At 33.0% G+C, this 121,896-nt stretch overlaps 2 protein-coding genes and 2 long non-coding RNA genes across 5 annotated transcripts; 3 read left to right on the top strand and 1 right to left on the bottom strand.

Moving 5' to 3' along the window:
• Positions 1-23,002: 23,002 nt before the first annotated feature.
• Positions 23,003-26,347, bottom strand: LOC127735345 (uncharacterized). 2 transcript variants are annotated; one of them, XR_007998322.1, is made up of 3 exons: positions 25,556-26,347; positions 24,216-24,617; positions 23,003-23,544 (listed from the first exon to the last, which is right to left on the bottom strand). It is a non-coding gene; the product is annotated as an uncharacterized LOC127735345 (long non-coding RNA). The 2 variants fall into 2 exon arrangements; XR_007998321.1 differs by lacking the exon at positions 25,556-26,347 and adding an exon at positions 24,752-25,527.
• Positions 26,348-35,227: 8,880 nt separating this feature from the next.
• Positions 35,228-54,606, top strand: LOC127735344 (uncharacterized). The gene is made up of 4 exons (XR_007998320.1): positions 35,228-35,535; positions 37,119-37,237; positions 42,521-42,695; positions 47,503-54,606. It is a non-coding gene; the product is annotated as an uncharacterized LOC127735344 (long non-coding RNA).
• Positions 54,607-60,479: 5,873 nt separating this feature from the next.
• LOC127735340 (hemicentin-1-like) lies at positions 60,480-84,567 on the top strand. Its single transcript, XM_052245503.1, has 6 exons — positions 60,480-60,743; positions 62,350-62,649; positions 66,165-66,440; positions 70,853-71,107; positions 76,684-76,764; positions 80,921-84,567. The coding sequence occupies exons 1-6, from the start codon at positions 60,686-60,688 to the stop codon at positions 81,406-81,408; spliced, it is 1,458 nt and encodes a 485-aa protein (XP_052101463.1). The 5' UTR covers positions 60,480-60,685; the 3' UTR covers positions 81,409-84,567.
• Positions 84,568-95,637: 11,070 nt separating this feature from the next.
• LOC127733681 (neuronal acetylcholine receptor subunit alpha-6-like) lies at positions 95,638-96,658 on the top strand. Its single transcript, XM_052242994.1, has one exon. It carries the CDS (start codon positions 95,638-95,640, stop codon positions 96,637-96,639), a length of 1,002 nt encoding a protein of 333 aa, XP_052098954.1. The 3' UTR covers positions 96,640-96,658.
• Positions 96,659-121,896: the final 25,238 nt, after the last annotated feature.

The raw sequence follows: 121,896 nt of genomic DNA, 5'->3' as shown, positions 1-121,896 counted from the left end.
TATGATTAATATTTTGAAGAGGCGGGTGAGATCATGTAGGAAACGTAAACATAAGAAGTGTTTTAAATGTCATCAGTGAAGTCATATCAGGTCTAAGTGTCCAACTATGACTATCAAAATTCACACTACAGTTGAAAGGTCTGTAGATCGTCAAGTCAAGTTCCAAAAAGAAAAGATGGGATATTAAAGAACAATTTGAAACACAATTATTGTAGTTCAGATTTTATTACCTTTGTTTAATGCTTGTTTTTACATTGTGTTGTATATTTATAGTTTTACTTTAGGTTTATTTCAATATCGATTTCATACACCTCAGTCTGGCTGTTTTTGGTTTTTTTCTTTTTGAAGTTGAGGGATGCCGTGCATCTCAACTTGTTATAACTTTTCAGTTTTATTACTTTAATTATGGCTGGTCGGCAGTGCAGTTTTAAGTGTAGACCGTTAGCTGGTATAAGTAGGAATTGGTTTGTTTTATGAGTTGTTGCTCATTTGTCTGGATTGTAATCTCTAGCTGAATATTTAGTATTTAGAGAGTTTATGGAAGTCCGACTTCTAGACTTTTGTAAGTGCGACTTCTTGACTTTTGTAAGTCATGGCAGAAACCAATAGTGTGAATGTTTAGCTTGAAGTTAGGAACACTTCTAGCTCACACAGATGGACCCGATCCATTATTTAGTACCTTACGCAAAATTTGGGTATCGTCCATTTTATTTTGAGAATTTTTGTAAACAAAAACTGGACATCGTCTAACTTTATTTTGAGTACCTGGCATACAGATGGACCTGATCCATCTCCAGTGGCACACCATTTGGGCTACCATTGTCAACAACGTTGGAATGCAGTAATTGAACCCGGTGGTACACGTCAAATATGTCACTGTGAGATCAACCATGGTGGACATAACCTGGTACAACGAAAACAATAGAAGATTAGGTCTGCGCAGATCAAACACAGTATATTTTGTTCAGCTGCATGGTGCTTTCTATCGGTGGCACAACGTCTGTGTTACCGTTATCAACAACGTTGGAGTGCAGTAATAGAACCCGGTGGTACACGTCAGATTTTGAAACCAAATTACGTCCTCCATGGCTATTTCAAGATACAAGTTGACAATATTTTAGTACAATGCTGATATCACAACTGTCAAACTTCGTTTTTGATGCATTGATTTTTCACGAAGTTCATTTATAAAACTGTACACAATTAGAATCTTGTTTTTTTAGTATTGAGTCAAACAAATCTTAAGTTTGAAGCTATTCAACCAAAGGCAGATTGGTAATGAGAATAACCTTTTCCACTATAATTGATTAAAGTATACTTCACAGTAATAGGTAAAGAAAGGCAACAGTAGTATACCCTATTCGAAATTCATAAATCGATTGAGAAAAAAACAAATCCGGGTTACAAACTAAAACTGAGGGAAACACATCAAATATAAAAGGAAAACAACGACACAACAGAAACTCAACACTAAAATGCAACACACACAGAAACGAACTATAATATAATAATGGCCATTTTCCTGACTTGGTACAGGACATTTTAAGAAAACATGGTGGGTTGAACAATACAAATAAATGGGAGAACATACAGGACAGAGACACACACAAATAATAGCTATCAAAAGGTACCAGGCTTATAATTTAATACGCCAGACGCGCGTTTCGTCTACATAAGACCCACCAGTGACACTCAGATAAAAAAAAGCCCGAAAGATAAAACAAGCACAAAGTTGAAGAGCATTGAGGACCAAAAGTTCCAAAAAGTTGTGCCAAATACGGCTAAGGTTATATGCCTGGGATAAGAAAATCCTTAGTATTTAGAATAATTCATATTTTTGCAAACAGAAAATTTATAAAAAGGACTATATAATAGATATACATGTTAACACCGATGTGGTGACTAACTACAGAATAAAAACGAATACATAAAACAACCTTAATCAGCACATAAAAAAGGCACAGCCGAGCAACGTATTATGTGTTAGCCGAAGAAATTGACGCACAATTGACGTCACATTTAAATTTCTATTAATTTCCAAAAAATAGGATAGAGTTAAAGATTAGGTTTGTAATACTAATATAACATGTATTAATTACAATGAAAATTACAATACTTATTAATATAAAATTGTGGTAGTAATTAGATAAGCGAGCAATTCAATTAAAAAAGTGAACTCTTTTCTTCTAAAAATCGAACCATTGAAATAATACTAAACTATATAGTATTATCTTAAAGAACATTAAAACAGTTTTACTTAAGAAAACCAATTATGATAATAACCAATCGGAGAATTTAAAAGCAACCAAACTAAAGTCTGTTAAAGTTTTAATAAATCTTAAGTAGCAATAATACAATATATCTGTAGACACAAATATTAATGTCACGTTCGTAATTAATCGATTCCTAACCCGTCCTTGTAGTCCATTTTCGTTATTGTTACATTTTCAACGTAATCGTAGACAGTACCATAAAGTTATTGTTTGTGGTGAGCCAAATGAGTCGGAAAAAACTCCGAGTTTTTTCAAGAGTATATCAAAAAAATATAAAATCACAAAACCCTAATCCATTACATCTTTTGCTATAATATTACACTTTTCACTGTTTGTTCTTTCATAAAAGCGTCCCATTTGTTTTGTATAATTTCAATTTAAATACGCGTAATCCTCATCCAAATATAGAAAGTTCTACGAATTTGAATTATAATTCTGCTGACTGGTTGAATTACTGAAAAGATCCCTAATAATCCTTCGCCGCACATTTTTCGTTTGTTCCTCCGCTCATAATATAAGTGCACTGATTAGTTTATATAACAAACTTTAAGACTATATAAAAAGAATACAAAACAACAACAATATTTAAAAATGAAACAATAAATAAAAGTATCTTTAGACATTCTGATAACAGATATCCTTCATCAGTATGATCATGATGACGGTAAAATGTTTCATATCAATCGGATTTTAAAAAATAGCACTGTCCAATTTGGACTAATATAATTCTAAAATTTTAAAGTTGACGAAGGTTAAAAAATTACAGCAGAGGCTGCGAATTTATACATCCCAAATGAATAGCACTGTGCGATTTGAACTGGTATAATTCTAGAATTTCAAGGCGAAGGTCAATATATATATATTATATACGTTTTAAAAGGTGTACAACAACGCCAACACAATGATAATAAAAAAAAAGAGTTCCAATGTCCCCCGCGTTGTACATATTTTATCTATCCAAGGTACAAGGGCAATAACTAAAAAATACTCTTTTGTTTTGTTCTCTAAAATTGTTCATAAATATCTTAGAGAAAAGAATACTTCAGAGCAAATTCAATGTGATTTCCGATATTATTAATATTTCCAAGCGGCATAACTCGTTAAAAATATTTGATCAGTACTTATTTTCGAAAGTGTCCTAGACATTGCGGATATAAACCTATGATATACGTTTCATCAAATTCTGGCAAGAATTGTACACATAAGAGCGCTAATGATGCAATTTTCTATATAATTAATATTTCCAAAGGGCATAACTCTTTTAAAAAAAATTATCGTCACTGATTTTCGAACTCATCCAAAACATTGATGATATAAACCTATAATATAAATTTCATAAAAATCTAGCAAGAATTGTACACATGAGGGCACTCACAAGGCAATTTTTCCATAGAATAGATGTTGTCTTATTCACACATCCTCATATCTCCGAGGTCCAAGGACACAGTTATCGTCCTTTGGTTTTCGTTGTCTACGAATATAGTCCCTAGTGTGAACAGTGTATAACTTGCATTTTTTTTTTATACACTTTCCCAATTTATTTCTTGATATTTTATGCATGAAATATTAAGTAAGGGGATGAAATTACATGTTAAAAAAATTTGGGTGCTGAATCTTTATGTTAAGTAGTGATTTGGTCCAGTTAACAAAGGTCAAAAATTAGAATGTCTGAAGCTGTCAAACTGAATTTTAGCCCCCCTTAACACAGAATTGTCAATATTTTGAGTTAGAGCTGGTAGAAGTTTCTATAATTTTGATATTATTTGTATCAATAGTAGTACACTACACTGTAAAAATCTTTTTGAGATAGAGCAGGTGCGATTTTTTTAATTTGAATTTATTGTCTAAAAGAAATGCACTACGAAATAACTGTGTTCTCGGGCCTAAGAGATGTATTCCGTAAATGTAGATTCTGTACTTTGGCAACTTTCCTGAATGGTTTGCTGGTTTCAATTTGTCAAACTCAATAAAAGTAAAGGATTTACATCTTTGTTTGACAGAAATTCTGTTAAAATGTCCCATTTTGCCATTATACGGCTAAAATAAGCATTTTAAAGCAGTTTTCATTTTATGCCTAAGAGCCATGCTGACTTTCTATCTGACAGCTTTTTATGTTCCTGATATTTGTGTTTCTATGCTTAAATCAAATTAAATTAACCATTTGTGAACTCTAAATCTAAAGAAAAGTAGATTATCACAGAAAAAATGTGCAGAATATTTGTATTTATGTCCCTGGTTTAACGGCCTGTTTGATGTATGTGAAATGTGAAGAGCTTTGTACATAAAATCTGTAGTCCATCACAAATATTTCACTAAATCTGTAAAAAAAAACACTTTACAATGATCAGTACACCCTATTCATTTCATATGCTACCATAATTTTCTTCTTTAGGATAGTAAGTGGTTCAAATATATGCCAATTGAGACTAAAACTACATGCAAGTTTTCCATTGAAAAGTGAAAAACTGGTCATCAGACCATACTGTCTGCAAAAAAAAGTTGAATTCAAGAGTCCTTTTGCAATTAGACTTCTTGTATCATGACATCTCAGCATAGAAATGAGCAAAAAGTAACAAATTTCCATTTCTTCTAGCCTCTGTGTGCATTTTAATATGTAAATATGGGCTACGGCCTAAATCGACTCTAAATAATTCTCAGTCTTACATGGCCTAAGACCATTTTATACTCATGTGGTATGCTTTTTGTAACTTTTCTTTACATTTAAAGTACATTTAATATATATGGAAGAATAATGTATGGTTAAAAAACTTCAAAAACTTCAACTTGGTGGAAAAAAATGCATGTTTATGTAAGGCTTCCCTTAATTCGAAAATCTCTATTTTCAGGCACAGGCTCATATAAATTTGACATTTGAATAGCTGTAATAGATCTGATAAATCAACTGAGTGTTCCGTTGCTTTTAATACTTATTACACTATATTCAAGAGTATTTAAAAAGCAAATTTTTGCAATATTTAAATTTTTTAGGCCAAAATCTTGACAGTTGAAAATATTTGATTTAAACGTCAAAAATAAACATCCAAATTTCAATATTAAAATGGCCCTAGTTTCTATAATATAGATTCTATGGCCATGAAACTTGGCCAACTATCTTATAATTTCCTAAGCTTAGATCATGCAAAGTTTTATTAAAATTGGTCAAGTCTTTCTATCCTATTAGGTCCAAGGACACAGTTATCGTCCTTTGGTTTTCGTTGTCTACGAATATAGTCCCTAGTGTGAACAGTGTATAACTTGCATTTTTTTTTATACACTTTCCCAATTTATTTCTTGATATTTTATGCATGAAATATTAAGTAAGGGGATGAAATTACATGTTAAAAAAATTTGGGTGCTGAATCTTTATGTTAAGTAGTGATTTGGTCCAGTTAACAAAGGTCAAAAATTAGAATGTCTGAAGCTGTCAAACTGAATTTTAGCCCCCCTTAACACAGAATTGTCAATATTTTGAGTTAGAGCTGGTAGAAGTTTCTATAATTTTGATATTATTTGTATCAATAGTAGTACACTACACTGTAAAAATCTTTTTGAGATAGAGCAGGTGCGATTTTTTTAATTTGAATTTATTGTCTAAAAGAAATGCACTACGAAATAACTGTGTTCTCGGGCCCTTTTATTGACAGATAAGTTTAGCTTGAAATTATTTTCTAAAAACTGTCACATAGTTTCTAGATGACAATTTTGTAAGAGAGCTATTTATATATTTAAACTGTTCAAATATTTCCTTTGATCTTTTTTGGCACTCGTCCAAAGGATTTTACGAATTACTAAAGATAGAAATTTTAATTGATTAAAAGTAAAAAAAAATGCATGATTAGAAAAACATGAAGAAATTGAAGTAAACAATATAATATTCCCCTACGGCTAGGATTGTAAAGGTAATTAAGCTTTTTATTTTTATTTATAGTTATTTGAGTGATTATTTGTACCTTGTACATGATTTTTGCCTAATTTCTCCAAATATGTTTTATGAAAAGGGTGTTTCTTAATGTAATAACAAAACCAAATTTAACGTTATCGTTTATTTACTATATATAAGCTTTCGAGAAATGATTGGTCATAACATTTAAATAAGTGTCATAACAATGTTATATATTATTACGTGTTTTTTTAAATAGTTTTATTGATTGTGTAAGCAATCTGGCACACGGCCCACCACCTAACACATTTTCGGAAAATATCAAGTTATTTGTAAATGCGTTATAAACAGACAGAAAAAACGAGTCCAAACGAACTTTTTCTCCATATTCGTCGCGAATACAGATATTTTGTTTTGTTTTCCGACAGTCAGTAAGTAGCTCTTATCTGCAATGCAAGATCATTGATAATATCTTTTGCTTTCACAAGTTTAGAATGGGATGTTAGCTCTCCTTTTTTATATCCAAATTCATATTTGTTAATAAATATTTTGTTTAATGTTAAATCTTTACACATTTGTCACACTTATTCGACTTTGGTATTGATAATTTGTTTACTAAAGACATTTATTTATATTCAGAAATTTATTTATCTTGTTTTGAAAAATTTAAACAATATTAATGACCAAATTTTAGCACCTTTGAATTTATATAAATAATTTTTAGCTAACTTTGGGAGAGAACTTGAGACCTGGCTATTTGTTGGTGATTGGACGAAAACCGTGCTTTTCATACACTGAAGTTAGTGCACCTGCCACATACCTACATACAGCACTATTTAGTTAAAATTGAAAATTGATACTAAAAGTTGTATATGGGAACTAAATTATATACTTTGATTACACTGTTTTTGTTTCATTAACTTTTAGATATTAAGCGTTATTACATTTGGCATCCATCTTCAATCAGTCAATAAGCTAGCATAAGCTGTGGCCCGCATTCCCGAATCAACAGCAGAATTGATCCTGCTACATTTTGGTCCAGGGAGTCGGATACGGAGTTTTGAAAGCAACTTTGCTAGACTATTACTGAAAACTTAAATGGAGCATCGTAAGAATATCATTTAAGTTTATTAGTGATGCTTCGATTTGAGGAAAGGCCATATTCATTTGACGGTGTCGGCATTGATATCACCGATTACTTTGTCAATTTTGAGACAGTTTATCTTTGAAAACAGTTGAATAATTTTGAGATGGCATGTCAGCCTATTATGAATTTGAGATGTGATGCTCAAACTGTTTTACGTTTCCTAAAAATACCACAGTTGTATGATTATAAGTGCTTGAAAAATATAGTCATTCAGAGGTTCAATCCTAAGGAGAAGTTGGCATATTTTAAATTTCAACTAAGAGTTTGTAGTTTGAAGGAAAATGGGACAATTTCTGAATTTGGTCAACGATTTATAATGCTAGCTTATAAAGCTTATCCTGATAATTTTTTTAATTTAGAGTTGTATTTTGCTGGATTATTTCCATCATGTTTGAATATTGAGATGATTTTTTTCATTTTCAGACGCCCTCATAGTTTAAGTGAGGCTTTGTCACTGGCTATTGAGTATGAATCTTTCTATTTATTTGGTGTTCCGGAGTCTATGGTCAAAGCAGAAAGGTCAATTGTTGTACATTAAAGTCTTGAAATTGTGATTAATATTTTGAAGAGGCGGGTGAGATCATGTAGGAAACGTAAATATAAGAAGTGTTTTAAATGTCATCAGTCAGGTCATATCAGTTCTAAGTGTCCAACTATGACTATCAAAATTCACACTACAGTTGAAAGGTCTGTAGATCGTCAAGTCAAGTTCCAAAAAGAAAAGATGGGATATTAAAGAACAATTTGAAACACAATTATTGTAGTTCAGATTTTATTACCTTTGTTTAATGCTTGTTTTTACATTGTGTTGTATATTTATAGTTTTACTTTAGGTTTATTTCAATATCGATTTCATACACCTCAGTCTGGCTGTTTTTGGTTTTTTTCTTTTTGAAGTTGAGGGATGCCGTGCATCTCAACTTGTTATAACTTTTCAGTTCTATTACTTTAATTATGGCTGGTCGGCAGTGCAGTTTGAAGTGTAGACAGTTAGCTGGTATAAGTAGGAATTGGTTTGTTTTATGAGTTGTTGCTCATCTGTCTGGATTGTAATCTCTAGCTGAATATTTAGTATTTAGAGAGTTTATGGAAGTCCGACTTCTAGACTTTTGTAAGTGCGACTTCTTGACTTTTGTAAGTCATGGCAGAAACCAATAGTGTGAATGTTTAGCTTGAAGTTAGGAACACTTCTAGCTCACACAGATGGACCCGATCCATTATTTAGTACCTTACGCAAAATTTAGGCATCGTCCATTTTAATTTGAGAATTTTTGCAAAAAAGCTGGACATCGTCTAACTTTATTTTGAGAACCTTGCATACAAATGGACCTGATCCATCTCCAGTGGCATACCATTTGGGCTACCATTATCAACAACGTTGGAATGCAGTAATAGAACCCGGTAGTACACGTCAAATATGCCACTGTGAGATCAACCATGGTGGACATAACCTGGTACAACGAAAACAATAGAAGATTAGGTCTGCGCAGATCAAACACAGTATATTTTGTTCAGCTGCATGGTGCTTTCTATCGGTGGCACAACGTCTGTTTTACCGTTATCAACAACGTTGGGGTGCAGTAATAGAACCCGGTGGTACACGTCAGATTTTGAAACCAAATTACGTCCTCCATGGCTATTTCAAGATACAAGTTGACAATATTTTAGTTCACTGCTGTTATCACAACTGTCAAACTTCGTTTTTGATGCATCGATTTTTCATGAAGTTCATTTATTAAACTGTACACAATTTTTTTATTCTTGTTTTTTTTAGTATTGAGTCAAACAAATCTTAAGTTTGAAACTATTCAACCAAAGACAAATTGGTAATGAGAATAACCTCTTCCACTATAATTGATTAAAGTATACTTCACAGTAATAGGTAAGCGCGCAATTCAATGAAAGAAGTGAACTCTTTTCTTCTAAAAATCGAACCATTGAAATAATACTAAACTATATGGTATTATCTTAAAAAACATTAAAACAGTTTTACTTAGAAAAACAATTATGATAATAACCTTTCGGAGAATTCAAAAACAACAAAACCAAAGTCTGTTAAAGTTTTAATAAATCTTACGTAACAATAATACAATATAACCGTAGAAACAAATATAAATGTTACGTTCGTAGTTAATCGATTTCTTATCCGTCCTTGTATTCCATTTTCGGTATTGTTATGTTTTCATCGTAATCGTAGACAGTAGAAGATATTGTTTGTGGTGAGCCAAATGAGTCGGAAAATACTCCGAGATTTTTCACAGAGTATACCAAAAAAATATAAAATCACAAAATCTTAATCAAATACATCTTTTGCTAAAATATTACACTTTTCACTATTTGTTCTTTCATAAACGCGTCCCATTTTTTGTATAATTTCTATTCAAATACGGGTAATCCTCGTCCAAATATAGATAGTTCTACGAATTTGAATTATAATTCCGCTGATTGGTTGAAATACTAAAAGATCCCTTATAATACCTCAACGCATAATTTTGTTTGTTCCTCCGCTCAAAAATATAAGTGCACTGATTAGTTTATATAACAAACGTTACAACTATATAAAAAGTGTACAAAACAACAACAATATAAAAAAAGGAAACAATAAATATATGTCTTTAAATAATTCGGATAACATATATACTTCATCAGTATAATCACGAAGACGGTAAAATGGTTCACATCAATCTATTCTGATTTAAAAAAATCTTTAACGTTATACAAATTAAAACCGAACCATGTTGGCATAATTCTAAAATTTCAAAGTTGACACAGGTTTTAAAAGTATTTACAAAAAAAGTAAAACAACAAAAACTCAAAGGAAAATTCAAATCGGAAAGTCCCTTGTCAAATGGCAAAATCAAAAGCTCAAACACATCAAACGAATGGAAAACAACTGTCATATTCCTGACTTGGTACAGGCATTTCCTTGTGTAGAAAATGGTGGATTAAACCTGGTTTTATAGCTATCTCAACATCTCACAGTCGCATAAAATTTCATTATATTGACAACAATGTGTGAACAAAACAACAGACACTGCATAGATATGCATCCAAATAGAATAGTAATGTGCGATATGAGCTGGTACAAGTCTAAAATTTCACAGGTGACGAAAGTTAAGTAATTACAACAGAGCCTGCGTAGATCTACATCTTCAATGAATAGCACTGTCCAATTTGAACTGATATAATTCTTAAAATTCAAAGTTGACGAAGGTTAAGTAATTAGAGCAGAGGCTGCGAATTTATACATCCCAAATGAAAATTATTGTGCGATTTGAACTGGTATAAATCAAGAATATCAGAGTTGGCGAAGGTAAAGGCATTACAATAAAGACTGTGAAGTTATATATATTTAATTATTATGATATTATCCGATGGAGAACGTCTGTCGTAAAGTTGTCAGATATTTAGACGAGGAGGGGATAAGGCGTCTGCGCAATGCTAGGTGTTGTTGTCGTAGAAGTGAAAAGTACAGGTTCCAGCCCCTGTTGGGGAGGAAGTAAAGAATCAGATCTACTCTAACATTTGTATGTTGATTTTCTAGGGACTTTATATATATACCTCATTTTTGTGGTATACCATCTTTTCCACAAGTTTATTGTTTTCTGTTTGGTATTAAATTAATATTAAGATCCATTTTGTTAGATCTGGTGATCAATTTATTTGGCAATCGCCAATGGCAGTCAGCAGGGTTTAAGAACATCAGTTGTTCGACCTGTTAGTCAAATGCGTTTTGTTAAAATAGACTTTTTCACTTTTTTTTGGTCTTTTGAAAATTGTTGTTTGTGCTGTATTTAGACCCCTCTACCAAGAAATTTGTTTTACATGCACACGTATAAAAATTGCGGTTTTTATCCAACGCAATCATAGGTTTGAACGTTGTTTTCAATTTAGACTTTTATATATATATATATAAACAAGTCTAAATTGAAAACAACGTTCAAACCTATGATTGCGTTGGATAAAAACCGCAATTTTTATACGTGTGCATGCAAAACAAATTTCTTGTTAGAGGGGTCTAAATACAGCACAAACAACATTTTTCAAAAGACCAAAAAAGTGAAAAAGTATATTTTAACAAAACGCATTTGACTAACAGGTCGAACAACAAATGTTCTTAAACCCTGCTGACTGCCATTGGCGATTGCCAAATAAACGGATCACCGATGTAATAAATGGATCTTAATTTTAAATTTAATACTTAAACTTGCGGAAAAGATGATATATTTGTTGTCAAGTCAGACATCGTCTGTTACCACATGATTTGCACCATCCTGCAGTCGTGTGGTAACAGACGATGTCTGACTTGCCAACAAATACTAAATACTCAAACATTTACTTGCCACTCCACAGGGTCTGTGTACACTATATTTTGTAATGTAACTTGCAAAACCAAAAATGTTTTATACCTTCTTGAGTGTCGATGTGGCATGCAGTATGTTGGCGAGACAGAACAGCCATTATACAAACGCATGAATGGTCATCGAAGTGACTACACCTGCAAGCCCGACCTCCCCGTAAGTCGTCATTTGAGATCACCTGGGCACGCCCAAGCTGATCTCAAAAACCTTACCATCACAATCATAGACCACAACGAGGGTTGGTCAAGGGCCGACAGACTTGCTCGGGAAAGGTTTTGGATAAGAAAGCTAAGGACAGTTTCCCCAGAGGGCATAAATGAAAAAACATAGAATGTTTTACTCTTTTTCCTGCCATCACTTGTTTCCAGTAACTCCGTCTCCTGTACTAGACTCCTACATTTTTAAGGAATTTCTTAATTATACTAGTTTTAATTACAGAGTTCTACTCATTTGGGATGGATGTAAAAGTACGCAGTCACGTTCAATTATTTTTCTTATCATTATCAAACTGCTATTTATTTGGGGTGTCTAAATACGCAGCCACTGTTTTAATTACTCTACCGTTGTCAAATTTGAAATATTATACAAGTTTAGATCGGTTGGTGCTGTTTATTGGGAATGTATTTCAACGCAGTTGTTGTAACATCTGAACTGTCGTCACCTTTGGAATTTTAAAGTTGTGCAAGCTCATATCGCAAATTATTACTATTTTTGTTTTAGGTATGTCGTTGCGCCGTGTTTGGAAATTTTAGAATTGTACTAGCGTCTCTATGATGTTCTGGTAAAACTGTTTTTTTGTATAGAATTCAAGATTGCTACAGTTTTATAATCAGAATAGGTTGATAAGATTTATTTTACATCGTGATCATACTGATGAAGGATATCTGTTATCCGAAATATTTATAGTTACATTTGTTCATTTTATTGTTATTTTTTGGTGATGTTGTACCCTTTTAGACTGGTTATATATTATATTTTGTAGTGTACTGTATCATAATTATATGATCTATCGCCCCGTAAGATTTATCGTTGGCTATCATTCAGTCATTTTATATATATATATATTTAAGGGTTTAAGAACATCAGTTGTTCGACCTGCTAGTCAAATGCGTTTTGTTAAAATATACTTTTTCACTCATTTGGTCTTTTGGGAAATGTTATATATATATATATATATATATATATAATTAGACCCCTCTAACAAGATTTCAGAGTAGATCTGTTTCTTTACTAGATTGATATGATTCATTTTACATCGTGATCATACTGATGAAGGATAGTTGTTATCCGAAATATTTAACATTTGTTCATTTTATTATTAATTTTTGGTGATGTTGTACCCTTTTAGACTTGTTATATGTATATATATATATAAGTCTAAATTGAAAACAACGTTCAAACATATACAGATGCATCACTCATCACAAGATTCAGTGAAATATCCACCTACTGAATGCCTGGTCAAAAATGCTCACGCTGGTACTCAAAAACAACAACTTCACTTTTGATGGAGATCATTATCTGCAAGTTAATGGAACTGCTATGGGCACCAAAATGGCTCCATCATATGCCAACATATTTATGGGCAAATTAGAAAAACAACTCCTTGAATCTTCCATCGAAAAACCGCTTTCCTGGTTTAGATTTATAGATGATGTGGATATGAAATGGAATAAAAGTGACGAGGATTTAGATACATTCATCACTCATGCCAACAACATACATCCAAGTATCAAATTTACTCATGAGAAATCTAAATCCAAAATCACCTTCCTCGATACCTCCAGCTCGCTCACAGATGGCATCATATCCACTGATCTATATTCTAAGCCTACTGACACTCACCAATATCTGTCCCCTAAAAGTTGCCATCCTGCTCATTGTACTAAGAGCATCCCGTACAGCCAGGCACTCAGAGTCAAGCGAATATGTTCCAACACAGAAACAACTAAAAAACAACTACGTCAACTCGAAACCCGCTTGAAGAGAAGGGGCTACAAACACAGAACTATCCAAAAAGGCTTTCAGAAAGCGGAAACTATTCCAAGGAGTAAACTGTTAGAATACAAATATAAAAAGAAAAATAAAAGGACTCCATGTGTTCTTACTTACCACCCATCTCACAAAAACAGCTTCGGTGTCATTCGTGAGCATTGGAAAACAGTTGAAAAGAATTCCAAACTATCCAAGATTTTTCCCGACCCTCCCATGATAGCTTTTAGGCAACCCAATAGTCTGCGTAACCTGCTGGTGCGGGCTGAAGTGTCTGATAATAGAAGTACTTCTGGAGAATGTAGTTCGTGTGATGAAAAACGCTGCAAATGCTGCCTACAGATGCATCACTCATCAACTTTTCACAGTAAGGCAACCGAAAATAACTATAAGATATTTTGCAATGTTAACTGCAAAAGTATGAATGTTATTTACATTCTAGAATGTTCGGTTTGTGGCCTCCAATATGTTGGTGAGTCAAAGCAGCCTTTCCACAAACGCCTCAATGGCCATAGGAGTGATATCTCTAAGAAGCCACTTCTCCCAGTTTCTCAGCATTTCAGACAGTCTGGTCACAAAATTGATGACTTTAACCGCATGAAGATCCTAGTGATTGAACAGAACATTCACTGGAGTGATGCCCAGCGACAGGTTCGGGAAAGCTTTTGGATAAAGGAACTAAATGTACATCATCCGAACGGCTTCAATAAAAAATACGAAGTTTTATTTTTCACTCATTTTGGGATGTAAATATACACAGTCACGTATATTTGAGTATTGTGTTTTGTTTTATATTATGATGTTCAGGATTTTGGATTAAATCAATAGACCAAAACTTACCTGTATTATTGAGCTATTTTTATACATATAATCAGTATTGTTAAAATAATTGACACTGAAGAAGGCTATTTGTTAAGCCGAAATATTTGTCAACACGATTTATTAACAACATCTTCGTATAATACCATCTTATATTAGTATCGTTGTGCAAATCTCTAGACTTATATATATATATATATATATATATATATATATATATATATACAAGTCTAAATTGAAAACAACAAACCTATGATTGCTTTGGATAAAAACCGTAATTTTTATATATTATACGTCTAAAAAGGTGTACAACAACGCCAAAATAAAATAGGAAACAAAAATTACAAAATTCAATAAATATTTCGGATAACAAATATTCTTCATCTGTATGAGCAGCCTCGTGTAAAATGGCGTCACTAGCTATGATAATTTTAAAAAATCTTGACAATCATACAAATTAAACACCGAACATCGTTTGTATAAAAGTTAATTTTACTTTGACATGAACTAACTGGACATAATTTTAATAACTTCCTTTAAAATAGTTTCAGGTTAGATCATTTCGTAAGACAGATAGGCTGTATCATCTTTGGCACTTGCCCAATACAGCATTGCAATATTTTAAGAATCAATAATAAAATTGTAGTATGTCCTAAATAATCAAAATTATTCAGTTATTAATCATTCAATGGTGTGTAGTTGAAGAGTTTTTCTTCCTATATCATGTGTATGTTTCATAGGTTTTTATATGGGACCTTGCACAAAACAATTAATCAAAAATGAATTGAAAGCATGTTTCCTTTCGTTGTCTTCTAGCTATTTTTGTTGTTGGGATGTTGTCTTATTCACACATCCCCATTCCTCCTTTTATTGACATATTATGTTTTTACCTAAAATGATTTTTAAAAACTTTAAGACAGCCATTTATATATTTAAACTGTTCATATTTTTTTTGGCACTTGTCCAAAGGACTTTACGACTAACTGAAGATAGAAATTTTAAGTGATTAAACATTTAAAAAAAAATGCACGATTAGAAGAACATGAAGAAATTTAATAGCGAAATATCTAATATTCCCCGACGGCCAGGATCGTAAAGGTAATAAAGCTTTATTTTATTTATATTTTTTTAATGTGATTATTTGTACTTTGTACATAATATAGGCTTACCAAAATTATTGATGATGAATTTATTGCAACACACACGAATTAAACACACACACACACACACACACACAGAGAGAGAGAGAGAGAGAGAGAGCATAGATTAATTATGTTCTTTACTTTATATATTAAGTGCTATCCTGAGTCATGATGTTGAAAGTAAACATTAACAATGAATTACATAAACTAATAGGAAATAACTCCTCTTAAGTCCGTTCAAATAGCTTCCAGGCTGTGATTTTACTTAGACAGATATTGTCCATTTGACTTCTATATATTTGCAGAAAAAAATTCTTAAAAATCCATCAAATTAATATATTGTTTTATTTATGTTCATATATGATATATACGAACTCTGACTATTAATTTCATAATTTTTGGTCCATAATTAAAAAAGTTTCCCATTAAGTCTATTTGCTAATTTTATTTTTTGAAGTGTTGATTACCTGTTGGAGTAAGTATAAATAGTGCAACAGTCTTCAAATCAAACCAAAAACAGCATACATGTGCTTTGAATGTTTGTTTCTTTATACCATGTGACTTTTCTTATTTAAATATTAAAGGACACCGATGAAAATGATCATCTCTTTCTAGTTTTGATTACTCATTTTATATCATTTTATATGAAAACTTACTTATATTCATAGATGGTTTTGATTTTGAAGTTATTATTACTAGATCTTTTTTTAATTTTTTTTATTCCTTAAAATTTTGTTTTTAAATTTTGTCTTCGATTGATTAAATATTCCTATAACTTATAAACAGGTCCGGAACACTAGATTTCCTGACTTCAGTATAGATTTGCATAGTAATTTCACAAATTGAAGGTAAACATGGCCTTGAATAATTAACTGAACAATCGACTCAATGAACTACAATGCATTGTGGGCTACTACGAGTTTACTACCACTTAAAAACACGTGGAATTGGTGGGAAAACTGTCAACTTATATAGTGCCTGGAACTCTCATAATAAATAATTTTGTTCAGCTAATGTAATAAATGTAAAATATATAACATAATCTTCAATATGCATGCTCAGATTAAAATAAAATATTGTTTACTGGCTACACGATTCGACTTTCTTTTTCGCCTTGTAAAAGTAGTTGAATAGGTTTTGTCCATTGTTATGCATTGTAGCTGTGCATTAATTCTACGTGAAACAGTGAAATTTCCAATGAAGTGACCACTGTCCAGTATAAAAATCATGTGAGCTCTTTGAAACCTGTCAAAATGGTTTGAAGGAACGGATAACACGCCTCTCTATATATATGCTCTTGGAATTTTTGTTTCCTGTGTAATGCCTTTCCAAAAACATTGCTGCTTCGAAAAACACAAAGAACATGACACTGAAACACTGTGGCGTTGCATGCCTCCCGGCAATATGAATGCAGAATTATCTGTACTGGATGTGCAAATTTTTTATCAGAACTTGATCTTAAATTTAGTACATCATATTCAGTATTCTCAAAAATTCCAAAAAAATGAAATATGCCAAAATATCTATTTTTATAGATTTGGTAACATTGTCAGACAAGAATTAAGAAATGTCTAATACAGCTTCGATAAATTATGATAGTTGATATAGGTTTTATACATGTACTGTACCTGCCAAATTATGAATATATAAATATTACACAGAATTCTATAGTAAATATCTCTTTTCAGGATAATGGAAACCCAATCTTTCTGTAAGGTGTTTGTGTTTGTTTCTTAGAGACAAGGTTATAAATACATACCCTTCCTCGATTTAAATGGCTTTTTTAATCATAGAGATAGGTACAATATCATTACATCAATTATGTGAAAAGCTTAGACATTTAAGTGACCCCAATATATATGTGAAAGTCCCCCTATTTTACGAACCCATTCAAAGTTCCATTTTACTATCTGAATGAAAGTTCATCTAATGGGTAATTGTGTTTTTCACTGTTGTTTCGTTGCAGTCTTGTGGACGAATATCTGAAATCTTCGTTTAATCATCAATAGTATTAAAGGCTATATTTCGGGTAATCAAACACTCGTTTCTTCGTATGGAAACAACTATTCATCAATCTGAGCATGGAACGAATACTTTATATTCATTCCATGCTCAGATTAATGAATAGTTCATAATTTGACAGGCACAGTGCATGTATAAAACCTATATCAACTATCATATAAAGTAAAACAACAAAAATATTAAACTCCAAGGAAAATTCAAAACGAAAAGTCCCTTAACAATTGTCAAAAACTGTCATATTCCTGACTTGGTACAGGCATTTCCTTATGTAGAAAATGGTGGATTAAACCTGGTTTTAAAGCTAGCCAAACCTCTCACTTGTATGACAGTCGCATAAAATTCCATTATATTGAACAAAACAAACAGACATAATAGGTAAAAATGTCAAAAATAGGGGTACAGCAGTCAACATAGTGTTATAATCTAAATCACTATAAAAACAAACAAATATGTCAACAAAGAAAAACAAAATGGCATATAGACAAAGCACATACACAAAAATGAAACACAAGAATACAAAAAATGACCACAGCACAACACAATGGCGGGATGTACAAGTACCGAACCACGCCGAAAGGATATTACACAAATGGACCAAAGAGTAAACGTTAATAATGTACAAAGACAAATAAAAGATCACTATAGGAACACGTAATTAAGATAATAAACAACGTCAGTACCTAGAATCTATAATACATCAAGACCATCATGTATTATTTGTGAAGTTGATACGGAATATTTATCAACAAGGTCTTGTTATCTTCCGATGAACTTTTTTAGAAAAAGGACGACAAGTTCTTTGACATAACCCTGGTTCATCAACTTTCTGCTCAGACACTGGTGACGTTTTACAAAGTCTGAGTAGCAGCTGCAAGCTCTTGAATACCGAATGAGTTGGGAAATGTATATCCCATATGCAGGTGAAGTTGTTATATTGCTACATGTACTAAGGTGGGGGAAATTGATAATTTCAAAATTAAAATCGTCTCGTTTGTCATAGATTCTGGTACTGAGATAACCGCTTATGTCAAATTCGAGGTATAAGTCTAAAAATGAGGCGGAGGAAGCCGTGTCTGTTGTTTCTCTTAAATTCTAGTTCTGGAGGATATATTAATGGAACCCAATCAGAAAAGTTTGGATTGTTTATGGAAAGAACATCATCAATATATCTGAATGTGAAATTAAATGATCTGGCTTCTTTGATCTTCTTGTTTTTGACAAATGTCTGAGGGAACTCCGACTCATATAAAAAAAATAAGAAGAGATCGACAAGGAGAGGCGCACAGTTCGTTCCCATAATTCATCGAAACTGTTCAAGACATTTCTTAATTCTTGTCTGACAATGTTAACAAAATCTATAAAAATAAATTTTTTGGCATATTTCAGTTTTTTTGGAATGTTTTAGAATACTGAATATGATGTACTTACTTTTAAATCAGGTTCTGATAAAAAAAAAATGCACATCCAGTGCAGATAAGTCTGCTTCCATATTGCCTGGAGGCCTGCAACGGCACAACGAAAACATGCTTGAAATTAAGCAGTGTTTCAGCGCCATGTTCTTTGTGTTTTTCGAAGCAGCAATGTTTTTGGAAAGGCATTACACAGGATACAAAAATTCAAAGAGCATATATAAAGAGAGACGTGTTATCCGTTTCTTCAAACCGTTTTGACAGGTTTCAGAGCTCAAATGATTTTTATACTGGACAATGATCACTTCATTGGAAATTTTACTGTTTCACGTGAAATTAATTCAAAGGTACAATGCATAACAATGGACAAAACCTGTTCAACTCCTTTTACAAGGCGAAAAAGAAAGTCGAATCGTGTAGCAAGTAAATAATATTTCTTTTAATCTGAGCATGTATATTGAAGATTATGTTATATATTTTACATTTATTACATTAGCGGAACAAAATTATTTATTATGAGAGTCCCAGACACTATATAAGTAGACAGTTTTCCCACTAATTCCACGTGTTTTTAAGTGGTAGTAAACTCGTAATAGCCCACAATGCATTGTAGTTCATTGTGTCGATTGGTCAGTTATTCAAGGCCATGTTTACCTTCAATTTGGGAAATTATTATGCAAATCTATACTGACGTCAGGAAATCTACTTAGTTTTAAAATATACAAAGTCACATGGTACAAAGAAACAACCTTTCAAAGCACATGTATGTTGTTTTTGTTTTGATTCGACAAAATAGCCAGCACAGAAACTTTCATTGCAGGATAACCCTACACACCATAATGTCTTCCAATAAAAGAGATACGAGATAGACGTTTATGAGACAGCAACCAAAGGTTTTCGTGGGTTCTAATATCGTTCTGGATAGTCTGTTTACGTTTTATCAGAACGGAAAAATAACAATCGTTCTGTTGATTACACTTTCATCAATACGTTATATTTACCTGGTGAGGTATATAACAACGATTTTTTTTTAAACGAAATAATCTGATGGTGATGAAATGATGTCCTGGCACTGTGCTCTATTTAATTGCGTTTGGTGGGGAAAATATTCAATTATTGATGCAGAAATTTGTATAATTGATAGTAAAGACACCAAGCATACTTTTAGGAGGTGCAGAAATTTGTATAATTGATAGTAAAGACACCAAGCATACTTTTAGGAGGTGCATTTTTTCAAATGAGCAAAGTTAATATAAAAATAAGAAGATGTGGTATGATTGCCAATGAGACAACTCTCCACAAGAGACCAGATGACACAGAAATTAACAACTAAAGGTCACCGTACGGTCTTCAACAATGAGTAAAACCCGTACCGCATAGTCAGAAGGCATAGAAGGCCCCGAAATGACACATGTAAAACAATTCAAACAAGAAAACCAAAGGCCTGTTTTATGTTCAAAATAATGAACGAAAAACAAATATAATATACAGCAACAAACGACAACCACTGAATTACAGGCTCCTGACTTGGGACAGGCACACACATAATGTGGCGGGGTTAAACTAGTTTGAAGGCGCCAACCCTCCCCTAACCTGGGACAGTGGTTTAACAGTACAACATAAGAACAAACAATAAAAATCAGTTGAAAAAGGTTCAACTCATCAGATGGATACAAATAGAAATACATCTAACAAAAACACAGAGTGGACGTGGCAGGGTACTTAAACATCCAAACAACAAAAAGACACCAAGTACAGATCTGAGAGTACTCACAGTTACTGACAGCTAGTTCAAAGCCAATAACAACTAATAAAGAAAATCATGCACCTAAGACTAAACTATCAATCAGTAAACATCCAACATCCAATTGATTTAGTGTAAAGACGTCATTAACAGTCAGAGAAAAACATGACCTTGTGCAATACCAAGATACAGGTATCGAAGTCTATTTTGTGCTTTTCCAATTTTCCGATACAAAAATAAATATACATATAATAGTCAGGTGCATAATCCTCCTGCATCATGCAAAATTCCCTATGTCTATACATTGTGGTCATAAAGTATAAAAAAGGATCCAGCTAATAGAACAAGATTTGGCTTTAATATCATATATCTCGTTTCTCTGACAAAAGGCTACTTTCGTGGTGTACTCTAGATTTTTTTTATTGTTATTCAACAAAATCAATTCCAATGTCTTAATTCAGCATAAGCCATACGTGTCTTCTGCAGCTACAAATCGGATTTATTTATAACAAGAAATATAAGCAAGAAAAGCAGCAATTTAGCTGCTAGAGGTGATATGGGATTTTTATCAGGTGATGCTCTATTAAAAGTTGAAGTTTTCAAATTATGGAATCGTCCTAAATGTGACAATACCAATATAATGTGTGAAAAAGTTCATACAAGAGATGCGAAGGATACCAAAGGGACATTCAAACTCATAAGTCGAAAACATACTGGCAAAGCCATGGCTAAAAAAGAAAAAGATAAACAAACAACAGTATACAAAACACAATATAGAAAACAAACAAGAATGTGTCCATAGTACACGGATGTCCCACTCGCACTATCATTTTCTATGTTCAGTGGACCGTGAAATTGGGGTCAAACTCTAATTTGGCATTAAATTTAGAAAGATCATATCATAGGGAACATGTGTACTAAGTTTTAAGTTGATTGGACTTCAACTTCATCAAAAACTACCTTGACCAAAAACTTTAACCTGAAGCGGGACAGACGGACGGACGAACGGATGGACGGACGAACGGACGCACAGACCGAAAAACATAATGCCTCTCTACTATCGAAGGTGAGGTATAAAAAGACTGAGCAACAAGAACCCCACCAAAAACTGGGGGTGATCTCAGGTGCACCGGAAGGGTAATCAGATTCTGCTCCACATGTGGCACTCGTAGTGTTGCTCATGTTAGTACAACCCCGGTGATAAGTCTGATTTGGTAGGTCACATTCGCTAGAAAGGGGAGACGGGATTGTAGTAACGACAATTGGGACATATCTGGGCGATTAGAAGAAAATCCTCATGGGATTATAGAATGTTACAGTGAGCTCGTAAATATAAGTTGATTGAAAATGTAGAAGAGAATATTAATTTGAGTAATTTATGGGATTCTATATAAACCATTGAAAAAGAATCTTGGTATCAGGAGTTATGGAATGATAACAATAATGTCAATGGTAATAAATTAAGATTTTATAGATTGTTTAAAAGTTGTATTGGTAAGGAGCCTTGTGTAAAGTTTGTTAATAATAGATGTAGCCGACGAATTTTTTCACTATTCAGAGCTGGTTCGTTACAAATTATAGTTGAAACCGGTCGATATGCTAGATCACCGGAACCTCTACAAGATCGTTTGTGTATTTTATGTGATGGTGGCCAAATTGAAGATGAGAAGCACTTTCTTTTTTAATTGTTGTTTTTACTCTGATATCAGACATGATTTAAATGCCAAAGCCTGTCTTCTAAATGTTGATTTCGATTATTCATGCGATATTGAAAAACTGCGTTATCTTATGTGAAATGAGAATATGGTTCCTTTTTTTAGCTAGTTCCATTTATTCTATGTTTTACCTGAGAAAACATGTTATAATCTAGAAGATATATAATGTATTTTTTTGTTTTATTTACGAAATACTTTTTACATGTAAAAAATGTTGTCTTTTTATCTTTATATTAGATGTCTGTTTTAATGATAGTGACTCATAAGTCGTTTTCGGCTGAAATCCTTTTACTAAATGTTAGGTTCTTATGACTTTGTGTATATATATATAATTTCGTTTCAAATTTAGCCCAACAATGTTAGATCGTCAAATTTGCGTTAGCAAATTTTTGTTCTTCCCTCAGCGGGATACGAATCCATGCGTCTGTGACATCGTGGCAACACCGCCTGCACCATGTCCAGCGCCCTAGACCACTCGACCACCTAGGCTACATAAGACAAGAAATGATTGTAACAGGATGCTGTTACGAAGTCTCCCAAACGAAGCTCCCATAATTCGTAATTCCCAGGGTCGCCTGACATTGGGCAAAGTCCAGTGAAAATTGGTTAGGTCCAGTAAAGTTATATGCATTAGTGATGCCTAGGGACTAACCCTGAATATCATTCAAATCATCTTGGCATGACAAACCAGAATATATATGGTTAAGGGGTGGGGATCTCGACCATTTACAAGATATTAGAACTTTCTCAAATGGCAGGGGATCGGGATGACCCCTGGGGATTAACCCTGTATATCATTCAAACCATCTTAGCATGACAAACCATAATATATATGGTTTAGGGGTGGGGATCTCGACCACTTACAAGATATTAGAACTTTCTTAAATGGCATGGGGTGGGGGTGACCCCTGGGGACTAACCCTGTATTTCATTTCATGTGTTTTATCATGACAAACCAGAATATATATGGTTTAGGGGTGGGGATCTCGACCATTTACAAGATATTAGAACTTTCTCAAATGGCAGGGGGTCGGGATGACCTCTGGGCACTAACCCTGTATATCATTCAAACCATCTTAGCATGACAAACCAGAATATATATGGTTTAGGGGTGGGGATCTTGACCATTTACAAGATATTAGAACTTTCTCAAATGGCAGGGGGTCGGGATGACCCCTGGGGACTAACCCTGTATATCATTCAAACCATCTAAGCATGACAAACCAGAATATATATGGTTTAGGGGTGGGGATCTTGACCACTTACAAGATATTAGAACTTTCTTAAATGGCATAGGGTGGGGGTGACCCCTTTGGGACTAACCCTGTATTTCATTTGATTTGCTTTATCATGACAAACCAGAATATATATGGTTTAGGGGTGGGGATCTCGACCATTTACAAGATATTAGAACTTTCTCAAATGGCAGGAGGTCGGGATGACCCCTGGGGACTAACCCTGTATATCATTCAAACCATCTTAGCATGACAAACCATAATATATATGGTTTAGGGGTGGGGATCGTGACCACTTACAAGATATTAGAACTTTCTTAAATGGCATGGGGTGGGGGTGACCCCTGGGGACTAACCCTGTATTTCATTTGATGTGCTTTATCATGACAAACCAGAATATATATGGTTTAGGGGTGAGGATCTCGACCATTTACAAGATATTAGAACTTTCTCAAATGGCAGGGGGTTGTGATGACCCCTGGGGACTAACCCTGTATATCATTCAAACCATCTTAGCATGACAAACCAGAATATATATGGTTTAGGGGTAGGGATCTCGACCATTTACAAGATATTAGAACTTTCTCAAATGGCAGGGGGTTGGGATGACCCATGGGGACTAACCCTGTATATCATTCAAACCATCTTAGCATGACAAACCAGAATATATATGGTTTAGGGGTGGGGATCTTGACCATTTACAAGATAATAGAACTTTCTCAAATGGCAGGGGGTCGGGATGACCCCTGGGGACTAACCCTGTATATCATTCAAACCATCTTAGCATGACAAACCAGAATATATATGGTTTAGGGGTGGGGATCTCGACCATTTACAAGATATTAGAACTTTCTCAAATAGCAGGGGGTCGGGATGACCTCTGGGCACTAACCCTGTATATCATTCAAACCATCTTAGCATGACAAACCAGAATATATATGGTTTAGGGGTGGGGATCTTGACCATTTACAAGATATTAGAACTTTCTCAAATGGCAGGGGGTCGGGATGACCCCTGGGGACTAACCCTGTATATCATTCAAACCATCTAAGCATGACAAACCAGAATATATATGGTTTAGGGGTGGGGATCTTGACCACTTACAAGATATTAGAACTTTCTTAAATGGCATAGGGTGGGGGTGACCCCTTGGGACTAACCCTGTATTTCATTTGATTTGCTTTATCATGACAAACCAGAATATATATGGTTTAGGGGTGGGGATCTCGACCATTTACAAGATATTAGAACTTTCTCAAATGGCAGGAGGTCGGGATGACCCCTGGGGACTAACCCTGTATATCATTCAAACCATCTTAGCATGACAAACCATAATATATATGGTTTAGGGGTGGGGATCGTGACCACTTACAAGATATTAGAACTTTCTTAAATGGCATGGGGTGGGGGTGACCCCTGGGGACTAACCCTGTATTTCATTTGATGTGCTTTATCATGACAAACCAGAATATATATGGTTTAGGGGTGGGGATCTCGACCATTTACAAGATATTAGAACTTTCTCAAATGGCAGGGGGTTGTGATGACCCCTGGGGACTAACCCTGTATATCATTCAAACCATCTTAGCATGACAAACCAGAATATATATGGTTTAGGGGTAGGGATCTCGACCATTTACAAGATATTAGAACTTTCTCAAATGGCAGGGGGTTGGGATGACCCATGGGGACTAACCCTGTATATCATTCAAACCATCTTAGCATGACAAACCAGAATATATATGGTTTAGGGGTGGGGATCTTGACCATTTACCAGATAATAGAACTTTCTCAAATGGCAGGGGGTCGGGATGACCCCTGGGGACTAACCCTGTATATCATTCAAACCATCTTAGCATGACAAACCAGAATATATATGGTTTAGGGGTGGGGATCTCGACCATTTACAAGATATTAGAACTTTCTCAAATGGCAGGGGGTCGGGATGACCCCTGGGGACTAACCCTGTATATCATTCAAACCATCTTAGCATGACAAACCAGAATATATATGGTTTAGGGGTGGGGATCTTGACCACTTACAAGGTATTAGAACTTTCTTAAATGGCAGGGGGTGGGGGTGACCCCTGGGGACTAACCCTGTATTTCATTTAATGGGTTTTATCATTTAGAACATTTTCAATTAAAAAGATTGTGTCTATCACAAACGGTTTTCAATTTATAATCATTTGAAAATTTTTAAAAATAAAATCCCATAGGGTTCTATAGTAAAACCCTCTTTTCTTTTTGCCCCTCAAAGTACCCCTTTATAAACCCCATTGCACAAACAAAACCCTGATTGCACCACTAGACATGTTAGTCTAACATATTGTGAAATCCTAAGTTAATCTGACAAGCGGTTTTGGAGAACGGGTGCGGACAAGTTCAAATTTAAAAGCGGCGGAAGAGGAAGAGGAAGAAGAATAATAATAATAATAAGAACTGAGCAAAAACAATAAGTCTTCCCAAACTTCGTTTGGGAGACTTAAATATAGCTTTCGGTGGTCGATGTAATGCCTTTCCTCGTCGGCTTTATCTAGGGTTGTAACACAGTACATGATGTATAGTGGCAAGTAGATGGTGTACTTTTCAGATCAGCTATTTTATCTGTCGTAAAGGATGGTAATGCAGGGGCAGATCCAGAACCTTTGTCTGGGGGGGGGCACCATTAAACCAAAATTAAATATTTGTTTAGAGATGTTTATATTCGAGTGTGGGTGGTAATGATGGGGGTTGTTAGATCATGGTTTCTATAGTTCTATATTATTTATTTTTTTACCTTTTCACTCTATTCTTATTTCTTCTGTCAATTGATCTCTATTATATTCGTCCTAAACATGCATGAAATATTTGCCACTGGACGTTAAGCAACCAGCAATCAATCAATCTATTCTTTATATTTCATCACCTCTTTACCATCATGTTTATTCTGTTCTATATTTTTGGTCCCGCTTCTAATTTAACTTTTTTGCCCCTTATTGTCTTATCTTTAAACCCCATTCATATCCTCATAAAAAGGTTTTTTTAAAACAAATTGTTGGTTTCCTTTGAAAATAAGAGGGAAAAGAAATACGACATTCAGTTTAAAAAAAAATCTTGTATGATATTGAAAAACACAGTTTTGAAAAAAAATCAAAAGAAATGGTAATGTGAGTCTTTTGTAATGTAGAACTGGGACATAGTATTATAGTCCCAGTGAAGTCATATCCCATATATCGATATCAACATTCTTGGCACTAAACATCTATTTGTACATATTCTTTAAAAACATAGATTTAAGTTAGTTACTGTAATTTCTTTCCTGATCAGAAGATTTCACCTGTTAATCGATCTTAATCTGTGATTTTGTATTAAAAACCAATAAAAGTATTCGTACTATTCCAATCAACATGTACATGTAGTTTACATAAAATCTTTTGAAAAGAGTCAATTCACACAGGTGTCAATATTTACACACACACCGATCAGTTGTCATAAATCACGCATGTTGAAGCTGGGGTGAATTAACGGCCAGTTTAATAATCAAATCACAAGCTGTGATTGATTTCCGCTCTAGATAAGCAGATTCAGTAGCAAGGAATTGTACATTTAAAAAGAATGGAAACGCGGCCGACTTCAAAGAAAATTGTATGATGCATCTCTGACTTGGATGGTGTGTTAATTACATCCCGTCGCTCTAACTGGCTCATTACTTATCTGGCAGTAGTTATCGAACTTGGTCATTTAATCATGAAATGAATCTTTAGATATACAATTCCTTCAATGAAATAAACAAAAAAAAACGACCTAAAACAAAGTTACTTCTGAAAAACATTTTTTTTTCTTGTACCTCTTCTTGATATTTCACGAAGGTATGCAACAATTAAGATCAATTAATTATAGATGAAATCTGACATTATACGAGTTTTTAAAAAGATTTAAGGTAATGCAAAAAGTTAAAAAATAACTTTTCAATTTTGGAATATGACTGGTATAGAAAAGTATAAAGGAAGAAGTACGTGAACAGATGTAGTATTTTGTCTAGATAAAAGAACTTAGATAATAGGTGTTATAATAAACACCGGTATGGGATATCCAATTTGCAGGTATAATCTATCATGTATCATTGATAAGCTAATTTTTGTCGTATATATATTTAAGCAGGAACCGTGTATACTAACTATTGTTGCCGTTGTGGAGTTTCGACTGTAAAGAAACAACAAAATAGTAAACAAACCAAAAACAACTCAGCAAAACCAAGATGGCGACCTAGCAAAATGGCGTCTTCCACCTGTTTCTGACCCACTGCAGAAAATATTCTAATGCTCACCAAACGCCTTCGGGCACCGAGCCGACCATGCGAGGGATGTACATCCAGTCAAGGTCGTTAAACACTTCCAGTTAGTTAGTTACTAACTATAGGCTGTCCCTGATTTAAGGTGTCAAAAAGAAATCACGCCGAGCTCACCTGTTAATAAATGCTCGGCGGGTATCCCGATTGATCTCGAGCCGCGTTTCCATTCCTTTTAAATATTCCTTGTCAGTAGCAATAAAAGTTTTTTAGAAATTTTTTTGATGACCTGGTCCTGGGGGGGGGGGGGGGGGCGCACGTGCCCCCTGTGCCCCCGGTAAATCCGCCACTGTAATGTGAATTACCATGCCACGCGCAGCTAGATCGGGCCGGGATTCCAGGCTAAACTTTATGGCAGACATTCTCCATCGGATATCACGTGGTTATACAGGGCTAACACCCGATGATATATATATACAAGGAATTGTATATTTAAAAGGAATGGAAACGCGGCTCGAGATCAATCGGGATACCCGCAGAGCACCCGCAGAGCTATAATCCATGTCTGACTCGGTCGGAAGTATGATGAATAATATAAAGAATCATGACGGTGGTCCATTTCCTGTCATATAGATCGGTCTTTTAAATTCACGGGGTCATCTGCTTGAGAAGATATAAAGGAGAGAGAAACCCAAAATCAAGAATAAACTTCCATTACGTGAATAGTTAAGGCCTTAGGTATCATTTTAATGCCTCATCGAACATATGTTTGTAATATTTTACTATGAAAATTCTTATTAAAATAGACCTCGGTCTTGAAACTTGAATGAGTTCCATCCGGATTACAAAACAAAAAATACAGTGTTTTGATTTTTTTCTAAAAGCTCGGCAACTACGAAGTGCAAAACAAAATAGTTGATATCATTATGAAGCTGAAACCTTATTCTAGTATTTTGCCATTTTTTTAAGTTTCTGGTAACATTTCTGAATTTTCTACGATTTTTCGAAATTTCAGTTTTGAATTTCATTATTCTGTCAAAACACGTCTTTCGATCTGGGAGTGTAATACGATTTCTTCTCATTATTGGAAAGTAGAAAGAATAAAGTGAGAAAATGAGATATCATTTTAAAGAAGGAATATTTTCCTACAGTTTGGTATAAACTACGAATTCTAAATGATATTGGTACAATGTAAATGATTTTATTTCGAAACATGTTGAAAATTTTAAGTAGTGCGTCAATAAATACGCCAACACGCCGTATTCTGGTATGGGTTAAATAACTACTTGAAATAGATGTGACATTGACATACAATTTAAAAGCTTAGTCTTTTTTCTATCACATTGTGTTGGTTTTATGAAAATGGTGATAAAAACGAATTTGCTATGATTTTTCAAAATCCCATGTTTATAGTTCACATTGACGCCATTTTGATCAGTCAAGTTCCACACCGACGAAGTCGGAAATTACAGGCAAGAAATGTATATAAGACTTCCGATTGGGATTGATTGTGCCGTTTTGTACACGATTTTAATCATTTATTTTTTTGTCAAATACTATTTTTATACTTAATCGTTGTTTGGTATAACAGTTTGCCATTATCAAGCATGCTTTGCAGCAAATTACCACAAGCTTAAAAGCAAAACAGTTCATTCCATTTTTCTAGAAGAGCAGTAGTCTAGAGGTCGCAAAATATTCCTTCGGTGTTAAAATAAATAATATGCGAATGTCGGAAAGTTTTAACTGTTTCTAATAAAAAAAATTATTGCACGACGGCATAATTTAGCATTTATTAACAGGTGAGCTCGGCGTGATTTCTTTTTGACACCTTAAATCAGGGACAGCCTATAGTTAGTATACACGGTTCCTGCTTAAATATATATACGACAAAAATTAGCTTATCATTGATACATGATAGATTATACCTGCAAATTGGATATCCCATACCGGTGTTTATTATAACATCTATTATCTAAGTTCTTTTATCTAGACAAAATACTACATCTGTTCACGTACTTCTTCCTTTATACTTTTCTATACCAGTCATATTCCAAAATTGAAAAGTTATTTTTTAACTTTTTGCATTACCTTAAATCTTTTTAAAAACTCGTATAATGTCAGATTTCATCTATAATTAATTGATCTTAATTGTTGCATACCTTCGTGAAATATCAAGAGGAGGTACAAGAAAAAAAAATGTTTTTCAGAAGTAACTTTGTTTAAGGTTGTATTTTTTGTTTATTTCATTGAAGGAATTGTATATCTAAATAGATTCATTTCATGATTAAATGACCAAGTTCGATAACTACTGCCAGAGAAGTAATGAGCCAGTTAGAGCGACGGGATGTAATTAACACACCACCCAAGTCAGAGATGCATCATACAATTTTCTTTGAAGTCGGCCGCGTTTCCATTCCTTTGAAATATACAATTCCTTGGTATATATTATTCGTCTCAAATTTAGCCCAACAATGTTAGATCCTCAAATTTGCGTTAGCAAATTTTTGTTCTTCCCTCAGCGGGATTCGAACCCTTGCGTCTGTGACATCGTGTCAACACCGCCTGCACCATGTATATAGACACTGTAATGGGTGGTGAAACTTTAATAAAATAGATTATCTTATCTGTATCAATGTATTGATAAGCGAACTGATGACCATAAGACTGTTTGAAGGAATGTTGAATGTCCGAAACATATTCAAAAAGATTCAAATAGCATTAATATTCTACTGCAGTTGATACACTGCAAAATATAAACACGAACCTTCAAGCATTAGGCGTTCATCGTTGCCGTCCGTCGTTGTAAACTTGAAAAATAAATATTCTCATCTGAAAATAATGGGCAAAATGTAACCACACTTACTGTGAATGCATGTTTCTTAGATAATCTACTTTAAAAATTATATCCGCAGACTTGATCCATCAACAAACATGGCCGCTGTTGGTACGATTCGGACGCATGAGGTTTTTATAGTATAGAAATAAGGAGATGTGGTATGATTGCCAATGAGACAACTTTCCACCAAAGTTCAAATGAAATAATTGTAAGCAATTATAGGCAACCGTACGGCCTTCAACAATGCGAAAAACCAATACCATATAGTCGGCTATAAAAGGCCCCGACATGAAAACGGGAGGTTAAGCTAGCTATTTACCCACCATTTTCAGGAATATGATAGTTGTTTTCCATTCGTTGGTTGATATAGTCGATCGTTTGGTTAATACTTTTTTGGGTAAAAATAGAACATAACGAAATATTGCAGTATTCTGGCTTATATCTTATATACTAAAACATTAAGAGCAAACCTGCAGACCACTTATACATTCAGGTATTTCACATCCAATATTTTATGGTTATATTTTATACAAAGCACAAAAATGTCGTCATCACCTCAAAAGCTAACCAAACCTTTAAACAGACTTATTCACAAGGGATATACTTACAATACCGTTGACAAGTCATCAAAGATGGCATTCTTTGGAATTAATATTGATTCACTCATAGGGTCTTTGCATCGGAAATAAACACATTTATTCTAGTCTAAAACAAGTTGTTGACATGATACGGGTTATGTTCTTCTCGTATAAATTATTTTGGCATGCTACTAAACCCCTGACGGGAGGGATTGTGGTTAATTTTCATCTGATGAAGATATAATCTTTCAACTAGTTTAATTGGAGCTGGCAAGTCAGTAACTGCTAGTAGTCCTTAAAGTTTGTTAATTTATGTTTATCATTGTCATTTTCTTAGTTTCTTCTGTTACCTATTCTAACATCGGACACGGATTTCTTTTGAACTGAGTTTTACTGTGCGTTTTGCTGTGTGTTTGTTTATTCCACACTCAGCTAGAGATATAGCAGGAGGATTGAGATCTCACAAAACAAGTTTCACCCGCCGCATTTATGCGCCTGTCCCAAGTCAGGAACCTCTAGGCTTTGTTAGTCTTGTGTGTTTTTTAGTTTTGGTTCATTTGTATATCTCGGAGTTTAGTGTGGTGTCCATTTCGCTGAACTAGTATACATTGTTGTTTAAGGGCCAACTGAAGCCCGCCACCTGATTTTCTCGCTGCGTTGAAGACGTATTGCTGTTCTTTGGTTGGATTGTTGTCTCTTTGACACATTCCTCGTTTCTATTTTCTATTTCATTCAATGACCAGACCAAGTAAAATTTCCAGATAAGTCATAATTTCAGAAATCGCCAGTTTACTCCTTTTTGGAGTAATTGCCCTTGAATGTCGATTGTCACCCATTTTTCTAATTTCATTGCAGAAACTAAGAAGTAGATAGAGAGAAACTGTGAAAATCAGAAATGATCAGCAAAATAAGATCTTCTAATAAGTCACATGGCAGAAAAAGGTCATCCAACTTATCAATAATATTGCCCTTTAATGACGATTTATACTGACCCATTTGTATGTGATTTCTGTTGAAACTATAAAGGAAAGGGAGAAATTGTAAATAGCAAATCGTAAGATCTACAAACAAGTCTGTGAAAAAATAGTCATCAACGAGTTACTTCCCATGAGTGACGTTTCTTACCTATTTTTTATGTGACTTCTGTGACAACTGTAGTAGATAGAGAGAAGTTGTAAAGAGTAAATATAATCAGTAAAATAAAATCTACAAATAACATATAAGAGCCGAAAGCGTCAATTGATTCCCGTTATATGTTATTCTATTTTTATCCTTCTTAGGTTTGACTATATAATCTTGAAAACTTTGAAAGAAAGAGAGATACTTTAAACTGTAAACAATTATCAATAAGACAGGATCTACTAATAAGACAATATGGCCAAGCTAATCAGTCTTTTCAGGAGTTATAGATAGACTGAAACCTGCTTAGTTAAACTGATTAGCAACAGAAGATCTTCAAATAAGTCAATATGAATGAAATAGTTAATCGACTCATTACAGGAATTGTTGCCCTATATCACAATTTAACCTAATTTTTATTTAAAAAAAAATTTAAAAAAAATCAATCTATAGTTACCCACTAGTTTCCATTCAACACAGATTTTCTAGCTCCTTTGAATAATTTTAAGCGATACAGGATCCTTGGAGACTAGTTTGTTTTTGTTCAGCGAATACTTTGAAGAGCAGCTGGTGTGATTTCCGTGGCATTTAAAAACAAGAGGCTCCTAGGAGCCGGAATCGCACAACTGGATTTATTTGGGGGTAGATCTTGCATCAGGGTTTATTTTGCTGTTTAATGTATATTAATGTGTGTTTGAACATGTCTTTAGAAGTTTCTCTCTCTATATCATAGTTTCTATAAAACCCTAAAAAAATGGTAAAAATCATCTTTTTAAGGGAAATAACTCCTATAAGAGATCAATTTACGATTTCGGTCATGTTTGCTTATTTGTAGTTCTTACTTAGCTGAACATTTTTGCTGTTTGAAGTTTCTCTATCTATTACAATAATATGTTTCTGCAAAAGATCTTAAAAAATGAAAAAAAAAAATGTCTTTCAAGGGTAATAACTCCTATAAGGATTTAATTGACTATTTCAGTCATGTTCATTTATTTGAAGGTCATAATTTGCTGAACATTTTTGCCATTCAAAATTTCTGTCTATCTATCATAGTTTCTGAAAACAAAATTTAATATTTAATAAAAAATAGTTTTTCAAGTGCAATTACTCATATAAGGGACTAATTGATGAATTTGGTTCTCAAATTTATTGGTAGATCTTACTTTGCTTAACATTTTTGCTGTTTAAAATTTCTCCTTATCTATAATAGTTTTCACGGTAATTACCATAAACTGCGATTGGCAGGAATAAAAACGCAAACTTCAAACTAGAAATCCTAAAGATCAATAAGCCAAACTTTTGTTAAAATTTGTTTCGATATTTCAGAGAAGAATGTTATTTGAAAAGTTTACGACGACGGACGACGACCAAGAACGCCATGTGATGGCAAAAGCTCACATGGCATATATACATTTTCTACAAAACACTGGACAATACAACCTATTTATGATATTCGTGTGTCATCTCATATATATTATACATTTTTATTTTTATTATTTTATAGCAGAACTGCAATAATGTGTATCGGAATTCTCATGATTCTGATGGTAGTGTCCGGATACATGGCCAAACCAGCTGACAAGACAAAAGGCAAGATTTAAAATAATTACTAGTATTTCGCTTTTCCTACTTTGACAACGAATTCAAGTGAAGCTTTGAAGGTCATATAACTACTTTAATCAGCAATTAAATACATGAAATCAAACCCGGGTTTGAACTGGTGTCAATTTTTGGGCTTCATCATCGTGACTCATAAAATGGAAAAGTATTGAAACTACAGTTTTTAATGGTTTAGGTGTAACACCACTAATTCGGGCTCTTTCAGAAAGCACATGCAGAAAGTAGTACATATTTAACACAAAATAGTTCCTACGCATGGGTGTAATATTCAAAATGTGTAGAATATTCAGGTAATTTTGGTATCTAATAAAAGCTGAATGACTGGTGATCACTGTAGAACACTTTTTGACTTATAATTTTGAATAATAAAAAAATTGCATGTAATTTAAAAAAGAGGGTACATTTTGCATGCTTGTCAGATCTGAAGTACCTGTTTTGGTACATCCGAAGTTTATAAAAGGATATTTTAACTTTTTCCACTCAGCAAAGACACGACAATGGTTATCGTCATAAAACACCATATACACACTATGATGTTTTAATAAATGACTTTTTACAATTTCCACCGAAGCTGTTTGTATGTATACCCTTTTGCATGATCCTATTTATTGCCACTTTGGCGAATGATTTATATATAAAAAAATGATTTTAAAATGGAATGGTATGATTTTAAAATGAAATTCAAAGTAGCATATGGTTATTTCAGCGGGTAAAAAGTAAATATAGCAATTATATTAATCAAGTCAGAAAAATTCATTTTCGTTAACAAAAATGCAATATTCATGCATATCTGTAAGATGGCGCTTCTTATTAATGTTCATTTGGATACTCAATTTTACAATGTCTATGAACTTTTACTGTTTTACCTGACCATACCGATTTTGTATTTATATAGATCTATCATAAGCTTTAATGTTTTGGTGTTTGAGCCGTCACCACAGGAAGGTAAATCCAAAAAAGCGCTTCTGACGCAGCAAATTTATAAACAGTCAATTTCATTGTCTTAATATTGGACAGTATTTTAAAAGCAATTGAACTGTAAAAAGTCATTTTCTTTTGTAGTTGTATGGAATCCCGTTACACCAATGGAATTTGGAACGGATGTTAAGCTTGTTTGCAATATTCCATGCTGCGTACAAAATACAGCCGTAGGTCAGGCATCTTGGGATATATTTATAAATAATGAGTCAACTAATATAGCTGCCAATTCACACTCTAGATATCCATCTAAGTATTCGCTGTTGATTTGGGAAGACAAGTGTACACTTGTGATAAAAAACTTCAGTCCGTCGGATGTGAATATTGATTATACATGCACCTACAACTTAAGAAGTTACAGTAAAAAACTCAGCCTCAACGAAGACGACTTTGAACGTATGTATGCTTATGGTATGAGTGATTATGAACTCCAGGTGCGAATTCTGGGTAATTTTTGTAAGCCAGACTGTTTGCATTAGGAACACAAATCTGGTCAACTTTCTTTTCATTTTATAATTTGCCGTAAACGAAATAATATGGAGTAAATGCTTTTCATATAAAGATACAATTAGATCCGTAAAAAATGTTGTTGGAATTTTTCTAAGGACGTTAAAAGACTCTTTCCTTAAGATTCTCATTTTAATCTAAACAATAAGATAAATAATCTTTTGAAATAGTTTGCCTATGTTACAGTGATGTTAATCATATAAAAATAAGGAGATGTGGTATGATTGCCAATGAGACAACTATCCACAAAATTTAAATGAAGTGGATGTAAGCAATTATAGGCAACCGTACGGCCTTCAACAATGAGAAAAACCCATACCGTATGGTCGGCTATAAAAGGCCCCGACATGAAAAATATAGGAAGCAATTCAATTGAGAAAACTAACGGCTTTATAACAAACATATGCTGTTTTTAAAACTTATCAAGAACACAACAGATATAAAATAAAAAAAACTCATCAAAGATTCCAGGCTCATGATTTATATAAAACTAAGGAGATGCATGTCTCGTGTCAATGAGACAATCATTCATCAGATATATCCAAAAGAAGTTGAAAGTACGCAAGGCACTTTATCTTCACAAATTTGATCACTCGTTTCGAATCGACATGAAGGCAAAATCAATAAAGAATTTGAAGAGCACTAAAAAATAAACCCTTAATTTTGTATGACAGACAATCATGACAGCGGTTCTACTTGCCCTTTATATTTAATGAACACATCTCCTTAACATTAAACAACAAATACATGCATAAAACTTTTATATTGTATGTATACGGACTTTGTGTTAAGGATGCGGTCCTAACACAAAAACTGCCCCAACAGAAGTATGAGGAAGAACGACTGAATTCGACAGTTGTTTTCCATTCGGTTGATGTGTTTGAGCTTTTGATTCTGCCATTTGTTAAAGGACTTTCCGTTTTGAATTTTCCTTGGATTTCGGTAATTTTGTTATTTTATCTTGTACATAATTTTTACGGTCACCATAACGAATTGGTTAACCGGATCAATATGTCGGTGTGTCAACTGTTTTCGCAGTCTTAGATCTTTAGATACCAATAAAGTCGTCTAATCTGTAATTTTACTGATTTTGTCCTATTTCCGATTGTGACATTTTGACTGTATGTGAACTCACATGACGGATGATGCATGCAGAGTAGGAAATGCTAATACTGTGTTGCCAGGATGTCACAGAAGCAGGGGTTCGAAAAGAAGAAAACATTTTTGATTACACAAATTTGCAGATCTAATGTTGTTGGGTTAAATTTGAGACGAATTATACATAATCTATGGTGTTAGCCCTGTATAACCACGGGTTATCCGATGGAGAATGTCTGTCGTAAAGTTGTCACATGTTTAGACGTATACTAGAAATTAAAGTTTGACAACATGAAAAATATTTCTATCGAAGATTAGTAAACCTAACTCAAATGGTGAGGTCCAACTGAACTGTGATTTTGTTTAATTTTCAGTTCAACCAAAGGAAGACATTGAAAGGCTAGTCCGTGACAAAGTAGACAGAAATTCATACATTATTGAAGTAAACTTTACAAATGTGTATCCAAAACCTAAATGCTTTGTTCTATATAAGGTAAGTTCAATTATGATATATTGGTAATCAAAATACTCAATATGTAGAGAGAACGATAGAAATTAACAAATTTAAAATACGTAAATAGTGTAAAAAATTATGGGATCTGTTCTGTTTGATTGAAATGCCAAAAAAACGCATGTTACACTGTAATAATGAACCGAAAAAGTTATGTTTATCAATGAGAAAAAAATACGTGTACTAGAGAAAAATACACGGATTCGATCATGCTGCTTCCCTTTATTAATTATGACATAAGGTCGGCCATTTATGATAAGATCTTGCTTTTGAACAATATCGCTAATGGCATTGGTCCTATTTAAAACCTTCAAAAACATTTAAGAAATATCATTCAAGAAAAAGTAAGTACATGATAATTTTTACATTTTTATCATTTCTGAACAACAAAATTTCATTTTCTTACTATCGTTTCAAACATACAAAACCTCTCAAATAATGCCATTCCGTGTACTTTCCTGAGTTTGAGATTCATTAACTATAAGCGATATTGTATTGGATAATTTGAAGCAGATTGAAACACTTTTTCTATGAAAACTACAACTTGCTTAAAACCCCGGAAAAAGGAAATATTTTAATAGCCTTAAAGTTTTTTGGTAATTTGCCGGTTTTATTTAACAGAAAGACTGCACAGAATGGATAATAATGTATATAGCTTTATGTGACTTAGGATAAGTTCATTTGTGCATAAAAGGAAATCAATAGAAAAATCAACCATAGAAAAATAGAAGAATATGACAAAAGCTAAATGTATGAATAAAAATTATTATGAATAACCGCAAAAGACATACAAAAATAAATTCCCACAGAAAAACCCTAATCTATCGGCCTTTTATTGCCGACTATACGGTACGGATTTTTCTCATAGTTGAAGGCCGCACGGTTGCCTTTAATTGCTTACATCCACTTCATTTGAACTTTGGTGGGTAGTTGTCTCATTGGCAATCATACCACATCTCCTTGTTTTTATAAAGAAACGAATAAAAAAACCAAACGTTTTTACTTTTTGTATTTGATTGTGCGCTTTGTTGTTGTTCCAACTGGATCACACCAGTATGGTGACATTTTCTACGAACAGGCAACAGTAAATAATCATACATTTCTACAACTATATGTTGATGCAACCTACACATCTTGGACTACTTTAACCAAAGTATATCCAACTTTAACTTAGGGGTTTCTCGTCTTAATTTGAGCATAGATATTATATCTATGATTTGAGTATGTTTTCAATTGAGTTGGAGTAAATTCTAAATTTTCTCATATTTTTTTATACAAAAACAGGGATATTCTAGTTGCTATTATGCTACACTAGCCGGGTTATTTTAAACTTAATTGCGGCAATATTTTGCGGTCGTATAATGGTATGACGTTGTCGTCGTCGTTATCGTCGTCCGAAGACATTTGGTTTCCAGACAATAACTAGAGTATACGTATATCGATCTCTATGAAATTGTACTACAAGGTTCCATTCCACAAAAGGAAGGTTGAGATTAAAATTTTGGGTTATTGTCCTAACTGTTTATGAACCAGGGGCCAAAAAGTGTTAAAAACAAGCATTTGTCTTGTTTCGGGACAATTACTTGTGTATAAGTGTATGGATCTCTATGAAATTATACCACATGGTTTCATACATTAAAAGGTAGGTTGGGATACATTTTGGGGTCTATGGCCCAAACTGTTTAGGAATAAGGGGCCAATAAACAAGGACAATAACTTGAATATAAGTCTATGGATCTCTATGAAATTGCAGAAGGGTCCATACCAAAAATGGAAGGTTGGGATTGATTTTGGAGGTTATGGCCCTAACCGTTTGGGAAACGTGGAAAAAAAACAAATATTTTTCTAACACTTTATATAAATCGCTTATTTCTTGACCAATACCAATGGGGATTTATTCTCAGTCTTGAATTCTTGGGGTTCTTTAATATGCTGAATCTAACTGTGTATATAGATTTTGGATTTTGTGTCCCGTTTTTAAATTGGTCCACATTGAGGTCCAAAGGGTCCAAATTTAATTTTGTTCGATTTCATCAAAAATTGAATTCTTGGGGTTCTTTGATATGCTGAATCTAATCGTCTATTTAAATTTTTGATTTTGGACCCGGTTTTCCAATTTGTCCACATTAAGGTCCAAAGGATCCAAAATTAAACTTAGTTTGATTTTAACAAAAATTCAATTCTTGTGGTTCTTTGATATGCTGAATCTAAACATGTATTCAGATTTTTGATTTTTGGCCCAGTTATCAAGTTAGTCTAAATCGGGGTCCAAAGGGTCCAAAATTAAACCTGTTTGTTTGATTTCATCAAAAATTGAATTCTTGGGGTTCTTTGATGTGCTGAATCCAAACACATATTTAGATTTTGGATATTGGACCATAATAGGTAAATGTCATATTTTAAATTTTTAAGTTCTTAGACCATATTCATTATAGGATTAAACGCTTTTTTAAAGGAATTTATTGGTGTACAAACTCGACCAATTCACTCACAAACAAATAAAAGTCCGAAGGACTTTTATGATATGTTTGTGTGACTTGGTCCAGTTTATACACCAATAAATTTCTTTAAAAATGCGTTTAATCCTTAGAATTCTTTAAATTGGGGATAAGGAATTTAATTTCCCTACTCGTAACCTCTATCACACCTAAATTGTATATGTGTGTCATTGAATTGGCCTAGCGCATGAATATATTTTTTGTTTAACGCAAAAAAAAAAAGTAATACATGGAATTTGCTAACTGATAAAAAATAAACTACAAAAATATCTTATCATTAAAATGAATGTTTTGTGTTTATTATTTTCTTTAAGGAATGACTGTAATATTTTTTCTGTCTATGAAGAAATAACATAAAAAATGTGGTGCACACTGAATAACCCGCGTAGCGGGTTATTTTAAAGTGTGCACCACATTTTTTTAATGTTATTTCGAATAGACAGAACAAATATTACAGTCATTCCTTATAATTTAATTCTTAATTCCATTTTAAACCGGAGTAAATCATGAAAAAACGTTGACGACGTCACGGTCACATGACTAAATTATGTATATGAGCTGATAAACAAAAACACCGTCAGCCAATCAGAAGACGCGTTAATCCAAAATTAAATTATTTAACGATGAACGCGAAGTGAAAATAAATTTTTCAACGTCGCCGCCATCTTGTTTACATTGGTTACAAAAAGTAGTTTTGTCAACGTCGTCTATAGAAAAATAAACAACGTCAAGGGCCACTACCAAAAGCCCTATCGACCAATCGTATAAACGCATTCCCTAATATGCAAATCATATAAGAATTATTCGTTATCAGAAACCTATGCTATGTCAAATATTTAATCACAATCCAAATTCAGAGCTGTATTGCGCAATTAATAGAAATTGTAAGTAGATTCATAGTGTACTTGGATATGCTGAATGGATATTGGACCATAATAGGTAAAAGTCCAATTTCAATTTTTTTAGTTCTTTGACCACATTCATTCTGTGTCAGAAACTTATGCTGTGTCAAATATTTAATCACAATCCAAATTCAGAGCTATATAAAACTTGAATGTAGTGTCCATACTTGCCCCAACTTTTCAGAGTTCGACCTATGCGGTCGTATCAAGCTGCGCCCGTCGGAGTATTTTATTGTATATGTATATAAATAATACTTTTTCAGTGTCACACCATTGAACTATTCATAATAACCAAAACATACGGTACACATTAATGAGTTTAACAGTATTTATTTTTTTTAAATCAAAATCGGAACTGAAATAAGTTGTTGACCTCTGACAGTAGTTTGTGCAAATGAACTAAACTTAATTAAAAAAACTTGTTTAAGCGTGCCATTTACACATTTTCTAATGTGTGCAGTTATCTTCATTTGTAGGTTGATCATTAAAATTGTTCACAGTTTCTCTAAATCTATTGTTGTTCTAAAGAATAATGGCTCAAAACACACAAAAAAAAAAAAAAAAATGGTGCAAAGCCTTTTTGAAGGGCAATAACTCTTATAAAGAGTTGACTGATTATTTCGGAAAGATGAATTATTATAAATCTTGTCCTTCTGGTAATTTTTTATTTATAAAAAGTTTCTGCCTGTCGATAAAAGTTTCCAAGTTAAAAGTTAACAAACTGAAAAATTTGCGTAATATATATTTTAGGGATAACTCCAAATTGTGTAATCCAATTTCCTGAAAATTTCAGGGTAGATGGATATTAACCTAGTGATCAGTTTAGTACTCAATTAACTTAGAATATACTTGAAACGTATTTTTTGACAAATCTAAAAAAATTTGCAAAAAAAAGTTTTTTCTACCGACATCCAAAGGTCGTCTAAGCAAGCATCAGCACAACTGTTTGAATTTAGGTTTTCAATGCGCACTAACTTTCTAATTGATTTAACCTCCCAACTGTTTTGTCTTCTATCGACGAGATTTTACTGTCAGTTAAGCTCTAATTATCTAAATTTTGAGGCAAAAGCCAAAAACTGTAGTTTTACTTCTATTTTACCTATTTATGGCGGTATTGTTTTTCATCTGATCGTAAAAAATACGAATCCTTTGAACCTTTGAACAGGATATCCCATACATTAAAACTGTCATGTTTCAAAACATATACTTACATTTTAAAAAAAGCATATTTACAAAATTAAACTATTGTGTTTGGCTGAAATCACTCGTCCCAGTCCAGAAATAGTTAATTGCCTTAACGTAACACATTACCAGCCTATAAAATGTCAAATTGTGGGAACATATTGATTCTGTCATATTCATAACATATATCTACTATGTGACTATTAAGATGATGATGAGGCTGGTTTTTAACGACTTTGACTACACGTGAGGGTCTGCACGGTCGGTAATGCATAATTAATAGTCTTCTGTATTGTAACAACAAAATTGTCCTTATCTGATTACATATTATTCTTTTTACTTAAGCTCTTCGGATGAGCTGGTTGTTTTTTTCTTCAATATATATGAAATATCCTTCCCTATAGACAGATATGATGATATTCCTTCCTTGAGAGTTGAAGTGATCTTATTACGTTTGTTGTTAAATTTGGATATTTAAAAAAAAAAAATACCAAAAAATACACGCCAGACGCGCGCATCATTCACAAAAGACTCATCAGTGACGCTCCCGAACCAAAAAAGGTAATAGACCAAATTAAGTACGAAGTTGAAGAGCATTGATGACCCACTTTTTTGAAAGGTTTGCCCAAATACAGCTATGGTAAATACAGCTGTTGTATAAAACTTGTTTATTTACTTAACAGGGACAGGATTTGACATCTAATATCGTGTCAAAAACTAGTATCTCAGGATTTTTTTACACATCATACCAGACAATTATCATCAACGATGTGAAGGATGGCAATGTCCGGATGTCCTGCACGATAGGAAAATCAACATATAAAATAAAAGATAAGGAATTCAAGTTAGATGACAAAGGTAAGAAGAAACTAAGGAAAATTATATGATTTAGTATGTTCTAATCTTTGATTCTCCAGCACAGTTTGTGATGCTTTAATGTATGAAATGAGTAACAGCGATATTCTTGTTACTACATTTAAAGACGCTCAATTCGTGATAAGTGAAGGCAAGTGTAATTTACCGATGTTCAAATCTCGTCAATCGATTGGGGAAGAGGCTTATCAAGGCAACAGACAGAAACTGAGGGAATGGCATAAACTTCAAACGGAGCGAGACCTGGTATGTCGATAGGGTAAGCGTCTTCTGCTATGTATAAAATACCCGCCGTGCGAATGTCACAATCGGGAATAGGAAACAATCTGTAAAATTACAGCTGGGACGACTATACTGGTATCTTGAGATACAAGACCGCATGTCACTTGTGAGTTGAGACAACAACACGTAGTATCGGTCCAAGTTAGGAAAGTTCATCATTGTCTGTTCGGCCTGCAGTTGATCATCTCAACAAAACACCCTTTATTATCTCCTTAGTGAAATAAGATAATCTTTGTAACCTATTATGTCAGATAGTACTAGGTTTAATTTAGAGTTATTCAAGCTGTATGTTTAACCTAAATACAGGTTCTGACAGGTATATGTTGTTGCTGTGTTTTAATAATGCATCTAAGAGTTCACACAAGCCATAAATCTAACGCTTTGTTGAAACGAATTGAAAAAAAACTAAGCACATGATTTGATTGTTTTGTTTCTTTTAATTATGTCATGAATGATTAACTACAGTCACCGTTAATACTAATAGCATCTTTTAATAATTACATGACATGTCCATTCACAAATATACTTGCGGTCAGGTTGCTGTAAAATTATTCTCATGCACGCCGAAAACAATATAATCACGTATAATTTAATTTTGGATGTAACGCGTCTTCTGATTGGCTGATGTTGTTTTGTTTATCAGCTCATAGACATAATTTTGTCATGTGACCGTGACGTCATCAACGTTTTTTCATGGTTAACTCCGGTTTAAGGTAGATGGGGTGTCTAAATTATAATCCATAGAATTTTTTAATAATTTGCCAAAATGTAGTTTATATCATGCTTTTAAAAAAAAAATAATAAAAAGAATGGGTCACGGGGCTTATTTTCACGCTACAGGTTGTGCAAAATTGATAGATTTTGTATAGATTATGCATGGAAAACCCAATTTTCTGCCATAAAACGAAAACTACACCATCGAATTTTGAAATAAAATATGAGAAGATAGCTCTAATATTGTGCTTTCAGATGAGAAAAAGAAAAAATGGGGTCACGGGACCCGTTTTCTTGCTACATAATAAAATAGGTAAATTCCTAACACATTCTATTGTAAAAGTAACTTTATCTGAATTATCTGCCCTAACATTTGAGTTGCCTCCCCTTATATGGTAAAGTTGGAAAAAATTGAATCAAACAAAAAGTATTCTGTTTTTTGTAAAATACAACTATAAATATGATAAAACATGTCATTTTCTATATTGAAATGAAAATTCTTACACATGCATTACCTACTACTCTCAAAATTTTCACATTTTCTTAAAGATCTAGACCGATTGTTTTCTGGTATTTCAAAATCCAAAATGGAGGAAGACACCCTATCTACCTTAAAATGGAATTTAGAATTAAATTATAAGAAATGACTGTAATATTTTTTCTTTCTATTCGAAATAACATAAAAAATGTGGTGCACACTTTAAAATAACCCACTACGCGGGTTATTCAGTGTGCACCACATTTTTGATGCTATTTCTTCATAGACAGAAAAAATATTACAGTCATTCCTTAAAGAAACGGCAAAAGTATAAAAATCTAATGCCTTATAGTTTAGTTAAAACGTATTTTATTCTCGAAATAATACAAGAAAAAAGGATCAGACACAAGTTGTACAACTTAGAATTGTCTTCTCCATTACTCAAATATAATTACTTTTTATACGACCGTAAAATTTTTGCGTCCGTATCATGCTATGGTGATGTTTGCATCGTCGTCCGAATACATTTGTCGTCCGAAGGCATTTTGGTTCACAGACAATAACTTGAGTATAAGTGTATGGATCTCTATGAAATTTTAACACAAGGTTCCATTCCACTGGGAATTGGGATTGATTTTAGGGGTTATGGTCGCTTCAGGTTAAAGTTTTTGGTCAAGGTAGTTTTTGATGAAGTTGAAGTCCAATCAACTTGAAACTTAGTACAGATGTTCCCTATGATATGATCTTTCTAATTTGAATGCCAAATTAGAATTTTGACCCCAATTTCACGGTCCACTGAACATAGAAAATGATAGTGCGAGTGGAGCATCCGTGTACTGTGGAGACACATTCTTGTTTAATCTGTATTTCATTATCCCACATCAACTCTCGTTACCTGAAAAAAATACACATACACTACTTTCTTTTATCTCACCACAAAACCATCATCATACTAAATTTTTAGGAGATTGCCAAAAGACAACATGCATATATTATGTACAATTGTAAAGTTTTGAAATCATAAAATGAGAAATATCACTTAATATTTTGGATGGAAAACTATTCACAGTGTACAGTATTTTAGTCTTCCAAAAATGCTCTGGTGTTAAAATTACGCAGAGATATTCCTGATTGCCAAGTAGAATACATGAAATGATCTCGCCTAATTTTGAAAACAGTCTGTATATGAAATTTTAGTAAGTGAAGACGTTTGCAATTCAAAAGTGCATGTCCTCACATATTTGCTATTAAATTTTCTTGAATTGACTATTTGTAGACCAATTTTTGGCTCACCTGGCCCAAAGTTGGCCATGTGAGCTAATGCCATCACTCGGCGTCCGTCGTCGTCCGTCGTCTGTCGTTGTCGTCTGTTGTCGTCGTCGTAAACTATTTCAAGAATCTTCTCCTCTGAAACTACTGGTCCAAATACCTTCAAACTTAAACTGAAAGAAAGAATGTTCCTGAGGGTATTTAGTTTATGAATTGTATACGATTTTTTGATCCATCAACAAAAATGGCCGCCATGGCTAAAAATAGAACATAGGGGTCAAATACAGTTTTTGACTTATATCTCAAAAACTAAACCATTTAGAGCAAATCTGACGAGGGGGAAATGTTCAATAGGTCAAGATCTATCAGTCCTGAAATTTTCAAACGAACCGAACAACCCGTTGTTGGGTTGCTGCCACTAAATTGGTAATTTTAAGGAAATTTTGCAGTTTTTGGTTATTATCTTGAATATTATTGAAGATAAAGATAAACTGTAAACAGCAAAAATGTTCAGCAAAGTAAGATCTACAAAAAAGTTATTATGACCAAAATTGTCAATTGAGTTATTGCCCTTTAAAGACAATTTTACACAATTTGTTCATCATGTTTGCTTACATTTAAAAATCTTCTCCTCTGAAACTATTAGACCTAATACCTCTAAACTTTAACTGAATGTTCCTTATGGTAAATGGTTTATAAATTGTATCCGAAGTTTTGATCCATTAACAAACATAGCCACCATGACTAAAAATAGAACATAGGGGTCAAATGCAGTTTTTGGCTTTTATCTCAAAAACTATAACAGTTAGAGCAAAAGTGGCGGAGTTCAAGTGATGAATAAGTCAAGATCTATCTGCTATGAAATTTTCATGCAATACTCACAGAATGCTTGTTAATATTATAATAGATAGAGAGAGAGTGTAAACGGCAAAAATGTTCAGCTAAATAGAAACTAGAAAAAGTCAAATGATCAAAATAGTCAATTGACTCCTTAAGGAGTTATTGCCCTTGAAACGTTTATTTTTTACATTTTTCGTGCAAGTCTATTACTTTTCCAATAATCTTCTTCTCTGAAACTACTGGGCCAAATACTCCCAAACTTTAACTGAATGTTTCTTATGGTATCTAGTTTATAAATTGTATCCGAAGTTTTGATCCATAATTACACATGGCCGCCATAGCTAAAAATAGAACATAGGGGACAAAAGCAGTTTTTGGCTTATATCTCAAAAACTACAGCAGTTAGAGCAAAAGTGAAAGGGAGTTAAAGTGATAAATGGGTCATAATCTATCTGTTATGAAATTTTCAGACAAGTTCGACAACCCATTGTTGGGTTACTGTTGGATATAGTTTATTTTTATTAAATTTTACTGTTTTTGGTTATTTTAATATTATAATAGATAGAGAGAAAGAATAAATGGCAATAAATGTTCAGCTAAGTAAGATCTACAAAAAAGTCATATGATCAAAATAGTCAATTGACCCCTTTAGGAGTTATTGCCCTTAAAATGTTTTTTTTACATTTTTTGTGAAAGTCTAATTACTTTTTTAAAAATCTTCTTCTCTGAAACTACTTGGCCAAATACTTTAAAAATTTAAGCGAATGTTCCTTAGGGTATTTAGTTTATAGATTGTATTCGTGAATTTGATCCATTCAAAAACATGGCGGCAGTTTCTAAAAATAGAACAGAGGGGTCAAATGAAGGTTTTGGCTTTCATCTGAAAAACTAAAGCAGTAAGAGCAAAACTGACATAGGTGAAAGTGTTAAACAGATTAAGATCTACCTGTCAAGTAATCTTCAGACCAAAAGGACAGCTTATTGTTGGGTTACTGTCCAGAAATAGTTATTTTTTTGGAGATTTTACAGTTTTGGGTTATGTGTTATCTTTAATATTATTATAGAAAGAGAGAAAGTGTAAATGACAAAATTGTTCAGCAAAGTAAGATCTACAAATAAGTCAAATGCCTGAAACTAAAATTACAGGTGAGCGAAATCAGGCTCTCATGAGCCTCTTGTGATATATATCAAACACTTTATCATTTTCAGATAATTCTGATTTATCATCAATAAAGGAAATACTTTATGTTGTATTTTATTTGGTATTGGTATTGGTAACTGTCGTTATCATTTGCTTGATAAAGAATTGCATGAACATTACATGGAATCATTCCAGGGGATTATGTGCGTTCGTTTTGATATACTTATATTTAAGTCCATTTCGACGGGCGCCATCAGTTGAAAACATGGAACAAAGAATGGAAACTAAACAACCTCTTTTGTCTAAGATCTCAACAACAGCAGACAAGAAAGAGACAACGAACCTTACACGACAAACTTTGTAGATTAAAACAAAAACACAAAGTCTTGTAATTTTGCATGATGGTCCTTTAATATAGACGTTTCTCAGTTATAATTTATAGTACAGTCACCAGGGGGCACTAGAGATTTGTCATGTATAAATGCTGTTCAGCACAGAGCTATCCAATGTTTTTATGGGTCTTTGTAAATATACGCTAATGACGCCGTTAATGGGGATATGGGTTGGATACCTCCATGTGTTCAGCAGTGGGGATGTGGTTTCAAACACTGGTCTAGACGTTATATCATGTCTACAGATAGAGTGAATTATAAAGTGTATCGATGGGCTTTTAGAATTGCTATTGTTAAAAAGAAAAACTTGTGTAACAGAATTATGACAAAATTTAGAGAGTGCTATTTAGAATTATGTACTGATTTAGAGAACTTATAAATTGTTTAAAGATGTTTTTGAAAGAGAGATGTATATGAGTAAAAACATTTCTAGTCGATACCAAAGTGCATTAATTGCTAAATTTAGGTGTTGTGTCGCTCCGCTGGGAATAGAAATAGGTCGTTGTGAAAACGAGCTGTAAACCAAAAAGTTTGCTTTTTATGTAATAATCAGATTGAAGATGAGAAACATGATTTATTAATCTGTCCTTAGTATGCATATTTGCGTAAAAATTTATTTTATAAAGTTAAAAGAATCAATGTTGATTTTAATATTTTATCTGATGATGATAAGTTTATATATCTTTTTTGAAAATTCTGATTGTTATGATATGGTTGTCATGACTTGCTTTGATATTTTAAGCAGAAAAATAGTATTTTCTATGCTTTATTGATAGTTATGTTTTTACAGAACTGAAATGTAGGTTAAATATATAGTTGTGATTTATTGAAATGTCTATACTGTCTGACAATTCTTTATATAATGCCATTTGTATCTTAACCTATAAAATTTCTGTTTTATACAATGTATATATTATTATGGTTGTGTATTATATGAATGTCAAGTGATGAGACTTTACACAATTTTCACGTCCGAGGTCGATATACTTCTTTAGGTTGATATATCCTCGTATCGACCTCATACAAAGGCTACAATTGTTATATTATTATTCCCAATAAGCCAGAAGTAGAGTACCAATTCATTGTATTTGGTGTTTCGATTGTGTCAGATATTCTAAAAATAACCGTGCAATATCTCTTTTCTATCTGCTGTTTTCAGTCTACCTTTGAAAAAATAGTATACAATTATAGCCTTTGTATGAGGTCGATACGAGGTTATATCTAAGAGAAGCATATTGACTGAGGACGAAGTCCGAGGTCGATATGCTTCTCTGGGTCGATATAACATCGTATTGACCTCAACCAAAGGCTACAATTGTTATATTATTAATCAACAACTAAAGCATGAACAATGTAAAATTGGGGATTTCTAGTATCTATTCTTAGTAACATGCTGTATGCCCTGTGCAATATGCTGTTTTTGACCTACGCAAAGCTAAACACAATAGTATTGGCGTGCAAACTGAGCAAATACAAATGTACATGTGATCAAGTTTTAACGAATCACAAATCCTTAAAAATATTCGATTAATGATATTTTAACATATGACTCTTTCTTAACGAATCAAATTAGTTAGAATATATATACACAATAATAATATTAATAAAATATTAAATCTGAATCTGTAAAGACGACATCTGATATGCATTTCAGGGTAGGTAAAAATGTTGCAAACTAATAAAGTCTTATCAAAACTGATCAAAAACTGTGTTTACAACTTTAAATAATTTAGGGGCATTAATCTGAAATGGATTGACTGACTGAATGCTGTTTGCTGTAAGTAACAAGTAATTCATGAATATTCAGGATAATACAGTTATTCAGTAAGTTGGGATTACAAAGTACATGTAGAACTTACTATCTTAGATACAATAATGTAACCTTGTGTCCGCCACTTCTTCAAGCTGTTTGAATGAAGCGGCTTAGCTACTGCATCCAGGTTGATCGAATTGAAAGGCGGAAATTTAGACTACCACTTCAAAAAGAGGATATTCTGTTGCAGACACTGTTCCTTCATATATACAGGACATATATACAGACCCGTGAAAGAGTTGTTGTGGTTGCAAGAGTTTTTCAGCGTGTAGATTAGCGTGAAAAACGTCCCCACCAGAGTTATCAGATTTTATGCCCTTCCCCCTTTTTACAGGATTCGGATTTGTATTTATAAATCCCTAAGAGCCAAACGGACGGCATTCCTTAGCACGGGGTTAGCGTTTACAGCCTGATGAGACAAACCCAGATGATCAGTTTTACATACACCCAGACCACCATTGGCGTTATTCTAGAATGGAAATTAGAATTCTATGGTAATTAGTAATGTTTTCAATCAATAATGTTTTACACCAAAGGAGACATACGTAATCATAAGAAAACGTTATATAGAGAATATCATATGGCTTTTTCAATATCACATCCGTATCAACCCGAGACACCAATATAATCCCAAGAGCTCTGCTCGAGGGATTATATTGGTTGAGGGTTGATACGGTGTGTGATATTGAAAAAGCCATATCATATACATATAGATTCTACCACTGCATCGAGTGTGATACGATATTTATCCACTCGAGACAGTTAAATTTTCAAATTTAAAACGCGAGGCTCTCCGAGCGTTTTAAATATTTAAAATTTAACTGTCGAGAGTGGATAAATATCGTATTACACGAGATTTGGTGGTGGAATCTGTTTCTCTAATGATTTTCAAACAATATGCAGGCAAACTTATTCCTTCTTTTTGAATGATCTGCAAAAAGATGTGTTCTTTCTATGTGACGTCATCAGGCATGGTCGCCTTTTTTCATGCCGTCACACTAGGAAATTCAGAGGAAAGCAAGAAAATTCGACGTCATAATCGTATTTTAACCAATGAAGAACTGAGATCAAACGAACCACACGTTGATTTAATTTTTTTTTATACAATGGGTGCAGAAAGAGATAAATTGACGAAGAATTAGAGAAACTTTATTATATACATATACCACACGTAGATGTTTTTATGTGACATGACGTCATACAGATAATAAGTTTTAAAATGACGTCATGCAGATTATAGGTTTGACATGACGTCATACAGATTACGGGTTTGATAAAGCCGTTGTAACAGTGACTGCAATCGATGACGTGACGTCATACAGATTAAAGGTGTGATAAAGCCTTTGCAACCGTGCTGATATGGACATCATCACGGGTGGCTGATACAGCATGCTTGCCAATGATTGTATTAAACATACAATTTATATGTATTTACTACTAAGTATATAATAAAAAAAATTATTTAAGGTGGTACATAACACTACAGGGAGATAACTCTATAAAAATCAGCTGAACGTTTTTAAAATCAGTTAATATCGTTCTTGGCCTTTAAAGGTATAAATAGAAACGTAAATTATCTTATGAATAAAGAAATAAAAAGATGTAGTATGATTGCTAATAAGACAACTCTCCACCAGAGACCAAATGACATAGAAGTTAACAACTATAGGTCACCGTACGGCCTTCAATAATGAACAAAACTCATACCGCAAAGTTAGCTATAAAAGGCCACGAAATGACAAATGTCAAAAAATTCAAACGAGAAAACTAACGGTCTTTATGTACAAAATAATGAACTAAAAACAAATATGATATAGAGCAACAAACGACAACCACTAAATTACAGGCTCCTGACTTGGGACAGGCACATACAGAATGTGGCGGGGTTAAACATGTTTCCAGGCGCCAGACCCTCCCCTTAACCTGGGACAGTGATGTAACAGCACACTTTATCGCCTAAACGTACATAAATGTTTTTTTTTTTTTTTTTAAATTAACCGCTTCAATCATCTCATACCTTTAGTAAGTAGATCTAGCATAATTACCTTTCCAGACTAACAGACGAAGAAAGAGGCGACAACACAAAGCCCATAATAAATTAAGCCAAAAGGACTTTCATCTTCCACGACAACTGTTTTCCTCCACTTTTGATATCGAAACAACATGTAGATATACTTAGTGAACTAGATAATTATAATAAAAAAAAAGAATTTCAAACATTTCTGGAAAAAACGCCCCGTCTCATCGTATAGTAATTCCTATACATTTTTTGTATTTGTTATTTCTATTGTTATATTTGTAGCCTGGCGTTGTAAGTGGAGTTCCGTGAATCATTAATTTTATTGTTCTGAATATGGATTTTAATTTGTTGCAGGATTTTCAACAGTCATTCTACTATTGCTGGTCATATCACATTCGTATTTCCATCGACTCAATATAGCTTATAAATTTAGTCTGATAGGTATTATATGTAACACATAGCTGAGAGGGTGACAGAGTTGATTTCTACACCGAGATAACATTGTCAACCGAGGCAAAGCCAAAGGGCAACAGTCTGCTCTATTACCTTCTTAGCTATGTGTTAATTATTTTCTATTACTGAATGCTCTGTTATTGTTGAGGGGTTCATGTCTATATATTGGCGAGTTTTGGAAGCTTCTATGGGCCATTCAGATACCCTCAGAAACAAGATTCTCGGAAGTCTCGAAAATTTTCAATCATTTATATAGGTAGTTATCTATGTCTTTTATACGGTCCCTTTATGGATAGGCTACCACGTAACATTGTATATTTAAACAATCAAAGTTCATTTGTAGATTGGAAAGTTAAAAAGTAAAGACTAGACTGCAGTAAAAACATCAATTATATATTCCAGCCTATTTGCCTTTTGACAATACAAATTCGTTTTTATGTGAACGTTTATTAAATATCAAGTATTGTGATAACGCAATTATATATTTTTTGTTTTGAGACAGTCCCTGTACGCGTTGAGTGTAGCATTTAATACAACGTGCTATTGTCCGTTTTGACAATGCACCTGCAATACTTGTACTGACAATACGTTATGTCCAAGAATGATTTATCGCGTGATATTTTGTATATCCATCATAGCCTGAGAAAATGTTGGAAAGCAAAAAGAAACGGTGTTACTGTTAAAAATATTTAGTTTAGGTCGGAAACACAGTGGTCACAAAGCAGAAAGATAATTAAAGAAAATGATATCTCTGTCAAAAATATTTATTTTCATTAATAGATAATAACAGACCAAGGGAATATTCATTAAAACTATTAAGTTCAAACTGAAACCAAACTTATCATTAATAGAATATAATTATGTCCCATGGGTTTACACAATGAATACATTTATGAGAATTGTATGCAACATAAGAGCACCATTTTAAATCCTTGCATCTCAAACAAAAAAAAAAAACCGTAATTGATATTTTAAAATAACCTTATAATTACTACATTAATTATTTGATACCGTTTTAGTTTTGGTTTTAAAAGTCTCTGCTTATATTTTGTATAGCAATATATTCGGAAAGTTAGACTTGAAGAAGAGATTGATTTGATAAAAAATGTCCATCAGTAAATACTTGTCTGACGTTTGTGTGGCGTGGTCAATTACAAAATAGTAATAATAATTATTTTATTATAGTGTCACATATTGATTGACAAAATATTTACATATCACAGTATTCAATAAAACAATCAATACCCAGTCATAAATTTGATTTATGAGACACTTAACACATGCTATGTACATATCAATATAGTTTCACAGTAAAATTCATAAAATTATCATCAAAAAAGTTTAAACATGTTTATTCATTTAAAACCATTTATATTTTGAGCAAAAAAATAAATAAAAATCTGAAATGAATGTTGTTTAAAAAGTAACAGTACCCGAGAAGGGTTGCTTATACTATTTTGATGTACATGGGAGTGCCCATGTTGTTGATTGATTGATTGATTGATTGATTGTTGGTTGCTTAACGTCCAGTGGTGCTGTTGATTGACAGTGTTGGTCATTCAATGGTGATACGGTCACATAGAAGTGAAAATTGCAGCTAATTAGTGCTGATTTTCGTAATATGATTGCCCAGAGATAACGATAAGATGATTATAATTGACGCTTTTAATTATTTTATCATTTCGTTTACGCTTGGATTAACGGTCATAATTCATGATAGACCTTACCATAATGTATTTGAATAGATTAATGATTGTCAAACTTGTGTTATATATTTTTATGATTTTTGTTTAGTGCCTCTTTTGTAGTTATACATATCAAGAGTTTGAAGTTGAAAGGATAACTGTTAATTTACTTTTAAGACTAATCTTTTTTGCAAGTTTTCCACAACTATTCACGACGTAAATTGATAAATTACATAGTATAGCAATTATCATTATTTTTATTTTCTTAGTTTAGATTTTTTTAAGTAGTTTTAGTATAAGAAAAAAGTTTATTTTTTAATGTTCACATTGCCTCCCCTTATTATTTTACTTATGTAATAACTTTTGATCTAATTTTTTAATTCGAGTGAAAACGAATTTTGTTTAGCGGGGAGTGATGTGGCGTGGTCAATTACATCAAAGATTTGATGTTAATCAGTTTAATCATCTTTCTCTTGATTAATGTGACAGTTTATACGGTACACGGGTTGCACAGTACAGTTGCAATAACATTTAGAATTTTATCAAAATACTGTAAGACTATAAAGCAATGTTTAATCTAATTTAAGAACAGATGTTTATAGCACGATCTTGCGAGAAACTTTATGTATTGGTCAGTTGTCATATAGACGAGAATGAAGTCAGTTGTAATATAGATGAGAATGAAGTAACAAGTTAAATTGGAAATTATATTGTGAACCTATATATTTATATCATACATGTACTGCTATATGAATATCTATACGAATAAACATGTGAACATTAAACGGACTTCGTTACTAGTATATAGACAGTAGTGAGCTTATGGTGATTCTGAAAAATGCAATAGCTAGTTCCCTATGTTAACGGGCAAATATGGATAAATTGATCCCGGATACGTACATCCGAAATAATGACATAGTTCCAAAACATACAGAATAAAGACCCGTTACATTTGTGTTATATTTTAATTGATAGTATATTTCAAATTTTCGTAAGAGATTTATTAACAGAATGTATGTTAATCAAATTTCAATTCATTTTTGGTTTTTTAACTCTTTGAGGAGTCCGAAGGTGGCCTGTTGCAAGCAAAACTTCCTTTCCCTATCCAATGTACCCTCATTTTCCAGTGGCAGTTCAAATTTCCCCGACCTTCATCCCGGACGGCCTCTTATTACAGGACGTACATATTGCATTTATTGTTAATTTATTTTCGTCCCAAACATGCATGAAATATTTGCCACTGGACGTTAAGCAACCAATAAATCTAAATCTTTGCAATATGGTGCGATTTTTTTGAAAATTGTATGCATTGTGTTGACGAGCTATCCTACACACGTCTTGGTTCATTTACATTACCGTTCACACGACTCAACTAAATAGGATTTGATTTGAAATCCGATTTGATATCAATATTGGTTTGCGTTTACACAAATTCTGGATTAAATGGCTACTACAACACACCCGCGAAATCGCGGGTATTTAGAGCTTGGTTGAAAGTATGTAAACTGTTTTAGGATGAATTTTTGTAAAAGATTTTATGTCTGGAGAATTTCAGAAAAGGTATCAAACTGAGTCATAGGCACTTGGAGACAGGACAATTATTTTAAGCCCTCTCCCTTTTTTCCAAAGTCCGTTATTTTTTGCTCTCTGTTTAATTCCATGATTTTCGCGTTTCTGTATACTATGAACATACATATAATATAAATAAAGTGTATTTGCTATTAACTATCAATTCTAAGTTTCTTCTCCACGGCGATCACTGCTATATTATATAGAGAGTCTCTATATATTATAGGATTATAATCATAGTATACATGCAGAATAACGCGAAAATAATTGTCCTGTCCCCGAGCGAACAATTAAAAATTTCTTGCACGTTGATCTTTTTATCGATTTCAAGAAACACGGTGAATAACGAGCCTTTTTCACGGCTGCACGTGAAATAAAAAGTGGCAAAACACGTTGCACGAAAATAACCCTTTATCCCTTCTTTTAAAGTTTAAAATCGGAAGTCTTGGGTATGACTTAAAAGTCGGTCTGATGACGGAAACCATTTTCCCGTTGCCTTTTTCTTCGTTTTTTTCCCAAAATAACCCAAACTGAATAATCATAAGAATGGATGACAAATGCGACTATGCATGGCACCTATAGGACACAGAGACATGATGATTATATTATTGGGGAAGGAAGAGAAGCGACACACAAAATGAGGTCTTCTCGTTTAATAGTATAGATGAATCCGGGGTCAAGCCACTTGAGGTAGGTAGTCTGACCTCCGAATTCGACTAACATTAGATTTGAGCCTAGAATAAATATACGTGATGACGCAAATAGATATAAGAAGATACGGTATGAGTGCCAATGAGACAACTCTCCATACAAGCCAAAATTTATAAACGTAAATCATTATAGGTCAAAGTACGGTCTTCAACACGGAGCCTTGGATCACACCGAACAGCAAGCTATAAAAAGGCACCAAAAATTACTAGTGTAAAACCATTCAAACGGAAAAACCAACGGTCTAATCTATATAAAAAACGAGAAACGAGAAATACTTATGAACCACATCAACAGACGACAACTACTGAACATCAGATTCCAGACTTAGGACAGGTGCAAACAATTGCAGATGTATATTTTAATCCAGAATATCAGTGCATATGCTTTCCATTTACTATTTCTTGCGCAAGAAAACCACGTGCATGCATAAATTCTATGTGAATTTTCGCATTTCCTATCTAAATTCAGGACACGGCAGTAACAGCTTGACAAGTGACTTTGATGCATGGTCATCATTAAGGTATTCTGACCTCTAGTTATTTCTCTTTTCTTTTTCTTTTTTTTTAGTGACTATCCTATATATATTATAAACTTTGAAGTTTTCGAAATACTAAGGATGTTCTACCCCATGAATAGAGTACCTTAGTCGTATTTGGCAAAACCTTTGGAATTTCGGGTCTTTTAACATTTATGATTTGAGCGACACTGATGAGTCTTGTGTAGGCTCACGCGCGTGATTGGTGTACACAATTTTAATCCTGGTATTTATCACGATTTTATTGACTTTTCATAAAACTTCTGAAAACAAGATATTCTTCAAAACTAAGTTTTTCCTTTCGAATATTTGGATTGATTTAAGTTACTTCAGAAAATTCTTAAAATTTGAGAAGTTCACAGAGACTAAAATAATAGTCAGTATACAAGAGGTCCTAAGCTGTTGTGTTACTCTCAAGAAAATTAATACGCCGGACACCTTACACTTCAAATGGAAATTGGAATTTCCATCTCTCTATACCACCTTTAACCGTGATGAGTACAGAGAGCTTCAATAATAAGTAAAAGAATAATTGAAGGCATTCAGGAAAGAAAATATGAATATATGAATGATAAAACAAATGCATTCAGATTATATAGCAAACTGAGTGCTGAAATTCATATTGCGATTGGTCTGTGCAATTTGCCTAAGACATCCGATTGCAGAAACTGGGACATGCAATATGATAAGGACTTTATATATTAAACGCGAAGAAAATATGATTTACACTCCCAAGTAAAAAATAAAATAGTCAAGCCTTAAAAGGTAAATTCAAATGTTAGGTGTATATACTTTTCTATTTACAACTAAAATCCAACGGTTCTTTTAATTGACTTTAGCAAGGAATTGTATATTTAAACATAGCCAGAAATTAGTAGTACTTTTGCTAATTAATATTCATAATATGTAAATGAGAATTGTACTACGTGATAATAGTTTGAACTGGACTGGCTTGATATCATTAAAATCTTTAAAACACGGATATTATAAGTTGCCCGTCACAGAGTCCTTGTTAATAATCACTCTGATATTTCCGTAAAGTTGTCAGGCGGTCAAAATCAAAACAATGAACGCGAATTTAGTGAATTTTTCGTGTTTTCGTGAGTTTATTCTTCTTAAAATAAGGGCATTTTAACTTTACGTGGGAACCTAGAGTTCAACGACTACACATACAATGTTTTGACTTGCTTATTCTTTGGACATTCAAGTTTCAAGTTTCATCCCCGCAACCTGTTTTTGTAATGACCTTGTTAGCCAATTTTCAACACGAAGTTTGCAAATTTGACGTTTCAGCCATTTTAGCCTGTATTTTATACTGCAATGTTAAAAGCCTCTCGCTTCGATTTTTAAAATAGCTCAGGAACCTTGATTTTTGCAACGACAGTCATTATGTTTCGTTTAAATGGTGTATATTGTTGTGTATATTTATTTTCTGTCCCCGCAACCTGTCTATCACTTAAATTAAAGTTAAAACAGACATTTTTTTTCAAAATTCCCTATCATTTTAATAGAATTTCCATGACCCGTATCTGATTTCTTTAGTATAAAATTCAAATAAGCAAAGTGGCGTTGATTTCTGGATATGATATACAATTCCTTGACTTTAGCAAGAATCTACACACAATTACATATTTTCAAAAAATGTGTTTTAACATCATCATTACCTTATTCTTGTAATCAGCGATCTCGGGTTCATGTATTGCTTTTCTTTTTTTTAAAGAAAGCAACTTGTTTTTTATTTTGAATTTGTGGTAATAATTATTTATGTACTACATAACAACCATCCGCGTTTAATAAAGCGCACAAATGATCAAGCGTCTCCGTGAAGAGTAAACGAATACAAGTAATACCTTTTCTAAAAAGCTAGCCGTCTTTACCTGATGAAAGTGGAAAATGTTTTCACTTTGTAGTTTAATTCATCCAGAATAGCCTTGTATATAAATTGTAGTGGATTCCAAAACTTATAAAAGGCTTATACAATTTTTTTTAGATTTACCAATATCTTTTTTTGGGGAATGTATTAACACTGGAAACGGAGGGGTAATGTCTTCTGCGTTTGTAGCAAACTTTTGAAAATATTTTTTTTATTTTCAGTTTTTTCTATTAGATGGACTTAGTTTTTTACAGAAATATTTACAGACAGTCTGGTATTAAACTTTTTTTGACATATTCAAACCTTCAGGGATTGTTATGGAACTTGGACATAAGCTAATCTTCAAGATCAAGAAAAAGCATCTAAAGAAAAAGTTTGAGTCTTTTTTAAATTCTTTATACTGATAAATGGGCTTACTTTTTAAGTCAACATTACACGTTCAATGACACTGATAGCAGCAATCGCAGGCGAGACATAGGGTTCCGCGGAACCCCTTACGATTTTTTTGCTATTAAGATATTTTTTTACATGTATTCACAACTAAGCTACTGTAACATCTTATAGCTAGACTTGGGAGGATAAAGAACTTAAAATATAGTAATGACATGTCCATTGTAAAAGACCGTATGTTGAACTTTAGAAGTAAATTGTTTTGTTTGTTGTTTAATTGGGTTGCTTTCTTAATACATTATGTATACTTCACATCTCCTTTTAAATCATGCATAAATATCAAATTTTGCTTAAAATGTGCTAGCATACATGTATAATTGCTTTTATCGTTTGAGAGCAGTTTTGTTTTGTTCTTCTTATATTCCCCATTGGAGTTTTTTTTAGTCTTCTGTTCTTCAACGTCTGCTATCTTGAAAGTAAGAGCTAGGGAGAGCTAGACACCGTCCAAACCAGCCCTCAACCGGATCCCCTAAATATCTTGGGTATGTGGAAGGGGGCAGGGGTGCACTTATTATAATGAGTGGAAGGGATGAGCCGCTTGTCGAGAAATTTAGGTGAAATATATAACAAGGTGGATGATTGTGAATCTGAAACTATAATCAGATGTCGATATTTTTTTACAGATGCAATTACAATTACTGTCGTAAATGCTTAAGACATTTGCCAAAACTATTCATCTCCCGTTGAAATAGCGTAACAATGATAGCTATATGTAGGTATAATTATTGTAAAAAAATATGATAGCTAGATTATGTTCTTTTGCATTCAAGCTGAGACTACTATAACACATAGTTATAGTAGTCTCAGATTCAAGATATATGAAAAGGGTGGGGTTTGGATGTCTCAGCTAGTCACCCCTACCATGAAAAGGTCGAAGTGCCGCCGCCCCCTGAGATGAGATAGATTCGATCCATTGTAAACTAAATTAATGTTAATTGAAAATAAATGATTTGGATATCTCCGTTTTCAATGCTTTTTCTGCCTTTTGATTATCTTACTAAGAATTACTATCTACATGTATAACCTAAGAAAAAAGCATGCGCGGTGGTTTCCTATGTTTTCATGTATAAAATGTACGTAACTTGGCAGTTAGCGACTGGATTAAATGTGAAATAATCACGTGTGTGTTTACAAAATTTTAGGAGTTTCGGCTATTTATAGATAAGTGTTACCTGTGTACCGATATGTATGATTAACCAGGCAAAATCTAATTGCTAAAATAAAGAGTTCAAATCCGACACTCTACGGGATTAACAGACATTTACTAGGTTATGATTGTTCCAACCAATCAACGAACCTCACTATTATAGAGCCAATAATTATCTTCCAATCAGATAGTAAGCCTTCAGCCCGCAGACTGTGTATTGTTCAACTACGAAGACCGTCTGCGAGGAGACGGTAATAAGCCATGGGATAGAGAAAAATGTCTCCCTCGTATTAACCAATCAAAATCTGACATGTATACGAGAAGTATAATACAATGTTCATTTCCCGAAAGTATTAATTGAAATCGATGTATACTCATGATACTTATTAACCTTTGTAATGATAAAAAAACATTTCCTCAAAAAGCAATGATTCAATTGAAACGTTTAACACAGTTTGTTTTCGTTTCCGTTCCCATGCTTTATATAACATATAATATTTTATATTATTCTAAAATTGTTGGATTTAATTAGAGAAAACATATCAAAGTTCACATGGGGAAAGGGCACGCTGGAATACCGTTATACCACTGTGGAATATTATCATGGTTTGGATAGTAAATTTCTACTCATGGATCTTTCTTACTGCCGCAGTTCAGTCAGGTAATATATAAAGGTATTCAATTTAGATTATGAATAAAAAGAGATGCTAGGTATATGTCAATCAGACAGCATCCAAACGACACAAAATTATTAAATCGTTCCGAGCCTAAAAGGTTTTGAATTAATTAAGCAGAAACTACCCGAAGACCTTCCAACAACAACACCAAATACTCAAATAACAAAAACATATTTTTTTTTATGTCAAATCACAATTTAGATTTATACTAGTATTGCGAATATTGGAAAGAGAGAAAATAAAACGTTAGCGGTTTTAGATTCACTAGTGTATTGGTTTTATATTTATTGATTTCTCTACTGCTATCAGGGTTAGTTCCACTAAAAACTGTTTAAATATGTGCTCCTTTCTGATACTTAGAGGTTCATTTCTGTTCGCATACATTCACTCATTAAGAGTCTTTGATCCCTAGTGATCTTATTATGTCAATCTTTTTCTTTTATCATTAATGATGAGCGTGTCTCCTGTTAGGAGTTTTAGGCATTTTAACCAATTTTAAGTTTATGTGAAATTTTTAGTACCATTTGACCTGAATGTGCCATTTTCATCCAAGTTGGAAGACCACTTTTTTGGGCAATCAATGAGCGATATTTTTAAATTAATCATACCAAAAATAAATTTATCTATAGATTCAGAAAGAGTAATATTTCAGCTTTAAAATGAATTAAAGATTTTAAAAATCCATTGAGTAGTTTTGGAGAAATTAATCTTTAAAGACTGTTGGTTGGAGTCAGAAAATTCTGACTGTAGTGCTACCTTAGGTGCCAATCTGCCTAAGAATGAGGCAATGGTGAAAACATGACAAACAAAAACCTACTCAACTTTACATTAATTTATGTTCCGAATGTATAAATGGAACAGGAATATAGCATTCGTTTCCCATTTCTGTTCTGGTATTTCAGGATTTAATTTGGTTGAAATGCACTAGAAATTAACAATTAAGGGTAGATAACTCCTTAATTTGCTATCATTCTAACCAAAAGTTATCTAGATATTTCTCGAATTACTACCATTTCTAAATCAGGATGAGGGTAACTTCAAAATAGAATGGTTAGGTCGGCGGGTTTTTTCGGTCATGTTTTGAAATTCTTCTAAATTGCCTGATTCTTACAAAGACTTGCACTTAATAGGGTGTGTTCGCTCATTCTAAACTAAGTCATTATTTTTTAAAATCCAAATTTGTGTTATTCAGGTTAAATTCTCTACTCAAGTTTATCTTTCTTTAAAGAAATCGTATTGCTTCCATCAAGTCATTTATTTTTTTCTCTATTAATGATTTTTTTAAATATTCATTACAGTATAATAATGTAATACGCAGTACATGATATGTAAAAGTGACTTGGTTTTCAGATTCTGATGATGACCATTGTCATAAAAACTGACCGTTGTAGGAGTACAATGTATAATAATGTTGCACAAGAGTTGTGTAATGCGAAGTCAAAACTGTGACATTCAAATATGTTTAAAATTGTATCTCTCAGTAACGTCATTGATAACTCCCCCCCCAATTTCATAAACAAGAAGTTTTTCATTAACATTACTAACCATAATCAGTTTAAACACATTTAATTTTTTTTTATGATATTTCAGCTCAACTAAAAAAACAATTTAAATATGTTCGGATTGGAGGTACAGTGATTCTAAAATGCCCATTTAATGGTTTAGTACCTGTTGTAACTTGGCGATATAATCACCAAGTTTATTCCATGGCTACAGAAATCAACACAAACATACCACATCATAAAAGGCTAGCCGTTGTTGGGAACCATTCAACAGGGGAGTTTTTTCTGCAGATAAGGAACATTACAGATGGAGATTTGGGAACATACATTTGCGTATCAACAAGTGATAATAAAGTGGTTGATTCCTCAATGCAGCTTATGTTAATGGGTATGTACATGTAAATGAACTCTTCGGTAGGAATTACATTTCTCAGCTGAAACGAATATTTTCAACGGTAAATACTGTTTATAACACCCAGAAAACTATTAAGATAAAAAGGAGACATATGAAATATAAACGTCCACGAAAAATAACCCAACGACATAAAACAAAACCAGCTTATACAACTTAGAGGTCTAAATAGGTGGTCTTCAACAATTGACAACTACCTTTTACTGTACTATGAACGAAACTGTCGAGTTATAATAACTGCAGACTTTTACATGTACACATGTTTCATCGATAACCAAACAAAAGAAAATTGAGGAACAAATCATGGTAACAAATGATAACCAAATCGTATGATTTCTTTATGATTTGAAAGTGATAAAATTTCACATGCAAATGAGCTAACAAATCAGAACAACAATTCACGAACAAATTGCTTCCAATTCATAAGCAAGTCATTGCTTTCCTACTTCAAGCAAATCACAAACAAATTGTTTTCAAATTATGAAGAAATTATAAACAAATTGTTATCAAATCTTTAACAAATCAGAAGTAAATCATATTCCTACCTCAAGCAAATCACCAGCAAATTGTCAATAAATTGGCATCAATCATCAATTCACAGATTAAATCATTTACATCTAGATCAAAAATATTTTCTGCCCCCGAGACCCCCAAACTTTAAAGTGCACTTGTATTAATTTTACCTTAACAATTCTCTGATTGTTAACATGGCTAAGGGATTACTATGTCTGGTTGCCATGAGGGACGAATTGTTCCCTCTGTGAAAGGTTTCTCTTACTTCTCCCGAATTTGACTCTAACGAGATTTGACAACCACATGGACTCCACGTTTACTAGAAGGATATCGAATAGGCTATGGGTCTTAGTCTGGGTCCAAATCTGCTAAATGTAGCTTTGCCCCTACTACCCTGGACCTGGTCAGTAAACATCATGAAAAATTAAAACATAAAACTTTGCTTGCCACTGAATTTTGTCTGCTGACTCGGGAAGCTAGTCTTTAATTGCATGTCTCGATCTGTTTACACGTCTTTTACACATTTTTATTTTGAAAATTAATCCAGACACTGAGACAGTAAAAAATTATTACGAGATACTGAAATGCACAGTTTCTGAGTTTAAAAGGTTAAGAACTTTTACATGTTTGAATAGTATTAATTGAATGTGTGAAATAATAAGTTATGATGACTGAGATATTTACCACTGTCATCATTGATAGTATAGTTTACTCTTCATCTTGCAGCCTTCTTTGGTCAGTTAATATAGAACAGCTAGTATTTGAAATTTGAATTTGATCTAAACCGAAAGTCAGAGATATAGATAAACACAGAAAATCCGAATGCAACAACATTGTCAGGGGCGAAGCTAGGTATCCAATAAACTGTAGGCACACATTGCGGCAGGGGGTCTGAGCCCTGGTAGGGTGTTCAGCCCCCCGACGGAAAACGGTTTTCAGCAAGAAATTATAATATACATAATTTTACAATTATATCTGAATGATGAATAAACCGGCTGTACAATCGGAAATATATAAAGAAAAAAATATTTACAATATGCATTGCCCAGCGTGGATCAGCGTAGCCCTTTACTAAGCAGCACAACCTGTTTAGTATTTTCATATCTATTCCTTTCTGATTGAGGATAATTGATATACACGTCAATTGATAGTACATATTGACGATCCTACATTTAAAAGAAACCTTCACCGTCCTCTGGCTACACAAACACATACACACACAGTCGATGCCTCATGCAGAAGTTCTGTTCTGTTCATACTATCGAACAAAATTCAAGAAATTCATATTTCCTTATATCCTGTACTGTAAAATCCCTACCTGCATAGGAATTTGAATAATTATAGCCATTACACGTAGATCTGAGAGTACTCGAAGTTACTGAAAGCTGGTTGATTGATTGATTGATTGCTAAACCTCCAGTGGCAAATAGTTCATGCAAGTTCAGGACAAAAACAAATTTACAATAAATACAACAGGTAGCTAGGTCCTGTAATAGGGGTCGTCCAGGACGAAGGTCTGGAAATTTGGAAACGCCATGCATTGGAAAATGAGGGTTTATTGGATAGTAACAGAAATTTTGCCTTTCAGTAGACCACCTACGAACCCCTCAAAGAATTGTTGCAAGTTTCTTAACGTGCAGAGAGCGTGGCATTCTCTCTACACTAGGCATCGGATTTAACGTCCCCAGTCTGACCAGACGTGACTGCGTATTTATACATCTTGAACAGCCAAACGGACGCCTAACTTTGGCAAGGGTTTTATTGTAGGTCGGATGAAGACCAAGTGGAAAGCTAGTTGAAAGCCAACAACAACTTATTAAAAAAAATCATGTGTCTAAGTTGAGGTTCATTCAAGTATTTGTTGATAGAAGTGAAATGATCTGAACCAAAGTTCTAGTTTATAGTTTCTATACAAGGGGGGATATAATGACATACAATTCTATCCAATACTTCATTCACTAAGGATGATAGACTAGTGTTCACATGACATTCGATAATTAAAGAGTTTTGACGACTTCACTTGCGTGCATCTACAGATAACGTTGTTTATTAATTCTTTTAATAAAAAAAAAATATTTGTGAAAAAATTATGTGTAGGCACGTGCCTAAAGTGCCTAAAGGCAGCTACGCCCCTGAGTCTGTATTCATTGTAGCAAATCATCAATGAATCACACCATGATAGCTAACAAAGTTAACAAATCTTTTTCAAATCATTTCATACGATATTCTAAGTAAACAAATCATAAAGAAATCACACAATTTTAGCTTACAAAGTTAACAAATCTTTTTCAAATCGTTTCATACGATATTCTAAGTAAACAAATCGTAAAGAAATCACGCAAAAACAGAAACAAATTGCTAACAAATCGTACAATTGAAAGAAATCACAAATAAATCAGTTTTGGGGAATTTGGCGAATTCTGATTTGTTTATAATTTGTTTAATGAATCGCGAGCAAATGGTACTAACAAATCGCAGAATCACGATTTGAAAGAGATTTGAATACGATTTGAAAGCAATTTGTTCATTTATTTTTCTGTTTCGGTAACGGTGCAAAAATTTCAAATCTAAAACCTATTAAATAACCATTCGAGAAAAAGAACAATTAAAAAAGCCAGTTACAGCTTTGGTCATTGTTGAAAGCCATACAGTGACCTATAGTTTGCTTTTACGTCAAAGTTGTCTCATTGGCAATCATACCATTCTTCTTTTTATACAGGAGAATTATTATTTTTTTTTTATTCAATTGTTTTCAAGAAGAACGCAATCTGTATCTTAAGTACAAGCTTTACAACAACACACTAGTAGTATTTCAATATTTGAAGACAAACAAATTGCGATAAAAGAAAATGGTTTTGTAAAAAATGGTCCCACCGCGCATCAGTGATAAACCAATTACAAACAAAAAATATAGGTTTTAGAAATAATTCATAAAATTCCTATTGATATATTTGAAAAATATATTTTATACTATGTAGTTCCACCATCATATCTGTCAATTGTGGGACACACGTCAAATATATTACATACGGAGGAAGACAGGGAAGTTAATCTTACTTGCCAAGTGGTTACAGGGATACCTTCAGAGTATCTCTTCTGGAAATCAGGAAACAGAACCTTTGTAAACGGTTCAGGGGAGATACAGTTTATTTTTCAAGCGAAAAGAAATGACCATTTGAAAGTGTACGAATGCATTGCTGTACACGAAGCTTTAAGGAAGCCTTTGAGAAAGACACTACAACTCATATTAGCAGGTAAGTGATCAAAAATATTGATTCCCATGCACAAGTTGTTGTAGATTTGTTTATTGGCGACTAACAATCATTTCTTGGCATATATCTAGATTTAAAGTCTATCACTCAACTGCACTTACTAACAGAGAACAATAGTGTAATACACGTTGCTAGTAAATATACAAATCAAGGTGCCAATGTTGATAATTTAATTTTAAAAGACATATTAAATTACGATGATTATTTTTTTATGTCCGCTAACCGATATTTTCTGTATACGGATATGGATAGTATGCTGCTCATTTCTAGTAAACATACAAATGTTGGTGCCAATATTGGTGCCAATGGTATATCAATTCAAAATAAATAGACAGGAACTACGAAAAACAAATTCAATTACAATGACTTAAAATATTTATATCCGATAACCGAGTCCCTGTGCAACGTTGGCTTTCTTGTTTAAAATGTTTTACATTTTGTCATGCTGGGGCCTTTTATATCTGAATATACGGTATGGGTTTTGCTCGTTGTTGAATGTCATACGTTGACCTATTAATTTGAAATCCACGTCATCAGACTCTGGTGGATAGTTGTTTAATGGGCAATCATACAACCTCTCCTTATTTCTATATAGCACTATTACGAAATACATGATAATTTATACCATTGTATATATGTCAAAAACTAATCCTTTAGCCGCTAAGAAAGCTACTTTTATGCAGTTCAGTAGCCGCATTTCTTTTCAAAATTGGTAAACAAGATCAAAACTCAAATATCAATCTGATTGAAATACAGATAATGTGTCCAGGCTTCGCTTACAAGGATCTCAAAACGCTCCGTTCTAAATTCTGTTTAAAGACCTTTCTGGATCCTCTGGATTTGATCATGCCTTCAAAAGTTTGCCTGATATCACAATTACATGAACAGAAAGTAGAACGAAGTGGTGTCATGTCCTTGTGATCAAAACGTGAGCACATAATTTATAGTTTAATCATATTGTTTTAATAAGATCTATAACTATGCATTGCACATTTAAAAAACCTTTCAGAACAGAGTCGATGATACTAAAAAAGAAAGTATGGTACGTAACTCTAAATATTCTGATAAAAGGGCAAGACAATTTGGTGAGTTTATACCCTAGATATTCTGTTTAAGGAATATGGTAAGTGATCCCAAAAAGTCATGAGCAAACATGTCCGTCATCGTTGATAAAAAGTACCTAGACAAAAAATTGGAAGAAATAAAGTATACCGTAAGGGTTCAACTCTATATAGATATTTTCAACAACATCTGTAGAAAAAAGACTACATCTTCTATGTTAAACACTCTATATATTTTTCTTAATATATAAATGAACCTTTTCCACCTCAACTCACTTTTACTAAATCTAACACGTTGTCCTTCTTAAATCTTTAATATCCCCGCGGGTCACGCATCGGGGGATATCGTAATAGTCTTCGTCCGTCGTTATGTCCGAAACACATCAAAACTCAGAGACCGTTTGACATAAAGCTTTGTTCATTCTCGGTAAAATTATTTGTCGTCATAATCTCTTGACCGTGCTTAATCGTCAGTTTGACATGACAATTCTAAATTTACGGGAATTATGGGACTTTGACCATTTTCTGGAGTATAATAACAATGACACCTTGTAAACACAACTCCTATGAGTCAGCATTACAGAAAGCTCCTTATGCTTGGTTTTTTAGTTTGTCATCATGTGTAGTTTACCGTATTATACCGCCATTTTATTCGATCATTTTTACGATTGTTTTGGGACTTTAACCACCTTTTGGAGCATTGTGACAATAACACCTTGTGAGTGCGACTTCTCTGAGATCACTTGACAAAAAACTCTCGTAATTAATTCTATTGTTTGCCATCATGTGTAATTGACCATATCATACCAACATTTTAATTTGACAATTTTAAAGGGAGAAATTGGACTTTGACCATTTGTTGAAGTTTTGTAATAATTACATACACCTTGTGAAAGCAACTCCTCTGAGACCGTTTTACAGAAAGCCCCCGTACTTGGTGTTTATATGTGTAGTTGACCATATTATGTCGTCACTTTGATTCGACCATTTTTTTAAGGAGTATTTGGGCTCTAATTATTTTTTTGTACCACAATGACACTTTTTCAGCTAAAATACTCTAATATTGTCGGACAGAAAGATGCCATACTTGTTTGCCTTCATGTTTAGTAGACCATATCATATCGTCATTTTGATTTGAGCATTTCAACGGGAGTTATTGGACTTTGACCTTTTTAAAATTTTTATACCATCATGACACTTTGTGAATGTAACTGCTCTGACACTATTTGACAGATAGCTTACTTGGTAGTTTTGTTTGCCATCATATCATTGAGTTGTTGATGCTATGAAGCATTGTGACAAGCAATTTAATTTCTCTTTTATACAGCGGCGGGGGAATTTCGTGAAGCAATCTTGCATATTATATAATGTTATATTTTATCAAAATCTATGCCAAATAGAACGGCTTTGCCTTCCGTATTGTTAATTTTTATTTCCTTCACGCTGAAATTCCGTTGGGTCTTTCTTATTGACTGCAGATTTCTCAGTTGGTTGTATACGTACGCGTACGTGTGAGCAATGACATCATATATTTCAATAAATGTGTTTATTTCATTACATAAACAATTTTACAAATAGGATTTTCTTTTCTCCCATAAATATAGAGATTTATTGTAGAAGTGCTATTCCACCTACAGGAATTTCATTTAATGTTTTTTTTACTCTCATCGTTTTACGGAAATAATATCTACATAGCTAATGAGTTTAAGAAATGTCCTCTTAAGTTTCTCTCTAAGCTTACTAGACGTATAGCCAAATGTTTAAATATACTATATATACATGTAAGTGTTGTTCAGACATGACGTCTAGTACTAAAAGTATTTTTTTAATTAACATCAATTTGCTTATTTACTGTTTGATACAGGACTAAAATCTTGTATTTATCTGGTTTGAAATTCTGTATAAAATTGATTATTTCCTTTTGTTGTGTCTTGCTGTTCAGTTTATGACGCTGTTGTATAAAATCTGCTATGAAATTCAGCCACTACCACTAACTGTAGGGTGAAGGACGGCATACTTTCTTTTTAATCATATCAATAGGTTGAGTACTACGAGCTTGCTCTCTATTGTTTTTTTAATAAAAGCATTAGTAGGTACTAAATTATTGTTTTACTTGTACTTATGATTTGTTATCTAGTATACAGTTATTTCTAGAGATGATTATTTTTCTGTCACTAATTATTATTGTATGATCTTTTATGCAACTTTCGTTATTCTTCTGATCCATATTATAATAGTTGGGATATGAAACAAAAACAAGTTTGACTCCGTCACATGTTCATGTGCCTGTCACAAGCCAAGAACATCGTGGGTGATAAGTTTTTGTTATATCTTTTGATATATTGTTTTCAAATTAAAGAATTGGTACTGATGGTAAACCTTAAAATTTGATAGTATCTGTTAAATTTGCAGCTTTTCTGCTTTTAAAGCTTGACATATTGTATATCCTTGTCTATTTGGTGAAGACCGTTTGTTGAGCTCATGAAAGTCTTGATTTTTATGTTGATGTGTTGCAGTCTCATTGGCGCATATCCAACATATCATATTATATTATATTATGTCATATATATTCTAACTCGTCAAGCTCAAACGAATATATTCTATTATTATTAGATAAAACAACACACGAATAGAATAAGTGTAACTTCAGGTGTAACAGTCTTTTGAAAGACAATGAGCATTGCCGATATGTTCTGAACACATAAACAAATTTAATATAAAATAGAATTAGATGTCCAAACTGTTTGAAACTGTTAATCTTTCTCTAAATTTTCTCTAACCTTGTTATATTCGTAACCATTTAAAAAAAGTATATGGCGTAATTGGTTCTTTTTATTTTGAATAGTTTTACCATTCTTCCTAAACCATGATACATAACAGTTTCTGTGATTTACATGAATACACATAACCATATAATTTTGGATGTATAAGAACACACATGCGCGTTCAGTATTGAGTTTTAATTGTTCCATCCCCTTCAAGATTACGGATTAAAATTGAAAATTACCTGTTGTTATTAGCACTATAACATACTAACTATTTCCAGATTGTATCATTACATTTAAAAAAAAAAGATTGACACGGACGAAGGCCATTTGTTCTGGTGAAATATTTGTCAATTATATACTATTTCATCTTGTTAGTATATTATTATCTTTTATCAGAATCTTTATACTTTTATATCATTTCCTGTTTGTGCAGTATCGTCAATTGTAGACGATTTGGTACTAGTCTTATTAAATTTGAAGGAAGTTGCTTTACTTGGACCGAGGCGATTATTAGCACGTCTCTTAACTTGATAAATTAACGCATACTGAATTCATATCTTTCCAGAGAAACCGCGTGTTAAAATTGCTGTATATCCTGGAACAGAAGTCGAGGCTGGTGTTAATGTGACCTTATCGTGTATCATGGGTAATTTGTTTGATCTACGAAGTTTAACGTGGTGGAAAGACGACATTATATTACCATTCAGGTCGACGGAACTATGTATAACTGACGCACGAAATAGGGATGCTGGTATATATAAATGTTCAGTGGTCAATAAATGGGGAGAAGGATACAGTCATGTTACATTAATTGTAATAGGTAAGATTGAATTTTAAGAAATGAAAACATTTTGTCCACGTTCTGAGCAATGCCAGCCAAGAAAGATCCGTTATGTGAAATAATGCCCTTAATTTATTAATTAAGCCCTTTTTCACATACAGTGATTTATACTGAATATTTGATATTTTATGCAGTGCTTTGTGTGATTCTGTTCGTTTTGTGAAATTTGAAAGTGATTTTATTGAAACTCTTGATTTTTGAAATTATATTTACGCAACCATTTAACTGTAGATTTGGAAGTTAGACTGAATTCACGAACATGAATGTGCATGTAGAAAACAATCAAATCACGATCATACAGTGGAGATCACTTCTAACCTTTCATTAGAACTGTCAGAATAATCTGTCATAGAACTGTTCTAAACTGTCCTAGAACAGTTCTACCCTAGAACTGTTCTAAGTAGAACTGTCAGAATCAGTTCTAGGTAGAACTGTCAGGATCAGTTCTAGGGTAGAACTGTCAGGATCAGTTCTAGGGTAGAACTGTCAGGATCAGTTCTAGGGTAGAACTGTCTAAAACTGTTCTAGGTAGAACTGTCCAAAACAGTTCTAGTCGTTGAACTGTCAGCAGAACTGACCAAATCAGTTCTAACCGTAGAACTGTCAGCAGAACTGACTAAAACTGTTCTAGCCGTAGAACTGACCAAACCTGTCAGGATTGTAGAACAGTTCTAAATGACGTCACTGCAATTTTTTAATATATATTATATTCTTTTGACTTATTTATATTTAAGACAAAGAGTTCTTAAAACTGTTCTATGGATATAACTGACTAAATCAATTCTAGCCGTAGAACTGACCAAATCAGTTCTAATCGTAGAACTGCCTAAAACTGTTCTAGGGTAGAACTGTCAGGATCAGTTCTAGGTAGAACTTTCTAAATCAGTTCTAGGTAGAACTGACCAAATCAGTTCTAGGTTAGAACTGTTCAAGCTAGAACTGTCTAAAAAGTGTCAGGATGACAGTTCTACATACTGTCCTAGAACAGTTCTCCTGACAGATTCTGACAGATTTGATGAGAGGTTAGAAGTGATCTTCACTGTAATTTCTCTTTTGTGCTCGATATGCTTAACATGTCGCGTTATTGTAGTGACGTACACGAACCATTTTTATATTGCTACCTGTTTGATTATGAAATAATGAATAATAGTGCAAGTGATTTATGCACACTGAGGACGAGAAAAAATTAATAATATATCTAAAATGTAGGAGTTGAAAAGATTTAGACTGATATGATGGGCGAGGAATTTCGAATGGAACTTGAATAAGTGTATATGAGACAGGGAATAAAATTTTGCATTTCAACAGCCAACGACGGACCCTCTATACTGAGGTGTTGCAGGGGTTCTGTTATTTGACGCAGAAAGAGCTTGTCACTCTCGAAACAAGGCATTAGATTTTTAAACGTCCAAGATTCCGAGCGGGTGTGTCAGCGTAACTGTACATACTGCAAAACCAAACGGACACTCTACAAGCGAGAAGTTCAGGTGACCATATTTCTTTATTCCTATAAATCCTTGATGTTATGTTGGCATGAACACTTCAGTGTTACATGGAATAAATCCCTTAAGATGAATTGTGCTTATGTAAAGTTAAATTATATGTTTTGCATACACATACCAAAAAAAAAATTAGTTTGTTCTATTTTCCCTAATTTGTTTTGTAGAAAATATATTCAAAACATGTTTTCGTCATGATTAAATGTGTATATATATGACTTGGAATGGGACGTCATCCTTTTTGCTATTCTTGCAAATAAAATATATTTTAACTGAATAAAAAAAAATAGTGAAAAAACAAATGAAAATTTTGGAAAACGACTGGAAGATAAAAACAACTTATATTTGTGTATATTTAGATTTCAATTTGTCTGTCTAAACTAGGACTTGAGGGATTTAGTTGAGTTGCTACACTTGACTAAACTTCTTCAGTGAATTTGTGGTTTTCTTTAACGCAAAATGCCTTTCCCAGGTTAAATTTTGAATCGAATGTTGTAAAATAGTTTCTCGTCATATTTTCCCGATCGTGCTATAGTCTCATGGACAGCAAAGTTGGTTAAGCTAGGTTCACACTGCCGATTAGATCAACTCGATCAAGCCCGATCAAGACAGATTAAGCGATCGGGAGACTGATCTGACTCGTTCGACAAGAATGTTCGGGGTGGTCTACCTTGCTCTTCATCGCTCTGACTTTCTACACCTACAATTTTTGACATGGCAAAAAATTTCAAATAGGGATCGAGAGGCCAATCACTCGAGAAGAGATCGGGAATTCGTCAAGTAGCGGTCGAATTGATCGGGAAAGGATCTTGTAGAGATCGAGTTTGATCGGAATACAACTATTTTACCGATCAATACTCGATCATCTCGACCTTTTCCCGACAAATATGCGATCGATTCCCGATAAACGCCATCCTGTTTCATATGTGGTTCAGATAAACTCGACCAATGCCGGATCGCTTCCCGATCACTGTTACTACTATTTTTTTTTATATCCCAGACCAACTCGACCAATACCCGATCTCTACTAGACCAAATTCGACCACTTTTCGATCTCTACTCGGTAATACACGAGTACATATGACTGCTACAAGATTTTCTAAAAGGATGTGCAGATCTGATCCTCTCACATAACTGGCTGGGTGATCTCATGTGCTCCGGAAGGGTACGCAAATCCTGTACCACACTTTGCACCCGTCATTGTTCAATACAGTGACAAGTCTCATTTAGTGGTGTCATTTTCAAGAAAAGAAGAGTAAATTTTATAGATAAGAAAATACAAACAGTTCAACTTATCATTATTATTTTAAGGATTTCCGTTGCTCTGAGGATCTCCTTATAAACGTGCATTCTAAAAACTACATTTTTTAAACGCAGAAAAAGGGCAAAACATATACCAAAGCTAAACTTAACAAAACAAAACATAATTATCTTTATTTTAAAACAATCTTGACGATTTTATAACACATGAGAACAAGATATCATACTAAAATAACTACATCGGCGGTTTCACAGTGAAACCCCAAGTAACTATAATTACACTGCTGAATTAGATAAATAGTTGCCACTCCACTGATTCTGAGAACCTGCTGGTGAATTGAAATACTATGAGACGGACCCAAGCGGATGTCACAGCATTTCTTTCATGGGTATGATCACCATCTACCATATGCCCTTCCTGACGCCATTCACCAGGTTGTAATTGATTGTGCCACATGGTCGATGGCCTAGGGTACAATAGAATGATTCCAATTTCTGTGAAGATAATGCTGTGTAATACATGCAAAAATGATGGAATTCAATTGTCTCATGAGAATATTTCAACTAGCCAAGCAGGTCTTCAAACCGTCTGGAGTATGGCTTCATCATCCAGGTTTTCAGTGGTTGTATATAATCTCCAATCATGAATTATTGCGTGTTTTTAGCGTCGCCGGGCAGTGGGTCACGTTACGGCGCGGAATACCGAGGTTGTTTTCCTCAATCAAAGTCCTAAATTCAGATCGGACGCACTTCCATTAGCACCAGCACTGACCTATATGAACTTGTAGTCTGCGTCGATGGGGGCCAGTAGTATGATTGAGAAAAATCCTTTGTAATTGAAAAACAGTGAACAAGAGTCCTTTGTGCACTTTATCCTCACATGCTTGTCATCAAGTGCTCTACATGCACGGGGAAGTTCCACTTGGCTCGCATGTCATCGGCAATCTGTTTGCCCTGTACGGGTATGACGACGGATGGCATCACCTCTTCCGAGTATTCATGTATTACAGCTTCCAAAACTTCCGGAACGAACAAGAAGATTGTGATTTTAGCCACTCTGAATGAATACATGAGCTCTGCATAAGAAGTGCAAGTTGCGATATGGCGTAGAATGACAGCCTTTTTTCAGTCCAGGCTCTAAGGCTTCTGTGATAAGATAAGATAAAAGTTGGAAATTATTTATAAATTCTATTCCTATAATGATATCATAGTTTTACCTCGGTTTCATTCGGGTGAAAATTTCAATGCATAAACATGTCAATTTGCCTAAATTGGTGAACTGTCTTTCTGTTATGTGTGAGATATGGTTTAAAGCTCCCCAAACATATCAGTGTCCACTCTGAGGAAGTTTTTATTACCAATAGGGTCCTCTCTGTTGAGCTCCTGCAACAGTCTGTCATATTGCCCATAAAGTGGTCGCCGTGTAATCCATTGTCTCAAACAGGTTTCTCGGCGCCGTTTTTGTCTATGCCTTCTTGCTCGTTTTCTACGCTCCTCTTCAAGTTCTGTCACAGCTATGAAAATGTCTCCCTGAATCTCTAACCACCTTGCCCACAAATGCAACTGCTCTATCTCTATTGAATGATAACATACATAAATCGAGAATGTGTCCATGGAACACAGATGATGCTCCCGCTTGCATATAAAGGAACATAACTTAATAACGACAAAAATGACGCTACCCAAATTCGAATTCGATATGAGTTTGTGATACATGTAATAAGCATCGTGTATAAGTTTCAGAACATTTGATTGAGGCAAACTTAAATAAGAGAACGAAAACGAAAAAATCAGGATTTTTTTTTTCATTTCTAAAGGGGCATAACTCTAGAACTGTAAAAGTGACGCATCCCAAATTCAACCTTGCTTTGTGTTTTGTGGTAATAGACACTTAATGTCCCCTACGCTGCGGCGGGGATATAACAATCAGACCTTTTTTATACTGAAATTGTATATACCCGACCAATTCCCGACTATCCTTATGATCCCTATACGATCAGGTCTGGTCGAGATCGGGTTGAGATCGAGTATAGTTGATTAAGTCTAGCTCGATTAGATATGCAATTAGTGTTCGGGTTGAAGTCGTGAAGAAGTCGTTGATGAGTCGTAAATGGTCGAGTTTGAGTCGTGTACGGTCTGAAAGCGGTCGTATAGAAGTCGTAAAAATGCCCGATCATGAATTGGTCACGCTTGGTCGTGGAAATTTGGTCAATCGGGATCATCGAGTTGATCTGATCGGCAGTGTGAACCTAGCTTTAAACATCAACTCAATAGTATCACATTTTCTAAAGAAAATTGGCAAGTATCAAGAGCTGATAGACAAAATATCCATTAAGTATCTATATATGCATTATACTCGAACTATAAAACCCATTTTACTGAGTACCACTTTCTATTTATATATCAAAATTTGTTTTGTATTTCCTGGATATATATACACCGTCTTAAATTTAGCCTAACAATGTAAGATCTGATTTTGTTAACCCATACTTCTGTAAAGTCGTAGCAACATCGCCAAACTAGGTTATCTGATCGATTAATCTTTCTTTGGTCGAGAAAAGTCTTTCTTTGTCGACCTCATCCAGGTAGTTATATAATACAGTGTGGCATGAAGATGAAAAATTTTGCAGATCAGCTGTTTTTTATCCATAAATTTACGTTAATAATTATTTTATTACATTCATTTGAATTTGTGACATCTTTACGACAGACGTTCTCAATATGTTTCGTCTTAAAATTGTGGTTTTCAAATTATATGTTGATATGTAAGACAGTGTGTTTATTATTTTTCTCTAGAAAATACAAGTCATTCCAATGGTAACGGTGTCACTTTCACTTCCTTTAGTTTACAATGGACGAATACATCTGAAAGATATGGTAAGCACTCGATGATATTTCTACTGTTTAGTATAAATGTCAATGAAGAAAGTATAGAATTTCAACTGTTATAAATATGAAATATTTATCACATGTTTTGTACTAATATGTACGTTTTTGATTGTCCTATAATAGCCGGAAGTCGGAGTCGGTTATTTGTCCTCGTGGCCAATATCGATATTTGCCCTAAAAATACCCATAATGAGCCCCCGAATTTTACTTCAAATAAACCTGTCAATCAGAAACAATCAATAAAATATGTGATAAGTAGATCATTACATGGCATTTTCAATATTGGCCTTAGTATCAGCCCTCGGGCTACACTCTCTGGCTTGATATGAGAGTCTTGGGCTGATACCAGGGCCAATATAGAAAATGCCATGTAATAATCTATAAAAGAGGGACGAAAGATGACACAACATAGAAAACTAAAGACTAAGCAACACGAACCCCACCAAAAACTGGGGGTGATCTCAGATGCTCCGGAAGGGTAAGCAGATCCTGCTCCACATGTGGCACCCGTCGTGTTGCTTATGTTATTACAAATCCGGTAAATAGTCTAATTCGGTAGGTCACATTCGTGAAAAGGGAAGGGTATTGTAGTTACGACATAAGGAACATATCCGATATCATCTGTGAAACGGTTATTCCATAACGGTCAACCAACTCGTGATGGCGTCCGTAAAATTTACGAAGGGATGATTTCAACTTCACCATTTGGAACTCTTGGTTTAATAGCTTCCTTGTGAGCAGCAATCCTCTATCAAGGAAATCATGATAGGAAATACAAGCCCGGGAATATCAATTGGGAGATATTTACTCCGTATGCAGGCGCTGCTGGAATGTTGCTACATAGAAATGGAAAGTTCACAATTGGGAAGCTGAAATCATCTCTTTTGTCGTAAAGTTTTGTTTTCAACCGACCCTCATTGTCAATTTCTAGATGTAAGTCAAGATATGAGGCAGACTTAAATGTATCTGTAGTGTCCTTTATCTCTAGTTCGATGGGATATATTCGTTCAACATAGTCACCAAATTTTGTATTATTTAGTGAGTATCACACAAATTATAACAAAACCAATTAATAAAAATAAATCTGAGAAGGGTACTTACTGGTAGTCCCATTCTGTATCAAAAGGCATACAATTATTTTAGTCTATGATTACTATAAAAAGCAAATTATAAATCTATTAAGCTTAATAATATTTTACCGCGGTCCGAAAAGTAAAGAGTGAAAATATTGTATTGACATATGTTTATATGCATATTGTCCAATCAGAGTGGTTCCATTATTTTGGCTTCCAGCATCACTTAACAGACATTAATTGTCTAAATGTCCTTCTAGTGTAGTAGAAGTTGTACCTTTAATGTTATTTTATAGTAACAATTTGCATCAAGGAATAATTTGCTTTAGCGTTATCTTTACTAGTATAAAAATATCCTCATAGTTCCCATTCATGTCATTTTGTATGATTGGGGGAAAACATCTAGTATTCTTTGGTTGATGTCATTTAAATATTCAAAAATCTCTCTTTTTCTTAAAATCTGGATTTTGGAGAGAATAAAATAAGTGAGAAGTAAAATAACAAAAATACCGAACTCAAAGTAAAATTAAAAACGAAAAGTCCCTTATCAAATGGCAAAATAAAAAGCTCATACACATCAAACGAATGGAAAACAACTGTCATATTCCTGACTTGGTACAGGCATTTCCTTATTGAGATATATGCTAGCTTTTAAAAATAATCATGATAGATGTATTAAACAATTATTCACGTTTAAAGCAAAAACTACCATAGATTTGAAGAACCTAAGGATTGTCATGCCGTTTTCATTAAGACGTAACAAAACTTAAAATTTACAGAACATCCTGTATCACGCTTAATAGACTCATTTTGTTTAAAGTTCATGCATGCTATTACTTGAAGACCTTATTAAACGTGCGTGTATGTGCGCCTTAGTAATCGACAGCCTCCATGCAGGCAACGACTGGAATTTTAGTTATCTCCTCTACAAACACTGCAAAAATTTACTCCCTTTTCTGGACGACTTGCTCGAAGGCCACACTGACACAGGCGATTTCGGCCATCTGTTCTTGGCTGTTCCGGGTATACGCCTGGCTGTAGCTGTTGAATTCACGCAGGTGCATCAGACGAATTTGCCTGTCCTGATATAACTTCGTCGCTCGAAGTCTTCCGGAATGCAGGCAATCAGATGGTGTGCCTGTGTCCCTAAGTCGAACCACAAGTCTATAAATTGTCATTCTTGAGGAATAAACTTGGTTTGCAACTTTGCCATTCCTACTTGCAACATCTTTGACTAATAACAGAGTTGCCATATTATGTTATCATTTCCCAATAATGCAGCAAGCGACGAGGACAGCAGGTTATAGGAATTCTAATTAAAATTGGTTTGAGATGTTGCCATGGGAATAAATTATCCAATATCAATTTATTTTTCTGATGTATACGTCTACGGAACATGCCAAATCTCCGTATATATATAAGCAGCCAGAACTTACCTCCTCAGAACAACACGAAGCACAGAACAACTAACAAAAGAAGAAAGACACACAAAAGCACCTTTTTAAGAGTACTCGCAGTTACTGAAGGCTACTCCAAAGCTCACTACTTCCGCATAAATATGTTTTAACATGCATGCTGAAATACCAGTCCAGGGGATTTAGTGTAAAGACATTAAAAGCATGCTCCTCTGCAATGCCAACATATAATTATCGACATGGTGTATGTCAATAAGTGTTCATACCTGACTAACAATATATTTATAGTAAAATAATCGACCATTTCATATCTGAAACGAATAAAATTCAAAAAATTTCAAAGGTGAACGAACATATGAGACAGTACATTAAAAAGGAATCACATTTTCTTTTACGAAAATACAAACGCACATTGGTTGACACAATCATATCGAGAGAAATCCACAGGAAGAGAGACAACTTTTGCATAATTTACATATTAATTACTCTGTAAAAACGGCACAATATAAATTTGGAAAGTTCATGTAAAAAATTGCAAATTGTAAATTACGTTGACTTCTAGATGGTTTTTGTCTGAATTCCTGTCTCATTGACGTATAAATTCATTGTAAGAACAAAACAATGACAGCATCTATGTTTTAAGTGACTGTTTTGCATTTTTTTTCCAGTTTCCATAATTTGTCTTTTAATTGCTCTTTGCAAAATAAAAGGCAACACTAGTTTGCCGAGCTTCAAATCTCGTAAATTCATTAAGATACACACAATCAAGTAAAAAAAAACCCACAAAACCAGAGGAAATCATATGAACACAAAACTGAGCTAGACAGGGTAAGCGTCACATGCTATGCATACACCACACAGTCAAAATATCACAACATGGAATAAGGCGTAATCGGTAAATGTGCAAATCAGACGATTTTTCTGGTAGTTTTCCTTTCTGGAATATCATGAATGCTGTTTTGACGAGGGGAGTCGGTTGACTTTCAAAATAATTCACTAGGGCACATGTCTAAAATATTTGTAAAACGTATCAATGATAAAATGACATGTTTGTTGTCTTTTTAACATGTCCGCTCGAATTTTTATTGTTTCATATACAAATTGTAAGCATATATTTGTTTACCTTACAGATCCAAATTATCTTCATTTATTTGGAAATAAATATTTTAACGAAAGACCGGTGGGGACATTCCATTTTGATAATTTTTATTTTCCATTTTGAAATTTATTACTTCCATCTAGATATTTCAATTTTTCAGTTCCAAGTTGACATTTTGAACTTCAAACTAGTTATTTTTCAGTTCCAAGTTAACATTTCTCTCTTTCAAATGGAAATACATGTATCTCAGTCCAAGTTGACATTTCTCAGTTTCAACTTGACATGTCTTACTTCAAGCTTAGCATTTCTTTTTCCAACTTGACATTTCTCAGTTCCAACTTGAAAATTCTCAGTTCCAACTTGACAATTGTCAGTTGTTACTTTACATTTCTTAGAATATGCATCATTTTGTTCCAATTAGCATCTAGTTGTTCATCATATAAACACCGTCACTATTTTAGAACATTGGTAGTATTTAGTGTAAGCAATACTGTTCGAGACTTTATCGACACTTTTAAATAATACATTACTAAATAATTATCAATTGTATTTACTAGATAATGACGACAGACAACAAATACCATTCTTACAGATTATAGCTTCAGGTTCATCGTTTGTGATTCTCTGTTTATTGTTGGCAAGTACTGTTGTTATATACAGACGATGTCACGGAGCAGCACATCTTGCACCTGCCAATCCAAATTCTGAAAATCGACCACCAAACCGGTCCTATGATGCAGAGTATGAAACAATTGGCGAACTTCAAGATGAAATCGTTCCTAATCAAAATGTACCAAGGGGAATGGCTGTGACTACAATAGAAATTACAACTGTTGAAACTGTCACTGATAACAAATCATCTAGTTCAAGTGCTGGAGACTCTTCCTCACGGTCACTTCGCTCGTTATCTGACTATCTTAACCCGTATTGTTCCATAAATGCTGATTTAACTGACAAGAAAAATGAATATGAATTTTGTTTGTACAAAGCATCCTATGACACTTCTTCCAAAAGAGAAGTAAAAAAATGTTCAAATACGATATAATATAAAATATTCACACCAGGATCAGTCTATAAATCTTGACATTAATTCATAGTATTATAGCTTCATATGTGAACATTTAGGTTTGGCAAATTTGAAAAACCAAATTCTGTTGAAATTAATGGCATCGTGGCAACAACACCACTACTCCGTCCAGTGCCCTGGATCCCTCGACCAAATACCATATAGATTTCGATAGTCGAGCGATGCCCATCTTTGTCGGCTTTATCCAAGGTTTTAACAGAGAACATGATGTATGGCGTTTATATTTTTTTTTTAATCATTTATTGTAGTTCTGATGACCAATGATTAACTTATACCGAATTTATAAATCTTTTCCTTATTTTAGATTACTAGCACTGGATCAATACCATCCCGATGGTATCAGCTCAGAAATCAGTGATTCGTTTTTGACATGATTTATAAAATATTCTTCTAAAAATCCCCCGTTGATATATTAAAAAAATACTAAGAAACTATGGTTCCAACTCCTTCTTGTAAAGCTGACAGCTGATTTTTATATTCTTTTAACAAAAGTGGTCCATATTTGTTATATAGCTCTTAACATTTCTCCATTTCCTTCCTACTGTAGGTAAGTTCAGAAAATCGCTTAGGCCGCACGAAATTAATAAAATGTTATTCTTCTTTTATAGTAGTTAAATGTTCTTAAACCTCAATTAGTATCCATTTTGTGTTTTCGTCATAAATCCTTAATTGACATCTTATATGAGTACAAACCAACTTTTGCGTTTTTTGATTGTTGCCATTATCTTGATAATTATTGGATTGAGGGCGAAATTATCAGCAACATAGGATTCCATAACTGAAATTGTCGATTGACTTCTAACAGGGAATAATAACTTTAAATGACTTTTTACCTAAAGATTTATTTTATTTTTGGCTATTGCATTTTGTAGTTTACAAGACAATATGTACAAGAAAATACAGTGACGGATGTCGTAAATTGACTCCTTGTAAGCATCTTTGTTCTCAAATGACTTCACATTTTTTTAAATGAAACAACATATCATTTATCAAACCAGTTAACCATAATACTTTGTGTTAGAAAAATGACTGCCACTGTTGCTTAAGTTTGACTGTACATTTTGCAGCGTGAGCAATTCGGGCTCCTAGCAGCCTCTATCTTAAGTTTCTTCTTCAAATTTTCATTTTTGTTATATCATTGTTTTTTTATTGTTTTATTGTTTGGGAAATGGTACCTATATAAATAATCTATACAATGCCCTTCGTTTCCCTATTTTTCTCCTAGGATTAAGTGTTTTCAAAAGAGTTATTCTATCGTATGAAAGAAAATACTGTCGTTTGAATATTTTTCAATCATTTTTGATTCTATACTTTTAACTGTACACATATTTATTAGCAGAATTGGTTTTGTTTCCTGTAGGAATTTTGAAAATGGAATGTCTTCTTTTAGTACACGGAAACGAAAATAAAATATTTTTTTCAACACCAGCTTAGTTCTTTAAATGGAGGTTGGATCATATGTACGTGTTGTTATAAATCAAAGTAAGTGAAAACGAATCTAATGGAACGAAGATTTATTATCAAAATAGAATGAATTATTACACTTTTTGTCATGTTAACATGAATGTTTATTGTTTGCTGTATTCTGATGACTACCTTAACCAATAATTTGAATATCTAGAGAACAGTATATTTCCTTCAAGGAAGAACAGATGGTCACGTCAAATAACAAGTTCTTAACGATAATCGCGTGACTGCAGCTATATAACTAAAATCAAACAGTTATGTGCAGGTCAGCATATGGTCTTTAACAGCAGAAGTGTCTCGATACAATTTGTCAAGAGCTGAAACAGACATGTAGTGAAAAAATTAAGAGACTTTTAATGATCTTTCCATTTTTCGTGAAGTTTTGAATGCATTTACTAGCACTTGGTCAATACCAACGCTGGTGGACTATTAGAAAAGAAGTCAGTGTTTTTGGTACTGATATGATTTATAAAAACCGTTTTAAAATATTACCCGTTGAAATAATATCCTTTTACACAAGTCAAAACATTTCCTTTGCTGCTTGCGAAAAGAAGCAATCTCAATTTTCAATTTTTGTTATCGTGTACTAAAAGAAAAAAAGAAGAACATTTAAAGGTGTGCTTTTCAATTTTCAATCTGACCTCATGTGTGTCGGACAAGCAGCATAACCTCGACCGCTATAGGTATAAATGTATATTCTTATTATTATGGTCTTTCTGCTTCTTGTTACAGGTAACCAATAGGAAAAAATAAGCAAACATTAACAATTGGTTGTCGTTATGATTTCAAAATCTCAGTAAAAGTTTGAATAGTCATTTTGTAGTTTTAATGCAGATAACTATTTATCAACATCATTTTGCTATCCATTATTGAACTTCTGAATATGAAGTTGAAATGCCTAGTGGCATTGTATCCTAAATCCACGAACATTGAAGCCTTCAGCAAATATAATAAAACGAAATTCAAATATTTATCAATAACGGGAAAACGTATAGCCTGGAATTTTATAGATTCGAAATATTGAACTGGCGGATTAAGAACTGCTTATATATTCGGAACTTCTGAGTTAACATCCCGTTTTTAGGACTTTCACTTGCTCAATTTTTGTTTTTTCATTTGTATTTAGTAGATTCTTGCTTTTCTGTTATTTGGTGGTTTAGTTCATACTTCGTCTGTGTTTTTTTTTTGTATTGTTCCTTGGTATACACCTACATTTTTTAAGAAGAAAAAAAAGCAGAAAGTGATTACTTTAAAATTCATTTAACTGTAAAAGCAGAACTATAAGATGTGACATCGCATCATCTAGTTACTATTTCATGTATTTAATTTGATGTTTATTTTTTTTCTTGCTTTAACTTTATGTGTCTTTTTCTCTTAATTTATTTAATACGGTTCAGTAATTATCATATATATAATACTTTCTTTGCTCAGAATTGGAACGTCAAAAATGAACCAAAAATCTAATGTACGATAAATAACTAAAAATTTAACATATAACACTGTACGCATGTTTGTATACCCAGTCATACCGAGAGAAATCCGCAGGAAGAGAGACACAGTTTGCATATTTTATATAATGACTTTGGTGTAGAATAAATTTTGCAAGTTCATGTAAACAAAATGTAAAAAGATGTTTTTAGCTTGTCTTAATTCCTGTCTCATTAACATATAATAAATTAATTATAAGAATAAAAAAAAAATTATGAGATTTATTTGCAAATGTTTTTTTCTGCTTTCATTATTTGTGTGAATTGCTCTTTGGAAAATAAAAGGCAACAGTAGTTTTTCGCGTTTTAAATCCTAAATCTATTAAGAATTCACAAAATCAAGACAAAACCGGGGGAATCATATGAACTCAAAATTGAGCTAGAGGGCCTATATGAATTATCTATACAATGCCTTTGTTTTTCTCCTAGGATTTAGTGTTTTCAAAACAGTTATTCTCTCGGATGCAAGAAAAAATTGTCGTTTCAACAGTTAAACATAGATGTCAACATTTATCAGTCTTGTCAGTCCCTTGAAAAGTTTTAAGAAAGATCAGAAAAAAAAATCTGGAATACTATGCATAACTACAGAATCTGATGCTTACGACACAAGGATATCTTTGCTAGTTTCAATTTGCAGGTTTTATATAGTTATATTCCTACATGTTGGGTTGTAACCTGCCGTGTTTTTTTCTAATAAGGTTAAGCTGAGTAGAAAATGTTTTAGATCTTTGTTACCTTCTCTACATAAATGGCATTTTGCATCTACTTGGTTCTGATTGAATCTTGAACGATTTGTTTGAAATATATAGGATCCCCGTACTAAATTTTCGTATACTATACGAGTCTTGAGCTGATTGTGTTGTTTTTTTTAATTATATTATTCTAAATTAAAGTATCCCAGATGTTTGTAAAGTTTAGCTTAACTTGTCATTTGATCTTTCCAATATTGGAAGACCAAAAGTAGATATATGTCTGGAGGATTATATTTCCAGATTATCTTTTTGACAATGTTGAACCATGAGTTGCTATGTACTGATTTAAGATAGAACTGCCTCCTAGCAATTTGTTTCTCTGTGGAGGTCTCCGGTAGTAGAAATTAATTGCATACACATGTCGGTATTCTAAGATGAATCCGTTTTTCTATTGGTATCAACTCAGATATTATGTACGGTACCACATCTGGAGAGTTTTGTGGAAGAGATAGAATTTGCTTAATGATTCGTTTAAGTAAATTATCTATTTTTTTCCATATTGGTTTTATTTTAATATCTAGCCCGTATATTAAAGTTGGGAGCCGGGCTTTTGTTCAATGTGCCTATTATGTGGAGAGCTTCCATATCGACTGTTTGGATGATTGAGATTTTGCAATGATGGTTTGGCCAAGATTTGTTCTTTGATATGTGATATGGAAGTGAGTGAAGTGGTACTGTGACATATATTTGACTAAGGCGGCTTGTTAAATGTTGGGTGGTTTCTCCTAAATTGCGATGGTTTTGTTGCGAGGTACGTAAAGAGCTTGTTGCGAGAACAGGACATTCCCTATTCACACTTTGAGTATAGTTGATGTTTCTGTGTATTTCTTTTAAATGAGAGTATTGCATACGTGAAGCATAAGTAGGTTCAAAGTTGTATGAATTTTGATATACTTGTTAGGTTTTAAAAACAGGTTGCGCAAGTGATGGTTTGTTTGGTCTATATAATTGTCGGTGATTCCGGATGTGCAACTGGATTAAAGTTTAAGTGTTTGTTTTAAAACATGGCTTCATTATTCACTGATACACTGCTAGTATGGGTATTATTAGAATGAATACCAGAACCTTGTGTACACTAAAAAGAAACTGAAATACAATCCAATTATTCCTGTTCTGAATGGTTTACACATAACGGAACACTTTATTTTCCCACATGACATTTTAAGAAATTGGTAATTTTTTTTTAAATTTCATTTTATTAAATAATCTAGGAATATGTAGTTTCTGTTCTTCTCTTTGTACCCATGATGTTACTCATAACAAGTACAAATCAGATGAAAAGTTAACAACGAGGATATAAGGTTTTTGTTGTCTGCTTCGGCAATCGAAGCATGTCCGTCGCCCTGAAGACGTTAAAAACTAGAAGAAATTGTATTTGATCCATTACTTATTGCGATAAAATATTTTTAGAATTTGAATATGTTTATGTGCGGCTAGGTTCTTGCTATTGATTCAGAGAATATTACCGATTTTTATGATATAAATATTAAATGCATGTATCTGTGTTAACTGGTATAGCAAAGAAGAGATAACAAATACTCTTGCCTAAAGGATACGGTTTGAAAATTACAAACATAAAAGCAAAAAATAGAGATTTGATTATTTTGATTTTAGTTGTTTATTGGTTTGTTTACCACTTTTAATTTTGATTGACGACTATGTTTCTATTGTTCACCTATATTACTATTTGTATTATGATAAATAACGTTCTGCATTAATCACATGTCATGGAACTAATCTTAAATCATATATAAAAAGTACCACAGAAGCAAAATTACACGAATATTAACCATGTTGTTATTTTTAAGAATTTGATGCGTTTAAGGCGTTTTTATCGGTTTACCTTCTTTAGGATTGCTCACAAACTATAAAATAAAAGGATGTATGAATATTTGAAAAGTAACATGACAGAAAGGGGCCTTAAGGTAGCACAATACAAAGATTTTTTTACTTCCAATCTCCAACCTTTAAAATGATGTTACTTTCTTATGACTGCATACAAATTAATAAAAGAGGTATATATATAGATAGATAAAAGATTAATCTTTTAAATGAATGCAATATTTTTGTTATGCAATCATTATGTAATCAATTATTATGCAATTAATGGCAAAATCTTGGTCAGTTCACTTGAATGAATTTAGCTCTGACATCTCTATAACTACACAAGAAATGTTAACGTTATCTTAATCAACACAGCAGGAGCTACAAAAGGGTGTCTCAAATTATCGCTATCGTATTCCATTTTCTCATAAATCTGTAATTAGTGTGAACATCCTTACCACATAAAAGTAGAGATTATTTGATTAGGTGTAAAATTTGATCTATACATTCTATCCAAAATCTGAGACACCCTTTTGTAGATAATGGCTCTAGGAACAATCCATTATAAAATCAACCCTCTCGGGGTATCCATGAAGAAGCTAATTTCAATTGAAAGTGGAAAATCCTGGTAAAATGTTTTAGACACAGTTAAAATTATAATTAATTACATAATTGTTGTATAATACTAACATTGCATTAATTTGAAAGAGTAATCTGTTAGCTATCCATAAATACCACTTTTATAAATTTTCAAGCATTATAAAGAAAGTTACAGCATTTTAAAACTGGGGAGTTGGAGGTATAAAATCTTTGTATTGTGCTACCTTAACAGAATAGCTAAATAAAGATCTAAAGCCTACTAGTTTTAGATGTATTACTAAATTTATCGACAGAATTATTTTGGAATTCAGTATGTTATAAAACAAAATGTAACGTAGCACTTACTACTATCGGTCCACCTGAAGTAGTATCGATCCATTGTGGAAGTAAAATTCAATTGAAATTTTATTTTGAAAGCAACATACTGGGTATAAATGTACTTGAAAACATCGATCGCGTTGTGGTTGGAGATTTCTGTCCCAGTAAATACAAAATCATTTTTGCATATACACATTCTTTGGGTCATCATCACTTAACATTGACAAAACATAGACTCCAGTATTACACTTTAATAAGTTAATAAGCAATATGCAATATTTTAGAATACGTCATACAAGACCAAATATGCGTTTTGTAATTTATTTTTATATTCTAATTCGCCAAGCTCAAAATTATTTCTGATTGGTGCTGTTTCATGTCATGCTACACTTTCGTTGAAATTATAAGATGTCAAAATATTTTTTATTACGAGGTTATTTCTAACCGCCATGTCCTTACTATTTACAAGACCAATTATCAATCTTATAGTCAATTTTAAACAACAATCGTATTTCAAATGTCCAAAAACTAGAACTAATATTTTTTCTTGAATGTAGTATGTTCTTTCATATCCAAGTATCTTTTGCCTGATTGAAACGAATTTACAAGAAATTGAATGTCAAGAAAAAAAAATAATTTCCGAGTCGCGGATGCCTGATAAACACATAACTCAGCACTTATTTTGCTTTTTAAGAAATAAATTACTGAGGATTCACATTATAGGCTTTAGCCGACTCTTTAATCTCTGTTCATTTGAGATAGTGTATATCCATTCAATATCTTTTCAATTTTACAGTTAATACTAACATCTTAAAAATAACGGTGACCTTAAAATAAAGGATAAAACATAAACATGAATGTTTCTTCAAATCCACATTTATTTCTTGATACTGGTGCTGACAGACAACTGAAAACTTTCTATGACAATGAAATCGTTTAAGATTTCTTATTGTTACCTTCTTTCCATTCTTAAAAAAGAAAAATATCATATTTTCCAGCCTATGGTGTTCGTCCAAAAGTCAAATTCCACATCTACAAATGCAGGGTAATATTTCTGTAAAGTTTCAATAAGTTTAAAGCCTTTCATTTTTCTTTACATTTTTACTGTTTCCATGTTTACGGCAGCCATTTTGAAAATTTTAAATTCAGATAGCACATTTACAATTCTGTAAAGTGTCATTAAGTTCGGAAATTTTCCCCATTTTTGCTATTTCCATGGTAGCCGTTGTCATTTGAAAATTCTGCTGCTTTTATACAATAGGGTAATAGGGTAATATACAAACGCAATGATTAATACATGACTAACAACAGAGGAAGCAACATAATAATACTACAAACAAACCTTAAAAACTGAAATGTCCAGTTATATCGCGATAGGGTACTCCGAAAAACCAATTCTTATTAGTTGCATTTGAAACTCTTTTGTTTTGGCATTTAACAAAGTCAGCATCGGATAATTTGCCAAAAACAGCATGAAAAAAGATATGCGTAGTCTGTTTGCGATACTACAGTCATACCTGGTGATCAACTAACTGATTATTTATTCAACAACCCATGTAATTATTCTCTGCAAATCTCACAAATATTTTATTGATAACAAATAGAAAACAATTGAAAAACGATTAGAAAATAAAGTTGACTTTTGTCAAATTAGCCATCAAGATAATTCAATGGATTGGAAAATACCCCCATTTTTGCAAAAAATGAGGGAAGATGTGAATAAATATACGAAAGACAAAAACAAAACAAAAAACAAAAAAACAAAATTCAACAACAACTAACCATTAGTTTAAAGAAAACATTTTTAAGTGTTTATCAATTTCTAAACATTTTGTTTTCTTGATTCTCTTTTTACTTATTTATGTCATTTATAATTCTAAAACTAAAAGACTTGAGCACAGATTGACATCCAGAAGGTATTATATGAATGTTCAGAAAAGTGATTGTTGGTCGCCGCCTGTACCTACAACATTGATAAAGACCGTGTTATTTCTGAATTTGTATGAGATGCAATCAACTGTTATGTATGTATCTGAAGCCAGATCTAGGCCGAAAATGCTGATTGGCGGGTAATGAATTAATTGCAGTAGACTCTAACCCTGTCGACGTACCCCGTCTCGCTTCTTTTGGAGTTCATGCGATTCCTTAAGTTTTTGTTATTTACTTTGATTATTATCTTCTTAATGGATTAATAGGATTTGAAAATTGGTAAACTACTGTTACAAATCACTAACTACAAATGTTTAGGGTTCAACGTTCCTCATGAAAGTTAACCAAGAAAAGCGCGTCGGACGCACGAAATGTATAAAGTGTTATTCTCGTTTGCCTCTAATTAACAAATGTTCAAGTTGTTTTTTGAAGTATAATGAAATGCTATTTTAAAGGACTATCATTGACCACTTTATTATATTTAACTGTTATATGGAAAATACACGATCGACAAAGGGACGATTCAGAAATCCTGTTAAGCACAACGGAGAAAATGAAAAGGATTATGATTCGTTAAGCTAATTCGTACAATGTCGATTGGTAGAACGCATCAACAAATTCTAGAAAGAACATCAAATGTACACCAAACGAACTCTCAACGATGCAGAATAGACAACGACATTACGTGTCATAATGGATGTTTGTGCGTGGTGTTGTGGTCTGTTAGAGTGCTTTGTATGGCCCAATACCACCGTCTTCAGCACTCTAGGTTTTCTGTCGGGGTTACCTCACCCTTAACTTCGGAACATATGTTCTGATCCTGAAAGTACAGGAAAGATGTTACAGATTCCTAGTTCAGGATTTTCCTCGAGGTTGTCACCTGAAGCCTTTCCCTGGCATTAGGGTGTGGCCGCAAGGCAGCGAAGGTTTTCTTTCTCTTAGATGGGCTACCCTCCAAGGCTGACGAGCCCTTCAGCCAGAGAAACGACAGAACGAGCCTCCGTCGTATTGGTAGAATATATGAGGCCATGTGATATCATTTTAAGTCCAGCTATCTATAGCAAATTCACCAGTGGATCCGTCAATATTTGATTTCTAAGCCAAAGCTAACTATTCCATGCTAGACTGAAGACGGTGGTAATTCCCGACAAACTAGAACAGCTGATCTGTTGAATTATTGCGAACCAAATGAAACTTTTCCGCAGGTTCATCTCCTATTGGTCAATCTATTTAGACTTTTGTCAGTTCTATTGTCCAATTAAATAAATAACAATAGCTATTGTTCTCTGTGTAGTTTATTCACTGGGACCTTTAAATTTATTCTAAGAGAACTCCATCACTCTTTGATTGATTTACCTGAGTGAAAAAGAATTATCTTCTAAAAGATGAAAATACATGTTCTATACTCACAAAACTGCATGTGATGTTGTATTTATTCAATATCAGTAATATACTTTCAATCTGTTCAATATAAACACTGATTTAATCATAAAAAAGTTGATTTCTGACAAAAGCTTTATCAATGTTCCTATTGAAATTGCTTTTGTTTAGTTATAGAATACATTAAAGAAGGCCTTAATTTAAACATCATCATTTTCCTGTTTTTATTTGTCAAACACAAAAAAAAAAAAAATTTAAAAAGGAACAATGTTGAAAATTTTGTCAGTAATCAACTTTTATTAATGTTTGAATCACTGTTTACATTCAACAGATCGAAAATATATCAATAAAGGTCCCAGTGAATAAACTACACAGAGAACAATATCTATTGTTTTTATTACAAGGGACAATAGAACTTACAAATGTTTAAATAGATTGACCAATAGAAGATGAATCTGCGGAAAAATTTCATTTTGTTCGCAATAACTTAAGCAATATTTTAATTATCCTGATTTGCTTCAGAACTCATGATATGTAAAATTAAGCATTTAGTACTCATATCAACAATATTATCAACATAATTCAAAGTACTGCTCTTTCCCATTATAAATAAACTTCTGTGTAAATACATGTATTGTGTAGCAGCGCCAGTGGTATCCAGGTTTGAATGAAACATAAATCATAAATGAACTATTACTTTTATTATTTTATATCAGAAAGCCTATGAGGCTATGTCTGAGGAAGCCTATGAGGATATGAGGAAGCCTAAAATGAGGCTATGAGGAAGCATATAATGAAGCTATGAGGAAGCCTATTATGTGGCTATGAGTAGTAGTTTTGATTTTGAATTGGTGTTGGAATGAATTTGTATGAAATTTGATAGTTTATTCCCAGAAATTCTTGGGGGATGAGTGAAATATTTGAAATAACCAGTGATAAAATTTCATAAATGTCCAGATATGATGGACTTGCTTCAGATGCTGAGGTTATTTATCTGATCCATGCCTAAACCAGCAGCCTATGTGCGTACTGAAAAGTAGCAAAGTATAGACCCCTGGCTTGACATCACACCAATCCAACATAGCTTCTAAAAGTAAATTATTGCACTGCTGGTTGCTAAGATCTACTGATATGAGTTTGGTGTTAGAATGAATTTTTTAAGCAATATGTATAACATATACATACATGTTTACAGAAAAAATCAATAAAAATCTTATATAAACTGTGCTGAGATTGATTCCCTTGTCATGGCAATATTGAAGGTGTTTGGTTGAGGTTGGTGGGTGGCAAGTTTTTAGCTAAGCCACTTTTTGAGCAAAAATTATTCTTTTAACTGCTTAATCTGCATTAAAAAACTGGACACTAAGGGCAGCATGTACTGGTTTTCAATATACAAACTTCTTAATGGGATATTCCTAAATGGGAGGAGCTAAACTATACCCAAGTTTATGTGCGAACAAATAAAGGACAAATGAAAGCCAAATGCCACAAGGCTCACTAATTAAAAAAAAAATGTATGTATATTCATAGTAGAACTGATGTAATTCAACCCCCTGCTAAGAACACCTGATAAACGCACATGTAGCTGATTAAGATATGATAATAAATCTGTTTCTTCTCAATGGTAAAGAAAACAAAACATCCTGGGAAAATCCTAAAAATGACTACTCAGTGTAATGGAATCAAACTGTGTATAAACATAACTTATATAACATATAAGTAACTAACAAAATGCTTATGCAAAAAAAAAACATAATGAATAATATTAACATGATATTACAATTCTTCCTGCAATTTAACCAACTCTGACAAATAAGCTTAATTTTTGATAAAACATATTGATAAAATGGTGTATGGCTTCTGCCAAATCTATTTGGAATATTACACCTGCTGTGAGAAACTGATTTTAACAATTTAACCCATTAAATATAATATTTATCCACTCTTGATAAGTAAATCTTAAAATTTAAAATGCTCAGCAAACCCTTACATTTTAAAATCAGAAAATAATCAGTGACTGTAAATTGGTATATTGAAAGGTGAAACATGTTTTATGGAATTACGCCCCCTTTCAAAAATCCTGGAACCGCCCCTGTGTGTAACACATTTTTAAACAAAAAAGCAGTAGTTTATCTCTAGTTGGTTGATATCATGCAATTTAAAAACTAAGTGCTTCCGAACACAGGTAACTGATTTCAATTTTGCCACCGATTTAGGAGCAAGGTCCTATTGGTATTTCAACATGATTTCAAAAGGTAAATCAATTCGACTTACAAAAAAAAAAAGGTTTTACTGTATTCATTTAGTATATTCCTTTTATAACCTTAAAACATTCCATCTTTAAGTGTGGCAAATTATTGACTACATGTACTTGATATTGACAATAATCACTGTGTTATCTAAACACAGAAAAGCAAAATGATCCCTATTTGCAGATAGCGGTATTTTGGGAAACTGCAAAAGCTTCAAAAGAAGGCTGTTTCATGAACAACCAACATTCATTGACCTAAACAATGATAAATTCACTTCTTTTTTGGCATGTAAATATCGATCCCCCAAGAAATATTTTTCTTTTAGAGCAATTATTTAAAATTTTGGAGGATTTTTTTAGAATTGCAATTTCTGTAAATATTGTGCAATTAACCTTTTAGTTTGCACTCAATATGAAATTATTGCATTATGTTCTATCAGGTTCTTATGATATTTAGTCAATATTTGTATACAAGATTCAAGAATTAGCATTTTGTTTAATTCTAGCAAATTTTAGGAAAGTTCATTCTTGACCTTTGACCCTGATTTAACAGATATCGCATCCTTCAATTTTTTACGACCTGGCAAATAAAAAAGTACAGATAATCAGATTTAGAATGATATATAATATAGCCGTGTGTTAGGTGGGTGCATTAAAGTCCTTAACTAAGAGTCTTTTTGGAAAATGTCCCTCGCCTATTAAATAAAACAGCAAGCCAAGACACAGATGATCTCCATAGTTACATAACAAAGATATAAAAAGAAACCTTTGGGCCACCACCTAGAAAAATTTGGACAGGCCTTTCTGACCTTGGCTTATCCGCTGGTACTAGCGGCTCATGTCCATTTAGAATGCTGAAAAAAAATTAAAACAAAAGTTCTTTTTCGGTGAAAATTCAATCTTTATACACTGTAGCTGTCCTGTGTTGTAAATGTGTGCTAAAGAACCTTCATATATAAACACCCCTTTTTGCCCGCCCTCCATGTCCTATATCTCCCATCTATATAAGTTTCACTCAAATCCATCATGGGATACTCAACATTTGTTTTGGAGGGACAGGTAGACAAAAGGACAAAGCAACAGCTATCACTGCATGGCTATTAACATTCTCCAGAAATTTTTTTTAGGGAAGCATAAAAATAATTTCCAGTGATAACTGCAGATTAAGTCTAATTACTCAACACATCTCTAAATATTTATTCTTCATTAACTTTTCTAAAGTATTAACAGTGGCTGGATTCTCTTGCAGAAAATAGTTATCATTGACAACTGTAAACCAAATCTCATGACTTAAAATTGCATGAAATATTGCATTCTACATTAAATTGACAAAATAACAGTTACTAGGCAAGACTGCAGACCAATCTCATTACTTTAAACATCTCTTAATATCTAAATATTGTATTCTATATCATGAACTTTGAAAATCACTCACTAACCTTTTATTCCATTTTTCAGAATAAAAGCAGACCAAAAACAGTGACAGAGTGGTCAATATATATACCGATTACCAGATAAAAGACAAAATGCAATATGATCATCATCACAATATCACAACTCAATTAAAACATTTTCCCATGGTCAATAAACATCGCATCTCAATTAAAACTACTTAGTAAATAGACCACAAAAACATTTGACCGTATTTATTAACAATCAATATCTCAGTCATAAACAAACAATATCTCTATTTTAAAATTAATTTACCATAACCTTATTTGTGAAATTTAATGCACTTAAAAAGAAAGACTATATCGTCATATGGTCATTAAGTTAAAACTCTGTAAACAAAATACAAATGACCCTTAATTTCCTTCTAAGAGATGTAAACAAAAGAGACCTTACTCTATTCTTTATAAAAATTTCTAATGTTTGATCAATATTTACATTCTTTTAACTTTTCATTGACAGCTGAAAAATATTAAAAAACAAATTATTTAATCTATTAAATTAAACAATGACGTAGGCACCAATAAACTTGATATTATCATATCAGAGCTTCCAGAATTCATCCGAACACTAAGTTTTCAAAATGTTTGTTGGTGTCCTTCTTGTATGCTTGTTATTTAGGATTTTAAATGTAACAGTTTGCCAAGACATAGATATTTATGAGAAACTATACAATGACTTATTCAACAATCAATATAATCCAGACCTGAAACCAGTTTCAAATGTTACCATGTCGATTACTATAGCTTTTTTCAATCTTGGATTAAATCACTTTGATGAAGTTAATGGAATATTATCTGTATCAGGTGGCTTGGATATTTCATGGTTTGACAATTCTTTGAAATGGAACCCAAAGGACTACAATGGCATATCAGAAATGTTGGTTTCTAAATCAGTTATATGGTTTCCACATGTAACACTAATGACAGACGCACAACAACTTCAACCATTCGGTGCCAATAGTTTATTCAAAATACTGATTCGTCACGATGGATTTATATATTGGACACCTGCAGACATAATTAATTCTAAATGTGCAGCTAATATAAGAAAATTTCCCTATGATGAACAAGAATGCTCAGTTCTATTTATGGCATGGGATATTACGTGGAAAACTCATCTTCAACCAGCATCAATTCCCTACAATGACTATTATGAAAACAAGCACCCAGACTGGAATATAAAAAGTGTTATTTCGAGGCAGGGAAAAATTTTTGGTAATACTTCTCATGAATTTGTTTTTAAAATAAAGCGGGAACCACTATACTATAACATATTGGTATTTTTACCCGTGGCTCTACTTTCAATACTAAATCCGCTAGTGTTTTTACTTCCACACGAATGTGGCGAAAGAATTTGCTATGGAATAACAATACTCTTATCGTTTGTTATCTTCTTGACCCTAGTCTCTGACAAGATTCCTGCCACATCAAATCCTATATCATTTATGATCGTATTTATCATTATGGTTTTCGTAGCAAGTGCTGTCATAACATTCATGAATATCATTAACGCATATTTATTTTATAAAAGCGACTATGAATTAAAAGGATTTTTTAAGCACATGTATGTTATATTTAAGAAACGGAGAAAAAATCAAGTAATTCCAGAAGAAAAATGTAGAATTTACTATAAAGACATAGCCATAGGTTTAGATAGATTTTGTTTTGTACTATCCTATATTGCAATGTTAACTTTCATCACAGTGTATTTTATTGTACTACAGTACTGAGATTTATAGGCTGTGAACTCAAAAAATTGTAAAAAAACTTGAACATTAAATACATTGTATATTTTGTGTATAAACCTATATACATATTCTTAAATAGGTGACTTATAGGTCCAATGGGCCGGGTATAACATTGACTACTTTGTAGCCGTTTTAGTTTTTAATAACAATGTTCACTAGTCACTATAATAAACAAATGACTTCCTTTATGTCTACTGTATACTATAAATAGATATAAGAAGATGTGTTATGAGTGCCAATGAGACAACTCTCCATCCAAGTCACAATTTGTAAAAGTAAACCATTATAGGTCAAAGTACGGCCTTCAACACGGAGCCTTGGCTCACACTGAACAGCAAGCTATAAAGGGCCCAAAAAATGACTAGTGTAAATTCAAACAGGAAAACCAACGGTCTAATCTATATAAAAAACACTTATGAACCACATCAACAAACGACAACCACTGAACAACAGGTTCCTGACTTAGGACAGGTGCAAGCAAATGCAGCGGGTTTAAACGTTTTAACAGGCCAACCTTCACCCTAACCTGAAATAATAGTGTAACATCACAAAATAGAAAGACACACTTTAAAGTATCAATTGAAATAACTTAACTCAATCAAAAGACATATTAACAAAAACAAGTAAACATACACTGAACGAATAAATGTAAATTCATAAATTGTTGCAAGGTTTTTATCAATGTACATAATGCGACTGGGTGAGTATTGCAAAAATAAGAACTCACATTTTGAAATCATTTTATGCAGTTTTTCCTGTAATCACAATAATTATTCTCACATTTTGGGTCTGTTTACTCTGTTATGTCGAAATAGCAATTACAAATGCATGCAATAATTTCTGAATTTACAGTATACCTTTAAAGCTGGCAAATTAGTCTGTCATACATATTAAAAGAATTGACCTTATTACTTTTACGTCAAATAAATTAGTTGCTCTTATGTCTTAATTTACACTTTATATATATTTGCAGACTATTAAAATATGAATCAAGTTTAGTACAAGTCAATAAAGTGTGCTGTCATTGCTAAATTTCAGTTGCAGTACTACCATTAACATATCAAATAGGGTTCTACACTTATTTTAACAGATCCTAAGTGTTGTCATTCTTAGTATTGAATTGTTAAATCATAAAAGTATTGTCTCTAATTCTTTCACAAGGAATTAGATAAATGTCATTCTTTTTCCATATTCACAAATGAAAAAGTCAACAGTCACTTTTTATACAGAAGAAAATATTTTGCTGGTATTGTAGCTACATGTACTATCTTTTCTACACAGTAATATCAGTACAACAATCATGTGGCGCACTAAAACCCCCATAGGGATTTTCAAAAGTTGGCAGGTATGACAATTTAATTATTTCAAGTACATAGATATCATTAAGTAATTCAGTATTGAGGTAGAATCTATAATAAATTGATGAAAAACCATCAGAGGTTGAAATTTTAGAAACAAATAAAAAATATTTTACACAGTGTACAATTTAAAAAAAAATAGAAAGAAGAATGTGTCTGAGGACTCTAGTGCCCCTGCTTATATTTTGCAATTTTCTAAGTTAAAAAGTGGCATAACTCTAGAACAGTAAATGACTCACTGCCAAAATTTGAACTATGTCTGCTTGTTGCGGTTCTTAGCATTGTGTATGAGTTTCAAAAAAATTGTATAAGTAAAATTCAAGTTAGAGAGCTGAAACGAAAATGGGACGGATGCCGGACGGAAGGTAAACACTTAATTCCCCCCAATGACTAGCAGCCCCCAGTGGCTGAACAATTAAAGCAAATTTCAATAGTTTATTAATTTAATGTAATTATCACGAAAATATCTCAAGGATACCAGAATATGTGCAAATGTATAGACATGATTATAATTTATTCAAAAGATGAGTACAGCTGTACAGTTGCCTATAATTGCTTACATCCACTCTGTTTAAAACCAGCCCCACTATCCATTCGCGTTTGTAGTACGTACGCAAGTGAATAGTGGGGGCTGGTTTTAATCAGACTGAATCATACCACGTCTCCTTATTTTCATATTCTACTGCCTAAGATTTCACATGGAAAGATATATCATATGACATCAAAATTTTATAGTAAGAATGAGAATGAGTGATCATATGTGTGTATAATCTACAGGTAGTTACTTCAATCCTTGGTTTAAAACTGGAATTTCAATGGAATTTTTAAATGCAATGTATTTATACAAGGGTTCAGTTCTCAGATTATGTAATGTTCATTTAAATTTACTTTATAAGAGATGATATATTAAATTGCCTTTGATATTAATATCTTTATATCAATTCAACTTTAATCTTAAATATTGTATAGAAATTCCAATCGGAGTGGCTATTTGTCCGGCTAGCCGGACGAATAGTGCTAGGTCAATTTGTCCGGCCATTGCAATGCGCATGTCATTTTATGTGCGTACGAAAGTGAGTGTAATATTATCTTCAGAAGCACGTGGGGTCGCGTGTAATCCGATCACTGATTTTCAATTTTGAGATCATGGCCGGCTGAAAACGGGGATATTAATATTTGTGATAATTTTCCAGTTTTCAGAATTTGACAAGGGAATACGATAGTATAACTTAAAAAAAGTGGGGGATGTGAGATGTAGGATTATAAAAAGTGGGGATATGAAATATAGTGGACAATAAAGGTGGGATCTGGGTAAAAAGAAAAGAGGGATTTGGAAACTGAAGGAACGCCACGTGTTACCCCAACCCTCTCATCACCCCTAACTCAAAATAGGGACAACTGTATGTTAAGCTTAAAAAGGGGATCTATAACTCGATCTGTTTGACAGTCTCAGACATGATAATTTTGTACCTCAGTTTCAACAAGAAAATCCTTACGTTAACTTAATCTAAAATGCATGAGCCAATCACGACCCAAGTTTGGTGTACAAGTAATTTCCTCCCTCTTTTTGCAATGTGAAGCAATAGATATAGATATAACATTGAATATATATGATTTTTTTTCTAATATACATTGACCACATTGGACTTTATTTGAAGAAAACAACCATTTCAATTAACAGTAACAAAATTGGGGCCTTACAATTTAAGATTGCAAAACATTGCTTTATAGATGTCCATATATATAATTTGCCACACCCTGGTGCTGCAGAAGATAATATTTCACACTCACAGACATGCGCATTGAACTGGCCGGACAAATAGTCCTGGAACTATTCGTCCGGCTAGCCGGACAAATAGTAACTGCCAATTCCAATAGGGAACACATTTAGTTTAGAAGGATAATAAAGAAACAGAAGAAGGACAGTGGCCCGAAATGTCTTAATTTTTTTTTTAATTACTAGGATAATATTATTTAAAAGGTAAATGGGCCACAAATCCATGGTCAAATAATGCATCTAATGAAAAACATGTAAAATTTGTTCTCTTAAACCCCGTTGAATAACTTATCAAATGTGGTGCTAGTGTTTTAATCATTAATAATCTGAAAGCTGGCTAAATCATGTTTTAAATGACTTGAAAAGCATAAAATTATGCATCTATACGGAGAAAGATGAAAATACTAGAAACAATTATTTCAAACAGAAAAGAGGAAAATGGTATTGAAAGTAACATTTTGATTCATATATATTTTCAAAAGTTTGGATTATTAGGTTTGGAAAAATAATGATGCAACCAAAAGACAAAAAGACACCATATCTGCAGCTGCCGGAAAAACAATTGCCATATCAGCAGATCTTCTAAAGTGACTTTTTTTCAATGGAAACTTTTTTTTTATCATCAACCTTACATATACACTGATGAAAACCTACTTTGTCAATGGGGGACTATAAAATCTATTAGCACCAAAAGCTTAAAAATTATTTACTCCAAAACTTAGGCCACATAGGAAAGTTTTGCATTATGCAACCTGACTGAATCATAAAGATGGTATAGAAGATACAAAGTAGTAAGTATTTTGGTTTAAAAATAATTTCCTCTCCTAACATATGAAGAAGACACATGGCAGTTTTAGAACGGTCATACCGTTGATCAGAGAAGCTTGACTCATAGTCCACCATTTTGTTACAGACTTTGGTCATGGTTGGAAGAAGATCAATGTCTTGTTTATTGCCGATCTTCTTTTTGAACACATTGTACATAGCGGTCAACAATACACCACCTGAATCTTCTGACCAAGCTATATGCCCTGAAAAGAAAATCTGTCAGGAGAACTGTTCTAGGACAGTATGTAGAACTGTCATTCATACACCTTTTAAACAGTTCTAGCTAGAACAGTTCTAACCTAGAACTGATTTGGTCAGTTCTACCTAGAACTGATCCTGGCAGTTCTACCCTAGAACAGTTTTAGATAGTTCTACGACTAGAACAGTTCTATGGCTAGAACAGTTCTACGACTAGAACAGTTCTACGATTAGAACTGATTTGGTCAGTTCTACGGCTAGAATTGATTTAGTCAGTTCTATCCATAGAACAGTTATAAGAACTCTTTGTCTTAATATATAAATAAGTCAAAAGAATATAATATATATTAAAAAATTCTCATCACAGCACTGTTTTAACATTTCTCGTTACGGAAAATGTCAATAACCGTTTCCTCGGTCGCTTTTATAGCGAAAATTTTGTTACGATGGATGTCGATGGAGGAGAGTGGCAAAACAAATAATTTTATGAAATATTTGTACTTACAGATGAAGAAAATACCAGACTAGAGTTTATAATGAACGACTGGCGATATTCTGACGGGAAAGGGGTGACACGTTTTTTTGTGGATGGAACATTCTTTTTGACAATAAGCTTGTTACCGTTTTGATCGAGGTCACAGTTTGTTTACATTCTTCATAATTATTTTATTTTTTAACCCTTTCTTGTGTAGAGTTAGTTATTTTATCAGGTCTGAGATTACTATAACAATAATATACTATGTGTTATAGTAATCTCAGCCCCATCCCACCCAAACTATCTGTGAGGGGGTAACGTAGGGAAGAGGGATGTTTCATCAGAGTTTACGAAATGTTAAATTAGCTGATCACAGTTCACAGGAAATACAACAAAACTGTTCACGAAAAACAATAGTTTAACACCACCTTCATCACTGTTTACGAAAAACGACGATTTAAAAACTTCATCACGGAAAACGTTGATAAAATTTAAAGACTTGTATCACAACTCCCTCTGTGTCGGATAAAATACTGGAAATCTTCATATACAATTTTCCACTTTGGCGAAGATTAACTATTCGCTGTCTCAAATACATTGAAATTCTGTTAACTTTGACACTTTGACAGAAGGCATTTTGCGTGTGGCTTTATCAACGATAATAATAACACTGAATGGTGACCAGTGAGATTCCCTAACTGCAGTGACGTCATTTAGAACTGTTCTACAATCCTGACAGTTTTGGTCAGTTCTACGGCTAGAACAGTTTTAGACAGTTCTGCTGACAGTTCTACGATTAGAACTGATTTAGTCAGTTCTGCTGACAGTTCTACGGTTAGAACTGATTTGGACAGTTCTACCTAGAACCTTTTTAGACAGTTCTACCCTAGAACTGATCCTGACAGTTCTACCTAGAACTGATTAGGTCAGTTCTACCTAGAACTGATTCTGATAGTTCTACTTAGAACAGTTCTAGGGTAGAACTGTTCTAGGTAGAACTGTTCTAGGACAGTTTAGAACAGTTCTATGACAGATTATTCTGACAGTTCTAATGAGAGGTTAGAAGTGATCTCCATTGTAATATGACAGATACTGTTTTATTTTTCTTTTGAATTCTCGAAATGTTATTCATAAAGAACACATGTTTTTGTGATAATCAGAGTAAAAACTGCAATGAACCTAAGAGTTATGCCTGGTAACACCAAAACATACATGCTTCCTGAATGTTTGACTAAATTTAATCTGTCAATCCGAAACATGATAGGATATATGTTGTCAAAGTAGCAGCTGAAAGCTTAATGTACTTGGTGCAGTTCTCAGTGATAGATTTAACAAGAGTGCACATGCTGAAATGTCTCGCCTACTTTACTGACCATTGATTTTATGTTGAAAGTCTTAAAGATAAAGGTTTTACTAAAAGCATTTCAGAAACTTAACATTTTTAAAGATCTATGACAATGAGGATAAGGTCAGATAAATCGTGTCAGACAGACATATACACCTTACAATTTCACCAAATATAATTGACCTATTGCGTATGCTAATTGAAAAACAGACCAAAACACAAAAACTTAACATTGACCAATTAACTATGAATAAGAGGTCAAGGTCAGATAATACCTGCCAGACATACATGTGGACCTCACAATTATTCCATACACCAAATATAGCTGACTTATTGCTATTAGTATTTGAAAAACAGACAAAAACACAAAAACTTAACATTGACCAATGAACCATGAAAATGAGGTCAGTTGAAACCTGCCAGACTGACATGTACCCATTACAATCATTTCATACCATACACCAAATATAGTTGACCTACTGCTTATAGTATTTGAGAAACGGACCTAATCATGTAACTTTAACCTTGATAACCTTGATAACTGATCCATGAAATGAGATCGAGGTCAGGTGAACTCTGTCTGACATGTAGACGTTGCAAGGAACCCATATACCAAATATAGTTATCTTACTACTCAGAATAAGTTAAAAAAATTCACAAGACAAAAAAAACTGATTTTTTTTTCAAGCAGTGGCTGAACCAAAAAAAATAAGTGACGGATAATGGATATATGTTTGACGGAAACTTCGTACCATAAGGTTTCTGCATACAAGATATGACGCATTCAGGTCTTCTACCTTCTGAAATATAAAGCTTTATACAAATAGTTTACGCCGCCGCCACCGCCGCCGGATAGTAATACCTATGTCTCGCATACTGCGACTTTCGTCGCATTCGAGACAAAAACTAATACTTGCTGCAAAAAACATAGATGAATTTGTATCCTCAATTGACTTTGCATAAGACTTGTAATATTACCTGCAGTGCTAGCAAAAGCAACCATAAAATCTTGATAACAAGGCGTCAGTAGCATGTCTTTCCTTGTGACTCTATCATATACAATGTTGGTGACAGCTTCATTCGTTTCTTCCTTGTGATGTAATTCCATTGTGGATCTATGTAATTCTTGACTTGATTAAAATGTTTTAAAAAATTTGTGAACATAAAATGTGTGTTTTACTGTAACAAACTTTCTATTTTGATGCAATTACTCACACAACTATTCCTTATCCCACATTAGTGTGTTGTTATTATATATGTTTGATGATAAATTTTCCAAATTATTCCTAATATAAATATCTGCCTATGCATTACGTTTTAGTGTATAAACAATACTTTAAAAAAAATATGAAAGAAAATTTATATGTTAACTAGAAGGAATAAATTATCATTGTCTGTCAATCCTAATGACAGATTTGTCTAAATAATCAACAAAAAATATAATAGCTTTAGTTTTAATAAAATAAAATGGTAGCTTGGAATCTCTACAACAGCTGATATTTGTTTACATGCATGTGCAGTGTTGATATGTATTTCAAAATATAACTATGTAATAAACATAAAAGGCAGAGCAAGAAAAGACAAACAAAAGACTGATAAACTGTTCTGATATATATACATGTATACAAGGCATTCAATATTTAGTATTAAGACATATAGTACTCTCAAATCGTACTTTCGTGTTAATTTGACCTGTTACACAATTTATAAAAAGTAAAATCACAAAAATACTGAACTCCGAGGAAAATTCAAAAAGGAAAGTCCCTAATCAAATGGCAAAATCCAAAGCTCAAACACATCAAACGAACGGATAACAGCTGTCATATTCCTGACTTGGTACAATGCATTTTTGTTATTCAATGTTTACTTATTTTGTGTTATATCTCGTCTCACTATTTTTAATATATACCACCTTTGATAAGTATTTAGTATGACGATAAATTTTCACTGCTGTTCTCGTACTATGAACAACAAATTTATTTATGTTGTAAAAATATCTTCGTACTCCTAACAACAAAATTGTTATATTTGAATTTACCTGTGTACGTTTTTTTATTTAACGCCATTTTTTCCAAGGTTATAGTTATCTTTTTGACATTGTGTCATAGATCAAATTTATTCGTTCAGTGTATGTTTACTTGTTTTTGATAATCTGTCTTTTTGATTGAGTTAAGCCATTTTAATTGATATCTTATAGTGTGTTTTTCTATGTTGTAATGTTACACTACTATTTCAGGTTAGGGTGAAGGTGGGCGCCTGTTAAAACGTTTAAACCCGATGCATTTGTTCGCACCTGTCCTAAGTCAGGAACCTGTTTCAGTGGTTGGTGTTTGTTGATGTGGTTCTTAATTGTTTCTCGTTTCTCTTCTTTTATATAGATTAGAATGTTGGTTTTTCTGTTTGAAATATTTTACACTAGTAATTTTGGGGCCCTTTATAACTTGCTGTTCGGTGTGAGCCAAGGCTTATTAAGGCCGTACTTTGATCTATAATTGTTTGATTTTTACACATTCTGACTTGGATGGAGAGTTGTCTCATAGGCACTCACACCACATCTTCTTATTTCTATGTATGAAATACTTTCATTCTAGTGTCCTGGAAGTTGAATCATAGAAAGACAATGTCTTTAAGAATTTAAACAACAAATTATGGACATTGTCACTTGTATGAAAACAAGTTTTGATTTTCCTTTCATGTATGGACAGCTGTCAACATCAACTATCTCTAACATTTCATTTGTAGGAATCATTCCATTGTATTTTTTGAGGGCATGTCATAAACATTGATATCACTCGGAATGTTCTCTGGTCTGTATGGTCTGTATGGTCTTCCTAGCTTTACTTCTCCTCCATGTGATGAAATAACAATTACTAAACACTTTTTTAGTTCTAAAGTTGGGTCCTCACCGTCTGAAAACAAACTTTAAGTACTACATACATGTGCATGTACATGTTACAGGTCATTTCGAATTAAATCCAAGAAAAATTACTACAAATATCAAGAAAATGATGTTAGTTAAAAAGATTTTTTTTTAAAAGAATGTTTAAAAAAAAACCTAGATGTACTGTAAGGGATTTCTCACTGATGTTACCCTGCTTCAAGTTTTTTGTAAACAGTAAGTTCAACTGTTGACGAGCAACAGACCTGCCAATGATCCCGATTTATGGATGAATTTTGAAATTCTTTTTTCTACAAACTGAACATCTCAAAACAGGCATTTAAATAAGTTAAAAGGGTATTTAAGCTCATACATACTCATTCAAACAATATAGTAGTAGACTAAAAACACTTATGACAATAAAAGAGGAGCATAAATTCCTCTTGCTCTTAAAACCCCCAATGGAGATTTTGAAAAGTTGGCAGGTATGGCTCAGCAATGAATATGAAAATGCATCACACCATGCACACATGGAGCTTGAAGGTCTAATTTGTAGTTCCTGAGAAAAATTGAATGAAAATTTCAAAAGACGGGTGTAGGGAGGGACAGACAGAGATTATCAAGTTAACCCCCTTCCTTTAGACCATTGGTATTCAAAAATGAAATTTAAGCTATCAAGTGACAATGACTTCTCTGATGTTTAAAACATTTAAATTACATTTAATGAGAAAAATTAAGCTGTTTGACTGACATATTTGTGTGCTTAGGGCACCCTCATCAGGGGATTGTTGCAGTAACTTAATTAGATTGACATGTTTCTGTGCTTAGGGCACCGTCATCAGGGGATTGTTGCAGTAATTTAATTAGACTGACATGTTTCTGTGCTTAGGGCACCCTCATCAGGGGATTGTTGCAGTAACTTAATTATATTGACATGTTTCTGTGCTTAGGGCACCGTCATCAGGGGATTGTTGCAGTAATTTAATTAGACTGACATGTTTCTGTGCTTAGGGCACCGTCATCGGGGGATTGTTGCAGTAACTTAATTAGATTGACATGTTTCCGTGCTTAGGGCACCATCATCAGGGGATTGTTGCAGTAACTTAATTAAATTGACATGTTCCTGTGCTTAGGGCACCGTCATCAGGGGACTGTTGCAGTAATTTAATTGGACTGACATGTTTCTGTGCTTAGGCACCGTCATCAGGGGATTGTTGCAGTAACTTAATTAGATTGACATGTTTCCGTATTTAGGGCACCCTCATCGGGGGATTGTTGCAGTAACTTAATTGGATTGACATGTTTCTGTGCTTAGGGCACCGTCATCAGGGGGTTGTTGCAGTAATTTAATTAGACTGACATGTTTCTGTGCTTAGGGCACCGTCATCGGGGGATTGTTGCAGTAACTTAATTAGATTGACATGTTTCCGTGCCTAGGGCACCATCATCAGGGGATTGTTGCAGTAACTTAATTAAATTGACATGTTCCTGTGCTAAGGGCACCGTCATCAGGATGGTCTAGGCACCGAAAAATGTTTGTCTAATTAAATTACTGCAGCAATCCCTGAAGTGTTGTTGTTATAACTGCTTTCACATTTTGTGTTTTTTTTATAATAACCCTGCATACCCGAGGTATCCACTTTAGGGATTCTATCATATTGAAGATTTACCAGGTGTTGGTTCACTGTTGTTTATAAATAATTTATTTGTACTAAAGCTATGTAGATTTTATCTCCATCACACACATTTAGACAGTTATATCTATTCTGTTTAGGTCGTTTTGACTTTTCTCCCCTCAATTGTTTTTTGTATTAGTCTTCTCAATGGTTTCGATATATATTTCCAGCTTTCAATTAGGTAATAAAACTTACATTTAATTAATTCATTTTTTAAATCTTCAGTAGTTCTATTTGTAAAAGGTTCCCATCGAACTTCAAAATTTAAGTTGTAAAAGATTTCAAACATATTTCCAAGATCTTTTTCAGCACCATTTCTGAGAAGACCATTCCCTTTTGCAAATTCCTGTCCTGTGATTATAAGAGCTAAGCCTGGTTTGGTATTAATTTCATCAGGGGAGATAACCGTAGTCAAGTTTACAGACAGTGTTGGCCTTTGTTGTAATCATATTGAACAGATTGAAAATATATTATTGATATTGAATAAAAACAACATCACATGCAGTTTTTGAAATTGTTCAACATTTCACAGCGGTATAATACTGTTACTTTAATTATTCATGCCTTATTTTATTGATTTTGTATTTACATTGTATCATAGATCAAATTTATTCGTTCAGTGTATGTTCACTTGTGTTAATATGTTTTTTGATTGAATTAAGCCATTTCAATTGATATTTTATAGTGTGTCTTTCTATGTTGTGATGTTACACTATTGTTTCAGATAAGGGTGAAGGTTTGGTACCATTAACGTTAAAATTCGCTGCAGTTGTTTGCACCTGTCCTAAGTCAGGAATCTGATGTTCAGAAGTTGTCGTTTGTTGATGTGGTTCATAAGTGTTTCTCGTTTCTCGTTTTTTATATAGATTAGACCGTTGGTTTTCCCGTTTGAATGGTTTTACACTAGTAATTTTTTGGGGCCCTTTATACATGTAGCTTGCTGTGCGGTGTGAGCCAAGGCTCCGTGTTGAAGACCGTACTTTGACCTATTATGGTTTACTTTTATAAATTGTGACTTGGATGGAGAGTTGTCTCATTGGCACTTATACCACATCTTCTTATATCTATTGTGAGTTTTTTGTGAGTATTTTGATCTATTTAGAAGATATTTTTTTTTACTCAGGTAAATTAATCAAAGAGTGATAGATTTCTATAATAAGAAATTTAAAGGTCCCAGTGACTAAACTACACAGAGAACAATAGCTATGAGACAATAGAACTGACAAAAGTTTAAATGAAATGAACAATAGGAAATGACTCTGTGGAAAAGTTTCATTTGGTTTGCAATAAATATGATACACAAATCAAATATGACCCGTAAAAATAAGTACAAACAGATGAAGTCTACAGTCCTTTTGAGCGTATCCATATAACAAAACTGAAATACTAGTATGCGATTTAACGCTAAACAACAATTAAACGATGAAATAATTAAGGATTTTGCTCTTGTTTATACATGTTTGTATCATGTTGCTTTGGTTGATATAAGATAATATAGAAGATCTAAATCATCAATCTATTTTGCTAGTCCAAATCGGTATTATTTTGAAGTATTTGTCCTTTAGTCCTTATTTCAAAAGGAAACTCGGCTGTATATTGTACAGTTCAGATAGTAATCCAGACAAATAATTCAGACATTGACATCGGTGCAGAAAAAATTATAGTAAAGCAGCTTATGTTGTGATGCATTCGTCTATGAATTATGCATGTTCATCCTGTTGAAGAAGATATACTGTTATTTGACATGCTTAAGCGTAAGAGATTCTGTACTTCATACAAAGGAATATTATACTTTTCTGTCACGCTCTCATTGAGATGCATATGTATATGTAACCGCAATTACTGAAGTTTTTTTTCCAAACATCTACCATCTATCCAGCATTAACAAATAAATAATATCCCAACAGCAGTATTTTTTTTTTGCAACGATTTCTATCAATTGTAATCTAGTCTTCTATCGGACGATCTATTGACAAGTTGGTAGTAATTCAATTTTAATTTCCGAATTGCGGATCCTGACTTGTGAGCAATATTGAGTGTTAGATTAAGAGTACAAACGAAAAAAGAAGCAGCTAGCTCTATTTTGTCTTCAAAGTATATCACATTTCTTTATCAAATATCAGCTTTAATTTGTGAAATGTTTGATTGAATGTACCTTAACGGTTGTAGCTGCACTAGTAAGAAGAACAGAACAAAACTATTTAAAGTTGAAAATATACTAGATGCAAATATAAAACCAAATTGAGGGACCGTTCAATATTTATCAGATGGATGGGCCAGTGCAAAATGGGGCGGGGCAAGCACTTTTTTGGTGGAAATATTTGGTTGGGCGAGAACTTTTATTTTACAGGTAAAGTGGATGGACCAGAACTTATTTTTTAGGAAAAATTTTGCTATCAATTTTATCGGTGTGTAGGAAATTTCTTTTGCAGGCACACTAAACATAAAACACATGGTCTCAACAAACTGGTAGCTTGGTTCATTTCTGTCAATTTTAAGGTTTTAATTAAAGAATACAAAAGCTAGAATTTTCTATTCGGACTAATTTCAGATAGTCACTTTTAAAAGTTTATATAAATTTTCAAAACCACTTGGATTTTCATATCAATTGTATTTTGACCTTATAGAATACCAGGTTGTTTGATAGTTTGGTGTATTGCTGTCAAATTTATGGATTTTATTCATAAGTAAGAAAAAAAGCTAAAATTTTCAGTTTAGGCTAAATTAAGATAGTCACCTTTAAAATTTTTTATAACTTTTTCAATTCAACTTGGATTTTTATAAAACTCGACACCTATCTCATTCATATATTGATCTTACAGAATGCCAGGTTGTTTGGGAGTTTAGTGTACTGCTGTCATTTTTATGGATTTAATAAATAGGTTAGAAAAAAGCTTAAATTTTCAGTTTAGGTTAATACCAGATAGTCATCTTTAAAATTTTAACTCTACAGCTATCTCATTAACATATTGATCTTACAGAATGCCAGGTTGTTTGGTACTTTGGTTCATTGGTGTCATTTTTATTTTCAAGAAAGAAATTATTGTCTTTTTAAAGCAATTTAGGCAGACATGTTTTTGAATTAAGTCTATATTGAACCTATTTATTAAATCCACAAAAAGGGCCTGCCCCTCTTAAATCCGCCTTTGGGATTTAATTAATAGGTAAAAAAAAGCTGCATCAAAGTCAAAAACATGTCTGCCTAAATTGCTTTTAAATTTTTATGGATTTAGTTAATAGGTTAAAAAAGCTACAATTTTCAGTTAAGGGTAAATTCAGATAGTCAACTTATAACTTTTTCAAATCAACTTAGATTTTCATATAACTCTACAGCTATCTCATTTATATGTTGATCTTACAGAATGATAGGTTGTTTGGTAGTTTTGGTGTATTGCTGTCATTTTTACGGATTTAATAAATAGGTTAAAAAAGCTTAAATGTTCAATTTAGACTAAATTCAGATAGTCATCTCTAAAAATTGGTATAAAGTTTTCAAATCAACTTGGATTTTTAATAGCTCTACAACTATCTCATTAAAATATTGATCTTACAGAATACCAGGTTGTTTGGTACTTTGGTTTATTGCTGTCATTTTTATGGATTTAGTTAATAGGTAAAAGAAGGTACAATTTTCAGTTTAGGCTAAATTCAGATAGTCATCTTTAAAAATTTGTGTAACGTTTCCAAATCAACTTTGAATTTCATAAAACTCTACAGCTATCTCATTTATATATTGATCTTACAGAATGCCAGGTTGTTTGGTAGTTTGGTGTACATGTATTGCTGACAAATTTAGGGATTCAGTGGTGGATCCAGAAATTTTCATAAGATGGGGCCCGCTGACTGTCTAGGAGGGGGCCGGCTCCAGTCATGCCTCAGGGATTTCCTATGGAAGCAACTAATTTCTTCCCACAAGAAGGGGGCCTGGCTCCCCTTAAATCCGCCTTTGGGCTTTAACTAATAGGTAAAAAAAGCTGCATCAAAGTCAAAAACATGTCTGCCTAAATTGCTTTAAAAAGACAATAATTTCTTTCTTGAAAAGTAGAATAGATAAAGGGACATTGTATATTTGAAATATAAGCATGCTCTATTATTAAGACAATAATTGGTAATTCAGCATATGGTAATATGTTTACTAGTCTAAGAGTTATTGTCCCTTAATTTAAATTTTTCCCATTATTTTAAATTTATATGGTATTTTGAAAATTGTATACAAATTGGATAGTTAGTTAATATTTTTTTGATTGTTAACAATAGTTTGAATAAATCTTTATGTCCTATGGTCACAAAAGGGGAAAAAAGTGGTGACCCTCAATTATTTAATAGAACAAAGACGCAAGAAGAGATTCATTAAACTGTTTCAAATTTAAGATGACCTCAGATTTCAGAAAAATATAAACTAAGTACATTTAATAGTATGGTTAATATTTCTTCATATGTTTTATGACTTGCATGAATATTGTTAGCACTTCTTAAGGTTGCAATTCTGTAAATACAGACAATGCAATTTCCCATAGGAACTCCCTTTGCGGCTAAAACTGTGACACTTTTACTATGAAGTTTCGTGAAAAATAATATCCCAGAACGGAAAGTTTATATGCACTACTATTTTATTCAAAGGTCAAAATATAGGGCTGTGCGGCATATTTTCAACATTTATATGCCCTGAACTTCTAAGAGTTTAAACTTATACTAAAATTCTATACTACCCTTACCTCCATTTTTGGACCTCCTAAGAATTAAAATTTAGCCGCTACCATGTTTTTCTATACTGGTTACATTCCCAAGTGATGTCTCTATGAGATGAAACACAGAGATCATCAATGGGAACCAGTACGTTAACAAATTAACATACCTATGAATATTAAATATCTCCCCAAAAGAGGCGTGGTTTGAGAAACAGCTGTATTTACAAAGTGCAACCTATACAAACATTTATTCAAATAGAAAACTCTCTAAAAACACTTTTTCTCACAACAATACTTATTTATCAGAATTATAGCCTTAAAGAAATCACTGCATATACTCTAAGTCTCCTTTTACAGTACAGTTTATAGCCCTACCCCTGTTTCAATTTTTTAAAGATTTTGAAAACAAGACTCTTATTATTGCCAGCTTACCCTATGTGCATGTTTTCTGACATGAACTGTCTAAAACCTGTTTGAAACTATTCTGATAACAAATTGAAAGCATTTTAGAATACTATAAATGTATTGTTTAGTAGTTAAGCATTCCAACATTCAAGATTATACAAAGTATCCAATCCTGCCTGTGTCTCCAGTCCACATCTTACTGTATGCCTATTTGTCAATGAAAGTTCACAATTTCTGCCTCAAATTGTCAGTTTAGAATTCTTGTCACAACAGTATCATCCCTAACCATATATCTAACATAAGTTAGTTAATATATGTCCTAGAAGTGTTTAAACAAAGCCATATTTGCAAAAGTTGTATTTATGAAGATATCAGTCTGGTGCATAAATTCACTAAAAGTTTGATTGAAATGACTGCTTACATCTGATTTTTGCATAACTTCCTAGCACAGTTATTGTTAACTTTATAAAAGACCTTTAAAATAAAAAAATCATAGCATTTACAAGTTAAATTATCTGTTTTATGACTCAGGGGTAGGCATTTTTCTCTGTGTTTTGCCCCTGGGGCCTCACATTTCCTAATTTTTTTCCCTGTTTCTAGCAATGTGGAATATTTACTACATATTTAGGATAGAACACACTATTGTAAGTTTTACTGAGGTCTTTTTGTAATTCTAGCTTGTACTTTTTTATGCCGCAGTCACAAAAAAGCACATTTAGGCGTTACGGCTTACTTTTGGGTTATCGACAGGACAAAAACACCCCACCAGAAATATTTAGGAAGGATAAATGAGTTGCAATTACTGCGAAGAGTAAATATAAGCACTTCTAAACAATTTAAATTACAAATAGGCATATATTATGAATTTATTTTGAATTCAGGGCTTTAAGTAAACCATGCATACTGTAAACTGTGAATTTATGCTGAGTCATCATAGTTAAGGCCCAGGATTTTCTCAATCTTCATGAAATATTTATAAAACTTCATATTTGAGTTAAATTCTTTAAAATCCTTGAGATAAACCAGATTTTGTGAAATTCTGTATGTTCTATTTTTTAACCCTATATAGGTTGCAATTCTGTAAATACAGACAATGCAATTTCCCATAGGAACTCCCTTTGCGGCTAAAACTGTGACACTTTTACTATGAAGTTTCGTGAAAAATAATATCCCAGAACGGAAAGTTTATATGCACTACTATTTTATTCAAAGGTCAAAATATAGGGCTGTGCGGCATATTTTCAACATTTATATGCCCTGAACTTCTAAGAGTTTAAACTTATACTAAAATTCTATACTACCCTTACCTCCATTTTTGGACCTCCTAAGAATTAAAATTTAGCCGCTACCATGTTTTTCTATACTGGTTACATTCCCAAGTGATGTCTCTATGAGATGAAACACAGAGATCATCAATGGGAACCAGTACGTTAACAAATTAACATACCTATGAATATTAAATATCTCCCCAAAAGAGGCGTGGTTTGAGAAACAGCTGTATTTACAAAGTGCAACCTATACAAACATTTATTCAAATAGAAAACTCTCTAAAAACACTTTTTCTCACAACAATACTTATTTATCAGAATTATAGCCTTAAAGAAATCACTGCATATACTCTAAGTCTCCTTTTACAGTACAGTTTATAGCCCTACCCCTGTTTCAATTTTTTAAAGATTTTGAAAACAAGACTCTTATTATTGCCAGCTTACCCTATGTGCATGTTTTCTGACATGAACTGTCTAAAACCTGTTTGAAACTATTCTGATAACAAATTGAAAGCATTTTAGAATACTATAAATGTATTGTTTAGTAGTTAAGCATTCCAACATTCAAGATTATACAAAGTATCCAATCCTGCCTGTGTCTCCAGTCCACATCTTACTGTATGCCTATTTGTCAATGAAAGTTCACAATTTCTGCCTCAAATTGTCAGTTTAGAATTCTTGTCACAACAGTATCATCCCTAACCATATATCTAACATAAGTTAGTTAATATATGTCCTAGAAGTGTTTAAACAAAGCCATATTTGCAAAAGTTGTATTTATGAAGATATCAGTCTGGTGCATAAATTCACTAAAAGTTTGATTGAAATGACTGCTTACATCTGATTTTTGCATAACTTCCTAGCACAGTTATTGTTAACTTTATAAAAGACCTTTAAAATAAAAAAATCATAGCATTTACAAGTTAAATTATCTGTTTTATGACTCAGGGGTAGGCATTTTTCTCTGTGTTTTGCCCCTGGGGCCTCACATTTCCTAATTTTTTTCCCTGTTTCTAGCAATGTGGAATATTTACTACATATTTAGGATAGAACACACTATTGTAAGTTTTACTGAGGTCTTTTTGTAATTCTAGCTTGTACTTTTTTATGCCGCAGTCACAAAAAAGCACATTTAGGCGTTACGGCTTACTTTTGGGTTATCGACAGGACAAAAACACCCCACCAGAAATATTTAGGAAGGATAAATGAGTTGCAATTACTGCGAAGAGTAAATATAAGCACTTCTAAACAATTTAAATTACAAATAGGCATATATTATGAATTTATTTTGAATTCAGGGCTTTAAGTAAACCATGCATACTGTAAACTGTGAATTTATGCTGAGTCATCATAGTTAAGGCCCAGGATTTTCTCAATCTTCATGAAATATTTATAAAACTTCATATTTGAGTTAAATTCTTTAAAATCCTTGAGATAAACCAGATTTTGTGAAATTCTGTATGTTCTATTTTTTAACCCTATATAGGTTGTAATTCTGTAAATACAGACAATGCAATTTCCCATAGGAACTCCCTTTGCGGCTAAAACTGTGACACTTTTACTATGAAGTTTCGTGAAAAATAATATCCCAGAACGGAAAGTTTATATGCACTACTATTTTATTCAAAGGTCAAAATATAGGGCTGTGCGGCATATTTTCAACATTTATATGCCCTGAACTTCTAAGAGTTTAAACTTATACTAAAATTCTATACTACCCTTACCTCCATTTTTGGACCTCCTAAGAATTAAAATTTAGCCGCTACCATGTTTTTCTATACTGGTTACATTCCAAAGTGATGTCTCTATGAGATGAAACACAGAGATCATCAATGGGAACCAGTACGTTAACAAATTAACATACCTATGAATATTAAATATCTCCCCAAAAGAGGCGTGGTTTGAGAAACAGCTGTATTTACAAAGTGCAACCTATACAAACATTTATTCAAATAGAAAACTCTCTAAAAACACTTTTTCTCACAACAATACTTATTTATCAGAATTATAGCCTTAAAGAAATCACTGCATATACTCTAAGTCTCCTTTTACAGTACAGTTTATAGCCCTACCCCTGTTTCAATTTTTTAAAGATTTTGAAAACAAGACTCTTATTATTGCCAGCTTACCCTATGTGCATGTTTTCTGACATGAACTGTCTAAAACCTGTTTGAAACTATTCTGATAACAAATTGAAAGCATTTTAGAATACTATAAATGTATTGTTTAGTAGTTAAGCATTCCAACATTCAAGATTATACAAAGTATCCAATCCTGCCTGTGTCTCCAGTCCACATCTTACTGTATGCCTATTTGTCAATGAAAGTTCACAATTTCTGCCTCAAATTGTCAGTTTAGAATTCTTGTCACAACAGTATCATCCCTAACCATATATCTAACATAAGTTAGTTAATATATGTCCTAGAAGTGATTAAACAAAGCCATATTTGCAAAAGTTGTATTTATGAAGATATCAGTCTGGTGCATAAATTCACTAAAAGTTTGATTGAAATGACTGCTTACATCTGATTTTTGCATAACTTCCTAGCACAGTTATTGTTAACTTTATAAAAGACCTTTAAAATAAAAAAATCATAGCATTTACAAGTTAAATTATCTGTTTTATGACTCAGGGGTAGGCATTTTTCTCTGTGTTTTGCCCCTGGGGCCTCACATTTCCTAATTTTTTTCCCTGTTTCTAGCAATGTGGAATATTTACTACATATTTAGGATAGAACACACTATTGTAAGTTTTACTGAGGTCTTTTTGTAATTCTAGCTTGTACTTTTTTATGCCGCAGTCACAAAAAAGCACATTTAGGCGTTACGGCTTACTTTTGGGTTATCGACAGGACAAAAACACCCCACCAGAAATATTTAGGAAGGATAAATGAGTTGCAATTACTGCGAAGAGTAAATATAAGCACTTCTAAACAATTTAAATTACAAATAGGCATATATTATGAATTTATTTTGAATTCAGGGCTTTAAGTAAACCATGCATACTGTAAACTGTGAATTTATGCTGAGTCATCATAGTTAAGGCCCAGGATTTTCTCAATCTTCATGAAATATTTATAAAACTTCATATTTGAGTTAAATTCTTTAAAATCCTTGAGATAAACCAGATTTTGTGAAATTCTGTATGTTCTATTTTTTAACCCTATATAGGTTGCAATTCTGTAAATACAGACAATGCAATTTCCCATAGGAACTCCCTTTGCGGCTAAAACTGTGACACTTTTACTATGAAGTTTCGTGAAAAATAATATCCCAGAACGGAAAGTTTATATGCACTACTATTTTATTCAAAGGTCAAAATATAGGGCTGTGCGGCATATTTTCAACATTTATATGCCCTGAACTTCTAAGAGTTTAAACTTATACTAAAATTCTATACTACCCTTACCTCCATTTTTGGACCTCCTAAGAATTAAAATTTAGCCGCTACCATGTTTTTCTATACTGGTTACATTCCCAAGTGATGTCTCTATGAGATGAAACACAGAGATCATCAATGGGAACCAGTACGTTAACAAATTAACATACCTATGAATATTAAATATCTCCCCAAAAGAGGCGTGGTTTGAGAAACAGCTGTATTTACAAAGTGCAACCTATACAAACATTTATTCAAATAGAAAACTCTCTAAAAACACTTTTTCTCACAACAATACTTATTTATCAGAATTACAGCCTTAAAGAAATCACTGCATATACTCTAAGTCTCCTTTTACAGTACAGTTTATAGCCCTACCCCTGTTTCAATTTTTTAAAGATTTTGAAAACAAGACTCTTATTATTGCCAGCTTACCATATGTGCATGTTTTCTGACATGAACTGTCTAAAACCTGTTTGAAACTATTCTGATAACAAATTGAAAGCATTTTAGAATACTATAAATGTATTGTTTAGTAGTTAAGCATTCCAACATTCAAGATTATACAAAGTATCCAATCCTGCCTGTGTCTCCAGTCCACATCTTACTGTATGCCTATTTGTCAATGAAAGTTCACAATTTCTGCCTCAAATTGTCAGTTTAGAATTCTTGTCACAACAGTATCATCCCTAACCATATATCTAACATAAGTTAGTTAATATATGTCCTAGAAGTGTTTAAACAAAGCCATATTTGCAAAAGTTGTATTTATGAAGATATCAGTCTGGTGCATAAATTCACTAAAAGTTTGATTGAAATGACTGCTTACATCTGATTTTTGCATAACTTCCTAGCACAGTTATTGTTAACTTTATAAAAGACCTTTAAAATAAAAAAATCATAGCATTTACAAGTTAAATTATCTGTTTTATGACTCAGGGGTAGGCATTTTTCTCTGTGTTTTGCCCCTGGGGCCTCAAATTTCCTAATTTTTTTCCCTGTTTCTAGCAATGTGGAATATTTACTACATATTTAGGATAGAACACACTATTGTAAGTTTTACTGAGGTCTTTTTGTAATTCTAGCTTGTACTTTTTTATGCCGCAGTCACAAAAAAGCACATTTAGGCGTTACGGCTTACTTTTGGGTTATCGACAGGACAAAAACACCCCACCAGAAATATTTAGGAAGGATAAATGAGTTGCAATTACTGCGAAGAGTAAATATAAGCACTTCTAAACAATTTAAATTACAAATAGGCATATATTATGAATTTATTTTGAATTCAGGGCTTTAAGTAAACCATGCATACTGTAAACTGTGAATTTATGCTGAGTCATCATAGTTAAGGCCCAGGATTTTCTCAATCTTCATGAAATATTTATAAAACTTCATATTTGAGTTAAATTCTTTAAAATCCTTGAGATAAACCAGATTTTGTGAAATTCTGTATGTTCTATTTTTTAACCCTATATAGGTTGCAATTCTGTAAATACAGACAATGCAATTTCCCATAGGAACTCCCTTTGCGGCTAAAACTGTGACACTTTTACTATGAAGTTTCGTGAAAAATAATATCCCAGAACGGAAAGTTTATATGCACTACTATTTTATTCAAAGGTCAAAATATAGGGCTGTGCGGCATATTTTCAACATTTATATGCCCTGAACTTCTAAGAGTTTAAACTTATACTAAAATTCTATACTACCCTTACCTCCATTTTTGGACCTCCTAAGAATTAAAATTTAGCCGCTACCATGTTTTTCTATACTGGTTACATTCCCAAGTGATGTCTCTATGAGATGAAACACAGAGATCATCAATGGGAACCAGTACGTTAACAAATTAACATACCTATGAATATTAAATATCTCCCCAAAAGAGGCGTGGTTTGAGAAACAGCTGTATTTACAAAGTGCAACCTATACAAACATTTATTCAAATAGAAAACTCTCTAAAAACACTTTTTCTCACAACAATACTTATTTATCAGAATTATAGCCTTAAAGAAATCACTGCATATACTCTAAGTCTCCTTTTACAGTACAGTTTATAGCCCTACCCCTGTTTCAATTTTTTAAAGATTTTGAAAACAAGACTCTTATTATTGCCAGCTTACCCTATGTGCATGTTTTCTGACATGAACTGTCTAAAACCTGTTTGAAACTATTCTGATAACAAATTGAAAGCATTTTAGAATACTATAAATGTATTGTTTAGTAGTTAAGCATTCCAACATTCAAGATTATACAAAGTATCCAATCCTGCCTGTGTCTCCAGTCCACATCTTACTGTATGCCTATTTGTCAATGAAAGTTCACAATTTCTGCCTCAAATTGTCAGTTTAGAATTCTTGTCACAACAGTATCATCCCTAACCATATATCTAACATAAGTTAGTTAATATATGTCCTAGAAGTGTTTAAACAAAGCCATATTTGCAAAAGTTGTATTTATGAAGATATCAGTCTGGTGCATAAATTCACTAAAAGTTTGATTGAAATGACTGCTTACATCTGATTTTTGCATAACTTCCTAGCACAGTTATTGTTAACTTTATAAAAGACCTTTAAAATAAAAAAATCATAGCATTTACAAGTTAAATTATCTGTTTTATGACTCAGGGGTAGGCATTTTTCTCTGTGTTTTGCCCCTGGGGCCTCACATTTCCTAATTTTTTTCCCTGTTTCTAGCAATGTGGAATATTTACTACATATTTAGGATAGAACACACTATTGTAAGTTTTACTGAGGTCTTTTTGTAATTCTAGCTTGTACTTTTTATGCCGCAGTCACAAAAAAGCACATTTAGGCGTTACGGCTTACTTTTGGGTTATCGACAGGACAAAAACACCCCACCAGAAATATTTAGGAAGGATAAATGAGTTGCAATTACTGCGAAGAGTAAATATAAGCACTTCTAAACAATTTAAATTACAAATAGGCATATATTATGAATTTATTTTGAATTCAGGGCTTTAAGTAAACCATGCATACTGTAAACTGTGAATTTATGCTGAGTCATCATAGTTAAGGCCAAGGATTTTCTCAATCTTCATGAAATATTTATAAAACTTCATATTTGAGTTAAATTCTTCAAAATCCTTGAGATAAACCAGATTTTGTGAAATTCTGTATGTTCTATTTTTTAACCCTATATAGGTTGCAATTCTGTAAATACAGACAATGCAATTTCCCATAGGAACTCCCTTTGCGGCTAAAACTGTGACACTTTTACTATGAAGTTTCGTGAAAAATAATATCCCAGAACGGAAAGTTTATATGCACTACTATTTTATTCAAAGGTCAAAATATAGGGCTGTGCGGCATATTTTCAACATTTATATGCCCTGAACTTCTAAGAGTTTAAACTTATACTAAAATTCTATACTACCCTTACCTCCATTTTTGGACCTCCTAAGAATTAAAATTTAGCCGCTACCATGTTTTTCTATACTGGTTACATTCCCAAGTGATGTCTCTATGAGATGAAACACAGAGATCATCAATGGGAACCAGTACGTTAACAAATTAACATACCTATGAATATTAAATATCTCCCCAAAAGAGGCGTGGTTTGAGAAACAGCTGTATTTACAAAGTGCAACCTATACAAACATTTATTCAAATAGAAAACTCTCTAAAAACACTTTTTCTCACAACAATACTTATTTATCAGAATTACAGCCTTAAAGAAATCACTGCATATACTCTAAGTCTCCTTTTACAGTACAGTTTATAGCCCTACCCCTGTTTCAATTTTTTAAAGATTTTGAAAACAAGACTCTTATTATTGCCAGCTTACCCTATGTGCATGTTTTCTGACATGAACTGTCTAAAACCTGTTTGAAACTATTCTGATAACAAATTGAAAGCATTTTAGAATACTATAAATGTATTGTTTAGTAGTTAAGCATTCCAACATTCAAGATTATACAAAGTATCCAATCCTGCCTGTGTCTCCAGTCCACATCTTACTGTATGCCTATTTGTCAATGAAAGTTCACAATTTCTGCCTCAAATTGTCAGTTTAGAATTCTTGTCACAACAGTATCATCCCTAACCATATATCTAACATAAGTTAGTTAATATATGTCCTAGAAGTGTTTAAACAAAGCCATATTTGCAAAAGTTGTATTTATGAAGATATCAGTCTGGTGCATAAATTCACTAAAAGTTTGATTGAAATGACTGCTTACATCTGATTTTTGCATAACTTCCTAGCACAGTTATTGTTAACTTTATAAAAGACCTTTAAAATAAAAAAATCATAGCATTTACAAGTTAAATTATCTGTTTTATGACTCAGGGGTAGGCATTTTTCTCTGTGTTTTGCCCCTGGGGCCTCACATTTCCTAATTTTTTTCCCTGTTTCTAGCAATGTGGAATATTTACTACATATTTAGGATAGAACACACTATTGTAAGTTTTACTGAGGTCTTTTTGTAATTCTAGCTTGTACTTTTTTATGCCGCAGTCACAAAAAAGCACATTTAGGCGTTACGGCTTACTTTTGGGTTATCGACAGGACAAAAACACCCCACCAGAAATATTTAGGAAGGATAAATGAGTTGCAATTACTGCGAAGAGTAAATATAAGCACTTCTAAACAATTTAAATTACAAATAGGCATATATTATGAATTTATTTTGAATTCAGGGCTTTAAGTAAACCATGCATACTGTAAACTGTGAATTTATGCTGAGTCATCATAGTTAAGGCCAAGGATTTTCTCAATCTTCATGAAATATTTATAAAACTTCATATTTGAGTTAAATTCTTCAAAATCCTTGAGATAAACCAGATTTTGTGAAATTCTGTATGTTCTATTTTTTAACCCTATATAGGTTGCAATTCTGTAAATACAGACAATGCAATTTCCCATAGGAACTCCCTTTGCGGCTAAAACTGTGACACTTTTACTATGAAGTTTCGTGAAAAATAATATCCCAGAACGGAAAGTTT

The sequence above is a fragment of the Mytilus californianus genome, unplaced genomic scaffold (genome assembly GCF_021869535.1).
Source record: "Mytilus californianus isolate M0D057914Y unplaced genomic scaffold, xbMytCali1.0.p SCAF_3, whole genome shotgun sequence".
Taxonomy (NCBI): domain Eukaryota; kingdom Metazoa; phylum Mollusca; class Bivalvia; order Mytilida; family Mytilidae; genus Mytilus; species Mytilus californianus.
This window is presented reverse-complemented; position numbering and strand designations above follow the sequence as displayed.

Bases quoted from the DNA above. Each gene is read 5' to 3' on its own strand.
- LOC127735340 (XM_052245503.1), top strand. From the start codon at position 60,686: ATGGTTTGGATAGTAAATTTCTACTCATGGATCTTTCTTACTGCCGCA. The intron at 66,441-70,852 runs GTAAGTGATCAA...ATATCTTTCCAG, and splicing joins ACTACAACTCATATTAGCAG to AGAAACCGCGTGTTAAAATT. The intron at 76,765-80,920 runs GTAAGCACTCGA...TGTATTTACTAG, and splicing joins GAATACATCTGAAAGATATG to ATAATGACGACAGACAACAA.
- LOC127733681 (XM_052242994.1), top strand. From the start codon at position 95,638: ATGTCGATTACTATAGCTTTTTTCAATCTTGGATTAAATCACTTTGAT.